Raw genomic sequence first — 121,896 nt, 5'->3', positions numbered from 1 at the left:
GAATTTACGAGTACTTTTTTTTTGTTTATCTTCTCTATAGTACTATATATACTGTATGCATATATAGCATAAATATACCAACACAGATTTTTGAAGCATGTATGCTGCCTCAAAAGCCATCCAACTATATTCATGTAAAAATTACATTAAACATCACTTTACTATATATATATATATATAGTGTCAATCCTCGGTGGCATGCATCCATGGTTTCATTTCACATCAAAACTTCATAATTGGGGGAGGGGGGGGGGGGGAGTTTAAAGAACAGCTTGTAACGATCATCAGTGTCTCGCCTTCATCCGTGTGTGCAGTAAACAGCACTGGGTCTTCTTCATACTCCATGATGTAGTGTGTGTGTGTTGGGAGTGCATCTGTCAGTGTGTGTGTGTGTGTGTGTGTGTGTGTGTGTGTGTGTGTGTGTGTGTGTGTGTGTGTGTGTGTGTGCGTGTGTGTGTGTTTTATGTGCGTCCATCCTCTTCTATTTATCCCCATGGTTCCACATTCAGTAACATCACAGCTGATGGTCCGTCCTTAAAAGTGGTCGATGAGCACAGAGACACAGTTGGCTCCCACCAGGTAGTTGGGGTCTCCGGGGAGAGACTTGTTCTGCCAGCTTTTTGGGTCACCTGCAGACAGACAGATGGGGGGGGGGGGGGGGGGATGAGTTATAACAGCTGCTTTTGAAAAATGAGCTGTAACGCATTTCACAAGCACTATTATCTGAACAAATGTATTGTACAGCACTGAGCTTGATCGTATCTATCGTCTCCGAGCCATGTGAAGTAATCTCACATGGCTTTGTGGCCTATAAAAGCAAGTCGAAGTGATTTCACATTTTTATTGAATGTCCATGGCCTCTTGACGGCCTCAAATGAAGCCTCCGTTACTGTGAGGTCTGAGTTTAATTACAATTATAAACATACAGGTCTGTGCCAAGAGGAAAGTTCCACTAATCAATCAGAGTAAGCAGAGCCAGCTCGGCACCGCTCCATCGATACCGTGTACGCTAAAAGTGACCATATAAACACTGACTCTGACTCTAGCACTAAACTCTGGGTCCCAATGAAGAGGTACATGTGAGCAGAGGACTTTCTTCAACCTGAAACTCATCAAGACTCTTTTTTATCAGGTCAAAGATCAGTGTTTAGCCACTGCTTTCTTGGCAGTGTGTTAGGTTCAATAGCAGGCTCATACTGTTGGACTCTCATAACTCATTTCTTTTTTCCTTCTAGGTTTGTTGTAACAGGGTTGACAGTTTGATCCCTTGTGAAAATAAAATTGCTATATAAATGCAGTCAGAGGTTTAGTGCAGCGTTACTGATTCATTGGGACTGAGAGGGAGCCTGACCCTGTTTGCTGACATCTCTTTCGTGATGTGAAACTAACTCGACTTTGTTTCCTTCTTAGATCAACTCTAAAACTACACTTTAGAAATAACCTTGTCTGCAAACATCTTTTGCTCCCGCCTCTGGTGTAACTTTTGTTTTGAGCTGTACTGGATGCTGGCTCAATGAAAAACAAAACTACTCACTGCCAGCCTGCCTTTAGAGTCTCACAGCCTCTACGAGAGAGGTAAAGTAGCCGAGACACTAATCAAGAGTCTTTTCTTTTATCTTGAAGGAGGCGGTGTGCCAAAGCGCTGATCTTGAGAACTTGAAATAACCAGCTGCTTCTGCCTTATCATTTCTTTGATGTCTGCCTGTGAAGCAGCACCTAACACGAGTGCGTGGGACTGTCCTTTGGTTCCTCAGGTGAGGAGAGCTCACATGTAAAAGTTGTCAGAGCGGTAATCGAAAGTCAAAGGAGACTTTCATTCCGCATTGTTGAAAATGTCAGCAATAAATCTGAAAGAGTAGTTGGGAATCTTTTTCGGATAACTTTTGCTCACATAACATTAAAACAAAAGGTCACAACTCAGTATATTAAAAACAGTCCGGACTATAATAACTATGAAGACATTAAAGGAACCCTGTGAAGTTCTCATGTTTAGCGTTGCTTCCCAAACCGCATTGTGTGTATACTTGAGGTTCAACTTACCGTCATTTTAGCTATTGATTAATCTTCTTGAAGTTAATCATTTGGACGTTAAAATATTTACCAGTTTCTAATGTGCCATGTTCACATTTCCTATTGTCCAAATCCACCCACTTGTATTCAGTGTATATGTTAACAGTGTAAAGCAGCAAATCAGAGACTGTTTCAGAATTGAGGAAAAGATTCATCATTTGCCAAAATACTTCCGACTACCCATCAATTAATCAACTAATAGTTTTTGCGCTAGTGTATTCTCAAGGCTTAGTGCGAGGTCCACATAATTACATTTTCTGAAGCTTGCAGCCGTATCTTGTGACCTTTATTAGCAGATAAGAGTTTGCTCCATCTGAAGGTTAAGACCACAAAAAGCGTCTGAAAGCTCCTAAACATGTCCAGTAAATTGAGCTTTAAGGTCACCGATAAAGATTAAAGCTACATTTTCAAAGCCATTCGGTTTCAATAAAACCTGCGTCGTTCATAGCAATGCTTCCTGTGCGTCGGGTAGTAGACTTTGTCGCCTGCTGAAGCACAACTTTCTGGGATGATAATACTACCGGAGGATAAGTGAAACAGACGGCAGCAATTTGTATCACATTACCTGCCAGTTTGTTTTTGTGCATCCTGGGAATGTGGAAATAGAGCATGGAGTACAAACCTACCCACCAGCCCAGGGGATCAATACGTATTTCTGACAGAAACAGGCACCACACTTATCAAAACATTATCTCCAGACATGGTCAAACCCAAAAGACTGCATAGAATATGAGCTATTTGGACATCATTTGATGGTAGGGTGTTCAACCTTAACAGTTATTTTACAGTATCTCATTTCAGCCGTTACATAAAGTGATCATCTACGGAATAACACAGTATCCATAGAAGGGAGGAAGGAGCAGAGAGTTGTTTATAGAGAGAAGCAGAGTGAGAAGGAAAGCAGAGAAGGGCAGGAGGAGGCCAGAGAGCGGCCTTGCTTCACAATAAGAGGATTACGACGCAGGCCGATAATCCTCCCACAATTCAGCGGGACAACAGAGTGAGCTCACATCTCATTCAGCCCTGCAAGTCTCATCCTTAAAATGAGGCTAATTAACAGCTAATCTCGACCACTGCCAACATCACCACTGGTTTGGAAGAAGAGAGGGACTTTGTTAAGAAAGGGGAGAGGGGGAATTAGATATTTTATTTAGTTTTAATACTTTCACAGCAGGAGCTCAAATGAACCAGGGTTATTTCCCTAATGTCTGTTTTCTCAGTCACATGACACACTACATGATGATATATTTGAAAGGGTTTATCTTGGCTGCGACTCATTATAATGATCTGTGCAGTTTGTCCATACATTGCTGATCATTTCAAGTCTAAATATAGATATCGACTTCACAGACAGTATTCTGTTCTGTGGTTTTGGACATTTCTTGGCAGTTCTTTATTAGATGGTTGAAATATTTGATACTGTACTTTATCAAATTTCAAAAACAGATATTAGATTAACATTTTTGAGTAGATGATAAAGTGTAAACAGCAAAATAACCATTTACTGATGGAGGGTTTACAGCTAAATATGTGAATTTGTCTGAATCCTCTCCTGCAGCCCACTTCCCTGTTTTCCAATGCAAGACTGAAGCCAGTCTTAAAGATGCATTTACAAAAACATAAATGTTTGTGTCACCTGAAAGCAACCTTGAATAATGAGAACACTAAGGAAAGATGGAAGCTACATTTAGAGAGCTATATTTTGACGTGGTGACGTTTCACAGTTTTGAAGGATAAAATACAGGCATTATTGGTCATGACAGTGTTTCAGTTTCCGGAGGATCTATAAAAGCTGTTCTTCAGGTCGGGATTTGGGTGGCTATGTGAGAATAATCACTCAGAGCAGCATGCATTACACTTCTACCTGATGAAAAAATGATTATACAGCCAAGTGTTTGATGCATGAATGTTAAGTGAATTTAGAGAAACTTGTTAAAATGATTAAAGAAGTGAGAAACAAGAGTGAAATACTGCAATTAAAGCATGTAAAAGCAATGAGGAGACCTAGATCTGGACACCAAATGAAGAAAACCAGTGATACAGTGATTGTGAGTTAACTAGTGTGAATGATGAAAATGAATCAACTAAAGCAGTCAATTATGAAAAAAAGATTTTGCCTCTAGATTGGTTCTCAGATGTTTGGAGTGACCAAAATGTAGATTTCTTTAATGAAGAGAACCAAAAGTAGGGGTAAAATCTACAAATAATAATTAAACAGTGACCCACAACCCAAAAATTGTCACACAGCCAGCCCAAACGACCCCAGAAGAACAGAGAGAGCACAGCATACCCGACGAGGAGTCGGAGGATTTTAGAGCAAAAGACCAACCATCAGGGGTCATAGACGCACAGTGAGGTAAACGCAGCTCCACAGGCTTCAAGAACTTGAGGCCATGAGGTCCACACATCACCAGAGGGCTGAGCAGAGTCTCTCCTGGGAACACAAACACACATTCAAGACCATTAAAGTTAACACACATAAGCAGGTCTCAAATGCACTTGGATTAGGACTACTGTTCATGTTTTTGTTTTCTTCTTTGTACCGTTTCTGTTCTGATTTTATGTAAAGCGTCTTTGAGCATTAGCATAAGCGCTATCAAAATCCCATGTATTATTATTATTATTATAAATGCAATTTCTACCCCCACCAACAGTGCTGGTACGCTTCGTATCACTGGGAATATCTACGAGCTGTTAGTTAGCACAAGCTGATCAACATTAAAGGTCCCCTATTATACTGTTTTTCATCAATATATTAAAGGTCTCAGATATATACAAACATGTCTCTGAAGTGTTTGGCTCCAAATACCAAACAGATCATGCATTGTAGCATCCCATAATCCCCTCTGTTTCAGCCCTGTTTCAAATGTGCTGATTCTCTGTCTTTTACTTCAGATGAAAATAAGGAGCCACTCCCCACGCCCCTCTGAGAGATATTTGGTTAAAAAACACACAATGGTGCTCTAGGAGGAGATTCAGGTGATAAGGTGGAGGGGGTTACCTTGGTTTGTGATTGGCTAATGGTTACACAAGCCAACAAATCGTAATGACATCATAAAGTGGCCAAAATCTGATCAGCTCATTTTCAGACAGGTTTTTATATAAATGGATCAGGACAGAAAGAGAGCGAATCTTTTTTCCTGAAACTTTCAGAATCTCTTTACACAGAGGGGACACATGTTTATGTATAAAAGACATGAAAAAGTGGATTTTGCACAATAGGTGACCTTTAAAATACTGGTTTCAAAAAGCAAAGATAATTCAGTGGCCCAAGAAAACTCCTTCTTTATCCTTTCATCATTGATTACCTTTCTCCTTGTCGAGTGGCGGCAGGATGCTGTTGTCCCTGCAGACCTTGAAGTAGATCTCCTGCTCCACGCCTTCAGGGATGGCGCCCTGCGGGATAATAATGCTGACCCCTGTCTCGATGGAGCTCAGGACGCCTCCGTTAGAGTTGAAGATACCTCGTGCTGTTGCCACCACAGTGTGGCCCTCGTCTTCATCCTCATCATCGTCAAGGGCACTGGGGCTAAAGGGCGGATATACCTTGAATTTCACACTCTCATATCCAACAAAAACTCATTTGATCTGCAGTGGGACGGAGTCTCTTACCTCACAGGGATGGCCTTGGGCACAGCGTTGATGTTGTTGTGCTGGTTTTTGGAGCGGTGGTCCATAGTGCGTGTGAAAGTGTCCAGGCCGCTGTCATGGTCTATGTTCTGGGGCTGGGGGGGGGTCTGAGGCTTTACAGGGCTAGAGTTCTGGCCCTGTGGTAAATACAAGAGGGTTATGTGTTAGACTGGAGGTAAAAAGAGCAGCTAGATGAAGAGCTTGGGTTATTTATGTAACCAACAACAATCAAATTAGTAATAGTTTCTTATTATGAACCCAGCATGCTCGGTATAAAACGTGTAAGATATGTGCGTAACTCCCAACGATGCAGTATTGACACAGGAGGAAAGAGAAGGCAAACTACTTCCCGTTTCAGATTGCTAACAATTCCAATAATTTATAAATAAATCCTTTTGGCTACGATCCCTTGTGTATCAGTTATTAGAGGACAATCTGTTCTAAGTACAATGGAATTACAAATTGTGACAACATTTAAGTTTAAAAAAAGTGAATTCCACATAGATAAATGCCTGTAAAGAATTGTAAAAATAACTGAATATGCAGATAAGTCAGTATTAGATCTGAGGGCTACAGATCTTATATCCCCCCCCTTGTTTCATCACTTATTTGACCATCTTTAGAATGATGCACTGAAATGTTCCTCTGCCTACCTTGGGAGCGGTCTCCGGCTTGTCGTTGGGCAGGAGGTTGTGGTTGAACTTAGGACTGTCGAACATGCGCGCAAAAGGCTTGGCAGACGTGGTGTAGGGCTTGGGAGTGTAGCGGTTGTAGCTGGTTGCTGGTGGAGCGGTTTTTGGAGGATGTTCACTTGTGCCGTTAACCGGAGACTTCTCAGGGAAGCTCTTGTGAGGCAGGAAGTTGGCCTGCACAGTGTTGGCTGTGGGAGAGACACGAGGGTCAGACAAAGAGCTCTGCAGCGTCTCTCAGTACACAGATAGATCTTCATGTGATTACAATATTGTATAATACGCTAATCCCTCTCTCCTTTGACAGAAGGCAGTATATTTTTACCTTCAGGTGCGGGTTTGGGCAGTGTGGCGGGTGGCAGAGTAGGCGTCACCTGGGGAATTGGTTCGTATTTCTTCTCCACTGGACTTGGTTTCTCCACTGACTCCGTCCTATATCACATGACCAAAACCATCAGTACAAGATATAAAGTAAAAAGGAACAAAGACATTCATCATAAAAGCATAAAGGATGTGATAATTGAAGGAAAAGGCATGATAATTTAATCTAAGAAGATAAAAGCCAACGATGTTTCATTAGAATATTATATGTTTGGGAATGTGGATGTGGCTGAGCATCACCTGGAGTAGTTGTTATTTGTTTGTGCTTGTGGCTGGGCTTTGCTAGGACCGGTCTGGAGCCTGTCAAAATACGACAGCTGTTTCCTGTAGTAGTCCTCGTCCTCGTCTGGGTTGTAATGGTTGGAGCGCACGATGTCATCAGCGACCATGGATGGAGGCTGCTGAGGCCCTGGGGCTCTGGGATAAGAGAATTAAAACGGTTCAACACAGGCTGAGATGGTGAGAGCAGAGCAGGAGGAGAAGATATTACAATGACTAAAGGACATTGGTCAATGGTGTGAAATGAAAGTGACTTATTACAGTTGCATTTAGGCAAGCTTACCTAAAGGTCTTCTCTTGATCCAGGTTGCTCAGAGAATTCGCTTTTGGGATGACTCCATCTGCTTTCAAAGGTATATCGGCTGCCTGCAATAGCAAAAGCAATGAACCTTATCAGTAGGATAGAATAGAATGTCCACTTAAAAAAGATAAAGAACAAATGCACAATTTAAGCCCACTAGTAACAACTGCAACATTTTATAATTTAACTGCAAAACAGTTTACCTTGTTCCCAGAAGACTCTACTGCCACTCTATCCACCGACACAGAGCGCTTGTTCTCAAACATCTTGACCCTCGTCAGGACCGACTGTGCCCGGGCGGCGGGTTCATCTTGCAGATCTCTGGCGGGGAAAGGATTCGGAGGATCGGCAGGCGAGGGTGAGGGGGCCTCTGCTTTGGGAGGGGGTGTGGGGCTGCTTGCAGAGTTCACAGGAACGGGGTCATACTGCTGAGGTTTGTAGCTCTGCTGTTGTGCTGTTGGTCCCGGGTTATAAGCCGGCCGCTGGGCAGTGGGGTCCGGGGAGTGGGCAGCCGAGGGGTACGCGTTCAGGTGAGAATCCTGGTCGTAGTGCATGTCGGACCCCGAAACAGGGGGTGGGGGGTCATCATAACGGACAGGAGCTGGACCGGTCGGTTTGCCGTAGCGAGGCCGCCCGTCAAATCCCTGCTGAGGCGGGGGCTCGTCGTAGCGGAGAGGGGGGGTGTACTGGGGGTCAGGGCTGTCCCCGTATGGCAGGCGGGGGTCGTAGCCCTGGGAGTTGGCAGTAGGGAGCGGCTGGTTGTACGGGTTCCACTGTTGCTGGTCGTAGTGAGGCACACTGTTCTCGTAGGGCAGGTTAGAGTCATAGTTGTTTCGGTGCTTTGGTTCTGGGAAGCCCCCTCCGCTGCTGACTCCACTGCTGCTGACATCATACCGGCTGGGGGGGTGGTCGTAATCTCTGTATGGCTGCTGGTCGGGGTGATATCCCTGCTGAGGGTTGTAAGTCACAGGCTTCATGCTGTGACCGATTCTTCCTGTGTTGTCTGGGATGTATGGATCCTTCTGGTACATCTACCAAACAAATGAAACACAATGAATAAAGTTAACAACAGCACAGCATCCTAATACATCAAATGTGTAGTATGAAATAAGCCGACATACAAAATCGGTTAAAGAAAAGGAGAATATTAAAATAATTTTGTTGAAATTAAGTGCAGAAAAAGAAACAAGAAGGGAAAGACCTGAAATAGAGAAACTGAGAGGGAGGGGTTACTGGTCAGGTAATACACAAGATTAAATAGAAATCGCAGCACAGCCAAACACCCAATGCAGCGTAAAAACATCACAATGTACCACTGCAGCTCCAAATGAAACACTACAGTTAAATAAACAAGGAAAAACAAAGTTGTCCAGAACCACATCAAAACAATGGGATGCATTTTACTTGTCTGAACTGACAGAATTTGAAAAGATTAGCAGGAACGTTATGTCATAGAACGTCTATCGATAATTTGACTTATAATTTGGGGTACTGCATAGACAAGTGAAAATGTCACCCACTGTCTTGGCGCTATTATAAAGGCAAATCAGACATCCACAATAATATATAACATTACAAGAAAATACCCATTGTAAAAAAAACATTAAAAAGTCCTGATAATTGAGAAGTAACCATTGATTATCCATCCAGAGTATTTTTTTTTAAATTATGTCTGTTTCTTGGCTACATTTGAAACGCAGGAACAAAATAATACATATAAAAATGGTTGGAAAATGAATGGCTACTTTTACAAGAAAACCATCTGCACTTATAAAAAAAACACAAAGTTGGGTTGTTAACAGAGAATAAAGACAAACGTATTGCAGCCATGCAGAGAGGATAAGCAACAGTGAGAGCGTCAGGATTCTGCTCCCCCACATGTAGGCATGTCAGCGCAGCCTCACCTCCAAGCCCACTGTTGTTTACCAGCATTTACTCCGGCACATGCACACACAAACACACTCTTGCACGCACAATTACACCCACACACACACACACACATCTCTGTCTCTTCTGGGCAGCACTTTGGTCAGCGGACATGCAGGGCGGAAGGAGAGAGAGAGAAGCGTGGCAGCAGAGGAAGAAGAGGAGGACAGGCAGCAGCAGCAGCAGCAGCAGCAGGAGGTCAGCGGGTCAGACCGGGCTGAGCCGAGCCGGGCCACGGAGCGTCCGGGGGGGGAACATGGATACCTTTGTTTCTGAACCGGCCAGTCCAGACTGTAGAGGCTCTGGTGAGACGCTCTGAGGGGCTAGCTCAGGGGTGGGCATCCTAAGTGAGCCCGCCTCTGGGTCAGGGCTTGGCGGGCTGACAGGAGCTGCAGGAGCCTCGTCAGGGCTCACCCCCCCTACAGTTTTTACAGTAACGTCGACAGCAGGGGGCAAAGTCTCAGCCAGGGGCTCAGGCTGCGGGGGGACGCTAGGGACGGCAGCGGCCTCTGCTTTCTGTGAAGTGGTTCAGAAATGTTTAATAACATGTGCTGACACTACGGTACAATACTAACAAATGCTACTAGCGTCACAGCATTCTATCCACCTCCACATTAAACAATAGCTGTAGGTCAACCAATGTCATGCGAGAGTTAGGAATTAGCAGCAGGACAAGTTTTCATTGTTAGAGTATACTAATTCGATTTTAATTCTAAGGTTACAATACAGTGGCTTCTTTTGTTTACCCCTTTTATGTTCATTAACACATCATTAGACGACAAACGTTTAGATTTGGGTGTCACAGCGGCCGATTGGGTGTAGATTAATACATTTCACAGGTACACTGGATTAACACTGGTAATTCCAACATGCACATAATACTTTGTCTTGTTGTTTCGTCACAGTCCCGATCACAGGTAAAACAAGGGTAGGAAGTGCACATAGGTGAGTACTGGTACAGACACTTAGACAAACGTACGTTTCTTTTCCCAGAGGCATAAGCAACAATCACACCGATAAGACATCTTGTGGTAATACAGAATACAATAGTAACAGTAAAACTTATCTCCTTTTCAAAAATAAAAAAACACACGCTAACAAAGATCAATTTACAAACACATATAGGCAAATAGATAAAATAAATAATATCATAAATATAGATGTATATATATTATATATAATATTTATATATTGCGATAAATACCTGACCACAGAAGTTTTAATATTGTTTGGTAACAGTAGATACAGAATAACTGTAAAATTGAAAAAGTGCCTTCAATAGCGCCTCCAGAAAACCCTTCTAACGCAAACCACGTCCTCCAGACAACAGGGAAGACGTGCGGCTCTCAGAAACGCTACCTGCTGCGGAACCGGAGCCTTGAATCCTGCCGGGTCGATGCGGTTCAGGGGGGTCGGCTGCACGGTGTGGAAGCTTGCGTAGCCGGGGGGCTCCTGGATCACCGGGGGGTCGTCGCGGACAGGTTCGGAGGAGCGGGTGATGGCCGGCTCGGCGGGCGGACCCACGTCGTCGTTCAGCGTCTCGTCCAGCTCCTGGTCGGTGTAGGCCCCGCCCTCTGTGTCCGTGTCCTCGTAGTCAGAGGTGTGGCGGCTGTCGGTGCTGTACATGGAGTACTCGCTGCCTGGTGCAGACAGGTAAGACAGGCGGTCGTCATGGATATCCAGGTCATCCTCAGCTGCCCCGTCAGCCTGGAAACAAAAGGAGAGAGAGAAAGGGGGTCACATCAAGAATGAGTCTGTTGACAGTTTAAATCTCTATGTTTTTCTGTGTACAAACAGATTTGATTTTGTTACATTTCAACAACGTCTTTGCTCATATATGTATGCATATGCATATACGTCTGTCTTTGTGAAGCAGCTTGGTGCAAATCCTGTTTTGTGTTTTATGTAAATTAAATACAATTGTCTACATTTCCAGTCTACATGGTTTGTGTGTGTTGGTCTCACCTTGCCCTCTGAAACCCACACCAGCTGGTTCTGCTGCTGCTGGATGATCTCCTTCAGAGCTCCAAACCAACCATCATTCATGTTGTTCAGGTTAATGGTAGCTGAATACAGACAGAGGAGAAACACACATCTCTCAACATATTTTCAATTGACAATGAAGTACAACAACAGCTTCATAATTAAAAGTTCATTTGAGACATGAACTATACACAATTATCTTCATCAAAGTGATCACTAAACAAATTGTGCTTTCATGGTCAATAAAATGTCCCAGTTTCTCCAGGTCCAAATCAATTAGTAAATGTATTTTTGATAAATGTAAAAAATATCCCAGCTTTCTCTCTTCACTAGTTCTATATAAAGTACAGACAGTATAACATTATTATGAGACTTGGATCTGAAAATAACTTTCAAGGATATGGGTGTCGAGGTTACATTGCAGCTTGTTGTATTATAGTTATGGGAAAGTTGATTATGTGAAGTTAATGTTAAAAAAATATTGAAGAAAACTCTCTAGGGATTCTCTAATATCTGTTTCACCCACAGATGCTTCTAAAGCATGGTCACACCACCTCTCCTGACAGAGAGACATTTTGAGGACGGGCCCTGGGGGTGCGCTTGTGTGACGGTCAGTGCTGAACCAGCGTTTGTTAGGAATCTGACAGAATAGGGCCAGGCAGCGGAGCCACAGCCTCTAACGCTGCGACACTCAATTGTCAACTGCCTTTTGAAAAGTGTCAATGCTGGCTGTGAAATCTCCACCACACCCCTCCCTTTTGTTTGGAGCCCCAATCCCCCCCCCCCAATCCCCTCTTTCCCGCTGGACTCACTGGTGAAGAGGTGGTGGTTGTTCTTTCTTAATTTGTGGGATCGCTCAAAGAGCTTCCTGGCGCTCTTCCGAGACTCGGGGCAGAGGCGGGTCCTCATGTGCTTGACGCCCTGCTTGGTGTCGGGGTTGAGGAACACCACAATGGGATACCACTGAGCGTAGTTCAGACGGTCCACTGCGTTAGGGGTGATGTCCAGCACCGCATGCTTGTCCTAAAAACACAGAAAACAAAAAGAACAAAAACATTAATTAGTTTGTTTCCATTTTGTGAGCACTTCCTTTATTGAAATGTAGGGACAGGACGATCAGAGATACTATTATTTTATCTTGATTTTTTTGTATTTGTGGTGTTTTTTGCTCTATATCATGTGAAATGTATCAGGATGTTAAAGCAATACAATGCTGTGACCAATTCTCCAGTTCTTGTGAGGGTGGGGGGATTCTGTTTGTTTTCTTATATGTAACAAAAGAGAGAGAGTAGTGCAATTTCCTGTAATAAGAAAACCAAAACCAGGAAATGTGAAAAATAGTTGTATTGTCTGTTAAATCTGCACTCCTTAATAAAGAAAAATGTTTTTACATATTGTGTGCATCAGATCTTGAGCCATTGTAAGAAGTCAGCTCATCAGTCTGGATTAGTATTTAAAGTGAACCTGCAACCCTATAGTTCACAGGGATGCAGTACGGACACCAGAGGGCAGCAGTGAGCTGTGCACATCATCGTGGCTCGCAGCCATCTTTTCATTACCATAACAAATCTGTAAAAAGATGTTCATGTCTCTACATATCACCAGCATATCTAGTTTCTCACCCGGTCAATGATCTGTTTGATAGTGTGCAGGCGAATGATGCCGGAGTTCTTCTGGTCGGTCCCTGCATCCCTGGGTTCACTCTCTATGGAAGACAAATGGACAGAGTTACTGCATCATGTCAACACAAGAGAGAACAACAATAAAACCAAGCTGTGCCCCCAATTAGACATCCTCGTAGCGTGCAGTTGTCGACTCCCATAAATAGAGCCGTTACAAACTGAATACAAATCTCCGTATGGGAGAGGACAAGTGGACGTGTGTGAAAGAAGCTAGATAGTAAAGAAAAATGAGAAGAGCAGCCAATTCATGCAAAAGTCATTCTGTATTTTGGTTAGGTTTGGGAAATTAAATTCAGTGTTAAATGAATGTGCGCGTGCAACTGCATGTAACGGTACATTATTGTTCCGTAAATGTGTTATGTGAGAAACACTGACGTGAAATATGCACATACAAGAGCATGAGGGTCATTTCAGGATTAATGAGAATACACTGTCATTGTAAGCCTCAGGGATTTAGGCAAGGATGTGTACAGGGGTTTATGATTCACAAAAAGATAAGCAATGGTTTCCTGCCTAGACACACAGGTTCAGAAGAAGGAGATATGTCAACAGGGTGTAGAATAATAATAATAACTCAAACACATCACAGGCTAGAATACATTTCTCATTCTAATACAATCTATGATCTTACACAGCTATTTACATTTTAGAGAGGGCAGATATATATATCCATGCAACAAGTCAAGAATCAAGCGTGTACAGCAATGTTAAAATAATGTGTTGGGATTCCATTTCTGAGAATACACAACATTTGAAAGACCAATCTTTGAAAAGTCCTTCCATTTACACTCAGGGGCTTTTATGCAATCACTGCATTATAACATATTAGATAGACACGCACAGAAACACACCACTGTCAGCTTTGTATAATGTGCTTTTGTAGATTAACATTAAAGTGGTGGTTTGATTGCAGTCTGGAGTGTAAGCCATTTCAAATTGCCTATTAAAAAAAAAATATCACATTTCATTCTGATACACCTTTGTTCCAGCATGTGCATGAACTTCATATCCAATGTATTTACTGTATGGATAATGTGTCTGAATGCATAGTGTAGTCAGACTTATTTCAGGATATAACTCCTAAACAGGTTATATTTTGATCCCACTGCTGAGATACTTGATTATTTTATAGATACTAAATGCTGTGTATTATTATGTGTAATTATTATTGCATGTAGTGTTTCATTGGCAAATAATAAGTATGAAAAGCATGACAATATGTCAAAACATTTTGAACTACAGATAATCATAACATTCTTAGTCAATTTTACATTATTTGATGATTTTGTTATGATTCTGTTAAAAAGCAAAAACTCACATCTCAGGTTTTATTGCAAATTAAACGCAGAGCTTTACATGCTGCCTTGTTGTTGTTGTCTCCCTACATGATGCCATTAAGAGGGGAATAACACTGACTTTAACTTTAAAATGACTACTGTGTCTATTAAAAGATACGGCAGTCCCTTCCATTATCAACATGCAATATCACAATAACCAGCAGCTCCTTAGAGACTTACATTTGCATTCTTAAAAGCATACATTTGAAACATGTTTACTTTTAAGAATGCAAATGCAAGTCTCTAAGGAGCAAAACATTATCAGAAGTAGAACATGTCTAAGTGTGTAAGGATGTGCAAAAGGTGATCCATGCTACTGCTGCTGAACATCTTTAATAGATGTATTTTTATTTAGTTTTTAAAATATTAATTGTAGATTTCTTTCCACCAAGAATAATATATGAACTGTATGATATTGCATATATTCAGTGTCAGGTCAGCAATTGACCTTATAGTCATGCTAATATATAAAAAGTAATTGTTATAACCAATTGCAGTGACTAAATGTGACTTCCTAAATCAAGTGCTATTCCCCCATGCGCATTGTTTAAACCTCTATAGGCCTATCTAGATAGCCACCAAACACCAGATTATCTCTCATTCACTAAATCAATGAAACAAATAAAAGTTGATGCACTATGTGACATACTTTCCCCTCCTTGTTGTTGTTGTGATTCTGAAAAGAAAGTACAGTTACACAAACATCACTGGAGTGGCGGGAATACACATCAATGAATGGAATCACTGTGTGTGGGTGTGTGCTGAATATGTGTGTGTACTTGCACTGCCTTGTGTGGCGGTGCACTTAAAGTCATTGAAATTCAATACTGAGTGTTAAAAATAAATACCATACATTAAGGAGGGTTGCAATTTCATGAAGTAAGAGGCAGTGGATGAGGACTGAGGGGAGAAAGTGTGTGCGGCTCTGGGTGGTGTGTAGAGGAGTGTGTAAAATAAACAGAGATAAAGGAAGAGAGACGTTTTAAATAACAGGACACAGGAGACACAACCTGACTAACCTGACCTACTAAAATAAATAAGGAATATGTAGTAGTAGTATTTGTAGCATATTCTGGAGTAAAGCAGATTGCCATCTTAAAAAAATAAAGAATTCCTTGACTTTGTACTAAATATTTTAACAGCCAACAGCAGTCTATATACACTACTAAAGACTACATGGGGGAAACAACACCAACAATGTAACTTTTATAACAAGTGCTGGCCCCTCTCGTCTTATCCGACTCAGAATTCTTGAGATATGAGTCTCTATCTTTTGCTTTTTCTTTTATGGTGAATGACTTATTTTCAAGTCAATTAGTCAACTTTCAACAGTATGTTGTTGTTCCTGTATTTGTTCACCTACAATCACTCAGTTTATAATAACTCCTTCTTATTCTGATCTCCAAAATCTCCCAGACGTCATAAGGTTGTTCCGAGGTGTGTAGACCTCAGTTTGCTATTAAAAATGTGGGGGTGCATATTTATCAGATACTGACCACTACTGTGAACATTTGCTGAATGCTGACAAGTTAAACAGCATTCAGCTTTAGACATGTGTGATGTGTACATTAAGAGTGAGGTCTCCTATCTTTGTAAGACACAAGTGGGACCCTTTTCAACACATGAACATCGGAAGAGACGGTGATGTGTACTTTATCACTTACTTGCTAGTTCAAAGATGTCTGGCTCCTCCCTGGCCAGTTTCTCTCTGGCCACGTCTGCGATTGGCCCAAAGAGAACCACAGGCCTCAGGAACCCAGCTGCACAAAAGCAAATCAGCATCATGGAACACTCACAGGCACAATACTTCATCATCATACATCTGTATCACATCACAATCAGTGTTGTTCAAATTAGTAACTTTGTGATGCTTCGAGGTATAAAAACATCGGTTTGTTAAAGGGCTGTAAAGGTTCTTGTGTTTTTGTAAATTCTCCCTAAATGAAAGTTTGAAAAGATTTGGGAGTTGATTGCGCCTAAAGTCTTCCTCGATGTACTCTTACCTTCCCTCAGCACCACCCTCTCGTAGGCAGGGAACTTGCTCTGGACGGGCTGGGCGGACAGGTCCTCCCTGCTCTTCCGCAAATTCCTCTTGGAGCTTCGCAGTCCTCTGAATCTCCAGAAGTCGGCCCTGTCCCCTCCTGGCGTTTTGGGGAGGGTGTACTGCACACTGGACAGCTGCTCCGCTCTGGACAGAGAGATGATGAATACGGTGTATCAGTATGAGTAGGGTCAGCTGTGAAATTCAGTTAAACTGCCATAAAGGCCACTTTGAGACTATTTTTCAGGCTGACTACTGTTTAGACAGAAAGAAACAAGATACTGTCAATGAAATACCAACATTATTAATGGTTGTCAAACTGATTATTGAGTAGTTGCCATCATTGACCAAGGAAATGCTGACTACATTCTTAAAAGCCATTATATATTTAGGCTAATTGATATTGTGTCTTGAGGGCTAGTACAATCTAATCTATAGCTCAATAGTCACGTCACAAAGAGCTAAAATATCACACAACTTAATGATTTGTCTGTGAATAGCAGAATGACAGGGTCAGCATTATGATATCAGCAAACTCAGAACTTTGCATTGGTTATTTTCCCAAGATGTTAACACAGATAAGTGTTATTTACACAGTTCAGTGTTCCTCCAATTGGTACATGTTTGATAGAACTCAAGGCAAGACTCTGCAGTGAAATCTCTGGCCTGACACATTGGCTAGCGTGGAGAATAACTCATGTTTATTGGATTTTATTATTTTTGAGCAACGATATGTTGCATCATTTAAAAGAATATTTGTGAGTTCTTGCTGTTACTTTAAGGAGCTTTGTTTTCAAAGAATATCCAGGGAGGCAAATCTATCTTGGCTGAGAAGCTGGAAATATTTCACAAGACTTATTGTACGAGATATAAAAGCATGCAACACTTGGAAAGCTATGTCTTTCCTGTCGGCAGGACTTTGAGGAATCTGTGTGTAAACACTGTGAGCGGCTGCTGAAGGCTGTGGAGACACTGCTGTTGGCGGGATTATGATCTATACTTCATATCCTCACACACACAGAAAGCCTTCAAAAACCTCACACACTAGTCCTTATAACAGCATTAACCTGACATACAGGATCTGTTCAATACGACCAGTTTTAAAACACTTCCACAAATCATCATAAATGTGTAAAATATAATTTGTATGTGCTCCTGAATCCTTCCTTGCTACTCACTGATGAGTGTATCTATTCCTGTGTCTCCACCCTTGCCCATTCATAAAGTGCCAGGACACGCTCTACAGGATTTCAAAGGTGTGACCTAAAGCGTATTGTACCTGTTCTTGTTGGGGATGATTCCCCTCTCCACTTCCTGATGGTTCTTGCCAATACGGATAGCGAGCCAGGAGCCTAGTTTGCCGTTGTAGAGCGTATCTACTACACGGAACACCTCGCCCTTGTTGAAGCTCAGCCCGTACGGTGACTCCTTTTCATATTCAAAATGTGTCCGAATGTAGAAGGAGTCACCCACGTCCGATTCCACTATCCTGCGGTACACTGAAGAGAGAGCAGAAAATGACATAGATGATTAAATCCACCTTATAAATGTTCTGCCTTCGATGTCTGATGATGTTTTTTCACAACTAACAATGTCATTAATGACTGTGGTCACTCACCATCCTTCTTCTTCTGGGCCAATATAGTCACTTCTTCTCCTTTTGGGAGATCCAGCAGAAACAGCACAGCCTCCTCCCGGATTATGTTAGCAAAGTCCACATTGTTCACCTTCAGATGCATAACAGAAGACGTACACGTTCATTTCCATTATAACTAATGGGCCATCATACAAAGAAGCAAATTAAACTGTTATTATTGTGTTATTGCATGCCAACTTTACCCTACCAAGTTTGAAAGAAAACTGTAAAATGCTTCACAGTGGTTGAAGGCTACTAAATGATATCATTCTCCCCCACTGTTTTTCCACATTCAAAAGCTTCCTTTTTTTAATTAGTTGCCAAAGAAAAAAACGTTAGCAGTGAATACTTTTTGGATTTCTCACAGAATAGGAACACAGGAAAAGAAAAACTTGTTGTTCCAACAGAAGCAGGCCGATGTATTCCCCCTACAAGGGAGCAGCCTCCTCCTCCTCCTCCTCCTCACCTCCTGCTGCTGTCCCAAACACAATAACTGCTGTTTATTGACTCTGCTTGAGGGGCAGCAGGGGAACCAGAAACACATGGACTGAATCGCTGAACCTCAGAAAGACACCTTTATCCTTCCCAGAAACAGACGGGCTTGACGTCTTTATCTCCACTAGCACACCGTGACCAAAGGGAAACCATCTAAAGATTGAAAACAATGTCCTGGAAGTCTCCAATGTCTGTTTGTACAGTGCAGAGAACACACACACACACACACACACACACACACACACACACACATACACACAGGCACAGAATGAAATCTATGCTGTGGAATTAAAGGAATACAAGATTCACTCATTAAGAGAAGGAGGAGATACAGTAACAAACAGCTTAGTCTGTCAGAATAAAGCAGCCCTTAAATGTTTATGACATGTGTAGCTACGTATACAGCCTCATCTGAGCAGTACACTACACTACAGAGCTACACAGAATTATACAAAGCAGGTGAAATGCTGCGTTGTTGTACAAACATGTCAGAATGGATCCAGCTCTGACATCAAGAGGTTTCCATCATCGCATCAACAATGTTACTCTAGTGTTCAGTGAGACAGAAAGTCAACTGTTCTGAGGTCAGAGTGCAAGAACGACCTCTATTGTGTCTTCACATTGAAAACAAGGGGGGTTTTGACACGAGGCACAGCCTGGAATGACTCATGGACTGACGAATACATTGTGCTGTATTCCCAAGATCTCTTCACACAGAAATACAACTATTGTGGCCATTGGGTCACATAGCTTCACCACTGATTAGCTAAGTTAGTGTGGGCTGCTACTGCTCATCTATTCCCACAATAACACCAGATGTTCTTCTTACTCATACATGAGAAATGGAAAAAAAGAATCAAAGGTAATAGTTTCAACAACGAAAAAACGCCCGGGACCTGGTGTTGATCTTTAGCCACAGTTAAGCTTTATATCTGCTTGTGACTTTTAGAATGAACACATACACTACATGCGCACAAAATATAGAAGTTATTGAGGGAATTCTGGTTAAACGAGGAAATTAGAGAACACATTTACACACCCATGGTTACTGTGTAATATGTGTGTAGCAGCAGATGTCTTCCTTATTACCCGAACACTGTCAATTGATTTAACTAAAGCTGACATATTTGATAAATGACAGTGTAGGTGGAGGAGTTTTTAGTTTCTATTAGAGCGCTTTGACAGATGCAATTAAAGGATAGCTTTTACAGAATTTTAGACATTTTTCACTTCAGCTGTGAAAATAAACTTTAATTAAATGAATCCAGATTTATTTTTACTACACTGGGTTCAGTTATTTTTAACTAACTCTAAGCGACAACTGATGCACTTTCCTTAAAACCCAATTAACTGCTGCCTGTGTGATATTCTTCCACTATGAAATACACAAAAACTAATGAAGCTTATATATCACACACACACACACACACACACAACACCACACACACACACACACCACACACACACAACACACACACACACACACACACACACACACACACACACACACACACACACACCACACACACACACACAACCACACACACACACACACACACACCACACACACACACACACACCACACACACACACCACACCACACACACACCACACACACACACACACCCACACACACACACACACACACACCACACACACACACACACACACACACACAAGCCGTTTTGTTTTGATAGATGGAGTTTGGCGTACCCTGAGGATCTGGTCTCCCTCCTCCAGCCCCTCCTTGGCTGCAGGACTGTCCTCCAGAACACCTGCAACAAAGATTCCCACGTCGTTTCCTCCTGCTAACCGCAGACCAACACTCTCTCCCTTCTTGAACTTCACCAGTTTCATACTCGGCCTGCAGGACAACACATAGATTTAAAAAGGTTAGCACACCCTGGATTAAATCAACAATAGACCAGCTTTTAAGTAAAAATCTAAAGTGAGAGCATCTGGGACATTGACCTGAGGATGCTCTCATCATGAGCGGCGCTGGGCACGGGGGCGTCAGAGGGGCTGACAGGCAGGTCCACGTCAGGCTGCCCAGGCTGTGCATAAACTGGCTTTGGTTCTGAAACATAAATATAAACATAGTTATTATTTAGTCCTGCACTCTTTGCAGAACAGCATTGGTTTTAACACACTTGTAAAGTAAAAATTGCAAAAGTGCTGGGTTATAGTAAAAGCAATTGCAAAAGTGAAAGAATAAAGCTCAATCTGTAAACAATTTGTGGCGTAAACCTGTGTTGCACAATGACAATAAATACAAGTAGAACCCAATGAGGTGTACAAATATAGAAAGGTGGTGAAAGCTGAGACAACCAAGAGAAACAACACTAATCCCTCAAACTGAGGGCTGGGGGGGCAGGGGTTTCTGTACCCGGCAGCGGAGGTAACAGTTTGTCATCTCTGGAGCTGGCCTGGTCGCTGGCCTGAGACAAGACGCCATCATCGGAGCTTTTGACGAGTGTGGACATGGACCCTGGTTTGGAGATGCGATCCTCATCTCGACTTCGATGGCTGAAAAAGGCAAAAATAACAATTAGAAATTCAGTTCTATAGGATTGTCAATGCTGTGAAAAAGAAAATGGTTTCCATTAAGGAGTTCCTCAAATGCCTGCAACATCTTTGCTGATTTCGGTGTGTGTAAGAATGTTGTTGTGTTCATATAGTTTGTTCCTGTGCTGACATCACCAGGGAAATACAGACACAACGCTAAAAGGAAATAACATGACGTGAAGGAGCATGTGGACCAGATTTTGAAGGTGAAGACAATGAGCTATTAAAAGAAGGATGTGCCGCTCTGTGAAAACGACGAGGCAGTTTAATTTTGTAATCTATGCTGTATGTCAATGGCAAAGCACATTCACAACCAGAAACTGAGATGGAGCAGACAGGGTTTTAATATCTAAGTGAACATCTTTTGGAAGATTGATGTAACCTCCCTTTTTATCAACCATTCCAATAAAAGCACACAGGCAGAGAAAGAAAAATCAAACCCAGTCTTCCAACATAAACTCTTGAGTAAGGATACTTTTTATGTCCAAGTTCCTGTTTAACCTGGATAAAATAAACAAGGGGAAACTGGGTGCATGTGTGTGTGCGTGTGAGAGAGTGAGAGAGAGTCTTGCAGGCTAAGTCTATCGGAGAAGAAAGGGCTCTGCTGCTTAAAACAATGGTTGAATTCCATTCTGGTCACATGACTGCCTGCTGGCACAGTACTTGAGCTGCATTTAGGAGCTTTTGTGGAAGAATGTTAAGGTGCAGGCTGTGCCACCGCCTCAGACTGAGCAACTTCTCCCATTCTCCTACTTTTCACAGTGTGAAAATATACAGTGTAGGAAAGTTCACAGTACATTGAAGTCACCTATAATGAATCAGTAAAAGTCAAAAACAGTACATGTATATCTTTTTACACACAAAGGTTTTAAATCTGCAGCTGCTGAACTTTATCACTCTATTTTCTCAACACAGCATGGACTTTTCTAGGTCCACAACTTCTCTCACTAACAATCAGTTTTACACATCAAAATTGTCAGCAGACTCGGCATCAGAGTTCTCTATGGAAGTTTTTGTGAAGAGAAAAGGGCAAATGAGAGATATGACAGAATTGTAATCGCAGAGATAGAGAGAAACACAGAGTGTGTTTTTGTAAAGGATGAATGAGAAAGAGAGTGTGAGAGGGGGAAAGGAGAGGGACAACAGAGCAAGGGACAGAAAGAGGGACAGAAAGAGGGAGAGGAGTGAGGGAGTGTGTTGTGGCCTCAATCTGTTGTTCTTTGCTGCAGAATGACGCTAAATAAGGGTTCACAGTGACATACGCCATTTGACAGAAGCCTTTGTTCAATCCCCTCCTTTACACATTCTTAAAGTGTGGGTACAGGCAAGAGCAAGCAAGGGAGAGAGGGACAAAACAAGTGAAGGAGGCATGGACATCAACACACTATGTCAAGTAGAGTCCAGCCACACCAGAATCTCAACACTGCATAACGGTCAACAAGCTCCAAAATATTTAAAAGAACAAAATCGGCTAGATAAACTGAAACTCTTTGCAAAACAGACAAAATGTGCAATAGCAATATCCTAGTGTTGAAAACTAACATTACAACAACATTACATATCAATAATAAGACAAAAACGTATTATAAAGCAGAAATTACTCACATATACTTGTCTGTCAGTTGAACCATGGCGCTAAATAAGTGAGTTAAATTCCCTGAAAGACAGATCCTATGTGCAATGTACACTCATGCTCACTGAGAGACACTGTGAGAGAAGGGCGCTTTTGATAATATATTGTATTCAAAAACATTCTACAGCGTCGGGAGAATAATGCCTCTAAGCCCTACAGCCAATCAGGTTAAGCGAACCATCTGGCTTGGGGCAAAGCACTGTGGGAAGTATGTCAAATTCTCCTCCTAAACTGGTAGATAATGAAAACATCCCCGACATTACAGCGATGTGAGTGTCAGACTGGTATTCCCTCAGTAACCTATTCAACCACAAACACATGAGAAGCAGGTGTAACTCCTCCTCCTGAAAAACTCACGTGCTCACCAGATAAACCAGTCAAACAAAATGTGCCGTAGTATACACAAATAAAATGACGTAATATTTGCTTTGACTGCTGCAAACAGGAGATGCGGTGCACAAATATAAAAGAGGGGTCAGAGAAAGAGCAAGAGCAAGAGAAGTATCACATAAATACTCAGAACACACACTGGCCTAGTATCAGAGCGATGTATTCACTTACATTGGAAGGAATCTGTTCAACAGTGAACCTGCCCTGAACCTGCATTAAAACAAGCAAGGTTACACACTCTGACACAATGTGATATCTAAGGAAAAGGCACTGGAGGTTAATCTAGCTGTATGTTATGACTGACAAGCAACTAGTAAGCTAGAAAAGTAAACTAGCAGCAGAGTAGTTCAAAACATCACGCAGCTACGACAGCTATATGGGTCCTAGTACTATATGTAAATAGGTCTCCAAGCCTGTGTCCCTCCCCATGTCCCATGTTTGCCAAGGTTAGTTGCCCTATTAGCATACAATGCTTAAGCTGAGAGAAACTATAGTGACTGGCAGGACTTCCTCTAACACTCCTATGACATCTATGTGCTCGTCTGCTACAAATAGCTATGACACTACTAAACCACGAGAGAACAAACTTACTGGAAGCTCCAACTGGCAGTAAGAAAAGAGGAGACAAAGAGACATTATGGACATTACAATGATCTAAATCAACAGCACATCATGTGTACAGTATATGCAGGATGTAGCTATGGAAGGGCCTTGCATCGATTGTACTTGCATTATAAAATGAAGATTCATTGTAACAATGTTAAGGTCCTTTGCATTAGTAATTACAACAGGAGTACATTTAGTTTAATATTAAATAAAACTAGCGTTGCACGATTTAAGACAACCACAACAGTTTGAAGGTTGTTTTCTGTACAGAAAATAGTCAAAAGTACCTAGATAACTTACAAAAAATAAGACCTCAGTCCACCAGGAGGCGGATAGTTATCCCTCCTCTATTGGAACTCAGTGATCTGGAGGGAGTGTGATGGTTTATGCATGCAATGTCTTTATCTATTGATTTATGCATTAGTGGTGAAAGGTACTCACTCAGCACCCACTATAATTATGTGTGAGGTTGGAGTTGTGGGGTTATGGATGTATGACTGTGGCATGTGTGACAGCTGTGTCCTGTCACCTGATTTGCAGTCGTGTGAGTGTGAGTGTGAGTGTGAGTGTGAGTGTGAGTGTGAGTGTGTGTGTGTGTGTGTGCGTGTGTGTGCGTGTGTGTATGTGTGCTACCCTTACCTGCCATTGCTGATCTGCCGAGGTGAGTGACGGGGAAGGTCTGATGGCTCGGCCCTGTCAGGCGAGCGTGATCGACCTCGCCCGTGCGATCGATTGGAATGCTCTGATGTCAGCGAATGTATTTCTGAAATGTCTGTGAAATTAACATGAAATTTGTATTTGCATTTAATCAATGACACAAATCCAGATAGAGTTATAATGACAGGAAAACACATTATTATTTAACTCAGGGTATATGCAGGAATCCTGAAGTCAAATTTAATACCTTTTAAGACCTTTTTCAAGACCCTTTCCATACATTTTAAGACCTTATCGCCACTTCGAGTTCTAACCGGTTACATTGGCAACACACTTTACCTCACATTTACTATATACAGTATTGATTGTAAGATAGCACAACTAAACAGTTTATGATAACTCCTTATCATAATTCAGATAAAACAAAGCACAAGAGAATGAATTGTGTGACCAACCCAATGCAAGGTTTATTAGAAAAAGAAACCATTAGAAAGTATTTGATTTAGGCATTGTTCCCAAGAGATAAAACAGACAGACTACTGAAGCCTCCTCTCCACATGAACTTCAACCTCTCTGTCAAGGTCAGGTTTAATGCAGTATGCTGCTTTTTTGCTTCTGTAGACTTTGTGCTCTTTCATTCCAGTAAAACTCCTCAGAAACCAGTATTTGACCAATAAATAAAACAATTGACAAAACTTTGAAATATGAAATATATTAAACTTTGGTGAGCTTCAGCGGGGTAATGCCATATAGGAGCTCCCTCACAGCTGTCCGGGGCTAAGCCCCGGCACATAGGACGATGTTCTGACGTCATCACCCTCGAACAATTGTCATATGTTTACAAAAAACGATATATATGTTAAGACTTTTCTCGTTCTTAATATAGACTATATTTATGGTCGATATGTGTTGACTTTACTTTAAAATAGCAGATCTCTGTGACCGGATATAGTTCGGCTTAGTGAACGTGTGTCTCTTCCTTGGAGGGGCAGCATCGCCCGGACTCCGCGGCTCCTCCGCGGCTCCTCCGCGGCTCCTCCGCGGCTCCTCCGTGCAGAGAGTATGCAATGCAGCGGTGTGTGTCAGTGATGTGCATTCAGGGGAGGCACGGATTGGTCATCGGGAGAGTCGGGACTTAAACGCCGCGGCTTTCTGGCTATTACTTAGCATGTGGGACCGGACAGCTTTGATCCCCATCGACAATGGCGATTCTAGAGTCTGTGGGGGCCCCTCGAACCAGCTTTCATCACCATCAGTGGCGCCCCAACACACTCTCTCTTCCCCCCCCCCCCCCCCAGACGGAGCAAGGCAACGAAACTTAAAATAAGAAGCAGCATTTTACGGTGCGCTATGCATGGGGCCGCCTTGAGGGGGTTTCCCGACATGTCGTTGCAGTAAATTAAAGGGTGTTTCATGTTGTCGTTGCTGTGGACCTTCTTAATACCTTGGAAAATGCCGTTTAATACTTTTTAATAGCCTTAATTTTCGCTAAATTGTTTGATCAACTTTTAATACTTTTTAAGACCCCGCGGACACCCTGTTAACTTATTTTAAAGTGCATACAGACATTGCATTGCTACAGATGTGTCTTTTGTAAAAAAAATACAATAAGATGCATCCAACCGCTGCTACAAGTCTCACCATCTCTGTCCGAGTTATTGGCTGATGGGATGCTGTCATCAAGGTCGGGAATGTTGAGCAGCGTGGCTCTATCATCTCTCTGCACCACCATCTTCAACTTGCCCTTTGACCTCTCGATCAGCTTCTTGGCATCTATTAGTGAAAGGTTCTCTGTAACTGTTCCATTGATCTACAGGAAGAAGAGGAGAGGGTTGACATGAGAACTCAGTCATCTTCACTGCACAATGTTTCTGTAGAGCCCCCAATGTGAGCGATGTGTGAGCGATGTGTGTACAAGGCAAAGAGGAATTGTTAATTGTTCTCTGTCATAATGACAACAATGATGTCTAGGTAGATTACAATGAATTTAGTGCCGTCAGAGACACACATTGTCCACAGAAATGTTATCAAATATATTGTGTAAAGCAAAACTTCATTATCTTTATTCAGGTATTTTCTTTCTCTTGTCTTTGTCACACACACAAATGGCTCTGCCTTTTTTCAGAACAATTGCTAAAGTACATTTCATTTTGAATGCATCTCTGTGCCGTTGAGGAGGATTTTTTTTGCTCCTCACAAATTGATTGGATAGAAATTCAAAGGAATGAAAGAATGTTTGGTATTCCTGCTGGAGAGCCTGCATACTAATGAACTGTGACCTCGCTCTGCGACCCACTTTCAGCCGCTCGCAGAATACCGCAGCAGACTAGTGAAAGTTTTTAGTAAAACCTGATACTTTCTTCTCTCTACCAGCCCACTCCCTTTATTAAGGACAACATTTGAGGTATTTCTTTACACATTCATGTTTTATGTAATCTTCTAATAATATTTGTATTAATACATTTCTCCATTACTGTGTTTTCAAAACCAATGGCCCATTCATGCAAACACTCCTCTCAATATCTCACCTTAAGTACAACGTCTCCCTCCTGGATGTTTCCGTCTCTGGCAGCGAGGCTCTCAGGAGAGATGTCCTTCACAAAGATGTGGCTAGCCAACCGCAGTCCGTATTCTACTTTCAGAGTAAATGTGCATAAAGTCATATTAACAGGGCGTATAAAAGTACTGATCACAAGGTTCTCTGCTAATAAAATTAACATTTACAAGCAAGAATAAAGATAGACATTTACTGTGAGAAGATAGATATATAGATAGATAGATAGATAGATAGATAGATAGATAGATAGATAGATAGATAGATAGATAGATAGATAGATAGATAGATAGATAGATAGATAGATAGATAGATAGATAGATACTTTGTTGATCACAATATTTTGTTACAGAAGAAGCATCAGTGTGTTCAGACATAAAATAAAAAATACCTAAAAAGTGGAACAGAGAATAAACCAGATTTTTGGTCGAGCCAAAGTGCTGTACATGTAATAAAAACACATTACTACAATCACATTAAAAGACAATAATTTACAACAGAAATATAAAAAACAAAAACACAGGGAATAGTCAGGTGTCATGCTCCGCTCTGACTAGAAGGCCAGGGAGAAGAAGTGTGTTTTTAGTGAGGATTTAAAAACCCCTAGTGTCTGGGCCGACCTCACATGGAGGGGCAGAGTGTTCCAGAGCCTGGGGCCAGCTGCTGCGAAGGCTCGGTGACCTCGGGTTTTGAGCCTGGTCTTGGGCACTATCAGCAACAGCTGGTCAGCAGACCTTAAAGCTCTGGCTGGGGTGTAGCGATGGAGGAGTTCTGCTGTATAGGCCGGAGCCAGCCCATTTAGGGCTTTGAAAACAAATAAAAGGATTTAAAAATACATTTGGAACCAAATTGGAAGCCAGTGTAGTGAGGCCAGAATTGGGGTGATGTGGTCACGCTTTTTGTGGCCAGTCAGAAGACGTGCAGCTGCGTTTTGGACTAGCTGCAGGCGTTTAATTGAGGCCTGGTCCATACCCACATACAGAGCATTGCAATAGTCCAGTCTTGAGGTTACAAAGGCATTAATAACCCTTTCTAGATCTTTAAAAGATAAATACGACTTGGTTTTGGCCAATAATTTTATTTTGCTTGTCGAATTTAAAAGTGCTACTGAAGGTCACTCCAAGGTTCATGACAGAGGGGAGGATGTTTTCATTGAGAGAGCCCAGAATATCAACCGGAGAGGCTGGAGGTTGGGGTCCAAAAAAGATGACCTCGGTCTTGCTCTCGTTGAGGTTAAGGAAATGTTGGCTCAGCCAGGATTTTACCTCTGTTAAGCAGTCCATCAACTGCTGTAGTGAGTGTTTGACATTTGCTTTGAGAGGCAGATAGATCTGTACATCGTCGGCGTAGCAGTGGAAGGGAATATTGTGTTTAGTGAGAATTGAACCTAGGGGCAGTATGTACAGTAAAAAGAGGATGGGGCCCAGGATAGAGCCTTGGGGAACCCCACAGGTAAGAGGGGCTTTAGCAGAGGAGAAGGCACCTAGCTGCACTGAGAAGCTACGGTCTGTCAGGTAGGACCTGAACCATGCAAGGGCAGAGCCTGTGATGCCAGCGGACTGTTCAAGCCGTGACAACAGGATGCTATGGTCCACAGTGTCAAAGGCAGCTGTCAGGTCTAACAGCACCAGGACAGCTGGGCTACCAACCTGAGTCGGCGGCTAGGAGCAGATCATTAAAAACTCTTAAAAGGGCTGTTTCAGTGCTGTGCATGGGTTTGAAGCCAGACTGAAACTTTTCATGGATGCCATGCGTGGTTAAGAACGACTGCAGCTGGACATAGATTACTCGCTCCAGGGCTTTAGATAAAAAAGGTAGCTGGGAGATGGGCCTAAAATTTGCGAGAATGGAGGGGTCGAGATTTTTCTTTTTAAGTAGTGGCTGGACCATGGCATGTTTGAAGGCAGCTGGGACACATCCTGAGCTAAGAGAGGTGTTTATTAGTAATAAAATACTTGCTCCAACTGATTCGAAAACATCTCTGAGAAGGCGAGAGGGAATGCTGTCTGAGGTGCAGTTTGTCGGCCACAGGTGCATGACTACATCCGAGAGAGAAGAGAGGGATACAGGCTCAAAGTGGTCGAGGACAGCAGGGCACAGAAAAGGAGCAGGATCTGGGGTAGCACTAGTGTGGGCTAGCCTAAGAGCAGATACTTTTTCAATAAAAAATGTAAGAAACTTATCACAGAGAGTCGGTGATGGCACAATAGAAGAAACATCACAGGGATTAATAATAGAGTTCAGGACATTAAAAAGAACCTGAGGTTTATGGCTGTTTTTGTAGATTAACAGAGAAATGTGCTCTGTTTTGGCTGCTTTGACTGCCGTCTGGTAGTCGGAAAGGCAAGCACGAGGGATTTCTAGGGAGACATGGAGTTTATCCTTTTTCCATTTTCTCTCTGCACGCCTGCAGGTGCGTCTGAGAGCACGAGTACAGTCATTGAGCCACGGCTCTGAGAGAACTTTGGTGCGTCTAAGCGTAAAAGGAGCAACAGAATCCAGTATTAGGGTACATGTCGAGTCAAACATGGAGATAAGCTCATCAGCACTAAAAGCACAGTTCACCTCTAATTTACAGATCAGGGAAGCATTAAAAACATCAGAAAACTGTGAGGCAGTCAAGGGGTTAATCGAACGCAGACGACGCGCAGGGGCACGTGATTCGACTCCTGCGGAAGGGATCGAAGTTGTAAACAGAACCGGTAAATGGTCTGAGATACGCGTTGCTGCACAGATTTCATCCACAGACAGACAGTCCAAACGATAATACTAAATCTAAAGTGTGTCCATTATCGTGTGTTGGGCCAGCCACGGACTGAACGAGACCAAAAGAATCAAGGAGATTTAAAAAGTCCCTAACCAGAGGTTTGGACTCGCAACACACATGGACATTGAAGTCTCCGGAGATCAAAACACGATCATGCTTACACTACAGGAGCATAGACATACTTGTATATACATAGGATAGTATAATGTACAATGCACAGATATACAGAGAATTGTCGATTACCATTATAGCTGAGGGAACTCTTCATGTGTTGGACATTGTGTTGCTCACCTTCATTCTTACGGGACTTGACCAGTGTGACCTTGGCAGGCTTGGTTGGTGCAGAGGAGGTTTGTGATCGGCGATCGGAGCGCGGTGAGGCGCTCCTATCCCGCGAGGCGCTCCTCTCCCGCGAGGCACTGTGATCCCGCCTGCCGCTGCTGCTCCGCTCACGATCCGGACGCTTGCCGGTGCCCGTGCCTCCGCTCGCTCCTCCGTAGGCACTTTGGCTGCCATGTCCACTGTGGTGCTCATAGCCATCTTCCTCATCGCTGTCCTCCTCTTCATGCTCTGACATCGTCTCCCTGTCCCCTGGCCGAGAAACAGGTAACTGCACTTTCCTCTTCCGCCGAATAGTCTTTGAATAGATAGGAATTGTTTTTGTGTTAAAGAGGCAATTGTTATTGTCTCCATCACATCTGAAGTTAACGCGATCAGAGGATAATTGAAGTTGCACATTCAGATTTACACAGTGTCACACAAAATCTATCACTACAATCAAACTTACTATCTTTGCATTTTTCCCGCTCTTTCGGAGCTGCTGTACTGCATAGGCATGCTCCACGTTGTCCATAGAGACAGCATTGACCATCACCACTCGATCATTCTCTCTGAAACAATAAAAACAACTTAGTTAACAAACAATGTCTAAATAGCTGTAGAGATCGATGTTAATCCAACCCCATAACAGGGTGGTAGTCATTTATATAGAATAAAACTGAAATATTTAATAGGAGCTTACCAATGTCAAACTAACAGTCCAGCTACAACCCAAAAAATATAGTTTATAATTGTCAAACTTACTGTAGCAGTCCCTCAGCAGGACCTCCTTTCAGCACATCAGATATCACAATGGAGGTCTCTCCACTCTGGAAATGAGGGTTGTCTCGCCCACCTGAGATGGCAATACCAAACCCAAACCCTGGGGCCTACACACACACACAGAAAAGCATACACACTCACTGATACAGCATTATTGGCAGATGCTTTGGCCCTATTCCAGTCGTTGCTATAAGCAAAAACAGGCTAGTGGGCTCTCTGTAGGATCATTACCAGTGAAACCGCTGTTTGAGTAAAATAATGAAATGGGGTTTAAAACACTGGCACATGTACTGAAGAAAACAACAGAGCTCTGCATATGCATACGTTTTCCAAGACGTTTCCATGGAGGTTTTGAGGGCTGTGCGCAAACACCAGCACCAAGGGAGCGAGGCAAGTGATGTTAATGGCTGATCTTACAACCACAACAGCACAAGAGAACCGCAGGCCTCACCGGGCTGCTCCTTCAAGCCCAATAAAGCCGTACTAATTAGATTACAGCAAGCAGGCCAGTCTAGACAAGTGCTCTATACAATCCCACTGTACTACAGCTAACTACAGTTTAATGTCTCCAATCACATTCAGGATACAAGATCAAGAGTATATTTATAATATCACTTACCTCTGGTTGGATATGTATTTTAATAGTTTAATCTGATGATGCAGATTGTGCATGAGGGGTAATCAGACACCAGGGAAATCTATCATAATAACATGTGACTTTAACAGGACAAAAGCACATGGACTTAAGCCATTATCCTCATCTTTTCCTGGAGTTGTGTTAAGGAGAAGACTTTGTTGCCAACAGGAAGGAAGTGAAATGAAGTAGTAAGGATGTGGGTGCTGATTTCTGTCTTCCTAAGCCTTGTTTCCTGCCATCTGGGTTCCTTGACTATTGTTTCAGTACCACACATCCTGCTGCTACAGCTGTCCGTCTCAGTACAGAGAGGAGAGAGATGTATGGGCAGAGAGACACAGGGAGGAAAAAGTGAAGAATACTAAAAGACATACTGTAGGTTGGGATGCCTGGACAGACAGAGACTGAAGAAGACAAAGGGGAAAAAAGAGAGTTGTAAACACTTACCCTGTGAAGGGTCACTGTGTGCTGTTCCCATATGACCGTTTCCTCCATCGCTGCACTCTGCAACACAACAGACAAGAGGGAAAGGGTCAATATCTTGAGGCTGACTTATAAATTCATGTTTCCAGTATATTAAAATCCAGTTTATTACAATAATCCTGCAAGAAATAATGTCTTTGAGAAGCGTGTAATGTGTTCTTGAAGAGATTAAGCATGAAACTCCATGGTATTTCTTAGGCAGTAGTAAGTTGTGGTGTTGTTTGGACTGCATTATATTGAATGGGCTAATGTTACATCCATGAGAGTAGGGCTGTGCGATTATGGCAAAAATCATAATCACGATTATTTGGGTCAATAATTGATATCACGATTATTAAATACGATTATTCATTGACTTTGAAAACATCCATTTATTGAACTTTAAAACAAATACAAATAATAATTTGAACAGTATCTTTTTAACTGTTGATTACCCTGAACGTATAATTCAACTGAAAAACCAATACAAAAATAAATTAAATAAATGATACATTTAAATAAATAATATCAAAATAATAAATACCAATAAACAAGATCAACAAATATTTTGGCGCGCACTTCAACAAGCTACTAAACATATATAAATATGATAAATACAAATAAATGAGACCAAAATTAATTAGATCAAATATGTTGCAGTGCACAGTCACAACCAAGCAAAGCTAAATAATTGTTTTTTTCGATTATGTTGTTTTCGTAATTGTGGCAGGCCAAAATCGTAATTGCGATTAAAATACGATTAATTGCACAGCCCTACATGAGAGGCACAGAATATTAGAAATACCTGCTTCTTTAATGCAATATAATGAAGACACTTACAGTGTAGCATACAGTACAGCCTAAACAAATATCAGACTAAACTCAACCCATTTTTGAAATATATTATTTGGCTTTTTAGACATAACTCTATGTAAGGTAGAGCAGTTGTCTTACTGTTGCTGGGGACGTGTTTCAAATGTTTTAACAAAAAGGTATGAACACGATATAACTAATTTGAATTGAAGCCAAAAATTATCGCCCCTATATTACTTTTTATGATGTATGTATTTAATAGTGAATTATATTGTGAATCTTTCTATTCCTATATAGTAGAACAACCTCCTGAATGACAAAATGTCATTGACTCGTGAAATTCTGCAAACAATTGTTGAAATGTCTCCACATCCTGTTCAGTTTCAGTTGTTTGGCTACCAGCAAACTAGACTATATGCTTTGTTGCACGACTAAATCCCAGAGTCCTAAAGGTCTACATGTTCAAAGATTATGACAGCAGCATGAGTAAACAGCCGGCAGAGACTGACTGAGGTTCAAAAGACTGACTGAACCTTTGGATATTACTTCTGGATGGGTCGTCCCAGAGAGCTGAAGCAAAGCAGGTATTTAGCTGCTCCTCTGACCTGCCACACTGGATTAATCCGATGCCAGGCAGGCATCTTTTGCTTTCACTCATTCTCTTGTTCAGTTACATCATACAGGTTTTTCTTTATGCTTAATTCCACTTGTAGTATAAGCTTTTTTTATCTTAATTACTCCAGAATCACACACTGTACTTCTATTAGATCAAACAGACACTCCTCAATGTTTTCAGGTATATTTGTTCTTGTTTAACTCCAAGAGTGCCATGTCCCCAGCTTTTAATTTAAAGCTTTCCTCTGCTTCCCTCCAGCTGGAGAAGCTACACTTCTGTGTGTCTGTGTGTCTGTGTGTCTGTGTGTCTGTGTGTCTGTGTGTCTGTGTGTCTGTCTGTCTGTGTGTCTGTCTGTCTGTCTGTGTGTCTGCTTGCCTGCAGGCAGTGGTGGTACAGCTGTCTGTGGCAGAGTGCTGAGCACAGTCCAATGTGGCAGTGGAAGGAAACACATAAACTCCCGCACACGTGGCAGGGTGCTCATTTACAACAACCTTTATTATCAGCTTTTTGAAATAACACACCATGCCCTCTGTCCACCCTAAACACTACCATTGTGATAATTCCACTCCCTCACCCCTTAATCATCAGCTAATCCCCAAACCATCTAACCTATCATCTTCAACATCACCATGATCATTACTGTCATCCCCTTTCCTAAACACAGCAGGTTCACACTCCCATGCAGCATGTGCTGAGCCCACTGATCGGAGTGTGTCTGGTGGTTTTAGACATGGCCAGGCACAATGCTGTAGATTTGTTGGGGAAAAGACACGCCTGAACACACAGAAGACCCATTTCCTAATACTTACATTTGTGCAAATATCAAATAAAAAACAAACTATGTAATTTGACATTTAAACAAGAAGTAACTGTTAAAATAGGTGGTTATTAAAAAGAACTATAGGTCAAAAATGTAATAACATGTGCCTTTTTTTAAATAATTTATTATTTGACACATTTTCTAAGCAATACCGCTTACGGCCCGTCCACACAGCAGCGTTAAAAAAAATCTTGGAGGTGGGCGTATCTGAAGCTTGGGGATTTTTTGCGAGCAAGGCACCAACAACCAATCACATGAATCTCCCGCCCCCGACATACGAAGCAAAAAAGTTTGAAGTAAACTGGATATAAACTCCCCAAACAGGCGAAAACATACCACTGTCTCTGCCACCTCCCTCCATGCCTGGCTCCTCCGGTTTATATCCCGGTAGGTAAATAGGGACTGGTCATAAAGCACCGGGTGATTCCCTACCGCTAATTTCTCCTCCATTTTTTGGAATATGAGGAAATGACCTGCGGTATGTCTCTCCCAGCATACACGCGGTTTGATTGGCTAGCGCTTGAACTGTCAGATTTGCATACACGGGATTTGATTGGCTGACGCTTCCACCTCAGCTTCAAAAGTTGAACATTGCTCAACTTTGAATCCTGAAAATCCTGAAAATCTCCGCTCGCCTGCCCACAATGCAGTTCGGCGAAAAGTGAGGCAAAGTGACGTCACCCCATTCAAAGTGAATGGGCAGAAGCGTTTCAAGATTTTTTAACGCTGCTGTGTGGACGCTCCGTTAGAGGTTCTGGCTTCTCAAATGTGAGAGCCATTTATTAATCTTAATAAATAAAAAAATAATGAAAGGAAATCTTTGCTTGTTGGACGACGGATAGAACAAAACAAGCTGAGATCTTGGTCTCTTGGAACTCGTAGTGGGTATATCTTTTTTTAAACTATTGATTGCTTCATCAACAAAAAACAAAAGAAAAGGGAAAAAGAAAACATTATTTTTAATACTCATTTAAGTTAAGAGTTATTTGTGCCATCATTACCGTTGGGAGTGTGGTGACCTACAGGGAATGCTCATGTAAATGCAGCAATGCATGGTTGTCCAGCAAAGAAGTTAAACCAGGCTCAAATTTGAAATATTAACTAATCTTAACTCTCCAGACGGCATTAGTTCCTCCAGCTCGGCATCCTAGATCATATTTTATTTTCTCAGTAACAGTACCTAAACAAAACACAGGGACCAACACAGGCCCTCGCCCCATTTTAACTCGGGTTGGGTTTTCAGTCTGGCCCTGTAGGCCTATGCTGCACTTACTGTACTTACCTATATATATATGTGTGCTATATTGTAAAGGAGGTCTCTACCTGAATGAATCTCCAAGTTAAAATAAAGGTTGAATGAGGTCTTCAATTTGGTGTTTGAACTTCAGTCTTCCCCCTTCACCCCGTTCAGTTCAGTTGGCCTGCACCTTTAGAAAACACAGTTAACCCTTTGACCCTAATTTCCATGGCAGCTCTGTGTGGATGTTATTTATGTTCATAATTGGCGCAAAAGGGCTTGGGTGTTCCCCCTCTCTCTCCCTCCCTTGTCTGCCCCTAAGACTCCCACAGTAATGCCACCATTGTGTGAAAGGACCTGACCCATTTAACCACGGCTCCCCCCGGCATTCCCAAACACATCCATTCCTCTAGTGTTTGTGATATATTCATCCGTCCGTTCATCCATCCATCTATCCAACAGTTCAGGCAAACGGAGGGGGGGGGCTACACCATGAGAAACAACAGAGTGCGAGGGTCATGTGACCATGCGGTCAGGCAGGCAGGTGGCCTTGTCCTTGAACCGCGGCTGCACTGATAGGCAGTGAGAGGGAGGAGGGGGAGGAAGGCTGTGGGCTGCTTATACAACATGTACAGTACAGATGGACTGGGTACATAAAACTGCAGAGGATGACATGTTGAATGTCATTTCCCTTTTTTATTCACGGCTCCCTTTTCTCATTCCATCTGTTACACATGCACACATAAATGTACACCCCTACACACTGACCATTCCACAAAGACCACAAAGGAGGGTTTCCAGTATGTGAGAGTGTGAGCCATCAAGGCGTGGACATGCTCGTACCACTAACAGGACATATGAGTCATTAGATAGACAAGAGACTGCAAATTAAATTCCTATTCAACTATTTGAGCTAGGAGATTTTTCCAAAAGGGTTCACCCACATGATTTGAAGCTTCACTCTTTGCCGTAGTAATAAACCTCCAAAGATGGAATGCTTCAGAGTTTGTTTTTTTATAAATTATTTCATATGTAATAATAATGTATCAATCCCAAATAGCGCCTTAAATAAGATATAGTAATCCTACAGTATACATAATCAATATTAATCATTATTAATATTGCGCCGTTTGTTGTGTGTGGGGGTGTGTGTGTGTGTGTGTGTGTGTGTGTGTGTGTGTGTGTGTGTGTGTGTGTGTGTGTGTGTGTGTGTGTGTGTGTTAGGGCTGAACGATTAATCAATTTTAAATCGAAAGCGCGATTTGAAACTATGCGATTATCAAATCGCAAAGCCTGCGATTTCTTTTAAAACTTTTTTTTTTGTAGTTTAAAAAAAAAAAGATTCTTGTGTGTCAGTCATCCACACCAATCAGAAGTGCTGTGCTCCACATGTACCAGCCATTGTTAACCAATCAGAAGTGGCCCATGATAGAAGGTGATAGACAGATTGATCCAATCACCTGCCAAGTATTTTTGAAAGTGCCTGCCCTTTCCAAATGGCTTCCAATGGAGCTTTCCTAAATGGTTTGGTGAAACAAAGCATCTGAGTCAGGTTAGTAATGCTCCATCACATGTTTTACATCTATTACAGGGTGAATCTTAAACTGAAGCTTGACTTTAAAGCAACCCAACGGAAGTTTCATGTAAGTTTAGTTCTTTCACTCGTAGCTCGGGCTGCGGGGTGCTAGAGACGGGAGCACGTTGATACAACCTTCCTAGCCGGAGATATGGCCGCATTTTACAATAAACTTCCGTTGGGTCGCTTAAAAACAAATATCGCAAATCGTATCGCAATCGCAATATCTGTCCGAAAAATCGCAATTAGATTATTTCCCCAAATCGTGCAGCCCTAGTGTGTGTGTGTGTGTGTGTGTGTGTGTGTGTGTGTGTGCGTGTGCGTGTGCGTGTGTGTGTGTGTGTGTACAGATAATAATGGCCACAGTGTTTTTGAAAGTAGAATGTAAACTGGTGACAGCCAAGATGGTTAGGAGAGAGAACATATCGCTCTCTTCTCTTAGTCTGCTTAGAACATTTATTCCACTGGGACTACAGCTCAGTGTCTCAGATGAGATGATTACAGTAATTACTCACTGCAATGTGAAGTGATGATTAACAGGCTCGCTGATTGAGAGGAGGTATACGCAGGGTAGAGAGCTTGCTTAGTTTGAGTGAGATGTGAGAAGAAAACAAACAATATAAGTTACACAAATGAACTTCAACAGCTATTTCAAATGTGGTGTGGATGAGGGAGGCAACTGTGGTCTCAACTTTCATTAAACAAAAATGTTCTGTGTGCAAAAGCTGTGGCTCAGTGTCTAATTGTAATTTGGTTTTCTAGTTACGGGAACATTTTAGATGATGCAGGATCACAGAACATGGCAGGCCAAAACAAACATCAACAGAAGTGTGTCTCATTTTTCGGAGGTAAAGAAATAATAAAAAAACTGTCAAGAACAAAGAATGCGGTTTATCACTGAAGTCACAGATTTGTGTGAAACAATGGTGTGCTTGATGTTGCACAAAGTGACGGCAGCCTAGTGTATTTATACATCCATATTAGTCAGGGTTGAGTTCTGGCCAGAAAGGCCCAGGGCTGGGAAACAAAGAGCAGCCACCAAACACACATGTGTACTTGTCCGCGCACTCACACACTCACTCACACACTCACACACGCACACACACAAGCCGGGATCCAACACTACAGGGCCTCTTTGTTCGAGCTAGAGCCAGGCATGGCCCTGCCTGGCTCACCATAACAGAGTCCAGCACAGAAGATAACAGCACACTCAGGCTCTTCAAAGGAGGATCTGCAATCCAGTTCTTTTGACAAAAAGATGAACAGACGGGAAACATTAATGATGGAATGGGACAATAATAACCTGCTGCAGAAAGCTATGATAAGTAGGATTAGGCCAAGCATGCACATCTTCACACACGCCTCTCAGTCTCTATAGTCATCAAACATGTTCTCATTTACAGACTCTGCAAAGAACTGAGTAGCTACACACTTCAAACATCTAAAGAGTGTGTGCACTAGATGTCCCTCCGTTCTGCAAACAAATGAAATGTCAGCTGATTAATGTCAGTAAACATTCAGCCACAAACAACCAAAAACACGAGACCTGGGTCAAAGTTGGATTCAGGAGAATGAACTTAATCAACTTATCAAGGAAAATGACAAAACAGCAGAAGACTATCAGGTCATCTTAAAAGTCATGTCAAGAGCTGAGAGGAGGTTTGGAAGAAGTATAATACAAGCTCTTTATTAGTGCTCTGCAAATGAAACAGTTGTCCAGCAGGCCATTACTCTCCACCTCCCTTCATCTCACTTCCCTTCATCTGAACCACAGGAATGCTTCACACAGTGGGCGTATAAAATACAACATCTAAGATGTAGTTTTTTTACAAAAAAGGGAAGAAAGAAAGATGAAAGGATATGTAAGGACTGACTTGTCCGTCATTGAGGACAATTCCTTATTCTCCTTAGATCTTGGTGAGGTACAGATAGAAATACTGAGAAATGGGGCTAGCACCAGAGTGTCTAGATGACGATAAGGACGAGGTAAGGACGAGGTAAGGTCCTGACTAAGCTTTAGGTCATTGTGCCTGCTCTTCCCTGATAGCCTGAGGCAGGATGTAAGCAGGAGCAGCCACATCACCCACAGGAAAACACTCACTTCCTGTTTGCAGGAAATAGCTTCAGCTTCCAGAGAAATCCCTGAGCACACTATTGTAAATGCTTACTAGTATACTCACCTCATCTTACAACTTCCAAAATAGTTTAACTATTCAAAAGCGCCAAGATTCTAGACACACACAACTTGAATTACATATACTTTTCCCTGAAAGGTAGAATTTCAGCACTTAAGTGAACAAATACATACACTCAACATGTCATTAGGGTGTTCTGCAGAGAGGCTAAAGACTGCAGCCAAACCTGGGTAGATGCATGCATTATAGTTGAAGAGAAAAGTTGGGACTAACATTAAAGGATCAACATTTAGACAAGCAGCACTCCCCGTCACTGGGGCAATTGTATCCATGGTAACTGTAACTCCCTGCATACCGGACCCAAAGGAAAGAGTGAGGCAGCAGTACACTCAAACAAGACATAATTAGAGACACACGCACATGCTCTTTCTGGAGGGCATGCACTCAACAGCAAACATATGCAAATGCATAAAGCCTCTGATGTAAGCTTTTTACATTCTGTCTTTCAGATTAGCGTGTACTCTCTCTGCCATCCTCTGAAGTGCACATGGAATCACAAACCCAACAAAAAGTCTGCCGTCACCCTCAGCTCTAAAACAGATGAATTCAACAGTAGCTGAACTTCTCAGTTTTAGGGCAGGTAGAGACGTTGATAGGAGGAGAGGCGGCTGCAAGTGTGTGCGGACACATGGCCGTGCAGATTAGGGCAAGTAGCCAATGGGCAGATGACGATGATGATGATGCAGAGCTTCATTCAGCAGTGATGTACTGTTGTGCTGACATGCTCAAATGTGCTTCAGTTAATTAGTCTCAAACAGCAAAACCCCTCCACCTAGGACGCTGCCGCAACAGCATCACACAACACACACACACACACAACACACACACACACAACACACACACACACACACACAATACACACACACACACACACACACACACACACACACACACACACACAACACACACACTACACACACACACACACACACACACACACCACACACACACACACACACACACACACACACACACACACACACACACACACACACACACACACCACACACCACACACACACACACACACACACACACACACACACACACACACACACACACACACACACACACACACACACACACACACACACACACACACACACACACACACACACACACACACACACACACCTCTGAAATCTATCTGACACAGAGACACTGCTGGAATAGTGAGGGTAGGAATAAAATACAAAACCTATAATCCAGGCTTTTAGATTAAAACGTTAATCTGAGCCATGCTTCCCTCTGAAGTCGACTGCTGCTGTCTCATGAAGCAGACAGAGGGAAAGAGTGACATAGAGAAAAGGAGGGATGAGTGAATGGATGGATGGATGACGGGTTGCAGAGTTGAGAACAGTGTTGTCAGAAATCACATTTCTTACAGCGTGGGTATTTTATATCGTCTGTTTTAATGCCTTCCAAATGATCTGAAGATAAATCACTAAATGGTTTTATCAAAAACCTTTGATTGCAGTCAAATCTGCCACTTCTATGTTCTTGTATAAATCAACACCGGTTACCTCTGTGCTGTTTCAAACTGGTGCAAGAATTCCAAACCCAGTCCCACACCACTTATCTATAGGTATATATATATAACTCTGAAGAGTCTTGAGACCAGCTGATAGCTTGTCAGCAAAATGCAAATACTTCGTCCCATTTGAACAAGTTTTTTGCGGATGCCATTGACACTTTTGTAAGGAGGTGTTTGCCTATGTGTAAAAAAAAGACTCCCTCAATCAATTCGTTTACATTTTGAGGAATTAAAGTGAGATATATGCGTACAGATTTTAAATTAGAACATTTAAATTCAGGAAGAAAATGTCCATCTGGCTCTTTTTGGTTGCTCATTAATTATCTCTGTGTGTAATGCTCAGTGTTTATAAAACCCCAGAGATGTGGAACATATAGCTCTGCTCTGTTGAGTTACAGTTTTAACAGTGTTGACCCAGGAGTCTGCATATTTAATTTGAGACAACTGCATATTAGGGAGCACCCTCAACATGAACAGAAATCATGTTTTCGCAACGTCTTTGAGTTTTTAGAAAAGCGCTATATAAGTGTCATGTATTATTATTATTATTATTATTATGTGAAAATCATAGAGGTAACGAACTTCCACTTTTTAAAATGAGCTTGGTTGTAGCCTCTGGGTCAGGTGCAGGCTCTGATTATTTTCACTGGCCACATGTGCAGCGGGCTGTTCTCTGCTGTGCACTGAAGCAAACAAGCAGCTAGCAAGGCTAGGCTAGCATCTCATGTGCAGCTCAGCCAGCAGCAAAGTCATCCGAGCTCAACCACACTAATTGTTCCCTGCCTAGAGAGGCGGCCAGTGTTGAGGTCACAGGATGGTAACTTCTGGTGGGATTCTGACTTCCAACTTTTTTTCACATTCCTTTCCGTTGGTTAAGTTCAACATTTTGAAAGGCCACTGTCATCAGCTTTCTTTATCTTAACCTACTTTTACCTCCTCAATAATAGCAGTGATTATAAGTAGTGCATACATGGTGGTGGGTGTACTACGGAATGCTAAAAGGTAGGGTAATACGCTGTTGTTTTTATATTTGTATCTGGGGGACTATATTTATATATTCACATACAAAACATTCAGCACTCACACACCACACTTTGTTTTTGTGTCTGTGGAAACAGAAACTGTGCGCCAAGGCATTGAGAAAGATAACCAGATCCAGCACTGGAACCTTAGGATTCAGCCAATCACCACACATATAACAATCAGTATTCCCACCCTACCCCTCCCATGACACACACACACTCTACAGGAATGTGCAGATAAGGAGACAAGGCCCAGCGCTCTCACACTCACACAGCTCTCTCCCTTACAGTACCCCACCCAAGCCCCCCTCAATCTCCCTCTGTGGTTTAGTACGACTCCTTTGCCCTTCTTCTGTCTCACTGACAATGAAAGCAAGAGCAGAAAACACAACAATTGAAACTTTGATGATATAAAGTAACTGGGTCATTTTAATATTGGAGAACCAAAATAAATATCTCATTGACAAGTATCAGTGAGGAAAGGTAAAAAGAGTGATGGTCTGGCAGTGATTTAGTGATTACTGATCAATCACAGTATTTATCCCAGTGTAAATGTGTCGATAAATGGGAGCCCTGTGTTGCTATGTATTGTGATCAAAAGAAAATGTATTGTCACAAGATATTTTTAGTACGTTTGAGGTTAGGTCTGAATTCATTACTGATCTAAATGTACTCTTATTGAACACTATACAATTAAACCAGTGTTTCCCCTAGGTTTACTGCTTTGGGGGGGTGCTGCCTGAGCGTTTTTTTTTTAAATCCTCTGGAGCAGAGAGAGGAGCTGTGGATTATTGTTATTGATTAATGCATCAGTGTTTCTTAGGGTCAAAAACACTAAACTCACAACTTAAAATGAAAGTGTTTAGTTTATTTAATAAAAGAGCACATGTTCAATGTGAAAAGTGACAGTAGATATAGATTTTTTTTTTTTTTTTTAAAAACACCTTCAATTTCAGGGGGGGCGCGGGGTGCAGCGCCCCTCCAAGACAATGGTAGGGGAAACACTGTAAACTGATTAGCTACAACATCTTTTGGCATCTAACCAGAAGTGTAACCAATCATTAACACACAGTTACACTTATACATCTGTTGAAGGCATATGGTCCCAACATAGTTACATTTAATCAGCTGAATTGCCTTCATTCAAAGAACCAACACAGCAAAGACACAGGTAAAGGTTCAATAGTGCCTAAACACTAAGACATGTTCTAATGACAACAAGCAAGCTTTACAGAATCTCAAAGACTATTTGAGTCACAGTGTGTAATTTGAAAAAACATATATATTTATAATCTATTCTTGCACAAAATACATTAAATATAACAATGTCTATATACACCATTACAATTTATGTCTGTTTTCAAAAATGTTCAATACCTTTCTTTTTACAATCAAATTGACAAACCTTCAAGGATTTCAAAGACTTGTGGGAAACATGATGAATTATTTAAAATAAAGACAGAACGGTGCATGTGCAGCCCTCTACACCTTGATCCTGTAACACAGTAGTCGGCTTCAATTCATTGATGAGTGTCGTACTCGTATAGCAGCGTCTAAATTGCAGTTCAGTTGGTATGACACATAAAACTACCTGTAAATGCCAACTTCTCATTGCAACATACTACACTACTCCAAGTGAGCATAACAAGTAGTTCTAGATCAGAAGATAAGCCACACAGGGTTCAAAGGGTTATAGGAGTGTCCGTGTTGTGTTTTATTGGGAAACCAAAACATTGATATTCTTGGGGTTTGTACATGATGCTTCACACACACACACACACACACACACACACACACACACACACACACACACACACACACACACACACACACACACCACACACACACCCACACACCACACACACACACCACACACACACACACACACACACACACACACACACACACACACACACACACACACACACACACACACACACACACACACACACACACACCACACACACACAGCACACACACACACACACCACACACACACACACACACACACACACACACACACACACACACACACACACACACACACACACACACACACACACACACACACACACACACACACACACACACACACACACACACACACACCACACACACACACACACACACACACACACACACACACACACACACACACACACACACACACACACACACACACACACATTAAACAAAGGGGTGATTCAGCCAGGGGTCTCACTCATGTTTGCCTATCTCCACAGTCCACACAGGAGGGCCACAGTAAGTTACTACCAGCAACCACCCGTAATAAAAGCTTCTGTCTAACCACAATGTAACTGCAAACACTACATGATCATGATGGGAGCAACATTTGAATATTCAAACATTAACTTGGAGCAGGCAGCTGAAATATTTGACACAGAAATAAAAACATTACGACTTTCACATTTCACGTTGCAAAACATCTCTCAAACTATGCAACTCTGAACCGCAACTCATGGTGTGCACGATCACATGGTGCCATAAAACAAGGGGCCAAGCCCACTCAACAGCATTCCCAAGCCTTCTGAGGACTCTGCTACAATAGGCATGTTGTGGGGCAGAATCTATAGTGAATTAATGAGTTACTGTTGGAGCGGCCATTTTCCCAGCACTTAACTGGCAACATAATTACCGTTCCCTCAAGAGATGAGAGATTGGGAGGGGGTGCATGCATTCTTTAACAAGATGCACAAGCTCAGAGAGATAATACATAAATGACTTCTAATGACATCTAAAAAAAGACCGATAGTAGAGGGGAAGCTCGTACACCCCAATGCACCTAATGAACTAATTACAGTGAGCAAAGAACACATCTGTAATGAAGCCTTATCCTCTGGTTATTCAGCAGTGAGTGAACGTCATTACAGATAGAGGAATGAGGGGAACACATCCAGATCCTTTACAGTATCTGCAGTGCAGATACAAAGTCAAGGTTATGCTCGAATAAAACAATTTCAACAGGACTGACTTCTGAATAGACCTGCATCGAAGCATTCCTTTGATATCTGTGAAATGAAAGGTTTTCGAGCTACAACAGCAACACTTCACAGGTGGAAGCATCTGCATATTGGCGCTAAAATTGACACATACCATTGTGGCTCCTCTTGCATCACTCACACACATAGCTGTCATACTATGAACTGAAACGTCTGCCTGTTTATCTTTTGTTTTTACTTGCATCATCAAGGAGTGACGGGAAAGATCTTTATGAGTGACATTTGCATCGATGACAAAACTTTAAATGTTTAACTGTCATTACCACCTCATAGTTAACCTGTATACGCACAATGAAAACTAATTCAGTTTGCAGACATGAGCTGATGATGTGGAGAGAGAGAGAAAACACACCCTCAGGTCTGACTCAGCTAACCAGGGGTTGCTGCTCTGGTTTTCATGGGAACCAGGAGTGAGAGAGCCAGGTCACACGCATGTGATGGATATCCATATTTAACTAAAAGCAAAACCCAGTCTTGTTGAGCCATTAGCTACGTTATGTTAAGTCTGGTTTTAGTTTGGTCGGCTCAAAAATATTCCTTTCAGACTGTGGGGGGGGGCTGAGATGTTTCAGCATTTTTCTGTTTACCGTGTCAAATCTTTTGAAAGTCACTCAGTCACGCATTCCTGCATGTTAAACAGGTTTTTAATACAGTATTTCATTATTTAGTTTTTGGATCATGTTACAGAAAACTATTTTAACGCAAAAATAACTTATTTAAAGCAGTTTTAGAAAGAAGGAGAAACACAGTATCTGCACACTGGAATATAGTTTGGAACATAATTTAATTGCACTTTTGAACTACATCAGCTCAAGCAACCCAAGGCAGCAGGTTTAAGATGTGTAAAGATGATGGGTTTTTGGTACACTGTAAAGAATACACACAGTTCCTTTTACATGCGGCAATATTAACATTTAGCAGGAAATAATACTTCTATGGTCAGACAAGATAACAGTGTATAAACTCTATTGTAAAAGGCTTCTGAGATACGCTTACGCTCTGACAGAAGTCTGATATCTGGGAAACAGACACTGGTAGTGATGCTTATGCCCTATATCGTCTAAAGCAGCGGACAATGTCCCCCACAGGCTGATGACTCTGTTTCCCAGACACAAACAGGGCTGCCTCCCAACACTGTGAAAGATAAGCAAATCAACACACAGCAGTGTGTGTGTGTGTGTGTGTGTGTGTGTGTGTGTGTGTGTGTGTGTGTGTGTGTGTGTGTGTGTGTGTGTGTGTGTGTGTGTGCGTAAAGGCATGTAGGGCAACAAGCCTTGGGATAAATGTGTTCCTGCATCCTTCTCTCTTCCCTAACCAGCTGAGCCACGGCTTCCACATGTACACTCTCTTGTCACTCCCCTCTCTCTCTCTCTCTCTCTCTCTCTCTGTGACTGTGTCACACACACAACACCCTGTATCAAATCCCCTATGCCTGCAGTAGGAATGATAAATCCCTGCAGAGACCTGCCCTTCCCTGCCAGAAAGGATGCAAGGATGGCGTGAAATGCCCTAGCATGGATAGGAAAGCTGCCTGATGAGGAAAAAGAGATATATTATATTATATTACAGTTCCCTCCATCAATCTCCATCAGCATCAGCAGGGTAGTGAAAGGTGGTTGATCAGTTTATTCCACTGGCCACTATGTTTCAGCAAACAAAGGGCTAACAGCAGGATGATCTTCCTGAGGGAGATCTGTGAAATATGTTTAGACTTTGTCATTCAAAAGCAGAACTACTCCAGTCTGTACACTATGGACCAGTGCTCAGGTCTCTGGGGTGTTTTTGGTTCTGCTTGCAACTCCCTGCTGGTCTAGCCCCACTTTATGTGGAAAACTCACCTCAGATAGTTGAAGTCTGGAAACATCCAAAGGCCAGTCGGATCAAAATATGACCTACAAATGAACTAAATTACATATTTTCAAACTTCTAAAATCCTCATCCATGATTGAAAATGAAACTTTACAATATGGCCAACTTTTTTTAACCAGAAGCAGATTTTGGTGGAAAGTTTAGGAGAAATAGGAACAACAATACAGGATCGCACCCATGTTATTCCAGAAAACGTCGAAGACATCCAAGCGAGTAACGCAAGGGTTCATGTTGATTACTCGAACACGCAGATAGATAACTGTCAATCAATATCAGCCTGCTGTGAATAACGCCCCCCTTTAAGACGTGTTATGCATAGCATTACCAAACCACAATAAACACAACTATTTGTTGATTGTTTTGCAAGGCTACTGCAGATCTTTTCCACAAAACTCAGTGACCAACACCCCTCAAGAAAATGTGCTCCACCCTATTTTCCTGTTGCAATTAAATGATATGGAAAGAGATATTAATGTTGTTTAGAATTGGCTTCATAACATGTAAAAGCATAAGAGCTATTCTGCTGAAAATGAAGATTAAAGGAGGGAGAGTCAGTCTTTTAAGATCTGCCATGTGATTCAGATTATAGCCGGTGTATCTCTCCCTCCCACTCCTTCCTTCTCCATTTCACCCTTCCTATAACCCCTCCCTCAAAAGGCATTTTCTGCTTTCCTTGGTTTTCTCTTTCTGCTATCCACCTGCCTCCTGCTGTGTGTTTCTTCCCTGGACTTTCCTCCAGGGAAGAAAGGATAAGCAGGTCTGATGTCCTTGATATCTGTCACACTGCACAGTCTTCTAGCATTGAAAGAACAACAGCTGCTTTCTCTCAATATTTGTTTCCAGACAGGCCACTGTCTACTGTCGACTCTTTAACAAATCTGTGCACAGTGGGGCTGGCCATCTGGACACAATCATAGGAATGTAAGCATACTCCTGGGACATATCACATTGTGATGTTCCAATGTATAAAAGGCATTTTTAAACTGATCGTTTTCAGTTATTGAGCTATATTTAGCTCGATCCGATCCTTTGCTTTCAAATAAACTTTGTTTTACCCACAAAGCTTTCATGCACAGCAACACAATGTGTGCAGTCATCCACTCTCCAATATCAGGTTGGGACCATCAGCAAATATCATTACAATGATTCTAATTTACTCGAATTGGCTGCAAAAAACTTCACCGGGACATCCCTGCATACTCTGCAGTACTTTTTATTGCAATTGTTGCAGTTTGTTATGTAAATTCAAGTCTCTCAAGGTCTCTGGACATATGCCTAGACATTTGTTTTAACCAATGAATAATCTACTTGTATTAATATCCAGATAGGTCACAGCCCAAAAGCTGAAGCCAGGCTGAAGGAACAGACCTCTGGCTGCTGTCTTCATTATGATCCACTGGCAGCCCTCTCCTTTATACAGAGAGACAGCCCTCACTGCACCTGCACTGCTTAAGGGCAGGAAGGACTTTGAATCAAATGCCTCAAATCATAGACTGGCCCGTTAGTGTCAGAAGGAATGAGTTTAGGTGTGTTTTGTGTCTCAAGGTTTTACACCAAGGCTGCAACTGGACATTAAAAAATTAGCTTGATCGTGAGTTTGAGTATTCTCTGTGACATTTCAACCAAGATTACAATCAGTATCAATAAGCGTTCTTATTGCATGTATGAACGTCTAACAAGAATAATGTTACAAGTTGCATTGTCTCTGTTAAAAAGGAAGGCATCTGAAGCAGCTTGGGGAGTGTCTCAACAGAAAATGGGATAAATGCTTTATAATCTGATGGCATAACTCCTTGTCACACACGGCAGACATTAGCCGTTCTATCTTGTGTTTATTACAAGCCACATCAGCCCTGATTCTCCAGAAATGGCGGGGAGCCTACGACACAGAACAAAAACACCAGCAGGACTTTTTCCTCTCCCTAGCACTCAATCCTCTAATTACATTTCCCTCCTCAGTGATGTAAATAGGGATGTGTAATCATCAAAGCAAAACAGAGGCTGTTCTTGGCCCGCTGTGCAACTCTAATTAATACTACCTCCTTCAACCAAATGCATGTTACACTTATTTGGTCTGTCTTCTCAGAAAGTCTGAAGGCTTGAGGGACTGCTGAGGCTCTGAATTATGTTTCTTTTTGCATTGCATTCACAAAAGTAAACAGGAATGGCTGAAGGCCAAACGCAAAGAAGAATGAGGCCAACATGCACTCTGGTGAGGAAGAGATGATGCCAAATCTTCAGTGGATTCATTTGTTTTTTAGCTAGTTCAATATCAGATAAATGACTGGCTCATTTAAAAACCTCAAAGAGCTCAATCAAGTTCAGATTTAAATGATACCTATGATTGGTTAACATAGTGTACCAATATCACTACTTAACAATTCCATTCAATTTGAAATATGCTTAAACGTTATGTTACTACGCACTGTTCAGACAGTCACTCTCTTCCCTGGGTCTTTTTTCCAAGCTTTGAAAACAGCATCCTTTCCTCTCTCCTTGGTGCCAGGGCAAGAACTCTTGCACTAAACAGAAAGACATTTCCTTTTCCGTCGTCATAGAAATGCATCCTGCTATAAACAGCAATTAACATGAACTGTTATTTTGTAGTGTAGGTCAGTCATGGCATACAAAGGAAAGGCAGCATCAAGTGAACTCTTACAAAGTGCTTATTATTTGTGCTAACCCTAATTGTTTTTACCGAAGTTGCCACTATTCAGTGAATGCTAAATATTTACTAACACAGCATGCTAACCTAATGACACACTTTTGCACAATATTAGCATTTTGACCTCTGACACTTGAAGTCACCACACCTACAGATGTTCGTCCATTCCTGAAACAGCGTGGAAACATTGTATTGAAGTTAATTATTAACCGAACTTTGTGACTAATACTGATGTCATGTCAGGTCAGTCTATCACAACTTATGAGGTGGGAGTTAATATGATAGACAATGAGTGATTAAGTGCATGGAAGGGTAATGCAGTTGAAAGGCAAGTCATACTTGTTTGTGCTTTTCATCTCTTCGAGACGTCAAATCATCAACTGAACAATAGGACCTGAAATAAGCAGGCAAGATGTCCATTTATCACGACTAAGAACAAATTAAATAGCAGAATAAAGAGAAAGTGATACAAAAGTGTAGAGGAACTACTAATGAGCACAGGAAATACCTTTGGCTCATTGCCAAGTGCAAACATAGTACAGTTGTAAGTTTAAGTCAAGGTGTGACCAAGCGCTCGGATACAGTACACTGACTACAGCATAACGTCACCTGCTGACATGACAGAGCTGGTTTCGTCTAACTGGGTAAACCAAGCAAACCTGAATATCAACACTTCTGTTTGACAAACACAGCACATTCCGCACTCTCTAATAGAAAATAACTATTGAAAATGCTGTGTAAACATGTTTAGGTCTTATTGAGGATTAATCCATTTTTAATTAGAAGATTTTTAATTAAAAAAAATATATATTAAAAAAAACATTGCAATCACATGTAGAGGAAAATGTGGAGGTATATTGGCTACTTATGATGTAATAATACAGTATTTTTTCAAGTCTGTTCTACTGACAGTAAACACCTGACCAGGCAGTTTTCAACTTCTTTTGAAACAATTCTTCATTGATGAATTATAATTTAAAATATTTTAGTTTGATTTGGAAAATATGCAAAGCTTGACAGGTATTCATCCAGCTGTGTTTGACTGATGAGCAACAACACATAACTGATACAGAGATGCAAGTGAAAATAACATATAGTTAACTGGTGGCTTTAAAATGGCCCTCAAACTGAGACTATAAACACAAGTGAAGGGGTTCCCAAAAGTGGTGAAAAGTTTCTAATTAGGCCATTACTGGTATATAACACTATTTAGTGAAAGGTAATTCCCCCACATACATAACAAAACGATAGATCACTTTGAGGTAATTGGTAACTCTTTTTTCCCCAGGCTGTTATCATCATCTTACAATACAAGCCTTCCATGAAACACAACTTGTAAAAGACAACTTAAAACAACCAAATTCTCAAAAACGCCTTTACATTGATCATGTAAAAATAGGATCTTTTAGCAGAAGATCTGCCTCCGAGGCTCAGTCAGTTTCAGATGGCGATTTCCTGCCATTTTTTTTAAATAAACAATGGCTGGGACTCTAGATATCAACAGGTAGCAGAGCTGAGACCTACTATGAACACAGCTGGGTTATCAGTGACGGTTTATCAACAGTAACACCCAGTTCAAATCAGATTATTTATTTTGAACCTAGTGCAGTACAAACCGCAATGCTGGATGAGGGCTAAATGATGTTACTAGGTGTATATTTCAGAATAAAGCCTTAGCCAAACCCAATCAACAACACTCTCTCACATATCCAACAGCGCCATTAGGAATACTTTATTACTACTTACAACAGTCTCCAGAGTTATTTAGCCCAACACACAGCACAGTTTACCACCGTTTCTATTTTAGCCACTGTTAGCTCTTCCGTTTATCACACACATTAGCTTCATAAACCAGCAGCGTAATGTTGAAACGAAACACTTCACACTCATCCGACCAAATTACCCACCTTATTTGAAGCTTTGGAGGTCATTTAAAACTCCTATTCCGCTTCAAAAGTGGAAGGTTAAAGTTTTTCGTCTCTTTGTTTTGATAATCACTCGGGGCGAGAGCGGTATTTCCCTTTCCAGTTGAATTTTCGCCCAGCTGCCGCCACGCCGGGCTACGTTGTTATTTTATTTTATCCAGGACGACGGGAAACATGTCACGAAAAGCCGTGTGGAAAGTACAAAGTTCATTCACTTATCTTCGGAAACGCTAACGTTAGTCCAGTCAGATATCGATTCATGGAAGAAACTCGAGCTATAAAAAAGGGAAATAAGACCACCTTGCTTTGACGTTTTGTCGCTAACCTCTGGATGAAAAGTTGGGAAGAGTAGGCATCCCTCTCACGGTGTGCAGCAATGGCAGGCTGTGTAAACCTCTCCCAGCTCTGCTGTGAGAGCAACGGCCGTGTCGTGTCTGGGCGGAGCGGACCATTGCATGCAAAGAGGGGTGCAAGTCTCTAAAAAGAACGGGGGCATTGACCATTCACTACGAACAACTTTCCCTTATAACGATTATAATATTAAGAGAGGAATACCTTTGTACTATTCTTTAATTATATTGTGTACTTCTTGATTGTGTATATGTTTTCACTGCGCCAATTAAAGTGGCCACCCCTGTTATCTCGTGGAATAAACAGTCCGGGATACAAGGAGAAGCGACGCCGCTGTCCCTGCTGATGCTGAATGCTCACTTTCACTGTGTGATGATGGTATTTCACATAAGGACCACAGTAGTCTTATATATCTCATGTTAGTGGGAAAAATCAAAGCCGTTATTTGAAAAAATGCTGCAAATTTGGTGTAAAAAATATTTCAGCAGAATGTTTGAAAAGTTAGTATGGCTATTTCCCTTTTAGGTTTCTGTGTGGGTCGTTTCGTAAAAAACTAAATGTGTCAATTAAGTAAACAGAGAGTCCTTTTTTGAAAACATTTCTCAGCACAAATAAATTAGAAGGGTTTGTGGTTGATAAGTCACCTCACAGGAAACCACAAAAGCCATTCAGTGAAGTTCCTATGACTTCCTAAACCAGACCCCACCCACAGGATGCAACAATCTCAGCTTGTATTGTTTCACAATTTACTTCTGTTTCCAGCAAACAGTATGTGCTATATAAAAAGTAGACCGCAGGAGGAACACAAAAATGATGAAGCAGTGTGACATTGTAAAGGTTTTCAGGCTGAACGGTTACAGTACATGTGATAGTAAGTATACACACACTCAGAGACACACCCTATCTTTTCCAAACAAACTGAGCAATCACATTCCCTAAATCTAGCTGCTCTAATGATTACTTCCTGTGTCTTTCTCGCTCAACTGTGGAGGAGGGCTTTGTGGCAGTGTAGGTGGTCAAATTAATTCCCACCAGACATAATCTTACAAGGCTAAAATACCACCAGTCAGAAGCAGCACACATGTCTTGAAGGTTGCAAGCAGAGGATGGCCTCCAGAAAGGCCAGGTCACATCGAAAACAGGATCAAGACAGACTAGCTACTCTTAAAACCTGCACCAATACTTCAGACAGGGAAACACATACTAATAGTGTTTTAAAAAAAAACATCCACTTAGAGAAAGCATTTCACCACAAGTAATCACCAAATCTTAGAAACAAAACATCAACATGCATTTAAAAACAGATTTTTTTAACATGCCCCAAGGATGGTACATACGAGTATCGATGCGAGTCGCTCGCTCCTTCTGAAGCCTCTAAAACGTCTTTCAGGATCGACCAGCGTTGATAGCAGTATGTTCAACATAATCATGGTGTGTCAACTAACAATAACAAATATCCAAACGTACGCTTATCGCTTAAAAAAAAGGCGATAAACAGAAGCTTTTCCTCTGCTACGTGCTGCTCACTCGCATCCACACCTGTGACGGTACCTCAGATGTTGTGGCAGAGAGGAGAAAGACGTTAGTGACACTCCAATGTGATCAAAGCTTTGTCCTCTTCGCTTGCATCCCGCTCTCTCTCTCTCTCTAACACACACACTTACACACACAAACACATATAGAGACACAGCTCTTTCGGGCAATGGGCAGCTTCAAAGCTCAGGTGCGTTCGCCTCATGGAAGAGCAGGCACATGGAAAACAAAGGCGAACATGCAGGCCTACATTTGGTTCGAGTGCATCACAAGGTTCACTCAACCCAGCTTTTCCTGCAGCGTAAAAGCCTAATGTAGAGTGAAACAGTACAATGTGAACATTTAGAAAACATAAAGCCGTCGGTTGATACTCATGGAGGCTGAATGATATGTATGATGATGAATGAAAGAGGTTTTATCAACCTTTTTTTCTGCATTGATGAATGGTCTTAAGCAGATGTTGTTTCCTTATTTTCATCTGTCCTGAGTTAGGGGTGTGTGATCCCTCCTGCCCCCTGTTGACTTAGGGCCGCCCTGCGGGTCCAGCAGAGCCTCTTTGTTTCTACATGCTAATAAAAACCTTCTGGAGACGTGAAGCTCTCAATAAATCCTAGCCAGATTATCGAGACCGGCGTTCATCTGGAGGTATTATATGTTTGTAGCAAAAATAACCAGTTTAAAAGTTAAAGGCTGCCATTATTGTATTTTCGTTAATGTCAAATAAATCTTTGGAGAATGATGGGAGTTCGATGGGAAAGAAGAAGAAACTACTAGGCCTGATTCATTTCTGGTTTTGTTCTTTTCTTGCAATTTTTACAATAACCACAATATTGCATTTTTTATAGCTAAAATATTCCATTTATCTAAATTTCATTTTGAGAAACTTTCACTCACAGTAAAGTAATCCATTCAGTAAAAGCTGTGAAGGGAAGGATTGCGGTTTAACCTGCTAATACTCAAATACAAATGTCACATCTCTGCTTTAGAGGCCAACTGTTTGTGACCAGATTAGTATCATATGGCAGGATTAGCTGTCAAGCATCTCTCAAATTCACCCCTACCTTCCAGGTCAATATTGTTAAGGCTTTGTGTGGCTTTAAACAGTAAACACAAATCTGGTTTCAGGATGTAATAAACCCCAGACATGGCTCAAGGTTCAAGGTTCAATGTATTAGTCCATAAAATCAGGGAAATAGATTCCTTCTGTAATATGCTGATTATAAAGGAAACAAATACCTATTGAATAAAACCATAGGTTAAAATGAACATGGACCTATATTCCACAATAAATGTTAAATAGAAGCTAAAAACATTACAACAATAACTGTACACACACACCGCTGCAGAAAGGATTTCCACAAGACGTATATAGTGTACACATTATATCCTTGTAATAATCACTCAGGTTTCCATCCTACGAGAGAGCCTCTAAATCTGATCTTCCAATAAACCTGTCGACTGTTTCTAATTATGCAGTCATTCTCTTCAATATTCAATCACACAAATCATCAATCAAACTCTCCTACATCGTATAGTAAGCACAGCATTTTCTAACAGCACTGTGCAGCTAAGCTGTCCTGACATACAGATGTGGGGAGCACTCCCAGAATGGCACTTTGCAAAAGGTTTCAAGAAAATATATAGATTTTTAAACAGGTCCAAGTAGATTCTTATTATTGGAGTTGATTCTCCTGCTTTGACAGTTGTGTTTACATTATTTCAGTCAAACCCACAGAAGAAAAGTAGCTTGGAAATGCTTTTAATATAAGAGAAAGTGAGTTACACGCAGTTCCTGGATAAAGAATAAAGCGTGCTGAGAACTAAATGTACAATGGTCTTTAGTAACTAACAGTGGAGCAGGCCACTTTTAAACTTCAGAGAACGTTTACTCCAAGAGGCAGCCATGTGATCAAACAACCAAACAAATCTCTCATTTTCCTTTTTTTCTGCCTCTTCCTTGCGTATTCTCTCCCAGCAGACAAGGATTGCTGAGCCTTTTATAGCCAGAGAATAGAGACTGCAGTGAACCTAGTTGACTCCACTCTGCTTCTCAGCGGTATCTCAAGTAGCTGAACAAGGAATGGCCCCAAAGCAGCTCTACTTCAAATTCCAACACTTTCCTACGTCTGTGATTATTTCTCATTAAAGAAACAACGGTCATGATTTCGCTCCATTTAAACCAATTGTGTGTGTTGTGTGAGGCTCGCCACATATTAACAGTCAACATGCTGTTAATGGTGAGGAAAAGCTAGCCATTACATCATGCTTTCCATCCACGTGACGACCCCATTGTTTGCCTCAGAATGAGACTGTAAATTAAAAATATTGCAAATCCCAAGGCACAATCCACAAGGCACTTAGCTCAATCGAGTGTGTGTGCACGTGAGTGTTTTGCCAGTAAATGCTTCATGAAAAACAATTCTAGCTTTTCCTTTCATTGTTGTAATAGAAAAGCAAACAAAACAAATGAAACTTCAAGCAACATTTTGTTACCGCCTTGTATTTAAAAAGATAAATGTCTTACATTACAATGCGCTCGGCCAGTACAGACTGTTCTCTCCAAACGTCACAGTTGTTCTTTTCTAATGATAATGGTCAGACTGATAACCAAAAAAACAAATTAAAACAATTCTTATAATTTCAATATTTTTGCAAAAGTAAATAGCATGAAATATAGAAATCAGGGGTTTTGGGGCTGAAGGAAAAGAGGGAGGAACACTGTTGATCTTGCAGGGATGTGTTGAATACCTTGCGCCAAGGCTGCACCAGTATGTGATTTCTTATCATCCAATTTCACCACAGTGCTATTGAGTGACAGCTGGGTGGGCAAATATGCCATGGGATTTTTAAAATTGCTGAGTTGCCTTACTGCACATGCCAGCAGTTCAGCAATGTGGGAAAACAGGGAGAATAAAGAAATCAATTATCAATATGTTTCTATCATGTGGTTTTAGCGCTGGTTTTGACACGGATATAATGATGGTAAATGTGTAATCTTACTGGGTTTTCTCTGTGTACTTTAAAACTGAAACTTTATAATCAGAAAATGTGACCTTAATTCAAATCACTGAACATAAACAATGCTGCTGAAGTGTGATGACAGTTCTTTAGGGTTTTCCTACAAAGAGATGAACAATATTCAGTGGTTATTTGAAAACATGCGAGCTCCAGTGGTCACGAAAGTGAGTTAGGAGATAACATAATCAAATGTTCATAATCTCCTCTCAATTGCCATTAAAGGAGAAGTACTGGTTATTCTATCATTTCTTTTTTACACTGTGAGGAATTTGACTACTTTTTTGTGGTGCTAAAGAAACAGCTGGGAACATTTGAAAAAATTAAAGACTACAGGACCTGATGCCAGAAGACCAAACTGCATGCAAAACAAAAAGTATGGTTTAAAAAAACAAAAACAAAAACAAATGCTATTCAGTTATTCTCTCAGTGCATGGCCTATCAAAGTACTGCAACACCTCAAGCAAAACAAATTCTGCCTAAAGGTCTCACCTAGTACAATTTAGAAAAAACTGACACCGGTAGCAGAGACACATTATCAGACACACATTAACCAGCGATGTAGAAATACACAGAAATGATACTGCACTGTTACTTCTCACAGGTTTATGTATCACCTTAGACAGAGCAAGAGAGGGTGTAATAAAGCAGCAGTTAAAGTGCCTGGCAGCACTTGCTCTATTATAGCCTATAGCACACATTAGGCTATAATAATAGAGCAGAAACATAATCTATACATGTACACTGATGAAACCATAACGCTTATCTTCTATATCACCATGAAGCACAAACTCGCTGTGTAATCCACAGTTGTGGACAAGAATATAAATAAAGTGCAGTCATAGAAAAGGACAGACAGATGTTTTTGTTGTTGTTTCAGCTCAACTCCAGCATATAGGATTAGAAAAAGAACAATAGGGGAGTTTACATTAAAGGTCCCATGTCATGGCCATTTCTACTGATCATAATTCCATTGTTGAGGTATACTAAAATAGATTTATATTGTGCAATTTTCCAAAATCACATTGGTTTCTCATACAGCATCTCTGTATAGTATGTGTATTCACTCTCTGTCCTAAACGGCTTGTTGGAGCTCCTGCCCCCCGCTCCCTATGAGCCCAGTGGCCGTCTGCGAGACAACGAGACACAGCAAAACCCAGCCCGAAACCAGCCCGAACACACACCCGCAGCCTGGCTGGGAGTTTGTGTGTGTGCTCACACACCGACTCACAGCTTCGCCGCGTCCCGCCGTCTCAGGAAGGAGAAATCGGCGGAGCTGCAGCTGAGAAAAGATTGAGTGTGTGTGTGTGTGAGGAAGTCCAATCCACGGACTTAACGTAACGGCTCCACGGATTGGTCCATTTGGGTATGGTCACGTCACTGTACCCAGGACGAAAAAGAGAAATCTCCAACGAGGCGTTATGGGGCAGCATAGACAGGTATTTTCTGTGTTAGAGTTTTACTCACTACAGGGTGTACTTTGAGGGTTTGTGACTTTGCAGACCGTTTGCATGCAGAAAAACCTTCATAACACACAAGGGGACGGGTAATAACCGGAAAAGCATGACATGGAACCTTTAAAATCCGACAAAAAGGATCAAATCGAGCACACCTTGGCAAGGTCCATTCATTTTAGGGGATAGGAAACTAAATACAAATTAACTCAAATAAAAGCCTCCATATTTATAATGATATGGTTGAAAACTATTTACAATCAACTGTTGGCTGGGATGTTAAGCCAACAGTTGGACATTTGGTGACTGCTCTTTTCTACCAGGCCTCTACTGGAGCCATGTCCATTTCTAGTGGGTTTTAGAAACAAATCATTCTTTTGCCTAAAATTAGGAAACATATTATGTTTAAAAGAAATGTGAGCCAGAAGACCTACAGCATACACTGTTCAGTCTATGTGATTATGAACACTCTGGAAGCTTAAACGTATGTGTTATTTTAAAGCTAGTTTGTTGCAAAAACAGGAGAAAATTGCATACAGTATACAGTACTAATACTTTCTAACTGATCTGTATGCTTAAAAGTGAGATTAGACCAGAGAAGGGACTACTGACACACTTGTTCTCTAATATGCATCCATTTAGTATGTGTGCAAGTGCTAATATGTCTGAGTCGGGGCCAACAAGTGTGAATGCCCTGGCATGGTGTGAATCTCCAGCTTAATAAATAGGCAATACACACAAGGGCTCCTAAGCTGCCCCACTTAAATTGAGAGACAGAGTTATGTGTCGCTACATCCAACAGCTGCAGCTCCAGTTAGTGTCGACAGCAAGCAGCAGGCTCTAAAATGCCATTTGACACATAATGTAAGTGGCATGTAATTGATTTTCAAGGAAGAGTAAAGATTTACAAGTCTAATACAGACAGCAACTGCAGATTGCAGGCCGCCATGCTCCGTGAACACAATTAACTTGTGTCCAAGTGAAGATTTATGTTGCAGCTGTCCGGCAGCGCAGCAACGTATCTCAACATAAAACTCAAACGGACTCCAGTTTCAAGCAGGTTTCAAATAAACTGACCTTATCAGATTAGCTCTTAAAAGGTTATTGGCTAAACAACAAGTGAACAGTTCTTGTTCTTTCTATTTAGTTAATTAAAGAGTCACTTCACACACTTCAGAGGAAGGATTTACTGCCACGACCAATTGAACGTTACAAGCCTGTTTCACCTCTGACCACAACCAGAGTCACTTGCAGCGTTTGCACCTGCAACCACACCCAACAGTGGTGTCATGGTGTACATTTCTACATTAATGTGGCAAGGAGAGACGGTAAACCACTGGAGGTCAGCAAAAACAAGCTCTTTAAATAGTAAGAACCTATATTTTGGACACAATATATCTATTTTACCTCAATCATCCATCTCTCACTTGATAATGAGGACATCCAAGTGTCTCAAACTGTTCCCTTTACATATCAAAGCTACAGTTCATTCAAAAAGCAACAAAGAGTTTTGAGGGCATTCTGTCCTGATAGTGTCACTTGTAATCACAAGAGAAGATACAGGACACACGATAGCAAAATATGCAGACTCAATCATTTTCATAAAATTATAAATGTTTTACTTTGTGTGTAGTGAACTGAGGAATTCTAGTTGAGATAACTACAATCAAGATGAAGAGTTGACTTTTTACAGATCCAACATTTGATGCGAGGTTTGAAACATAACTCTTCATCTCAGACCTCAATGAAACACCTTCATAGTATTAAACAGATTTTGAACATTTTAAAGACTGTCATGTTTAGGGGCAGGGCTAAAAACCAAAATGTATAAATGTAAAATAAGTATAGCAACAAAAAAGAGAGGTGAGCAGAATACTTGCTCTTCAGCACAGTGATGTGAAAAGTATGCAGAAAGGTGAAGCAGAGAGTAAAAAAACAGCAAGAAACATCCCAAAATATCAGAGTAGAAGCAAAGTGAAGAGAGCAGAGCAGAAAAGTTGAGGTGTAAGGCATTACAGGAGGAGGAAAGGAGAAGAGGGAGAAGAGTCATTTTAAACGTAGGAGTTGATAAGAAGATAGAAAGGGAAGTCACTTCAAATAAAAGGAGAGAAAGTTGAATATAAAAAGGAAAAAAGATGAGAGGTCAGCAAAGACGGAAGAGAAAACAAGAGCGAATCTCTGCCACCCCAACCCCCCCCCCCCCCCCCCCCCCCCCCCCCCGCCCCCCCCCGTGACTCTTCCCATGGCACTGCCTGATACTGCTACATTCCTACAGTATGAGCTGCTCTCACTGGCCAGAGGAGTAACAACTGCAACAGCTTTCAGACAAACAGGCACAGGCAGGTGGCACAGTTCAGGCTGAGGAGTTAGATAAAAGCAGTTGTATTTCTACATGAATGTTTAAATAACTCAAAAAGGAAAAGCAGTGATTAGTTTCTGACTGTTATTGGCTTAATAGGGTCAGTAAAACCATTCCTCTTTATATTCAATGGAGTTTAGAATATGATACACTAGAGAAAATAGGAGCTTTTTTGTGTGTGTATTCAGTCACCTTATCAAACCACATCATTGTGAGTTTCAGTAGATGGACAAAGCATATGCCACTTGACTTTAATTCAAAATACAAGATATTTACATGTGGTTTAGTAGAGATCCGACGTATATTATCTACTGTAGATAAGGTGATCTTTCTCGATCTCACGATTCGCTCATTTGGATTCAATACCATTCCAGCTTCAAATCCAACAATTTTTATAATCTAACAAGTTAAATCAACTGATTGCAATACTGTCAACACAAACAGACCAAGGTAACTTTTTGCTAAACAATTTTAGTCAAAACTTTTAAGTATCAGTGACTTTGATGCCTGTAACGTAAGTAACATTGGTAGACTGTAAGCAAGATGCCTTTTACTTTTTAAGAAACTTGCCAATTTCCTAAACAAAATGTAAGCAAGAATAACACTTAAACTGGTATAGTTGGTCATTTGTTAAAAAATCAAGTTAATATTTATTAAATTGATTTTTTAGAAGTTAAATTTATCAAAAATCTTAAAATGTAAAAACTGGATTTTTTTCCCTCAAGCTTCACTGCCTGAATGAACACTTCTGAAATGAATCAGGCCCCTTCACTGAAACTTAACCCCCCCCTGTCCTGAGTGTATGACATCACACGCTCCTCCCATGCAAAACACAGCCCTACAAGAGGAGCTGACGTTGTGTTTTTTTGGAAGAACAGATGAAGGAGAAGCAGTGGAGGATGGGAACCAGAGCCAGCCAGAGAGGAGGATGGAGACACGGCAGCCATGGGGGCCGCTTCAAGCCTGGTGGTGATGAGATGCGATGGGACCCGACCCCGCAGAAGCCCCAGCCTGTGTGTTAGCTGACTAATCCTCTAGCTGTCCAGTGCCAGGATCCAGACTCATCAGCTTTGGTGTTCTCTTGTCAGACTCATTTTTATAACGTCCCAGTGGTCAATTCTAACCACTAATGCCCAACACAACGGCCCCTAATGCCAAGTGATTACGGAGTGCTGTTTTAGCACATTTGTCGCCTGAAAAGAAAGAAAGAGCCACAAGGCCATGCAGGCTGACTCCCTGCTCAAAGGACCAGCCTGATGAACTCAGCAGAAAGGCAGCGGCCCTGAAAGCCAGTCTAAGCCACCTCTGTCAGTGTGGGCACTGTGGGGCGGGGGCCGGGCTGGGCGCTGGGCAGGGATTTACAGTGCCCTATTCTGCACCATATAGACAGTTCTGAGTGAGCTCATACGTGAGGAGACACTGAATGTGCACATCCAGAGCTTTTCTGCATGCCAGGCAGAGAGTTGCTTTGGTTGGTTTTAAAGGTGGTAGGGAAAAGGGGTGAATGAGGAAAAGCCATGGGGGCAGGAAAGTCGAAAGATGATTTGGTTGAGTGTCATAAACAATGTATTCGCTTGCTGTTAACGGTTACCCAGGGTGTTGAAAAGGAAGGGTATGTTGAGCAATATATGTACACAAATATAGGGGCTGCTACTTATGTTAATTGTTGTTATTGATTCATTTGGCAAAACATTTCTCGATGAATTGTTTGGTCTATAAAATCTCCAGGCTATTTTCTCCTTGAATGTTGTTTTGTCTGATCAACACATTATACTGTAGGACCCAAAGAAATGCAGTTGACTGCCAAAAAAGGCAGCAGATAATTACAAACAGAGATTGTTTTATATTTCTTTAATATGAGCTAAACTCAATATATGAAGAAGGAATTGATAAAGAAAGTAGGTGTAAAAAGAAGCTGCTCCACAGACCATTTGTGAAATTACAATATAATGGTGGCAAAATAAATGAAGGTCAACAGGATGTCTTTGGTTACATGAGACAAAAACCAGGATCATTTGACATCCTAGGTTCAGATTCATAATATATGTGCATAATCAGGTTAAAAAGAAAAGAACATTTTAATTGTAAAGTGTGTATGTTGTGTTTGCCTTTGCTGCACCACCAACAGGGACAGAGCTTTGTGTGGAGATGTTATCTCTCTCTGTTTGCCTACAGCTCTTGTATCACCTGGGGCCCCTCAGCTGAACCAGTGCCACTGGCCTGACCATGTGACATGTACAGCAAACAGCATATGGAGGTACCACAGCAGGGACGACACCACCAGGGAAACACAGTAAAAAACACTTTAAAGCTGCGCTACCTCACTACTAATGTTTACACATTTACACACACAGAGCAAGGAGGTGAGGTCCTGCTGTCGGTTTATTGGTGTCATACACTACTGAGCCAGGCAAACAGGAGAAAAGAGGACCATGCCAGGGTTATTCAGAATGATAACGGGTATTGCAGCAAAGTAAACAACAAGTACACACAGTAGCTAGCACGTTCTCGTAGGAATGTAGAGATACATTCATGCTAAATATTGTTTTTAAATGTCCAATCACTTTTAATATGTCCATTTTCATGTTTTAACTAAAGGTAATGAATGAGACACTTCACAGAGTATTTCTGTGCAGTCGCCTTTGATATCCTTATGTTTTTTACATGGCAGAATCTTCACCTATATGAAAACAAGTACATAAAATAAGTTAGTTTTTAAACTTAGACGTTTTTAAACAGTATACATATTTAAAGGCAATATGAACATACAGCTTAAACCATTCAATTGTGATATTTACTATGAAATATTATCACCTAAATAAAACATGGCTGTCTTTCCTCGGTATGCAGCATACATAACTTTTATATCTGTAATTACAGAGTGTATCAGAGGGAACATGATGCAGAGCACAGCTGTAAGGCAGTGATGAGCTCTGTTGTCATGCTGTTAGTCAGTGTGCAATGTGCCAGAGCAGCAGTCCTGCGGGAAGGTCAGACTGCATGACACACTCTGCAGGACCACAGCATTTTATAGCAGAATGTATGAATCACAGCAGTTAACCCTGGACTCAGAGAGAGACATAATATAGCTGTTGTAGTAGTAGTATGTAACTTTAATCATTAATCTACACCTACATTTTAATGTTTTGTCATAAATTCAGTCACATTTAGCTCAATGTATGGTAATCCACTTAAAATGAAATGCAGATAGTATTCAGGTGACTTAAATATAGTTTATATGTTACATGGTAAGCCTTGTTTCAAATCTAAATCAGGAATAGAAAGGGAATGGAAATAATCCCCTTTGTATTTATACATAGGCTACACAACATTATGCATGGACAAGATTAAATGGATTTCACACTGAAATCCCTTCATTGGAAGTTCACACGGAATCACTGGAGGCATTATAAGCTCTATGGGACTGAATGCCTGTGAGAAAAGATGACCATGATTCATTATATTATATTATTATATTAAGTTTTTCTTGCATACAATTAAATAAAAAGTCCAAAATGAACCATGAGGTCGATTTATTTGATTTCAATAGACATTTTTACCGTGTTTACTTCTCTATTCCGCGAAAATAATTGTCATCACTTTTATTGGATTCATAAAGTTAATCAGCTCTTTACTTTCTCCATATTTAATTAACTGTCATCACCAACTCTTGCAACAAAGATACAACGATTGTAATATTATCCAAATCAGTTGTCAAACGAAATACTACCTTAACAACAACACAGTGAATTAAGTGTGAACTGTAGGGATACAGAGAACTGGAAGTGGCTCTTTTGTAAAACTTGTGCAGAGAAGAGAATGATCAACAAGAAAGAAATATACTTTGGTGTTGCAATCAACATCTACTTTCACAAACCCTCTCCTTTCATCTTTTAACAGAAGGCCAAACATTAAGACCAGCATGAATTAAACATACTAACATCAAACACCAATAAATGAAGCCGACAACGTAAAACCACTCTGCTTCGCGATAACCTAAAACCTGAACAAGGCATTCGTTGAGCTCTGTTCGCATCATATATTACCAAACTGTGTCTCTTGTTAACTCACCACACATGCGTGCATATGTCTGCACACGGCCTGTCTCCAGCTACAGCTGACCCAGAGGGATGCTTTAGCCCGTGTATGTGTCCCTCCGCCTGCACGAGCGGTATGCAAGTGAGTGACTGTGGGGTGTTCCTCAGCAGCTCACACTGAGAGCAGAGCCAACCTGCTGTGACATCTGTGAGGGCCGTGAGAGAATCTACATGACACCGCCACTGATAGGAGTGAAGATATTGATTTAAAAAGCGTCAGATCTAAAATTAGATCCCAATGTATTCTGATTGGGCGCAGGGCACGCACCTCTGTGGCGATATACTCCTATGGGCAGGGCTGAGAGTGGTGATCAAAGCTTTGATAGAAACCCCCGACAGCTCCAGTCCTGAGTAGAGTCAACCTAACAAGGCAGGGGCCCTCTGGCCTGACCCCCTGTCCCCTTCCTCCCTCCATGCTTTCTCACTGTGATAACAGAGACATTCCTGAGCTCCTTCCCTGCCTTGCTGCAGGCCTCTCCCTTAATTCCAGTGGAGTGTGTGGAATGTTGGACTGCAGAGCCGAGGAGGCGAATAGACGAGAGGAAATGAACAACCTTAATAACCTTATAGGTCTGTTGTTGGTCCTGGAGCTCGAAGCACCTGGATACCCAATGCAGGATGGACCATGCACATATGCATGCACACAGGCGCACACACACACACTCATACACACAGACAAGCAGGGAGAACATCTGCCATACAATGTGCAAATCTGGAGCAAGCCTATCCATATGTAGAGTTGTAGTTGGATTAACTATGTAAGTGAATCAGAAGGCTGGATTACAGGAAATGTTGGGATCTTTTAAACATGCAGATAAGACACCATCAGATACATGTACTGCTTTGGATCTCAGCAACAAAATGTCCAAGAATTGACAAGACAGAGAAAATAGTGTTTAGGAATTGATGGCTAAAAAAATAATCATACATTTATTACACCATGAACTTTTGAATATAACATTTATACTTAAATATTTTGTATGTTTGAATTAAAATTTGTATAAATGATAGAAATGACCATGCCCATGTGAATCAAATTACCATACCCATCATATTACAATATAATTGTTCTTTTAAAATTGATGAGCCCCATTAGGAACGTATTTTTCTTAGACATATGATCTTCTTTATCATGTACCGTTACCACAACTGTAGATGTATAGCCTGAATTTGAAGCTCTAAACATCTGTGATCTATAGCCTTAGTGGATCAAAGGGAAATCAGCAGAATTTCCAGAAAGTCAAAGTCTGGTCAATTCCCCTCCACAATGAGGTGTGTGTGAGAAACAGAGACAGAGAGAGACGGAGAACTCCAAAGGAGAGGGGGAAATAAAGCTGCTACAGCCAGGTGAGCAGAGCACATGAGCGAATAAAGTGAAAAGATAAACCAGGTCAAGATCAAAGGGAAAAAGAAAGAGATTTGGCAAACGCTTAATCTATAAAAAAAGGAAAGAGAGGGAACATTCTGTTCTGGGCTTTACAGTCAGAGTGATGGGCTGGAAAAAAAGATGAAGGGCAAAACATATCAGAAAGAGTGATATACGGCACTGCAGTGCTATTTGGAGCATAAATCTCCACCTCTCCTCGGTGCTTCTGGAAATCAATTCTCTCCATTGGTTGCTGTTTTATTTATGGGTCGACATTAGGGATGAACCATCAGCAGCTATGATGACTGAGAGTTGCTACAGAGAGAGGGGGGGGGGGGGGGGTGTCACCAATACATCCAGCTGCATCCCTGGAGAATCACATGAGCAACGACATTTAAGGTTGCACACTTGGATTTAAACTAAACCAGGCGGCCTGTTAATCATCGACCTCGTACAATTCTTAGATCAGAATCTCTTCACGGTCTGAAAGTATTCATTGTGATTTGTAATTCAGGAAGAGCAGCTTCTGACGCTTGTAAATAAAGATTCAAGAAACTCTTAGTCAGCTTACACACAACATGTTTGTTTCTCCACAAATAATCATGCAAAATCACCACTTTAAATATTATATCTAACAAAGATTGACTTTTATTGTAAATATTGCATAGAAGCATTACAACAGTTCTGGTCCACAAAATAAATCTCAGAGCAACAAGACAGAGCAGCTAATCTACAAAGCGGGGTCAACCTAACTCTTAACATGTGTGTGTGTGTGTGTGTGTGTGTGTGTGTGTGTGTGTGTGTGTGTGTGTGTGTGTGTGTGTGTGTGTGTGTGTGTGTGTGTGTGTGTGTGTGTGTGTGTGTCCTATTGCAGGAATGTGTGTCTGCCTGCCAGTCTCATGACACGAATGCAGCTCCTCACACCGAGAGAGACGATCAAAAACGACAATGTCACTGAGCTGTCACGCTGGCTGTGACTGCACAGACTGACTGTAGTGCTGCAGCTTCCCCTTCGACCTTTTCCAGCACCCACTCCGCATGTCTCCCTCTCCCTCCCATGAGTCTCCCACCACAACATCTCTACCTGTAATTGCTGCCCACCTGCCTGGCTCCCCCCGTATGCCTGTCTGTCTGCCAGCCTGCTTCAGGACTAAGGAGGCCAGCCAGCTTTATTAAAAGAAAACAAGCAGGAGTATAACCGGGGAAGCAGGGATATGAGGACAGTTAATCTGCTGGCAACGTCACTGAGGCTCTGGGGGAGCTTCCACTGAAAACCAGCCAGAAACATATATTGTCTGAGGATGATTCACTGGACAGGACTCCTCTATGGTGGTCAACAAATAAAACACCTTTGTTCTTTGCAGCCCCACAGAACTGCCAGCTTAATACGGATGGCAGCAGGCAGACTACACTCAGTTTGTCTAAAGAGGCAACAGAAAGACTTAAGGAATACAACTGAAAGGAAAGGAGTGGAGCATTGTTGTTTGTCCGAGTCTTAGAGCTTTCTGGCCGGCTCCATGAAAAGGCGATGACCCATGCATGACAAAATCCCTATCACCTGACTGATCAGTCATCCCCCGCTGCTCTCCTCTCTGCCCCCTCTCTATTTCTTAATGAAATATCTCCAGCTAAGACTCGACACCACCTCATAAATAAGAACAGACGTGCCGGGGAGTTCATATCTCCCTTTTTTGTTCCATCAACAAGAACAAAACATCAGAACATCTTGTGCTTGTAATCTTCTTCGGCTGCACCTCGGGATAACATGTCTTTATACTTTAATTTCAAGGGGTCATGCTGGAAAAAAGCAGCTGTTAATGTTGATGCTGTAGTGATCACTGATTCATACACTGGGGTTACTACAATGCTAAAAACGGACTTGTTATCTCCCTTACATTAGCCACTAGATAATACATCATGTTAAGATAGTTTTACAGGCAAATAATGCTACATTTCATATGAATCTGTGCCCGCTTCTCTGTTGATGCCCTCAGCTGCCACTCTGCATGGCTCTGAGATCCCCAGTGGACCTTTCTGGAATTTCGATTCCAGCTCATTACATTGTCTGGCACCTGCTTGGCCCATGAAGTCACAGAGGGAGCTTCAATACAAGCATCTGTAGACGAACTGTCACAAGTTTTACTGTAGTCAAAATATAGAGAATTAGCCCACATATGAAATTATTTTTCTTTTTTTACCACATAGGCTACACATATCAATTTGCAAATCAAAAAGGAAGAGACCACCTGCTATGATTTTTAAAAGCTCAGTTTACTCCACCACACTCTCTTTCCCTCTGAGCATTCCTACACAAGCTGATTGGGGTTTCCATGTTAGACAAATGATAAGTGTGCAAAGACGTGTGCTTAACATGTAAACATACTGTATATCTACTAGAAGAGCTAAGGCATCCTGCCTCATTCAGACAGTTAAAATGGAGACCAGAGCTAAAGAGGTCAGTGGTCCTCTCAAAGGCGGCGTTAAGACGGTTAGTGGTGAAACTCTGCCCTCTGCAGGACAAAAGCTCTCATCGAACAGCAGGTTGAATACAGAAGAGCTTCAGGTCTCTTTACAACCTCGCAGTGCTGCAAGAGCGCTATCAGTGGCCACACCAGTGTACTGCACAGTAGTGTTAGAGAAAGAGTAAACACTGGAGTTCTTCTGTTGCGTCCATAGACTGTATATATAAAGGTTACGTCCTGTAGCAGTAAACAAAAACAAGGAAGGGGCTGACAGGTAGATACTGATAGGGCTCCTTTTTCTTTGTTGAAAAATGATTGGATAATAACTCAATTAAGATACTTAAAGGAACACAATGAACTCTGTTTCATGTGTCCAAATACATAGCTGTATATACTATATAATTAGTTAATGTTAATTAAATCAAAACATTATCCAAACTCTGCAGTCCAAAAGTATGGTTAGTCCTTGGATAACAAATACATATCAACGTAATGTTTTTAATTTACAAGAAAGAAAACATAAATGTATGTTTTCATAGATTTAAAAGGTTGATGAGCATTATTCAAACAGTTTCATGCATGCTTAAACACACACAGCATAGATCTGCAGCTTTAACCCCAAAGGCCACAGAGGTCATTCTGTGTCTCTGTGCTGTGGATGTCAATGAGCTAAGAATGCTGACTCATATTCCTCACAGACACACAGACACGCACATACGCGCACACACACACACACACACACACACACACACACACACACGCACACGCACACACACACACACACACATATTTAAATACTGTGTGATGCTATTTTTAGCTTTAAAGCAAGTCTATTATTATTATTATCTGTTTTGTAAAATCATTGCGTGACTAAAAAGGCAGTTAAAAATAAAATGTATTATTATAATTTAAGAGAATGTAGGTCAACTCTCTGTTCTGTTTTTATTTTGGATAAAAATATTAAAAGTGCATGTCAGTGTCGTAGACAGCCTTGCTGGAGATCACTCATGAAGTTACTGTTTCAAACTATCTCGACATTATACAAACAGCTACTTATATAAGTCATTTTAATATCTGAACCAAAATAACTTGTAAACAGGTCCCAGTAGCACAGGCCACCTCTGCCTTTCTTAATGGAGGGGTGCGGAGGGGCCATCAAAACTGTGAGCTGAGTACATCCCTCAGCAGGTAGCATCCTGAAATAGCAACCTTGATCCTAATGGTGCACAGCGCTGCCCCTGGCTCCTCACCAATCCATCCTGAGAGCCCCCTGTCCCTGAGCAAGCAGTCCTCCTGAGGCACACACACACAGCGACAGACAGACACAACACACACACACACACACACACACACACACACACAGCGACAGACAGACACAACACACACACACACACACACACACACACACACACACAGCGACAGACAGACACAACACACACACAACACACACACACACACACACACACACACACACACACACACACACACACACACACACACACACACACACACACACACACACACACACACACACACACACACACACACACACACACACACACACACACACACACACACACACAATCAGAGACCCCTGTCCCTGAGCAAGCAGTCCTCCTGAGGCACACACACACAGCGACAGACAGACACAACACACACATACACACACACACACACACACACACACACACACACACACACACACACACACACACACACACACACACACACACACACACACACACACACACACACACACGAATGCACACACACACGAATGCACACACTCACAATCAGAGACAAGAGCGGAGGAAAGGAGGAGAACAACAAAGTGTAAAAAAGTCAAACAAATCTGCATTATTGCCCCGAGCTCTGCTGTCTGCCCGTTTGTGTCCCCCCCCAGTTTCAAATTCGTTTATTATAATTTTTTGGGGGGGTACCCGAGCAGCACCCTGCCAAGGCAGTAAACCTGGGGGAAACACTGACACGTCGACTCTGATTCATCCATTTCCTGTAGTTTTACTTTAAATTACTTCAATAATTTCCTTGACTCCTCTCTGCAGCCGACGCCACACAGCCAGGTTGCAGGTTGGCATCATTGCCTCCCCGGGGGCGTCTCACTTTACAAAGTTTCACATTTCTGGTGGTCCATTTAGTTGAGAGGGAAAATAAAAGTCAAACCTGAAATGAGAGCCCCTGGAGGTGCATGCATAAAGGGAAAGGTTAGAGCGAGAGATATTTCTGTACACCTGCAGCACTGAGGAGACTGAGGTTGTTAAAGAGAGCAACACACACCGCCAATAAAACAAAGCACAGGGACAGAGGTGAAGCTTTAGTCTGTAACTGATGTGAGGAAGACATCAGATGAGTTGGGGGTTATATTCTGTCTGTATGGTCACAGTTTAGGATTCAGATCTGCCCCAGACGGGACTTTAGGTCATAAATAAAGTACTTAAACAAAGACAATAATGAATTTATTGAATTTGATGTCATTAAGATCACATTGTTTTTTGTTTTCAAACTCAATGTGTGTTGTATTTTTCCTTTTTGTCGATGTGAGTGATTTATTTAAATAATAATCTCAATAATTTGTCACTTCTATCCCTAATTTTGGAGGAGCCAAAATAAGTCAAAGCTATCAGTGGGAGAAGTGATTTCATTTATATATCATTACGACAGGAAACATATGTACATATCAAACAGCAGCTTCAATTGTCAACATAAATACTTAATACGTGTATTTATTATAGCACCTGTATAGCACTTGTTAATCTCTTATACCAAAGATTAACACTTCATGAACTGCTGAATACAAAAAGCTAAATATTAGAGACACTCATTTCTCAAATGCACTTGAGTTAAGGGGAAGGAGATAAAGTCCTTTTCATCAACAAGAGAAGCAGAGTGAAGAAGGATAAGACGATGTGAAAAACAACTTGACCATCTCGTATTCAGACCTTGGGTTGCATTTCTTTTATCTTTCTGTGTATACTTTTTAGCAATTAATGAAAACATTTTTTTATTTTCTCTGGTGTTTGTTGTTTGACTACTTCTTTGATCGCCAATTGCAGCCCGTGGCTAAAGTACAAAGATGCTGCTTTTTGCATAATGTGAATTTAATGTTGCTTTTTTAAATGAACTGCATGCCTACAGCGTGTACTGCTTTCTTTTACACTTCTCTTTCTCCACTGATATAAGTCATTGAATGGGCTTATAGTGTACCGTGAGTCATTTAATATAATAACAATAACGTCATTAATAATGTTGAATATATACAAAACATACATCAATATGTGAACAATGATATAGTGGCTTAAAACAGATTCTATGACCAAAAAAAGCACGAATGGCAAAATCTTGCAACGCTTCTACATTTTATTTTTTACAAATTCGCTGAAATAAATAAAAAACCCTTTGACATAGCCAACCTCTACAACCTGTTTTTTTTCTCTGTGCCCCCTCGACATAAAATCTGCCCACCATTCACATTACTTTAACCTTTGTGTGTTATCACCCTAACCTCCCACACCCAGGACACAGTAATTGTGTTGCCATGGAAACAGAGGAGAAGACCTAAATTGTGAGCTGCTGAGAATCCATCCCATCTCGTTAGACGATGCTGCTGCCGCTGCTTCCGACACGTGGTGAAGATCATCGCTAATAAATGAACCCAATCTACATTATGTAAATGATCCAATCTACTGTAAGGGTTTACGTCACAATGCAGGTATCACAGCCGGTAAAATAAATAAATTACAATTGAAAACACTCCACACTACAAGGTGTTGTAATTGCCTTTAAGTGTGTTAAATTATTCAAAGCAAAAACATTTCAGCACTGAGACCTGCGCTAGAAATGGAGCTGGGACCAAAACAGGGATGGAGCTAAAATTACATCAAAGCACAAAAAACCACTGAGGAAACACTGTCAGCACCGAGGTTAAAAGTGACTAATAAATGTCTAAAAATAGATTTGCATGAGGATACAACTGCACTAAATGCTTTTCTGGCACAAGTATAGTGAGCGCTTCAGAAGAATAGCATTGTATATGAAGAGAAATCACTGTAGATATGAGCCACTGCGCTGTCAGCTGGTCTGATTGGATCAATGAACTTAATTCCGCCGCTTTGTTAAGCAAACATCACAAGACGGGTAAAGTGCTTAATGTTATTTATTCAATATTGACAACTACCTACGTGGTGGTGAGAATAACATTTGTATTAATACACTGTAAACAAACAAGAAGAAAAAAGAGCATGAAGGTGAAAACAATAGGTCACCAGCTTTAGCACATTAAATCAATACTATAGAACAGGGTGGGGCTGAGCGCGTGGCCGTGTGAGCAAAACAACGCTGCTCCTCTCCTTCTATCCATCTTCACATCATTCTGCTGTCTTTTCATTTTCCACCCTTGGGTCTTCTCTCATGCTATCCCGCGCCCTCCAGTAATTCCTCCATGCCTCTTCTCTGTCGCCGTTTAAGAAGTGCTGACCTGCAGACTGCGTAATGCGACCAATCAATATCACGCAGAGGACATAAGACCACCGGACATACTAATATGAAGACACACTTCCTGCAATGTATGCAGCCAGGCATCTCCTCTGCTAAGATTGACCACACACACACACACACACAAGCACATACGCACTCCTCACCGAGAGTGATTGATTTATATAATTTAATCTCATGTGAACGGTTCCATATGACCCTGTGTAAAATAAGGCTTTCTCACTTGCAGGCTGTTGCTGTGGGTGTCATAGATCATTGCTTCATCTATCTACAGAGCCAACATTGATCCTGCCTGCCCTTCCTGCCTGACATTACGATGGGCCGCGGGATGAGCTAACGTGAGGGGCAGGGCGCGTGTCATTATGCAGAGGACTGCGTGTCTTTAAACAGCTAATGAATCACTGGGATCAAAATCAAAGCCATAGGGAACCCGAGAGCTACTGCCTATGGATTTGCTGCTGATTAATGTTGAATGCAATTAATGAGTGGCTTCATAGGATGTTACAGATAGCAGGCATGCACCTGTACAAGCGATCAATTACTATAAATGCTGGAAAAGCAACAAAAACTGATAAGTGAGAAGTACACAGAGAGTAAACGTGAGTGAAAACCAACACCTTTACTATATTTAGCTACTTCTAACATTATTTTTTATGTAATAATTGTTTATGTTTTTACCAATGCACATTAATCAACATTTGTGTTTCCACCATTCACTAATGAGCTATTTTTTATCCTCAGTCCCTGAGCAGGTTATGACAAATAGCTTCATCAAGCACTTCAGTATAATATATTACAATCCAATATAACACAACAGAATACATAAATACACAACAAAAGCAGCAGATACTGGATGTATAAACATAGTATGCAGCTAATTATCATCGTTATTATATTAGATGATTTAGTCAGTGGAGGATTAAAAACTACGATATTTAAATTAGTGAGGCTAGTTTGAACAACTTATCTGATGATATCAATGTAGTTTATCTGTAACAATGCATTATATTTAAAAAGAAAATGGATTATACACTAAGTTTGGGAGCAAAGCATATAGTAGTTATAGCTGTCGAAATAAATGTAGCGGCTTGAAAAGTAAAATATGTGTTGGACACATACAGTAATAGTAGTATAAAATCAAAATATCCAAGTGATAAATAAGTACTTTCAAACTGTTCTTAGGAACAGCTGTTGGGTTAACATAAAAAGTTACCAATCTTTTTAAATGTTGCATAATCTTATAATTTATTATGCTGAGACAATCCAAATGTCTCCTTCTTTATAACATCATTTATAGCATATGTGCAGATTTGTAACACCAAATACCATAACACACCAGTGTTGAACAAAAAATAAAAATCCTAGAGTGAGAAAAAGAGAGAAGTGTCAGTGAGAATGAAGTGATGTGAAAACATGAATATTCAATTCATATTTAAAGCATACATACTGTATGACATAGCACATGCCTCTCTAATGTGTCTGTAGTGCAGAACACATTAATACTCTGCAGCCAAGACACCTGCCTGCTTTAAAAGGTGAGCCTTACAGGAAACAGAAACAAGAATATTCATACCGACTATGTCTGACTATATCAAACGACCTAATGTGACTTCAAAGGAATTAAAATGGGTAACTATCTTCTTCATCCAGTATCTATAATTTCTCAGGGTTTGTATATGAAAGCCTTATTATCCTCCAAATAAGCTGGTGGCCACATGAATTACAAACGTACACATTCAGCAACTTTTGCCTGATGTCTGTATTTAATTTCCCATACTGACGAAGAGTATGATGATCCCAGAAGCTAAGCGCTACTATAATTTGTTCAGAAAATACCACTGTTACTGTCACATCATTCCCCATGCAAGACACACACATGCACAGTAGAGGCCCATAGCAGGCACATGTAACCACAGACGCTTTTCAGTGGCCTGTTTCAACTCAGGTAAGATAAATGACTTGTATGTGAAATGCAATTTTGCCCTGTTGTGCCTTGAAAACAAGGGCTGAGATGAATGAGTTATAAGGTGTCTGCGGAGCCTCCTGTCTATCCGGGGGAAATATATTCATCTAATGGGAACATCCTGCACCCTTTTGTCAAACCATTCTCTCATCTCTCATAGCGCCATCCGTGTCATAACCTCCACTCCTCCCTCACATTCATCAATCCTGCTCTGTAATCTCTCCTTTCGGCTCTCTCTGTCAGTCGCTGTCTGAGTGTTTTCCTTATTTAGCCTGTACCCAGCAGCTTCAGCAGAGTACATGATGACGTGTATAACAGTACACTCAAAAAGTCTGGAAAAAAGGGCACGACAGATGCCATTCAAATGAATAAAATAATTGGCTGACAGATTTATAAATATTTGGTATTTCACTATAAGATTCCCTGAACAGAAATCATTTCACTATACATGCAATAAACATATAGGGTGCTGCATGCTGTAAAACAGTTCTGCTAAATGCTTACTGTACATGGTGTATTCGAGTAGCCTGTTATGAACCCACCTGTGTACAAACTTATGCTAAAATATGGGAAATGTGCCAAAATAGCATCCAACATGCGTGATCTGCTTATATGACCGGACTAAACTGGGGCGAGAACTCTGTCCAGCTGAGCAGCTGTTTCCAGCAGTGGGGTTAACGTCAGTTGCAGTGAACCACACACCACTCCATCATGGAGATCAGGTATGCAGATTATTTGAGATAAAACCAGTCAGACTGAAGTCCTTTGAAGGGAGATTTGGGTAACTTGATTTACTGTTAAAGGCAGTTTTAATTATTAGATGTGTAGCAAATCAAAAAGCGTTAGTCCGATCTAATTAATATCCTCTAATGAAGCTGCAAGAGGGGCAGGTTTTCTTCTGTATGTAACACTGTGATTACTCTGCAATTCTAAATAAAATGATTGTGGTGTTTACTTGATATGTTTTCGTAACCCTTAATAACTCCTAATTGTGTGCCGTATAGATCATGAAAGTTGTTAAAAAGGTTTTCGAATGGAAAGTGTATTATTGGTTAAATGCTTTACATTTGCAAAAATGGACACAGGATTCACTTTACTGTGTTTAACCAAACCTAATCATACAGGTTGCAGATCAGACCATGCTCATCTGATAGATTTTCGGAAAAATAAACCAGGTCTTTAAAAGGTACTGACCCTTCTTCAACTTTTTTTGACAGCCTAATTGGAATATTAAAGCCACAGTGCAGCAGGATTTATCGGGAATCAAACCAGAGTGGCGCCTCATGGATTTCTCCAAAACAGTGTGTACTTTCAAGGACTAAAGAATATCAGCTCACACAATACAGCGACACACGTACACATACATCGACACACACATCTACCCATTGACATGAGTGTAAGGAATCAATCCCCCACAGTGAAGTAAACATTGGCAGCTACTTTGCATTGGAAGACAGAGAGGAGCCATCGCTTTGTATTGAATAAATAATTGCTGAAATCCCAGGTGAGTTTAACCACAGATTTCAGATTCTCTTCTCCACGGACTTCACAGGGTTGTTTTTTTCCTCACACAAAAATAGCTGCAAGTGAAAGAAAGAAAATACTGCATTATGAAGTAGATCATTTCTCCCATCTATTATTCATGCTTCAGACTTAAACTCATGCACATCTTATGATGGTCCACAGAATTGTAAGAGGAAGGCTAATGTATTTGGGTAACATGCTTCATGCATCCCATAATGTTGCATAGAGTGAGAGCTCAGTGGGATGAAATGGATACCGAGGCTTTTTTTAGTGCATCCTTGATATTCATAATGGAGGAAAGGAGACGCGTAGGCGAGCTTGGTTATATGCAAACTTTGACCTCAGCTGAATATTATAAAGCGTATAACATGACGTGTATGCACTGAGATTACTGTGAGAGGAGGTTTACTCCAAAGGTTCTCTTTAGGCTGCTAAACAACTGCAATTGTATTTTTAACTTACATAATCAACGGGGTCTTCACAAGTTGTAGGACCAAGTGTTAGTTATTGCTGGTTCATTTCACTAGTGATCATTGTATCGGTTATAAAATGAACTTTATCATATTAAGTTAATGTTAGTCAGAAAAGCAAAGGTATTACTAATAATGTTAATGAAGGCCTTGTTTAATTTCCCCAACAGATTGATGTTTGAATACATTGTGAACAGGCTTGTTTCCTTCCTCTACCTACCGAAGAATGTAGACCGCAGTTACAGGTCTGAATTGAATTTACAGAAATGAAACCTAACAGAAATCACAACATTGTATTAGATATTTTCCATAAATGTTTCAGCCCCTTTTCCAGCATTTCCAGGGTTAATAAACAGTAGTTGGACAACACATCTCCCACTCAACTCAAAGTGCACCACCACTGCTATGAGGTCTTGTTTTTGTGAATGACAAAACAGTAAAGTCACTTCTAACCTTCATGCCTCTACAGCTCCAGTACAACCACTTGATCTTAATTACTTCAACCATGTCTGAAAAGTAAAAAACAACAGCTTGGATTCAGGCCAGAAACTCACTGCCAATAATTGCCGACCAGAGCACTCAAGGATATTTCTAAAAATCAATGAAATACTTTCGCCTCCGTTTCAAAATTAGAAAGTAGCAGGAAACTCCATCCCAGCAGTCATTAAAGTGACAAGACTCGATCAACCTGTGTGTGTGTGTGTGTGTGTGTGTGTGTGTGTGTGTGTGTGTGTGTGTGTGTGTGTGTGTGTGTGTGTGTGTGTGTGTGTGTGTGTGTGTGTGTGTGTGTGTGTGTGTGTGTGTGTGTGTGTGTGTGTGTGTGTGTGTGTGTGTGTTCTGAATGGAAATCTCTCTGCTGTGTCATACCACCCTGCAACTTCATTCAACCCTCCATCCGTCACCAATTTTGGGTTACCTTGTGTGAACTATATTAATAACGAGTCGCACTCCTGGAGAAGAATAATGACTCCTCACAAAGGCACACCAGGCTGCTCTCAATTAGGGCCAGCCATAACACCCCATGATGAGTACTCACTCACTCACTCACTCACTCACTCACACACTCACACACTCACACACTCACACACTCACACACACACACACACACACACACACACACACACACACACACACACTCAACAGGGAGAAGAAGGACAGGGGCAGACGAGGAAAGATCACAATGTGGACATTTATTAAAGGAGACATCTACAGAGGGTGGAGACAAAGAAAGTAAAAGTGAGGACATAGAAAGAGAGAGATAGAGAGACATTGGATAGTGATGTTCAGGAGAGAGATGTATCTGTATCTGTGTGTCCACTGTGGTCCCATGCCACACAAAAAACAGCCTTACCAAGCATGCATTAGTAGCAGGTTGGCATGCTTTTACATCATAAACCGTTGGTTGCTTTCCCAAAAGCCACATCATTTACTCTCACACACACACACACACACACACACACACACACACACACACACACACACACACACACACACACACACACACACACACACACACACACACACACACACACACACACACACACACACACACACACACACACACACACACACACACACACAGGTACTCACAGAAGCACACACGCACAAGTACGCATGAGTTGAGCGGAGGAAAGAGAGGGCCAAACGCAGTTCTCAGCTCACTGGACAATCCCAGAGTTAGGAAGGGTTTTAAGGTCCAAGCAGCTTACCCAATCATTTATCAGATTAATACTTTTCATGAGAATAAACCAGTCATAGAGAGAGACATATGGAATGTGTTAAACTGTGCTCATCTGAAAATCAAAGAAATATTGCATAACCAAAGGTCACGCCTGTGTGTTTGTGTGTGCGTATTAGCGCTGCTGCTTGTGTAAATGTTACATCTGAATTAACCCATAAGCAGAAAATATGTTTTTGGACTTCTTGTTATTTTATATGTTCAACACAAACAAAAAATAATAATTACTTTCGACTTGAATTGTTTATGAGAATCAAACAATTGTTTAATTTAATTTGGAGGATTAATCAAACAATTAAGAAAAAATCAGCATACTAATTCATAATCGTTGTTGGCAGCCTGTTCACCCTGTCCATCTATGAGTGTACATGTTGGTGTGATCATGTGATCAGTGGGCCTTACATTGGAGTCGAGCAGATCCATGCTGTCCAGGCTCTTGCTGCGGTGAATGCGGCCTTTGATGCGACGCAGGGAAGGTTTGCCCTGGCTCATGGGCAACGAGAGGGTGGAGATGGCCATAGCACCCCCGCTAGCACCTGTACGCCCATCTGAACACCCGGGAGCACCTGAGGGGGATGTGTCTTCATCTTGCGGAGTCACCCTGAGAAGAAAAAAAAAACCCGACATTAGAAATCACGCAGAAGTTTTGGTCAACAAAGTAATTGAAGACATTTTTTTTTAAACAAGCATATTTGCCCCTGTTCAAAGTCACACACATGGAGTATTGTGAACACCCCAACAATTTTTCTTTGCAGAAATATAGCTGTGTTTACTAGGTTTCTCTTAATCTTTACCCAATCCCTTACTGAAATCATGTTAGGACAGGAAGTGGACGGTAATCAGGGCATTTAAAGCTGCATCAGTGTTGGTTCCAGCTGCAGCAGGAAGCTGTCTGCAGCTGCTTTTAGCTGGTGAGCACGGTAAGTATTTAGCTGCTAAAGGGCCAGATATTTCCCCTAGTATCTGTGTGCATGTAAATGTACTGTGTCACCTAAATGCCCCTTGAAGCATTAAACTGTAACCTTACATTGATACTGTGACATTTCAGTTGAGGCTTTAATTGATAGTTGATTGGGAAGTCTGCGTGTGTCTTAAACTCTTGAATGTTTCTGATGATGAATAGCTTGTGGGCTCAACAACTTGACGTAACCACATCCATTAAATACCACATGATTCAATGACCAAGCCTTCTCAGAAGAACAATCCACTCTGCCAGCAGGCACTGCAGCATATCTGAGGGAAAACATCAAGATGCCTGGAGGACCTTAGTGACATAACTTCCCTCTTGCTGCCTTTACTTTTTAAAGGACATCCTCTCCTGTTGGCTGTAGTTGCATTCCAGCATGTGTGAATAATTGGGCTGAATGTCAGCGGGTAGCTTGCAGATGGAGAGTAAGGAGCATCTACTTGTCTTCTATTATTAAGCCACAGTGAAGCTGATCTGCTTCTTGCATGCATGGTTGCAAAAGGGGGAAAACATACTCGATTCATCTTTTGGATCATGTTACAAGCAAATGTTCCAAAAGTGTGGTGCTGCCATCTTAAATGTGGCTATATTTATACAAATCGATTATCTTTGGGTTTTTGAGTTTTGGGAAACGGTGTTGGACATTTTTTACAATTGATGGACATTTGAGAAAACCATTAATCACTCAATAGAGTTGCGGCCCTATAGCCAGAAGTGCACTCAAAGCTGCATGAAGCTGCTTAAAGAGAAGATGGACAACTTTTTGTGAAGATAAAACTGACAGGCAGCGTGTCTCTCTAGTCATGGAGAGGACTGGTTAAAGGCACAAGATAAAACAGGTTCAGTCAATCACAAGAAGCAACAGCAACGCTACAAAGATAGCACATCCAGTCACTGTTTACGTCTGGCAGCAGCTGTTTGAAGTCCATTAAGTCACACTGATGTTGGCACTTAAGACCAAATAAACAGTCAAATTAGGAAACAAGTTCTAATTAATGAGCATCCATTAATTAGAACTTGCTTCCTAATTTGTCCACTGACACAACGATTTTCTATAAATCTTATTAATCCTTTAAAATGCAATGCTTACATTTCCAAAACATACTGTATACATCATTTGATAATCGTATTGCCTTTCATTCATGACATACTTTGTGGTATAGGGCCTTAATGTTTATACTTTCGTATGGTTCCATAGAATAATGCTGACTGCTCCCAGGTAAGTGGTAATTAGTGCCACTGAATCCCTGTCCTCTACTGTGACCTGTGCACAATGTCCACTCCCATGTGTGTATTTACTAACAGCCAGGACACAAACACTGAATCCCTGTAGCTGTAATCCCAGTGTTGCTTTACAAGGGGATTCCATTTACACATCCAGCAGCAGCTTATGCAGCTCTGTGGGCTTTAATACTGTTTCTAAGAATGAGGAGTGCTTAGGTAGAGAGTATCTGTGGGGCTCAAGGAGGGGACAAGGCAATCTGTAGCTTGGCTTTCATACAGTCAGGGCCTTCTTTAAACTATTGTGAAAGTTAAAAACAAAACAAGGCTACTTAACAAATATAAGTTTCCAAAATCAGGCGTCAACTTTTAAATCATTGGCGATCACTCCATTGAAATACCTATTTCAAAATCACTTTTAAAGCAAAGTTGAATTTGAAAACATGTTCGTGCCCATAGTCTTATTTTGATGTGTCATTTCAAGGAAAACAAACAAAGACATGATAACACATTCTTTTTTTCATTTACTTCTATTTGTCTTTCTCTTTTGTAGATTGCACTAGATGCAACACAGGCTTGCAGTGTTATCGGAGCCATGCATGAAAATAGAAAGACGGAACCACCGTTGTTGGGTTGTAAAGTCCAAGGGCAGTATAAACATTGCGGCACAAATATTAAAACTTGACAGAACACCAGAAGGAGCTGAAGCATGACTGCTCACTTGCTGCTGGCCTCTGAATGATTTATCATCAGTGATGCTTCAGGATTTGAGTTAGAGCCATGCAGGCCAGTGGATTAGACACAGCCTGTCTGTCTGTGCAGACTGAAGTTAGATTCACTTCTCACTGCCTCTGGAGGAAGACTAACTCACAAACAGGCTGTAATGCCCTCACAATGTGTACCCAAAGTGACCCCTTCAGTGCAAACAACAGTGTAGGCATTGTACAGTGCAGAAATAAAGAATTAAATAGAAAAATTAGGCAGTGACTTCATTAAGTTTATGAATATTTTACGAGGTTTTGCCTAAAATAGAGAATCTGCCTCCTGCCCTGGATTTTAGAGGTCATTAGTAGAGAAGATTACCTCATCCCAGCAGTGTGTGTACTGTATGTTCAGACCTAGTTGTAGAAAACATTCATTACAGTACTTAATTCACTGCTGATAATGTATTAGAGTAAAAGTATGTTCCTCTGTTAGAATATTGCACTAAAAATATCCTTAATTACAGACATACATTTTATGCAATTATGATTTTTTAAGTTATATTTCACAGCACTGCAGCCTTCAACGCACTACAAACACATAATTACAAGTTCAACTTAAGCCTTGCAAACAGCAGTGGACAAAACAGTCTCTGAAGGTTTTAATCATGTTACAGACATTTTATCGGCAGTTTGACAATTTGTGTAGCTTTGAATTTCCATTTTGAATTTGAATACTGAAATGCTTGAAAAAAGCTTCAACAGATTAAAAAATATCCACGTCAGCTAATAAATAGATAACAATAGTGCAAACTCCATCTTCTGATGAAGATCGTGGCATAGGATTAAAAGCTTCAGAGGAGCCACTAAACGGACCGTCAACATGAAATCCCTTTCTCATCCCTCAGGACAGACATTAGACATTTAGTGGAGGTCATGACCACTTCCATCATTGTAAAACTATACAGCAAATAATATGCTCTATATGTTCAATATTCTGCCATTATGGGAGGACAATTTGCATAAAAATGAATAAATAATAAGACTCACGTGTGTTGAGGATAGAGGTTTTAAAAATATCATATAGAATACTGTATATTAAACAAATATTATGGTGTATTTTACAATATGAGCTAACACAAATGCAAATCTATCCTATACAGCAGATTAATATTACTGCAAACTTTCGAATGAAGGTGGTTTCCATTTAAAAAGACCTTGATGTATGATTATTTGGTCCAAATACTGTTTTCTGGCTACTGTTCATATTTCCTATACTATACTCTTCACTACACTCACTAGCTTTTATCAGTCACCAACTTACAGAAGGGCCGGTTATATGTAACATATGTTCACATATTTAAATGTCAACCATTGTAAATTAAACAAAGAGTATTTAAAAAAAATATTATACAAGTGGCGTATGTCTTTTAAGCTTGTAGACACCCGTTTAATTAGCCTGCTCCATGGGTGTGGAAGGTGATGGGGGGCCTATAGGGGGCCCCTCCTGTTCCCTCAGAGCTGGGATGTTGTGACAGATCTCCAGATGGAGAGCCCTCTGCAGAACAATTGGTTCTGCTCAGTGTGAGGACTACAGGGACGAAAGCAGGTGTGTCTCATCATCATCCTGACACTTTTACCTAGGCAGCAATGCATCCACAGTCTCACTCTCTCTCACACACACTCTCACACACACACCACACACACACACCTCCTCCACCCAGGTGGCTTTTTAGTGTCTCTATGGGAGGATTGCTACATTATGTTTTTACTTCTTCTATATCAGGTTTTATTACAGCTGACTGTCCTCTAAACAAACAGAGCTGTGATGGGGGGGGGGGGGGGGGGGGGGGGCTTTAGATCCTGGTGATTTTCCTTTGGTCATATCTTCCAGTTCATCAAGTGACAGCGGTGCATCCAAAATAGCTCCACTGACTTCTCATTGTGCTATTTATATACAAGACCTTTTTTTAAAAAAGAGCTTTCGCCCTGTCAGTATGTTAATCAGTTTTCTTTCCATTTCAATTCACTCAGTAGATAAAGGGTCACTATTTCAAAGGTAGAACAGAATAAAAGTCAGAGAAAAAAGCCAACGGTGAAAGAAAAAGGGTCCAGAAAACAAAAAGACAAAAAGCATAATGCAACAGGACAAAGGACAGAGGGACACTGTCAGCGTATGGCTCAGAGGTCGTCCTGCCTGCTTCGTAATGCCTGACTGTTCAGCTGGAAGTGATGGCAGCCAATGAACATGCATCATTCTGCTCACGGGCTCCCCCCCTACTTCAGGGGACAAGTGGTGACAAGAGGTGCATGACACATCCTGCTTTATCAAGATAACCTCAGTGACCCTCCCATAATGAAACAGATGACGAATATGTTGGTCGGCTAATAACATCCTTGAAAAAGTCTGATGAAGGAACAAGAAAACAAGGAAACAAATTAAAGCTTGTTATTTACTGGTTGGGGTCTGTAAGCTGTTTGAAAGCCACCTGGGCAGACGAGGATGCGACTGGAAGTCTGCGCCGAGATCAAGACTGTGATCGGGCCAGACAGGCTGACAGATGGGAAGACCAGATTAGGCATATAGACATGTATCAAACAAGGCGGGACAACGCTCATGTCCGAGCGCTGTCTGACCCCCGTGGAGAGGAGGGTAACAGGCAGGTCAAGTGTGAATAACAGACACAAACTCAACCTTAGGGCACAATAAGACTCCATGTATGGGCAGAGGTCTGCTGTGAAGATATGTTGTGCTAAATGTGGAGAGTAGCCTGAAATGCTGCACTACCTACGGTATAAGATAAGATAAGATAAGAGGTACTTTATTGATCCCAAATTGGGAAATGTTTGCGTTGCAGCAGCATAAAAAACTAAACAGGGCATTGCACATAAATTAAACATCTCAAAATAGATTTAAAACAGCATTAAAAAGTAGATAATATAAAGTAGACTGTAAAGATAACAAATCTATAAACTCCGATAAAAAAAGGGAAAATAGTATACCTCGTACAACGTCCTACCCACCTTTAGTTTTATACATTTTGTTTGGGAATTTGAAGGATTATGGTCCAATATCACCAGGGGCAAGATATCTAAACAATTGCAGGAAGAGGTGTCAGTAGTAATGGACTTATTTAGACATTAGTGTGCCTCCATTTGTTGAAATGGTTGTAGAAAACTCTCTCTTGCTGGTAGAAACTAGTACTTGAGGATATGGTTGGAACTTTTTAAATACAAGAAATTACTGCATGGTTTTCTTCCTGCTCAAAATATCCATGTTGGCATATTTTTGTTTTATTAGGGTTTGAGATTGCTACATAGCAATACATTCGGTACCTAAATGAAATACTACATGGAAGATGGAACACTAATATCACGTCATTTTGAATATTAACTCATGGTCAGGATTAAAACCTGATTTGAATTTACTAGGCTTAGACTTTTAGGTATAACTGATCCCTGTGCAGTTAGCAACACTGTGTATTTATACATTATTTTAAAGATAAGTTGTTTACAATCTAATAGGAATAGAGCACATATAAATGAAAAGGGGATAATCACTAAGGCTGCTTTAGTGGCCAAACACTTACAATATCAGACATTTCTAGAGTGTCAAACCATCTCTATTACACTACAGAATATTACATCATATTAAGAAACATGCCTTAATTACGCGACATTAGAAAATATGAATGTTCTCGGACATAAATCGGCCGAGCAAAGGCAAAGTAGGATGCAAATAAACTGAGATCTCTTTCAGATAAAAGTAGATTCCCTCTGCTGTGTCCTTCTCTATTTGTGGGGCAGCAGTGATGGATTCAGTCTTGTCAGCCCTCTGTGAGCCGTCATGACAGTCGGGAGTCACCAGAGGCCGGGAACGTGTGACTCACAGACTCTAAAAGTCATCGCTGCTTGGTGTCTGACTCTGACTGGAGACAATTTGTACCATCACTGCCGCCAACTGGCTCGTTAGGCAGCCATAATTACCAGACCCTTCGTTAGCCTCACTCTTACATGAATCCAGACCTGCACTGTGACTCCAGGAAGATGCAGCTGCAGCATCAAAGTCACTTCCCCCGATCCGTAACAGGAATACAGAGAGTTTGGCTACGCACCTTATCCACCAAATATACCTCAATATCAATATATATATCAGAAAACATTAATGTAGTTTGGTTAACGTGCCTGTTAAACTAAACTTAGCAACATTTTCATTTTTATCATGACATTTCGGTTAAAGAAAGAAGTTTCTATGACACCACTTTGCTGTAGTAACGTGTCTGATACATTAAGAGTAGTCTACATTTTGGTAAATGAAAAACAACCATTAAATGGTACAATTTTGCACCCAAAAACATTGTCAGTGTGTTTGGGAAGCTTTTCTGTTGTTGGTGTTGTCTGTTGTCCGTCTGCCTAATCATGATGACTACCATGTTGATGTTTAATCGTGTCAGTTTAAACGTTCTAACTTTTTTTGTGTCGTTATGTATGAGTCTGCTAACCCAGAAACAACAAACACACAGACTCACACTGGAACAGACACCCAAAGGTCTACAATCACACACACCAAGAAACACGTCAACACACACCCACAGTATGGTCAGGGAGCGGGTGGGGGTAAGGGGGTGAGCCACGAGTCAATAAACCCTGTGTAATCTGTTCCCTTTAGTGGCATAAACCATCTGAGAGGAGATTACAACCGTTCTGCCAAAGTTAGAACATGCGAGTTCCTAATGGACAGAAACACTGAATACAAAAACAGACACGTGTGTGCACCTCAGCATATACTCTAAAAAGAACTTTGGAGAGGAACAGCAGTGGGTTCAAAGGCTGTCATGAAGTCAGGACTTGTGTTTTTAGGATCAGACTTCATGACTGATGCAAAAAGGCTTTTTTTTACTTCAGGGTAAACGAGACAGAGAGATACTCAGAAAAAAGACTGTATTTCTGCATATTTTTGAGAAATGTACTGATTATCATGACAGGCCCTGGACTTAGGCTCCTGCTGAGGTAACTAATGCGCGGCATTGTCACTTTGTGTGAGGTCACGCATCATGGCCTCCATGGCTGGAACTGGAGGAGAGGAGGGGGGTGGGACAGGAGTTGTTGAATGTGTAAGTTCTTCTGAAGAGCTGCGAGGGTGGACGTGTGGACAGGCAAATCATAGGGCAGAAGGGCAGCTGCTGTGTGTGTGTGTGTGTGTGTGTGTGTGTGTGTGTGTGTGTGTGTGTGTGTGTGTGTGTGTGTGTGTGTGTGTGTGTGTGTGTGTGTGTGTGTGTGTGTGTGTGTGTGTGTGTGTTTGTTGGGCGGGAGAAGAGACGCTGACTTTATGCATCATTAAGCAGGTGGACTGAGAACACCAGGCAGAGATGTCGTGGTGGAGTGTCACACGGAGCAGAGGAGACATCTGGCACACAATACAGCACATACACCCACTCGTTAGGAAGAGCAGGGACCGGTTTAAGCACAGGTCATCAGGCTAATTATTATAAATGGATCATCTCAAACGTATTACACTGCTGTGGCTATTAAAGACCACTGTGTTTTTTTTTAAATATAATAAGAATATTTTATGCAGTGAGTCATATTTTGTTATTCAGTGCCTTCAGTTGAAGTCTTGTAGAGCTGCGACTATTCGACAGAATCGACACAATGATGCTCACTATCTTTTGATAACCAATTAATAATTTCAATTGTTAATGCAAAAATAGCAGTTAGCGGATCTCAAATATTAGTATGTCCTGTTTCTGTTTGTTTAGCCTTTGGGATTTTGACTTGAAATGTTAAGAAATGTTGGTTTTTCAGAAACTGTGAGGGACATTTTTCAAAGGTTTCTGAAATGTTATAGGCCCATTTATTGATCAATTTAGAAAATATTCTGCGAAAATCCACCTTAGAAAATGGATCAATATGGCATATGTTATAAACCACTTAAAAATCTCTGAGTGAGCACCCTTTATACACAACGATCCACCAATATATATTTTTTAAATATTATTTAGATGTCATTATAATTGCCCCAGGAAAATTATACAGTAGCACCACCAATGGTAAATGCAGTCAGATGTACTAGTACTCTTCTATAAAAGCACCTATATGCTACATGTAATGACTAATTACATCTCGAACGCAGATCAACTAATTAGCACTGGACATACATCATCGCCTATAAATAGAATGCAAAGTACACAAATGGAGCATTTCAGCTGCATTTCTCATTATATTTACGGCATTGTGAATGTATTGCTCTTTTAACATGATGGATGGAAGGATGGGAGTAGATTTTTAATCAAGGAGGTCGGGTGTTTGCCACATCATTAAACCATTTGGCGTGCAATCTCCTTCTCATCTAAAATGAGCGATGTCGCCCTTCTGTCGCTTTGTTTGGTTGAAGGAACGACAAAGCGGCCTCCCTTTGTGTTTTCATTGCTCTAAAACACAATAAGCGTACCTGTTACATCTTCTGGCGTTCTTCGCTGTGACTCGAATCAAAGCCAAAGCTCTCGCTGTGTCATTGATTTGAACAGTATTTATTCATGCGTCATCTATTTATTCATGCGTCATCTCCTCTATCACAACTCTCGACTCAACCCTTACAAATGAATTAGCTGAAAGTACCAGTAAGTGAGATTAAACTGCACTTGAACCCAGTTTAATTCAACACCTCTTGAGATCATGAACTCAAACCCTGTTTACACCTGGCATCAACACGCTGTTGTGATCTGATCACAGGTGGACCGCTCTTAGTACGTCAGATCACACCTGGCATTAGGATGCGTCCTCACATCAGTGCCAGTGATCACTAGTGATCAGAAACACGTCATTTTGGTTTGCAAGACCAAACTGTCTTTTTTAACTGTCGAGGCAATAGTGCACTTCCCGTCCCTGGTCTGCCGGAGATCAAAGTGGAAGAAAAATGTGGCTTTTTTTCTTTTCTTATTGTAATCAGTGATACAGTATGAATGACTATGGCTTTTATTTTGAAAGGTATAGGAAGGAGGATGTGAGGCTATGATGGGCTGTTGCTGCTGTTTGCAGTTTGAATTAAGAGCTGTTCCCTGCCCGAGACGCATGTTTATGCCAGGTGTAATCAGGGTCTCAGTGTACTAAAGTACTTTATTACCTTATTTCAAAAACAATCCCTCAAATAACATTTTATAATCTTATCATATCATCAATAAAGGTAGTAATTCAGAAAATGTACTTGTTTTTGTTTTTTGTTTTGGAATTTCACCTGTATTTTGATGTTTTGAATATGTTTTTCTGCGTAAACCTGATGCAAGGCTGTGCATAAAAAAATAGCATGTTTACTGTATGTTTAACATGGTGGTAAAAAAACCTGCTTTTCATGGATGGTATTTATGTATTTTATTCCTACTCCCATTACATCAACTGTTACCATGCATCTGGATATACACTCGTCTAGCAAATAATTCATGTAAACTTGGGTTATAGAGTGCTACAGTGACGCGTCCTAAAACCCGGAAGTAAGTTAGCATTTTACCACTTCCGGTTCCTTCGACAAAAACCAATGCAATTTCTCCATAGGATTTTGGAAAATAGCTTGAAATAAGGTCTGTGGTTGACATAAATTGAAGAGACGGATCACGTTTTGTTCAGTCAGATAATATCCACATGTCTACCCTACTTTTATAATTTTCGAATCATAAATCTAATCGATAGATTTATGATCGATAGATTTATGATTTTGAAAATTATAAAAGAACCGGAAGGAGTTTTCTTCCGGGTTTTAGGACGCGTCACTGTGGCACTCTATTAGTTCAATCGTATATCATTTTAAAACAATGCACATTGTAGAGCATTACCTCACTCTTGGTATCCACAGTAAGAGTTACTTGTGTGCATGCATGCCTACTGATTCTAGGCTCTGGCTTCACCCTGAATAAAGACAGACATGGCATGCGAGTGGATGCATTGGGTGACTCCATGAAACACACACTGCAGGCACACGCTGGCTCAGCTTCCCTTCGTTAAAGTGGCTGTCGGAGGAGATACAGTAATCCTGTTTTAATGGCCGTGCCCCTTCCCCCACCATGATGTGATGGCCCCAGACAAACCGCCGCGCCTCTTAAGGGAGAAGTGTCAAAACCAAGGCACCACTGGGTCCTTTGCAACACATTTGACAGCAGTCACGAGCTAAGAGGAGAAAACCACTCCTTTCCTCCCGTGCAATGACTTCTGAATCAGTCAGGTGTGTTTCTACAGGCACGCGTGCCTATATATAGATGAACTCCACAGGAACCGGCTGCACATTCATAAAATAAACCAGTGTTTGTCTTCTCACTGTAAAGTAATGCCAATCTGGAAGGATTATACCTTGTGCTTGATGTTATCCATGTGGATTACAGAACAAGAACTAAATGTGCCTATATCGTGCGACTAACATGAGCCTGTAATAATTAGACAATCTACTATGGATGTTTTGGGATTTTTTTTAAATGTTTATCAATAAGGATACTAATATTAATGCCTCAAGAGAAGACATTTTTTTCTATAATTCAACCCATTGTTCATCATAATACAGGACAGCAGTGACTGTGGTGATGTTGAAAGCAAAATTATGTTAGAGACATTGATATCAACCTCTTGTTCCCCGATTTCCACCAACGGCATTACAAAATGTACAAAACAATTGATTAATTTATCTGACTGTTATGTCTCAATCAAAGGATTAGTGGTTCAGTCTTTAAATGTTAGAAAATATTGAAAATTATCTTTAAACATCTTGTTTTCGCAAACCAACATTACAAAACCTCAGATAAATGTCGTTTTCTACAACAAGGGCAGCAAATCCTAACAGTGAAAACGCTAGAACCGGAGATTTATTTGGCTTGAATTGCAAAGCAAGCATTTGACAATTACATTTATATTGAAACATATTGTGATTGCTATTTTTAAGTATTTGAAAGAATGTTATGCCTTATAGGTGACAAGATATAAGGAGAAAGACACAAGGAGTGTCATGCAACAAAAGCTCTGGTTCATGGTAGGCACCTTAAACCCAACCAGGATGCTCAGAAAGAGTAATTTTATCAATTTACAGACCAAATTATTTGTTGATTAGCTTAAAGGAAATAATTGATTAATTAACAATGAAAAAAGTCCTTGGTACAATAGAGAAAGAGATGTAAACAGATGTTTACTAGAGCTAAAAAGTGAAATAAGGTTGGCAGTCTATACAGTGGATATCATGTTAGTTTGGTGGATGTAGCTGAGTGAAAAATGAATAGATTGGAAAAGACTATTATATGAAATAAACCCTAAAACTTGAAACAAACAGGCACATGAGCAGCAAATGCTGGTAAACCACGCACAACTCGTACACATGCTGATCTAAATACAGGCGGCATGAACTACTGAATAAATTATGAGAGTGCAGAAACCAGCTGACATATTTTTTACTACATCAGCCTACAAAAATAGATCTGAGACCAAATACCATGTGGGAAATTTCACATCACAAGATTTACATTGTCAAATGAACAATCGCTTAAAGGCTCGCGGATGAAAACACGGGCAGGTGCTACTGAAGTCTTTTCAAAGCGGACAGCATTGTTTCATAGTGTTGTTGTCAATACACCTGCTCTAGATTGCCCCGCTTTATGTGAAACTCAGCCTCACCAGCGGATCAAAACAAACAAGAGTCCACTAAGCGAAACACAGATGAATAACACACAGATGCACAGAGAGCTACAGCCTCTCCTCCCTGTGTGTGTGTGTGTGTGTGTGTGTGTGTGTGTGTGTGTGTGTGTGTGTGTGTGTGTGTATCACCGGCGTAACAGTTGTTGAAGGCAAAGAGACATAGAGGCAGCAGACTTCCGCCAACAGCTGCTCAGCTTCAACTCCACACGAGACTACTGTAAATCCTGCACAACCCTTTGAACATGTTGCACATTTCTGCTCCACACTATGTCTTTTTAAATCTGCAAAGCTCTCCACTCTAAATACAGTATTTTTCATATTATATTTAACTGTACTCATATTTATATTTTGTGAAAATATTGTCTTTAGTTCTGTTACAATAGTCTTTAAAAAAGTTGTTTATAATAGACCTTTTTTTTCGGTGTCATTGAATGCACCATGTGAACCAAATCAAAATCCTGGTAGGTGTAAACCTACTTGGTAATAAAATCATTCTGTTTCTGAAACACAGGGCAGGGAGAAGGGGGATTGGTTCATGACAACAAAGCTAAAGAGGTTAATTTTAAAGCTATTTCTCTTCACATTAAAACACTACCTTAGCCACGCTTTTCACGCACGCACCAACACACGCTCCCATCCACACGCGCTCCTCCTCCTCTGTACTCACCACAGCATTCTCTTCACCGGGAGGCAGTCTTTGTTGGAGGCTGTCACTCCCATGGCCATCTGCATCACCGTGATATATTTCTGGTACTTCATGTTGTCCTCCTTTACTACTACTACTACTACTACCACTACAACCACTACTGCTACTGCTGCTACTTCCACTTCTATTTCTACTTCTAGGAATCCGCGCGCCACACAAGCGACACAGGTGAGCGTGCATTCAAGTGTCTGTTATTGTCCCCTGGCACCCTCGGCATCTTCAGTATCAAAAACGCCATTTCCACGTCTGGAGGACTGTTGACAGGGGAAATGTTCCCCGAGGAGCTCAACGAAAGGTACCACGCCGCCGCGACCCATGTCTCTAATCTCATTAGAGCTCAGAATAGATTGGCTAATCCATTCAATTTTAGTCAGGACCGGGTCATTGTTGTGGTTCGCCCTGTGGCGGCCACTTGTTCTGTCAGTGTTTCCTCCACTCTCCGCGGAGTAAAGGAGTCAAGAGGAAGAGACCAACAGTGAGAGATAGGATGCAGCGGCGGTGGCACCCAAACGTCTGTGAGGGAGGAAAGACTGTTCAACGAGAGAGAGGGGGAGAGAGAGAGAGAGCAGGGGAGCGAGAGAGGAGGAGGAGGAAGAGGAGGAGGAGGAAAGAGACACCAGCGATGTCATGGCTTAAGAGGGGAAACCTATTCTGCTGAGTAATTCTTAATATTGTAAAATGTGAAGCAGGTGCATCGTTGTGGATGTTATTTTTCTCATTAGATTCAAGATTCAAAGATGGTATTGTCATATGCACAGTGAGAATTTGTAAACGGTACCAGCTACCTCTTTAGTTTTATATGGTTACTTTACTTTTTTTACCATTTTCTTCTTTTTTCTTACATATTGTGTTTCTTATTATTAATAATGCATATATTTTTTTATATATAAGTCTACTGTCTTTAGTGTATCTTCACTATATTTCTGCTGCTGTAATAATGTAAATGTACTCATTGCAGGACTAATAAAGGAATTCTGATTCTGATAATGAGCTACAGTGTATGGTAATGCAAATCTTAAGTCCCAGGCTCCTTCAGCAATTCAACATAAATATATAAATAAGACGTAAACAATAAAAAAGAGTGAAAGAAACAGAACAGAAATAACATATCGCAAGAGAATGTTGCAAGTGACAAATGTGCCGATAAAGTAAACTATACGTACATGAAAAATAGAAAAAGATTTGCTAATTTCAGAATGTAAAATTAAATACTGTACAGGAATAAAATACTGCTTATTGTAGTATTACATGTTAAAAGACAACAGATCAATGCTTAAAAGTTATGAAAAAACGCAAACGGACCGCAATCGTTATCAAAAAAGTATTCCGTCCACACGCAACAGGCACCAGAAACGTGTCCGTTCACACGAGACCGCTCGAAAGCGCTGGAGACGCTGTAGCCTACATATGCCAGGCCTGTAAGTGGCGCTGTACTCCTGCCACAAAAGCAGCGAAGAAGACTTCCCGCGCATGGTTGCCATGGTTGCCATGGTTGCCATGGTTGCCATGGCTCTTTTTCTCCCTCCCCGAGGCAAGCGTTTGGTCCTGCTGTAAATCTCTCCGGTAGTCCACCAGCAGATGAAAAACACCCACCTCTCCGCCTCTTCCAAGGGACGAGGGGACCGTGCGGCAGAGTTTCAGTTAGATTTTTTTTCGCCGGTCAACATGTCCGTTAAAGTTTAAATCTTCCGGACAAAATTAGAAAAGTGCCGGTCAAAGGTCTTCTTTGTTATCTATTGAGCTTCAAAACAAATTGATAACGACTCTATATAATAATAAAAAACAGAGCCTCTCTTTTCCTCCCCCTCTTCTGACAGCCCAGCAGCTGATCTCTGAGCAGGAGAGGCGGGGCTATTGCGTCATCGTTATCAGGACATGATCGTATAGGCGTAAACACGGAGCCGTTTGCCCCCCCAGAGCGTTTCGTTTGCAGATCTACCCACCTTGGGACCCGTTATCGTTATCGTTTCGTTTTCTGCGTTTCCATGTCGGCCTCGTGTGGCCGAACCGTCTATCTGATAGTGAACTGCAGATACGACCGTTATCGTCCTCGTGTGGCCGGGGCTTTAAAGAGGGACTGAAACAACAACAATTCAATACCAATTAATTAAGGTTATAGACAGACTTAACGACTAGACTATGACTATAAGTGGAAACCCTGAGGTGGGACGAACAGCAACAAAACATTTTAAAGAAGCAGGACAAGTCTTCATTCATCCTAAAATGTGTATTCTTTCTTCTTCTTTCCCCAGAACCGTTCACAAAAACCAGGGGAAGTTATGTATATTTTATGTATCTACAAGGTAAGAATAAATAACATATTTGTATGATGCATTAAAGCTATAGGTTGATACATTGGCCGTTATATAGTTTGTCCACCAAAGAGCACACAAAAAACACACACTCTTTACGAATTTTGGTCATTGCTGTTATTTTAAAACATAATTATAATTTGTAATGACCTCTGAAATATTCATATTGGTATCAGCCTCAACTGTCTAACACTGGTTGCCTATGTATGTTAAACATCTAGGCTAAAAAATTTCCATTGAGATATAATGATCTATATTAGTATTTTATCTTGCATAGTAACAGAGTTGTTTCCATCTCTTTCAACTACTGACCTTGATGCTTAAATCTCTTTAAGTAGCGACACAGACCTGACTGCAGGTCTGACTGAGCGAGGAGACGAGTCAACATGATCTCATTGGCGGCTCAGTGAAATTGAGCCAAGCAAAGCTCATTAGGACACTTCCAAAAAACTAAAGTATAGTAAGGCAAGGCAAGTTTATTTATATAGCACCTTTCAACACAAGGCAATAGTAAAAACACTCCTTTTCATTGCATGTAGTGGATTGTGCTTGTTTATGCACATTTTAAATACCAAAACTGTCAGCTAACTTTTAATCAAGAATAATATGATCTAAACATGAACAATATTAAATGGATTTTAAGTTGATTGACATGATAAACTTGTGTTACTGTCTGTTTTTATTCTTCTGTTTTCAGGTCTCTGTGTGTTATTATTGTTCATGTATGCAAGCTCTTACAGAGACCAATGTGAGGATTGTATTACTTTTACTTGCCTTTCTTTAAGGGGCTGATAGTTTACAGAGTCTCGGCAGATGCTAATCAATTCAGTGATTGATTTAGTGTCAGATTTAAATTCCCAGTAAACATTAGTCTTTAGTGAGACCTCAAGGACGAAGGGGACATGCAAGAGCTTGATGTGCACAAGATCTAAGTCAAAGTGACCCCTGTGTACTGGCATGTTTATGTCTGCATGGCCGCTGAGGAAAAAAAGCGTTTTATTTAGGACTGTAACAGCGATTAGAAGATGATGTAACCATAAAGACTCTTCACAGGCTCCCTCTGTATAAACCCCCTTGGGCTGAACCATTAACATTTAAACAAGTTGGCAGTGGAGCTGGAGAGTATTTGACAATGAAACTGCACTGTGAGGTGAGATAGCACATCATTGTCACTGTATTTACATATTTGTTCGGCCTAATAAACAGAATGAAGGAAGGGAGGACTGCAGTGTATAAACCATTGTCCTCTTGAGATGGCCCATGCACCGGAAAAAAGTAAATCAAAATATAAAGTCTATGAGGAATTAAAAACACCAAAATAAAATTGACAAGAAGAAAAAGTGAGACAGCAAGTGAAAAGGCAGGTAACTCTTTTTGGATGGAAAAGGTGTTGAGCAGCTGTTGGGGAAGGTCAGTATGAAACTGCTGTTATCAGCACTGCTTGATATTGGCAGCAATGAAATTTACCAAAAATAAATTCAACACAGCCCAACTTGCAGTTCCTCCAACTCCTGTGATGTTTACTTACTGTTCTTGGAGTTGGAAAGAGGATTAAGTAAACACACACACACACACACACACACACACACTCACACACACACACACACGCACACACACACACACACACACACATGCACAAGCGCACACACACACACACACACACACAGGCACACCAGTGGCCTGAAGGAGACGGAGGATGGTGAGGTCACCACAGCAGCTTTATGGTCTGAAGCCAGAAGGACAGTAGAGAATGACGCAGCTCTCAGCAGGCTGTCACTGTTCTCTTTGATCTCTGGGAATAAATCAAGTTTCACAATACCTGGTGACACTGGTGTGTAAATACTCAACATACATTCTCTGTGTCTCGACAATAACATGCCATCACTGTTAAAGGGCTCAGTATTTAGCACTACTTCGGCGCTAACCTAGCTTCATGGCTATAGGCGAATATATTTTTTATGCCAGGGATGCTCTTATCCATCATACATAGTTATCGGTCGATGTTAGGCCTTGTTGACAGCCATCAACTTATTGGCAAAAAAGAAAACAGTGGCTGATGTTTTTCTGTTGTGTGAGTTTTTGGCCGACTAAATGTTCTGTTATTTGCTGTTATTGGAGCCGTGCGTATGTATGGTTTTTTGACCAACAAAAGTGAAATAAAAATAAATTACACTGCCACTGTTTGGACCAAGGAAAAGGGGGAATAAAAAAAACGATGGGCCAAATTATTTTACACACCAGTATGTGCATACTGTAGGTCATGAATTTCATAACCGTTGAACTCCTACTTGAACCTTTACACATCTGCTATATAAAACTACACTAGGAGTCTACTTCATCATCTTTGCAGTCTCAGATATTATTGGCTAACATGCCCAAAAACCCAGCTGTCAGAGCTGTGATATTATGGAGAGATGGAGAAGAATACTGGATTGCTTTAAGAGTGAGATTTCCCTCAGGAGCAGCAACCATCCAAATGTGTTGATCCCCCCCTCACCATAAATTACACTATCCCCTGGCCCCTGGCCACGATTAATCACATGACCACAGCAGCCAGATTAAATCTGTAGCCTTGGACTGCTCCCTGTCTCACTCTCTCTCTGTGCCTCCCTGTCATGTACGAGGCATACAAATAATCAACAAGCACATAGAATGGGTAAACATCCGTTTAGCATACAGTTACACAGATCACTATGAGTGTGTCATTAGTCACTGTTTGTATGGTCATCCACCTGATATCTGTTATACAGTTATCATAACAAGCACTGAGCTATTGCTCTCCATCTCAGTGAAACGTGGACGATGTGCATCCTGTAACTCAACACTTCACTGCAGAGCTTTCATTTCTCAATGCCAGACCTGCATCGCCACGGTAACACTGGCTCTGGGATGGAAAAGGAGGTCATGACACACGATATGCCTTCGTATTAACAGGAAAAATGATAAACTGAACACCTATGCAGAATATTTGTTCATGTTAAGCTTAAACTTTCTTTATATTCAACAAACCTAATTGTTTGAAACAATTTAAAGCATTTATTCCAAACTATTTAATGGTGTGAATCATGAAGGATTAACTATTTTTTTAATCATTGTTTTTGTATAACATCATCTGAATAACTGAAGACATCACCTTAGGAAATTATAAGGTACTATTTACATGATATTTTATAAAAGATAGCAATAGATAATAATCAAAAGATAACTAAAATAAAAGCCTTAATGAGAAGTTAGTTGTTCACATTATGATCTTTAATATGAGTAATGATGAATGAAAACAATATATTGATTCACAATTGAACTTAAACTTAAATCAACTACAAACATTTGAAAGATGTGCCTCTTAGTAACATTAAATGTAACTAAATAAATATGGTGGTGTATATAACTTGCCTATTACATGACTCACATTTGACCTAATAAGCATGCCTATAATCAGGCATGTCTATATTTAGGTACTAACCTGAAAGGCACAAATAATTAAATGTACATGGAAAGTGTTTCTAAACTGGGACACTGAATTAAAGCAGTGGTAGGATGTCACTATGGAAAACATCTTCTTTTCATTTGGATTGTAAATGGTGAGCTACAATTAGATCTTAGATGACAATGGGTTCATTTCTAAACTCATTTGGGATGCATTACTGTCTAATTATGGTATAATACTGTAGTGATGTACATGCATTTGTATAGCAGTGATGGTAATTTAAATAGTATTTGTTTATTTAACAGACACCATATATAGATAAACACACTAGCATGAAGAAAAGCAAATAATGTAATATGTAGAGGGTCGACCTAAAGCCTACTTATAGGCCAAGGTGAAATGTAAAGACAAATTGTAGAAGCAACAGGACAATGGGAACATGACATACAGTTCTGCACTGTGATGTACAGTGACATCGCTAACAGCAGTATCTACATGATGAAGACCCAGCTATGACGTGTCTGAGACTTGGCGGAGAGCAGTGATGTGATAAGATGCACACATGGACCACTAGACATGGGAGCTGCAGAGGATGCATAAAGCATATGAATCCAACCAAGGGTAATGCAATATGTAAATGAGAGAGCAGTTGTTGAAGTGACTGTGCCTGCTGTTGTTTCTACAAAATTGCATGTGAACTGCAGGAAACACGACTCAGTGAAAACAAATGCGCACGCTATACTGTGAAAGCCTGGGCTCTGTTACCGGTCAAAGCTGCAGGAGGAGAGGGTAAAAACCTGGATGAAATCAGTTTTCAGTGGCAGCCATTTTGGCCCCAAAGACCCCTCATCTGTTGCTAAGTAACAGGTTGTGCCAAAATGTCCAAAAAGTACTTAGTATCATATATGTTGTTGTGTAGACTAGAGCATGGAGGTGTTGGAGGTTGAGCGGAAGACAAACAGAGGGAGAGACTGGGAGTGAATGCCAAGAGCCTGGGATACTAAATGATTGCTGTTGCTGCTTTGACAGTGATGTATGGTGTAGCTTCATAGGTGTGGGGGGTGTAGGGAAAAGAAACAAGGATGGTTCCACATGAAGAGTGATACACAGTACATGTAAATAGATATTCTGCCCGCCAGCAGTAGAGAAAACTGATTTCCATAGTAACTTTGTGTCTGTTGATACACAGTGATTGGTATTACTTTAGAGTAAGCTGAAGCTTTTTCCTTCTGTTCCTCCAGTCAGCAGGGTTTGACACCTGCAGCCTCCGCCCGGCCTGCCCTCCCACTGTCACCTGTATTAACAGTCTGCCAGGTGGAGACTTTCTCTCCTAAGTGTCCCACCGTAGCCTCGATTTTGCTGAGGTGAGTTCAGAGGCACACAGAGCCTGTGGGAGGGCGCGGCTCTCCCTCCTGTTGGGAAGCACTATTCACAGGTAACACACAACAGAAATATACAGACACTGTTTACCACACTACAAAACTAAGTACCTGAGTGTGGGGTGCTCTGCTCTGTTGTCAACTGTCACGATGATACGAGATGCCTTTTAGTCTACCTGGTGGTATGCAAGCTCCACCTGGGTGGTAAGCTCCAGCTGAGAGGTATGAGCCTTGCTGAAATCCAAACCAAATGTTCCCAGTCTTTTGCTAAATTAAGGTAAAGCACAGGGTGTAGCTTCAAATCTAATGGAGCCTAATATGAATCCCCGTATTTTCTTTAACTCTGGATAAGAAAGCAAATAGGTTAACCCTGTTGTGCATTTAAGCCTATATCACTTTCAAGCAAGGGCATTCATTCTAAAAATCATGAATTCTTGTTTCATAGCACGAGCAGCAGTTTAAATTCTACAAAGTTTTAGCATTGCACAGATGAAACAGCATGAAAAGCATTGAAAGTGTATGTTTCTTTGATACTACTTATTTTAGAGACAGAGAACTTGATGCCTATTAAGTTAAGCCACTGCCATTTAACAACTTCTGTTGGGCTTTTGAAGATAATATATATTAAAAGTCAACACAACTCCTTTTATAAAAGTCAACATGGTGGTCTGGGGAGGCACTGAGGATCCAGATTTTGTGATATAAGTAATAGACCAGTTATGGGATAAGCTCCCTGGTCTTTAGCCAAAACCCCCTTGGTTCAACCTTCAAAGAACACTCTCGGGGTGTTACACATCTGTGGAATGACTCGACAAAATCAATGGATGGATATCTATGGATCTTTGATACTTAGTGAAGGGTGACAGAGCAAACTTGCTTTTTTAAAGTGAGGCCCTGCTTGGCATTCCCACAGTTGACACATCTGGGAACTTCAGGTATAGTTGTAAATGTAAATTATGAAAGGGATATATCAAAGACACAATTTTCTTTATGAATAATAAACTTAAATCATCAACATGTGACATGGCATTTTTCTCTACCAATCATGCATGCAGTGGACTGTGTTTGTACACAGTACAGCGCTGTAGGTGCTGCCATGCGGCCTTACATGTGTGGGCTGTGTAGGCTGTCGCTGTGCATCTTATCACAGCAATCTCAGCGAAGAGTGAAAATAGAATATTACACCATCTGCCTACATTTATGTAAGCAAGGCTTATAGAGTGGCAATTTGATGTTTTAAATGTATCCTGCTTGTTGTACTTCTCAGTATCTTATTCTTTGGATTTGAAATATGTCAACATGATTAAGATAACTGCTCAACTACACTTATTTTGAAGATCTAAAGAGAAAAATATCTAAATGATCTGATTTGTGCAGTAATCATTTATTTAGGTGAGAACAGCAACGTTATATGCTTAAAGAAGGTCGCTAACCGAAAGGTCGCCAACCGAAAGGTCACGTTATGTGAATGAGAAATGATCAAGATTAAGATGGTACATGAGATAAAAGGTGACATCCTACTTGTAGTCTGCTTGTCATAGACAGAGCACTCCTGTCAGTAAAAGTACAAATACAGTTGTGTACTATAAACAAAGATTTGATAGAGAGTAGTAATTCAAAGTGATGCAGCCTACAGTTCAACACTGTCATTGGTACTTACTGTAAGTATAGCTGAAAGGTACACAGGAAGTTTACCGTCATAACATTAAAGTCTGTGTTGTTTATTTATGCTGTTTTGTATTTGTGCACACTCTAATTACTGTCTATTAAAATTGCTGGGTCATAGTCACAACCAACTGCATTATTCATACTACAAAGTAATTATTAAGTGGATGTCTTAGACACAGTTACACTGAAGCAGAATAAATGTTGAGGTATTGGCTATGAAATGGATAAAAAGCATAAATAATAATGTGGCATTTTGCCCTCTGTGGGCACTGTTGAAATCATTAGCTGTGATTAGCTGTATCAACTACAAATGGGTTATTTCTTCTGAAATGCGTACAACCTATACCCTCCTGTATAGACTTTTGTTCAAACAGTTCCTTAAAACTGATGTGCAAAGCATAATAAGTGGAAAAATATAAATATAAAAACACTGAAGTTTACATTATTTATCTTCCTCCTTCGGGGTGCAAAAACCTTTTACTTTCTCAAGTAATAAAAAGTATGTGGTTCAGCAGCCAATTAACACTGACAATGGGCAAACCGCAGAGAGGCCAGTCAGCTCACATGTCACAGAGGAAACTCGAGGAAGGAGAGATCAGGCAGTCCTGTGAAAGTCCACGAGACAGGACTGTGTTAGCACTAGCGCCTCCGCCTCTACTGTATGTGCGTGCATCAAGGAGTCCTTTGCTTTTCAACGCTATGGCTGAGCTGTGTGATGCCTTTCTTACATAACGTCACACAAACTTCTACCCTAACTCCTCTCCTCAACACACAGAGCTGATGTGCTTCTTAGAGCAACACACTCCTCGGGAAGCTGCCTTCTCCAACCACGATTTGGAACAATGCAACACGGAAAGTGGATGCTGGTTTGTTTTTCTGTATCTATGATACAGATAGTCCTATTGATCAAGTTAGTACCAAGAGGCACTCAAATATAAACGCTTGCCTTTTATCTTTGTTAACCCCGGTGAAAATGTATAAATATATGTTTTGCTGTGGCCAGGAGACACACTGATCCATACACACTACACACACCTACAGTAGAAACAGTCTGCACTGTTCAAATAGATTTCAAATGCTAGCTTTGTTAAAGTGGTATTGTATTTTGGACTGTGTGATAACTACGCAACATATTGGGGTGTATACTTACATTACCAGTGGAGTACATTAAATAAAAAACCTTTAAAGGGGTTAAAACATTATATTGTTTAACTGCATTCTGATGCTAAAAAAAGAAAGAAAGATAGTGTACATTTGAAGGGCTGTGGGATGAGTAAATACGAGTGTGTATCCTCGTGAGAGTGAGACACAGAGAGTAAGAGAGAGAGAGAGAGAGAGAGAGAGGGGGGGGGGGGGGGGGAGATTCTGCTGCACTGAGCAGATATTCAGGGCCAAGGTCAAGGTCAAGGTCACAGCACGCTCACTTCCTGCCAGAGGCAGAGGTAACCTGAACCATCAACAGCAACACAAGAGAGCCCACACAATCTCCTGCCTGGGTGTGAAATAAAAATGGTGCCATGGTGTGAGATTTGTGAAAACATGTGCAGGTTTCATGAACGCAACAGAAATGGTATAGTCACCATGTCCACAGATTGGATTTTATTCTAGGTGATGCTCTTCTATTTTCAGTTTTAGAAGGCGGTCCTGTAGATTTTCTATCTTCCCACATAGTGAAGTTATTGGTAGTGGACACAGTCCAAAGTTGTTAAAACCTATCAATGCACCAATTAAATAAGAAGTGAAATGATCATGATTACACCACATGTATATATATATATATATATATATATATATATATATATATATATATATATATATATATATATATATATATCACATTTTTAAACACCACAACATAAGCTCCTTGTATTTGTGCAAAGTGGTAGCAGCATTCAGAGCGATGCATCATACGCAGTAAAATATTCACGCACTCTGCATGCACTGCCACCACTAAACAGTTCCTTCTAATGCCTTTATCTTAAAGGTAAACCCGTGGGAGAAGGCATAAGCAGTTTACTGTGATAGACTGGATCTAATAAACATTATGGTGGAGTAAAATTACCCAATTAGGTCACACAAGGGAGAGAAAGTGTGTGAAGGAAGAGATGAAACATATTCAGCAGCTTTGGAATCAGCTCAGAAATAACTCCTCCAGTGACTCATTCAAACTGTAACATGTCGGCCTTGAAAGGTGGATTTGAATTTCAGGATTACAGTTTGCTGAAGGCTAGGGAGGCAGAAAATATATCAGAGTACAGTTGTGAAACAGAACTCGGATTGTATACCTCAAATAACTATAACTCTCAACCATTAAAAGATAAAAACATGCAACAGAAACTTGAGTCAGCTCAAACATATAGCTACACTCAGATCAGGTAGGTTCAGCCGTGATTTTATTCAAGAGTCTTCTTCCAGCTCATACTTCAGGGTTCTTATGTGCTCCAGGGATTTCTGGAGGATATAATCACTTCACCGTAGGATCTACTCTCTGATGTCCAGACCACATCATATTTTCCTCTTAATGTGGAGAAGCATCTGCCCACAAACAGGTTCCTCTGAAGGAACTCTATCAGACCCAGTGAGACAGAGGATCCACATATCCCCCAATCCTTTTTGACAAGCAATAACAGAGAGGAGATGTAACACACGTAACTTTAAATAAAAATGTAAAGAATAAAAAAAAATGTTAGCAAATTGCTCACTTGGCAAAAACAGGAGACCGAAACCTCTGCATCAAATCCTGAAGAAAATGATCCAGACCTGTGACATGATAGTCCATAACCTAGTCATCAACCAGTGAAGTTCAGTATCTGCTGGATTAACCTATATAGTTATTTAATTTCTACTACTTTTGATTTTGTCAATCTCAGTCAGTGTTGCTCAGTCATGTAATTGTGTAATCTTGTTTTTACTCCATGTGTCCAGCTCTTACATTACTTATTACTTCTCTTGTCTGTTTCAACAATTTTGATAGTATGTTGAAAACACAGTTGAGTGAAATATATAGTCCAATACACAAATAAATAAAAGTCAAAGATATTCTTGTCAAATGGGATGGCTGGTAGAAAATTGAAAAAGATTAAGCTTCAGATAGTTCTCAATACTGTGCACTGACAACAAAACACTACTATTCATTTGTTTAATGAACCCTGAGGCTAACCTTGAACATCAACTGCTGACATTAGACAATCAACGTTTGTTTGGTTTTCAGACAGTTTGGTGTTATAAAGTCCAACATATCAGAGCTTTGAGAAAAGTCCTACCTAGCTGTAATTACGACCAGATGTGGATATGAACAGTAACTGTAACCCTAACCCCTTTGATAGGGCATGAACACAGCATACTCCCGAAAGAGGAGGAAGGAAGACGGTGAATATCGGAGACATCTGCCAGCAAAGGTGTCAACCATCTCTCTGATGGACTTCCTGACAACCTCAGCACACACCCCCGGGCTGTCTGAACTCTTCTTTCTCACTCATGTATAAGCTCCTTAGATCCCTGCAAGGCTCTTCTCAGGGTAGCTGCTGGATAAGTCTAGTCAAATGTTCAAAGGCCTCAGACTTGGAGGTGCCATTTCTCTTCCTGACAGCATCCAAGTCAGCCGCAAAGAACCCCACCACATACTGGAGATTACCATGAAGCTAGAACATCATCCGCAAATAGCAACGAGAAGCCAACGTAATGTCACTTATCTCCTGACGTCAATCGAGTCTCCTTGTCAAAACCCCCCTGCCTATCTTGGATTTATTCGCCTTTCATGCTGAGAAAGCAAACATGACTGTCATTCTGTGTGATAGGGAAGGACTTGAGTAAGTGAAAAACAGCTTTGTAAATTCTCTCTAAATCCATAAAACATATGTAGACTGGATTAGAAAATGACTACACATCACTGATCCCCTCTATACCACAACTAGCAATGAAGACAAACTGGATTTGAAAAATTCATCATTCTGAATTAGTATTGAAACAACGAGTTGATCAATTGATATAATCATCTACAGAAAAGTAATTACCAGCCATTATGATAATTCATTTACCATTAAAGATATTTTATTACAAAAATGTAACATGTTCCTGTTTCTTTCCATATGAGTCAGCTCTTTTCTTTCATCTGGTTAGCCTAGGTTAGCATGCATTGCTGACTGTTAGCTTCATATTCACTGTAAAGACAGAGTGGTAAACATCTTCTCATCTAGTTTCTCCAAGAAAGGGAAAAAAAAGCCTATTATGATACATATTTATTTTGACTGGTAAAATAATTCTGACATTAAGCAATATTGTAAAATTGGGAAAGATGCCAACAGAGAATTGTCTTTACTGGAGGGTCTCAGCTACTTCTTTGAGGTCATCAGTCTCTGAGTGACAGGTGACTGCTGAACAAAGACCCCGAGAATAGTAGCAGGCATTTCAGTCAGGGGTTTGACTGAGGAGTGACTCACGTTGTATGTCCCGGCCCTGCGGGGGCCCGCACAGCAACAGTCAGGAACACTTTAACCAAATGGCGCACATCTGTGTAAAACTCCGGTCAGCTTGGCCCCCGCTCTCCTTGCCTCTTAGCGGAGATCTGCAACAGTAACACAAACTGGCAGATTAGTCTCAACAGTTTAGAATTTGCCACAATAATGATAGCCGCAGCCTTACTGCTTTTAGGTCTTGGCAAGCAAAAGCAAATTCATAAAATAAGCAACCTCGTACAAACCAAAGCTTATTTTTGTATCTATTTTCTTCTTCTTTATGTGAGCTTTGGACCTTTTTTACAACAGTATGAATGTGTGTAGCTATCATTGTAAATACTCTTGTCATCTCCTATCTAATGTTTGTCCTAGTTTCACACTAACAGTCTAAGGACTTCATTAAATGTGTTGGCAGACAGCCATTACTTAAGAGATACAGTTAAGATTTGTCTCTTTTTTCCTGTGACGGCAGGTTACAGAAAACAGAGATATACATTTGAGAGATACTGCCAAAACACAAGTTGTGTGTGAGTGTTATGAGAAGAGGACGAGGCCTGTGTTTAGACAGGGCCATCCTGTACTGGTATGACAAGAAGGAAAAGGACTCCAGATTACAGCATCTCAGAGAATCAGAGAGAAGCCAGATGTCCAATAATATTCGTTAAGTTGTTCACGACTCTTCACTGTTTACATTGTTTCATGATTAATGGAAAAAACCGACACTGCAGTCACACTTGTGTTTCAGTGATGTTGTACGTAAACTCTGTTAACATAAGTAGAACACTTTTCAAACATTTAAGTAGATATTAATCAGTAGCACAGTAATAGTTACACATCTCCAGCTAATATCCCAACACATACAAATATGGCTTATATAAGTCCAAAAACCAAACTGACTGATTATAACATTTGGATGTACAAATAATGCTGATTTCAAACACAGAAGTACTATCTAAAGAACTTACATTTCGCCTATCCTACTTCACTATATTTCAGAGGTTTTTATTGTACGTTTCACTGGGTATGACTAATATGACGTTCATTCCATCTTACTTTGCAGAAGAAAATTGAGATGTATATTATATGACTAAAATAGTAATAAATCAAATAAGCTAGCAATAGACAAAATAGTTTAAATTACAACAAATATGACTAGCAACAACATAAGAGATAATACACGATTGATAATGAAGTAGTAAATCAGTAATACCAAAAACACAAAAGATATTTACAATATGAAAATGACATGGGTCCCTCAGGCTGCATTAGTACTTTTACCAGTGTTACTCAAACTCACTTTTTTCTTTTGTTGTTCTAGTATTTACTGTGTTATAATGTTACCAGGTAGTATTGCACTTCATTATGGGGGATCACAAAGGACAAATTATAAAAAGAAAGGTCAAAATCAAAAGGGAAACAATTCAATATATATATATATATATATGCAACTGTTTTTTTTTACTTGTCACAGAAGCAGTGAAACAAAATATTTTCTCTCTATTAAACAACAAGTGTTTTGCTAATGTTTGATGAGGAAGGATGCATTTACCATGTTTTCCTTAAGAAACACTGAATGTAAACTTTGTTTGTTGACAAGAAAACTCCACAGGTCCTCTTTAGGTTTAGGATATAAATGCTTCTTCCACTGCTGTCCACCAGCGAGAAACATCAGAAACTGGTTGAAATGTAGGTTCATAAACGCAACACATAAAGTTAAATATAAAGTTTGTGAAGATGATGGGAGGAAGTCAGGTCATTAATTTAGATGGTTTGTGCGCAGCAGGGTGTTAACCCCGGGGGATCAGCACATTTCTTAGTGTTGCCATGCCTACAATCTCCAAAAGATGAGTCATCATGGACTCAAGTAACTAAGAGGGCAAATAACATTCACACATGGTCTGGCATAACAGCACGACAGTCCTTGGTGAGAAAACAAACTTAACTACAGTCAGTCAAAACTTTGATTCAGTTGGCAGCTTCTGTCTCGCAGGTGTCCTCTGTTCAAGTTCATCTTTCGTTCTGCGTGTGGCCACTAACCCACACCTCTGTGCAGCTCTGTGTATGTCCAAACAGCATGAGCGTGATGCATGTATGAGTCTACACTATATGAGAGTGAGTGTGTTCCCCTAAAGGTAAGCCTGTGGAGCCTGCGACGTCTCCTCTCACCCTGATGTCAGGCACTGCTCAGCTGTTTCCCTACATGACTTCTTAATGGTCTGATGTACCCTCCTGTCACAGACCCTGATGACCCAACCATGGGTCAAAGGTCAGCACAGAGCTCACAGCTAGCACGAGAGCGGACACTCTGGAAAACTCTGTGCTTCATTTTCACTGAGATAAGTGTGAGTGAGCTGTGAGCAATATCGGCCTGTGATATTTTGGGAATTTTTTTTAATTTCACATTCAATTCGGTAATAGCCCTTTGTGTGTTTTAGGTGTGGTGGATAAGGATTGGATGAATGAATCGTTTTTTACAAAATGTCATGTTGACATTTTAAGTGGTACTTTCAATAAGACGAATAAAATGCATCGGTGCGTGGAGGATAGTTTACAATTTGCTTGATCTTTGTGTAATGCTACAGTGACTTTACACTGATATTATTTAAATGTATTATTTGGACTTCAGGTCATGTGTTGAGTTCTGTACTTTAAGTTGCAAGGTGGTTTCTTGATTACAAATTTGTTTTATTGAATGCAACATCACTAATTTCTACCTGTAAGGTGCATGTTTTAATTGTGAGCATGCTAGCTAAGCTATGCTATCGAAGTTTAGCTTGTTAGCATGCTACCATTAAATAATCAGCATTAAAGACACAGTACAGTTAGGGCTGCTGGGAATTTCATTGAATTTGCTGTCTGACAGATATTGAGATATTTCACCATACAGCCACTAGCATGGCCACGAATCAATACTTCCAACATATTTCACCTAATGACCCTAAAGGGATACTTACCACAGTATAAATGATATGGCGAATCACTAACGACAGACATAGAAAGATATATTTTCATATCGCCCGCGGTCCAAACCTCCTAATGTCAGATGCTGTACTCATTTGTGCAACTGCTGACATTAATCACCTTAGGCCTTTTTTTCCCAGTTCCTGAGTGCAGCTTTTTACTTAATGTAGCCGTGTGAAAATGAAGACACTCCATATTTTCATTTAAGCACTCCAGGCTCTAGGCTAGCAATCCATGTTACCGGTTAGAGGCACAAGTGAGTGAAAGAGACACAACATCAAAGATGAGGCTGAGAATAAAAAGCCCATCCTGCGGTGGCCTTAATCCTTCAACACCTGCGATTTGAAGCACAGTGCTTTGATGTTGTTGGTTCAGCTAGGGAGAAAGAGACTTGATAGGGGGGGCAGAGAGTGAGATGTGAGATAATAGACCCATGCTCGTTTAATGCTGAACTAAAAGGGAAAGGGAGTTAAGGTGAGCAATAGCATATCAACTTGTACATAACTCTTCAATGATTCAACTCCAGTAAGGTTTACTGCTCAATCTTACTGACAGAGTACTGTAGGAGAATGCAGACTGGCTTTCTAGTGGTGTCTGGAAGCAGAACATATATTGAATAAAAAGCCAGCAGCAATTCATTTAAGACACTAGCCGTTAGTGAGCTTGTCACAGAGTGCTGGACTTTTTTATACACATTTCTCCTTGATCCAGACTTACTGTAACAGACTATAAACACAAATATCTCCACAGTCCTTACATAACCTAGTTGGAAATCAATTAAGAAACACTGTTTTGTGCAACTGTTTCTGTGTAATGTTTAATCATACTGCTCATTATGTATGCTTTCTGGTCAACGTGTTTCATTAAAGACTATATGCATGGAGATGAGTAGGCTTGAATTCCCCTGTGAATATAGCCCTCGCTTCACCAAAACAGTCCAATTAGAGCATATGTAGCACAGCTCCCTCACTACATCACTCCATCTGAAACATAGCCACAGTGTGGGATGCAGAAAATACCAAAGATGTCCAAGTCAAACCAAAACCATGCCAAACTGAGTCTACAGGAAGACCCAGCAGCATCTCTGTCAGAGCTCCAGTGGAGTCTCATTTGTGAGAAATATCTTAATGGTAACAAAGCTACATAATGGGAATGTCGTTTTTTACAGCAACATATCAGAAATTAAATGATTAGGCGGTTAACAGTAAATCAATAAATAAAAGAAATAGTCGACTAATCAGTTAATTCAATTTGTAGGCAAACATTTCAAAAGTTAATAGGATCCATACTTTATTATTTATTTACTCTGTCCTCTGGGATACTACATTGAATTCCTGTGGGTTATCGATTGTTGTTAGGACAAAACTAGAAATAAAAATATGTGAAAAATACTCATAATTACATTATCCAAGGGCCCACAGTGGAATTATTATAACATTTAACAATGGTCAATCAGTTAATCCATCACATGATCAAATAAACTGTTAGTTGCAGCCCTAAAACATACAACCACCAACAGCAATAATACCAGAACAATGGCAATACAATAATGTAGGCTAGCACACAATGGAGCGGTCTGATGAGGGACAGAGGGGAGGCCGAGGCAGCGCTGCCACCGCAGGCCTTTCACTCTGTCCAGCACAAGGGAAGCTCAGAGAACCAAAGCAGCACAACAGAAAACAAAAGGCAGGAAGAGGACTCATCCTGTCATTTTTACATAATTCAGATTATCTGAATTATTCCTGGACATCAGAGACACACAAACACCCAACAGGCTAGAGTCAGGAAAAGAGCGAGAGACATGTACAATGTAACAGTTGAGCATGAATGCCCTATCTTAATAAATCCCCATGAACATTTAATTAGGACTGAAGTGGAAGCTAGTTATATATATATTTTTTTTTCAAAATCTGATGATTTTATTTTTTATTGACTAATTGTATATAGTGAACAAAATGTCAGAAAAACCGTCTAGGGTGACATCCAAAACCCAAATCTATTTCATTCATACTCATATTATTAAATAAGGACGCCATTCGTCAAATAATTTCTGATTCAGTGCACCACTTAATTACTGCCATACATAAACTAATATTTATTTCCTTTTCAAGCAAAAATACTTCATAATATACCTTTATTTACTTTTATCTTTTGGGGCGACTGTGGCTCAGGGGGGGAAAGTGGTCATCTACCAATTGCAGGGTCAGTGGCCAACATGTCAAAGTGTCCTTGAGCAAGATACTAAACCCCAAATTGCTCCCGTATAACCAACAGTGTTGCGTACATTGCTTAGGAATTGAGCTAAATGAAATATTAATAATACTGTAGAAGAGATTCTAATATTTTAGTAATTGGAAGGATTTCAACGCACAGTAAAATCAATACTACAGCAATATAAGCCATGTTTTTTGTTAAAGGAAAATAGAAGCATGCCCAATAGCAAATTCATGTTCTGTCTTATTATTATATAAACAAAACAACGATTGATGCTTAATTTTGTCTCCCGTCTTTCTGTTAATGTTAAATCCCCAATGCATGCACACCACAGAGCAGCCCCTCTCTCCGGTGCTTTGTTCAGAGCGGAGCATGTTGGGGGGTTGGGTGTAAGACACAGGGTGTGGCTTCACTGTTGTCATGGCAACAGAGTGCACCCCCCTCAACCAGCAGTCAGAATATGGTGTGGAGGAACTCAGTCTACATCCAATGACAGTGTATGTGCAGGCAGGCTGACCAAAATATTACAAACATGTATGCAATCATCTCCTCTGCCTTTGTGCTTGCACGTCACACTTATCCAAGCAAATCCTAAGACCTGTAATATAGCCCTGACATCCTGTACCATTTCCTTTAGTGCCAGAGAGATAGGCTCTGTGGTTTCTCAGAGTTCAAACAAGCAGAGCCCATCAGTTATAGCAGCAATCCTGCTCTACAGCAACATCTTCCTTAATAGGCTGCTGCTGTTATAAAACACAAGGTTACATGACATTATTGGGATTCGTAAAGACGAGTCAACGGGTTCTTCATGTGTGTGTGTCTCCGTGGAAGCAATGAGCGCCTGACCTGCAGACAACCTCAACTAGGATGTTATGAAACATATAGAACATAAAGCAGGAGGCTGATGTCTATATACTGCCAAAAACGACTGTCCAATATGTGAGCGAATACAAGCCAATATACAGACCTTTGTGATGTTAAGTATGTCATGGAATATTGTAATAATCGTAGAAAGTAGTCAAATTCACTAAATGTGAATACATTAAAAGCTGGGTCAAATCCCCACCCTTGTGCGATGCTATTAACTGCCCCATTATTCAGTCACCAGTTCAATACTACAGTCAACATCGCTTCACTTTCCAAAGGTATTTGCATTTATAAGATATGGCAAAACACTTTCTTTAGACTCCAAGTTATTCAATGGCATCTGCACTAATGAAATTGAAAAAAAAAAACTAATGTCGAAAGAGCTAGATCAATACAGGATTCACTTTAAATAAATGGAGTGTTATAAGAAATAAAATGGAACATGACTTGGTGGTCAGCTGTATAAATTGCAAAACATTACCATCTGGTGGTGAAATGTAGCACTGCAATACACTGTTACTGGGTGAAAAGGGAAAATCCTTAATAATTCAATGTAACACAACAGATGCCTTCACACCTGACAATACATGGTTTAATTAGAGTTAAAAAATGAGATTTATTTTCTGTGGCCTTTACAGTCACCAGATCTCAACCCAATAGAATGAAAGATGTCTCCATACAATTGATACAAAAAAACACACATATATTAGAAAACGGGTGGTCTCACAAAAGAGATTCAATTAATATTTCAGAAATGGCGGACCGAACAGGATGTGAAGCGATGGCCTTTGTAAGATCATCAATGTATCATCAGGAGAAGCACTCAATATAATGTGCAGCCAGAAGGAGGAATAATAGGTTATAGTTGCTAAAAAGGCATTACCTTCTCATCTTTGGCTTTTTGTGGCTTTAAAATCATCAGATGAATAAGGAATACGGACACACATTTAACAGCCTCTAAAGTTATAATTATTTAGATGTATGTCAGCTATATTATGTTTCATCATAGTCTCATGTAAAAGAGGACATGGCTTATATGTCTCCTTGCAGCTGTGAAACTTCTTTGTATGCTTCTTCAGAAGAGAACACATCTTACATCAGATAACAAATACCTTGGCTTGTGGACACAATTGATTCAGAAAGGATACTCACAATCCTCTGCTTCCTGCTGTCCGGTAGATCCTCTCTCTTCATCCACAGGGGCCATAACTGTGGTAAAGAAATACATTGAACACACATTCAACCGGTTTTACTCAAAAGTTATATTACGTGGTTATATATTTTTTTTAAAAAGACAGTCAAGCAGGATACATATTTACTCTGACTTGAAACATCGTCCAAGGATAAATAAAAAACGAAATCATCACCTCAACCAGAGGGGGGAATAAGTACTCAGATCTGTTAAAGTAGAAATACCAGTGTGCAGGAAAACGGTTACAAGTAAAAGTCCTGCAATCAAAATGTTACTCAAGTAAAATAACTAACATATAGTGAAAGTATTAGCAGCATCAACATATACTTAAATTACCAAAAGTATCTACTCATTATGCCCATGCATTAAAGTGTCAGCAAAACTTTTTTTTTGTATGCTGCAGGGTAGCTTGAGAATACAAATAATAAAAGTTGTAATCAAGTGTTTCGTTGTATTTCATATCATTAATCCAAATATGCAAAGTAACTAACGGTATTAAATAAATGCAGTGGAGTAAAAGTACACGATTTACTCCTGAATTGTAGTGGAGTAGCAAAACATGGAAATTGTAAAGTCCCTCAAAATAGTAATTAAGTACAGTACTTAAGTACATATACATAGTTACTTTATACCACTGACATCACCTCAAACGTTAACTAGCTAACTAACTATCAGCTAACTAAATAGCTAACGTTTACTAGCCAGCTGCACAGACCGCTGAAAGTAGCAAAGCAAACTCGGGATTTTTTTATTCTGGTGGGTCCAGCGCTGTAAAGACAGACAGACAGACAGACAGACAGACAGGACAGGCTGGGTGGGTCATGGCTGGGACTTCTTGAAACCAAACAATGGCTACAAACATAGCCCTGCCTGCATCTAAAATAAATGTAATGCTCAGATATTAACGCTAAAATAGGACTGAACTCACAACTTTCGTCTCACCGAATCTCAACATTTCCCACAGTTTTCGACAGCATTCGAATGCAGCAGCTGAGCCGTTTGAGCGCCAAACGATGTGGTAAATACAATCCAGAAAGAAACCCTTTAAAGATAGATATCAGGAAGCGTGGAGTGGAACAACCCAATCTCAAAGAAATGGTAGACAGGGAGACTATTATATTATTCAATGAAGAGTGTTAATAAAGATAATTAATTTGAATTATATTTTGTTATGTTTAAAGGAGTAGAATCGGGTAGAATAGATAATTCTGGTTCACGCTCCAATACAGTAGGTGGCAGTAATGCCGCTTTAACGCTGGTCACCACCCGCCTTCAAAGCGTAAAAATAAGAAGAAGAAGAAGAAAAGCGCCAAACGAAGGGCAGCATTAATAGTTTTTGAGAAATAAAGATAAAGAAATCAAGCTAGCTGGAGAATCAATATAAATATCCTGAAGGCTATCGATTTTTCTAAAGAGAGAGGAGGACTGTGGCTATGTTTAAAAACAAGTCTGCCTGGTTTTCAAGCAGTGTGCCACAGGCATGTCACAACTTTTGGAGTAAGTAACCCATTATCAGGTCAAGCTAGCCTGCTAGTTAAGTGTATCACATGTTTTATTATGCTAACTATTAGCTGGTTTGGTAGCTTAGATCACAAAATAAGTTATTGACTTGAGCTAACAGGGTGGATTTGACTTACATATTATCAACATTTAACAAAGACATGATATAGTATGTATGGTATAGTAAGGCTACCTTTTACTGAATAATAGATATACTGCAAAAATCTAGTTTACTGATTAGTAATGTTAAACGTGTTCATGTTTATTCTATTGACATTCAAATAACACATTTTCTTTTTGTAAAATATATATTGGTTTGAGCTGTCTTGTGTGATTTGCCTACTTATGCTTCCCCTACTCCAGATAACACCACCTTTTGCAGAAAGGGGAAATTACTACAAGAGAATATACATACACACACACTAATGAACACAATAAAAACAACAACAACAACATGTGTCTTTCAGGGCTGGAGGGTGGGAGCATTGCTGGTTGCAGAACAGCAGATTACCTTTTCAGTGAGGATGCTACATGTGCAGATACTATGAGGTGAGCATGATGAAAAACTGTCTGCACATTAATTATCCAACAAATAAGTTGTGAGTTATTTTTATACGACCCCTATCGGATATAATTTTAGCCTTTTCTTTCAGGATATTTGAGAGCAAAGACTATCTTTGGAACAAGGTGGCGGTTTTTCACAGCTTGTTTCTCTCTGCCTGTGAGAGGCGCCAGAGTGTGAAGTCTGTGTGCATCGGTCATTATGTGCTCCCTCCAGCCTCAGTACAGGACGGTGAGGACGATTGCCCTACAATATATGTTTATTTCAATGTTGTCAATCATACCAAAACAGTGGTTCCCAAGTTTGGGATCAAGACCCGCAATAAGGTCCCAAGAGGAATCTGAGTGATTATTAAAAAAACTAAGGAAACTATATGGGAACTCAGACTGCATACGCAATGGTGTATGCTTAACCCTTACACAACCTTTTATTGGTTATTGCTTCAGCCAATCATTGGGAACCACTTTTGTAACACTCATACATTGTTCCTCTTATCATTTTAGAGGTGAGACAGGTGGTCGGTAGATTGATTTGGGAGTTTGAAGATGAGCAGTCAGTGGCACAGGTAGGTACACCAGTCTAAATAATTTACAAAGAGACCGATCATGCAAATCATTTTAGTTCGGCTTCCTTCTGTTTCACAGGGTTTTAGTAGCCAGACAGAAGATGAGTGCAGTGAAGTCAGCAAAAGCAAGTATGTTCAGTTTCCACTATTTCAAATTGGATTTCCATGCATTTTAAACTTTCAGTTAATTCATTAATTCACTATTTCTATTTGGCAGCTCTGGACCATCTGATACGGAGTCAGAAAGTGAAGCTCCTCAAAGTGTTCATTATCCAGTAACTGACATGCGCTCAGGTGAAACATTGATTATCATTAAGTGAATGTCCTTTTTGTAAAATATTTGCACTTGTTTCTCAAAAGTTTACAATAGAAGATTTGCCTGTAATGAAGATCTGGTGAAATAAATATGTACATAGTGAGACAATCTTCAATATCTGTTAAAAAAAAAAGTGTCCTCTGTGTTGTTGAATGTTTTAATATCACTTAATTTTCTGTTGATTTATTCACAACAGGTTACATCAGTATGGACAACCTCCAGAAATATTCAGGCGATCTGTGTGATTTCCATCCTGGATCTCTCCGATGCTCCCACTGTAAAGGCCACTGCTGCCCCCTGCACACATAAGCAGAAATGCACGAGAAAAGGATGAATACACTGGCCTAAAAATAAATCAGTGTCACATGTATTATTCTCATCTCATTGTGAATTTTTTCAACACTATTCTATTTGTCTGCCTATTGTTTAATTTGTCAACCATACTCACTATTTTTATATAAATGGTACAAATGGAAGCATTTGCAAAGCCCTGTTCAGTGTCTGGTATGACAACAGATATAATATAGACTTGCCCTCAAAGGGAGTAGCATGAAGCTGCAGCGTCGGAGACTGCACTCTCAGGACCGCACTCCCAGGACCCTAGTTTTTCGTGACACTGCCACCTAGCGAGCAGGAGACCTGAATATGAATGACAACGCAGAGAGTGTGACTAATGTGAAGTGCTTTTAAAGTTTTATTTGTTTAACATTAATAACAATTCCGGTGTCTTGAAATGAAGTGTGATTAGCTAACATTAACTATGATAGTCTTAAGGCAATACAAACAAACATCTGTTTGCTTATGATAGCTTCTAACAGTATTAAAGGCACTAAAAACAATTATTCGTTAGCTATAGCTTTCGGTAAAAGCATTATTAGCAAAAGCATTAGTTTCGTTAGCATATTTGATTATTTGTTTAATGAAACTAGCGTGATTTTGGCAAGCCCAACTAGGTGTCCTACATTAATTGTTGATTTAATCACTAATTACAGTAAGAGTGTGAGTAATGTGAATCATGTAGTTTGTTTAAAGTTAACAACTATTCTGGTGTATTCAATTGGACAGCAATACAAGCAACACGTGCTAAATGTCATCTGTTAGCCTATGATGACTCGCTGCAAAACCAACTGTTAGCCTTTTTGTTTATTTGTTTAATGAAACCGTATGTTATGGTTATGTTATTTAGCAGAGGCTTTTATCCAAAGTGACTCACAAAAAACATAAAATAACCATAATTAACATTAGAATATCAATACAAATAGTTACATAGTCAGTTACATTACTTATTACATTTTTAACAGGGTAATTAGTCATCTGTAACCTACTACATTTAAAAAAGAAAAAGTAAACTTCCCAACTCTGATCATTAATTATAGTCAGCTAATTAATTAAACTTCAAAGGATGACAAAAGCATGTCAATATGATCTGTCTGTCCGCTACATTAAATCAGCAGTAGCCTAAGTTCTGTCTTCAGTGTAAATGCTTCTTTAATAGTCATTGTATTACTATTTGAATTCATTGTAAATAATCTTAACTGTGCTGACTGCCTGTTTACTGTTTATCAGACAGTCATCATTCTGACATGTTTTGCAATATTGCATGAGGTGTTTTAGTCAGTTATTATTATTCTCATGGAGCGTTTTGAAATACAAGGGTATGAAAGCCCTTAACAATATGTGTGTTTTAATTTCAGTAACACTTTATTTTAAGGGTCACTTGTAGATTATCTACAATATGTCAACAAACTCAGTAGCATGTCAATAGAACATCTGTTAGTTATATTAGGTTAACCATCTACAGATCAGTAGACCATCAGTAACAAGAGCTGTAAGACTCTGGATGGCAATATCTGTTGAGATTATTAATGCATATCAATTGTGCACCAATGCCTTAGCCTTTCCCTATGCAATACTTTAGATTACATCTTGTTCTTATTGTTTCAAAGGCATGGCCAAAGGTTTGCCTTCTGGACTCTGGAGGCCAGAAGCTTGCTCGAGGGAACCCTTCAGCCAGTGTTCAGAGTGCCACGACAGAGTGCCAGAATGGATATCTCCCAGGAGAAGGTGGTCAACAGCAGACCAACAGCAGATTGAAGAATCCACAGTGTGGAAATTGTGCCCAATAAATGTATTCTGCACTGAAATGCCTCTCGGTCAAATTGCATGTTTATCTTTTGCAGCCTGATGCATAAACACACTAACGGTGCGTCTACACAGCAGCGTTAAAAAAATCTTGAAACGCTTCTGCCCATTCACTTTGAATGGGGTGACGTCACTTTCCCTCACTTTTCGCCGAAATGCATTGTGGGCAGGCGAGCGGAGATTTTCAGGATTCAAAGTTGAACAATGTTCAACTTTTGAGGCTGAGGTGGAAGCGTCAGCCAATCAAATCCCGTGTACGCAAATCTGACAGTTCAAGCTCTAGCCAATCAAACGGCGTGTATGCTGGGAGAGACATACCGCAGGTCATTTCCTCATATTCCAAAAAATGGAGGAGAAATTAGCGGTAGCGAATCAATCACCCGGTGCTTTATGACCAGACCTACCGGGATATAAACCGGAGAAGCCAGGCATGGAGGGAGGTGGCAGAGACAGTGGTATGTTTTCGCCTGTTTTGGGGAGTTTATATCCAGTTTACTTCGGGCTTTTTTGCTTCGTATGTCGCGGGCGGGAGATTCATGTGATTGGTTGTTCGCAAAAAATTCCCAAGCTTCAGATACGCCCACCTCCAAGATTTTTTTAACGCTGCTGTGTAGACGTACCGTTACAGTTGTTTTTCAGTAATCTAGCACCTCTTCAAAGACACATTTGATTTGATTTATTTTGAACGTGTAATACAGTAAAAAAATATATATAATAAATGTATGTCTACATACAATATACATTTACAATTATAAATAGATGATATCATTATTACTACAATATATATATATTTACGTTGTATGTCAAATTTGATAAGACAAATATAAAAGACTATCTTTTTACATCTGACATACAAAATACATTTGATATTAACAACAAATTGTTGTAAAAAATAAATAAAATAAACAATAATAATAATAATAAAAACATATTTTCATGCATGTAAATGTCTACTTTTGCGATTTTCATGCATTTTTAGATGGATAATAACAAGCATTACAATGTCTACTTTTGCAGTCATCCAATCCGCTAGGTGGCGATGTTGCAAAACAACTAGGGTCCTGGGAGTGCACTTCTACAATGCAAAATGTAATAAAAAGAGGAATACTAAAGTTGCCATTATCGATACCATAATGTAATCGTCAAAGACATGCCATAGCAGTTTAAGCAATCTTTAGTTGGACGTGTGTGGGACTGAGTGTTGTACGGTAGTGAAAGGGTTTTTGTACTAACTAAGTCACAGTAAACCGATAGTAAACGCTCAACAGTCACTTGTAACACTCTTAACATAATTTAGAAAACGTTTTAAAGTAACAACGAGCAGCAGTAAAAGGAATATTAATGTAATGAGTGTTGTTTCATTGTTTTGGGACGTAGCGGTCACTCCTTCAAAGTGGACTCTTCCGCGGGTCTTGACCAATCACATGCTTTGTTTTGGTCCCAGCCCCTCTATCAGGAAGGTGTAGCCTGCTGCAGGTTTCTTTTGCACTTTGACACTTCGCCCAATACCCAAAAGGGGAATCTCTCTTTGGACTCTGTTATTGTGTAGCTTCTTCTTCACCCTGTAAGGTCTGCTCAGTGCTGCGTCTGTCATGGCGGGGGGAAATCTGTCGGTCGTGCTGCACGCCAAGGGAGACCTCCGGCTGGTAGGAGACCACATCCAACCTGTACCATATGCTGCAGACGATTAGTATGAATTAAGATGAGTGCAACCTCTCTTTTTTTGTTTGTTTTTTGCCGATTTCTCACAGGAAAATCGCCCTATCCCGGAGCCAGGGCCTAATGGTATGATACATCATACAATTAAATATAATATATAGTATGTGTGCATGTTACTTAGGGTTTTATGACTGAAATGATTTAAATAATAGTCAATGCACAAATATCTTTCTCAATTTAAAATCTGCTGCATGTCAAAATGCATAACAAATGCCAACTTTTTACATTTGTTGCAAAGGAATATAGTTCAAACTGTGGAGAAACTAGGCATTGCTTTTAAAGTTTTCAAATGTTTTGTTGTTTCCTCTGAACTACTTTGTGACTTGCAAGTGAATAATTCATAGCTGTCAAAAAACTCACAACATGTTTATTTTTACTTTTGTCATTAGTTTGCTAAAAATTCAACTGAATAGTCATTTTATTTTAGTTAATTCATTAATTGTATCTGCTGAACAAATTCAGAGGTAAGGTAACAAAACATGCACACCCTCTTATGAGTAAGTGTCGTGATCTGCACCCAGAGGTTTTGCTGCAGATGCACTCTGTAGGAATCTGTGGATCAGATGTCCACTACTGGCAGAACGGCCGAATCGGGGACTTTGTCCTCACCAAACCGATGGTGTTGGGACACGAGGCAGCAGGGCGTGTGATGAAGGTCGGATCAGAAGTCAAGCATCTTAAAGTAGGTAAGTGGGCAAGCAATGTAAGAATCCGCCATTCTGTTAAAAAGTGAACACTCTTATTTGAAACTACATTTGTAATTCAAAAGGGTTAAGTTACTTTGTCAAATCTGGTTAGTACCTACAGTACTTTAACAGCAATAAACATACACAGTCATGGCACTGTAACTTCATACAGTGTACATCAGGAAGTCTTACTTAATCCTTAAATGTGTATGGTATTGAAATACATTTCTCACTTGGCCACAGTGTAATAGAGTTACCTGGACAAATTGCATTGTGTATTTTGTAGGTGACAGAGTAGCCATTGAGCCAGGCGTGCCCCGCGAGATGGATGAGTCATTTAAAAACGGAAGATATAACTTGTCTCCTACCATCTTCTTCTGCGCCACACCTCCTGATGATGGCAATCTGTGCCAATACTACAAGCACAGTGCCAACTTTTGCTACAAGTAAGAGCTTGTTTTAAGGATTGCATGGCTTTACCCAAGAGATTGCCCAACAACTGCCTGATATTGACTACCAACTGACTCTATTGCCTAACCTTTGCATAACTCTTTTTTTTTTTTCTGTTTATCTTGAAATACCCAGGTTGCCTGATAACGTGACATTTGAGGAGGGAGCTCTAATCGAACCTCTGTCTGTGGGGATCCATGCCTGTCGCAGAGCCGGTGTAACCCTGGGCACCACCGTGCTCATCTGTGGTGCAGGTAACAATGAGCCAAGAACTTAAACTCAGACAATAAAACATGTCACCACTATTAGTAGGAAAATTCCATCAGCAAGATGCTGCAGCTAAATTTGAGGAAGTGCCACACATACAAAGAGATAATTGTACTGTGTTTGTGTTGCAAGCAAGGCATCTAAACACACATCAGTGGGTGCAGTCACAAATACATAACTGACTCGACAGAAAACTACTGAACCCTTACACAACTTGTAGAGGCCTAATATTTAACAAATCCGTTATGTTGCAAAAACAAGTTAATTCTCATTTAAGCCACTCATGTTAAGCATTACATGAAGCTGACAGTCCTTTAAGGCTAATGTTACACAGTACTTGTGACAGCTGCAAACTCATTATAACATCGACTCTTTTTACTTTACAAAATGTCATGCTTGAAATCAATATTTAAAACAGTCTCTAAAATAGGCATCTTTCTCTCTTCTCACAGGGCCTATTGGGTTGGTCTGCCTGCTAGTGGCTAAGGCGATGGGGGCCTCGCAGGTCGTCATCACAGGTAACACAAACCATTTATATATACAGTTAACATCTACTGTATCTTAACTGAAGTGACACAACATCATCTCCTGTTCGGTCTTCTCTTTTTGCCTGTAATGCTCCTCTGCTGCTCAGATCTGGCCCCCGAGCGTCTGACCATGGCCAAAGAGTTGGGAGCAGACTACCAGCTGACGGTGAAGAGAGGAGACGCTCCCCGGCAGCTCGCCGAGAGCGTCGAGGAGAAGCTGGGCGCTCAGCCGCACGTTACTATTGAATGCTCTGGAGTGGAGAGCAGCATTCAAACCGCCATCTATGTATGTGACTGCTCAGTTGTATTAGGAATAATGAAGAAAGTCTGGGGAAACTATAGACATGCAACGTTTACTTCTCCGCTATAACTTATTTATTTATCTGACAACTTTGGCTACTAGTTGGCCATGGTATAGCTTTAACAACCCAACAGTTTATTAAATGGTTGCAATTATCTCCACCTCATCATACTACAACATAGAAATGCTACCTACATCCTAATACATCAGTAATAGTATTCTAGTAGATAATATATAACACTCACAGTTACTTCTTACTTCTAGTTTGATGCTTCTAATACATTTTGATCCCAATGCATACTCAAGACCTCTATGAAGCATAATGCTAATGAGCTTCAGTATAGTCATTTTATATTTACTTTTCCCTGTCAGGCCACGCGACCAGGTGGAGTGGTGACGCTGGTGGGTCTCGGCGCTGAGATGGCCAATATTCCTCTGATCCATGCTGCCATAAGAGAAGTGGACATCAGAGGAGTTTTCCGCTACTGCAACACGTAAGAAAATAACCACTCATTTGCCCTTCGATAAGCAGACATTTAAGCAACACTTCAGGCAGTTTCACCTGAGAGCATTAATGAGATCATTCATGCCTTGGTTGAAGCTCAAAGTAATAATTAGGTATCACAGACTGGTTTGAACTCTTGAATAAAATGCTTGTCTCACTGTGTTGCAGCTGGCCGATGGCAGTAGCCATGTTGGCGTCAGGTAAAGTGAATGTGAAGCCCCTGGTGACCCACCGCTTCAACCTGGAGCAGGCGGTGCAGGCCTTCGAGACCACGCGTCAGGGTCTCGGGATAAAGGTCATGTTAAAGTGTGACCAGAACGACCAGAAGCCCTGACCCACTGCAGGGAAACAGACCTGAGCCGAGAGCCACTCAGCGTGACAAGCAGAGACAAACACAGGCTGGACGTTGACCCTAGAATAGATAACAGAGAGTTCAAAGAGACAAACTGCATCAAGTGGTACGAGACATTATTGAATGAAACATTTGTAATGGTTGTTTATCATTTGTTCCATTATACATTTTTTATAATTGTTCATATGGCTACTGTAGTGAAAGAAAATCAATAAATCATACAATTTAAATAAAATGTTAGATGGCTTTTTGTGTTTTTTCCAATCCTGCACTACCTAATTTCAGACATCAGGGGGAACTAGAGGCTCAGAGTGAAAACGC

At 40.6% G+C, this 121,896-nt stretch overlaps 3 protein-coding genes across 13 annotated transcripts; 2 read left to right on the top strand and 1 right to left on the bottom strand.

The window, feature by feature from the left end:
* Window positions 1-421: 421 nt before the first annotated feature.
* tjp1a (tight junction protein 1a) lies at window positions 422-91,410 on the bottom strand. Of its 10 annotated transcripts, none has more exons than XM_034117106.1 (31): window positions 91,171-91,410; window positions 78,354-78,552; window positions 31,805-31,861; window positions 30,706-30,830; window positions 30,410-30,512; window positions 29,914-30,259; window positions 26,830-26,936; window positions 25,943-26,111; window positions 24,284-24,416; window positions 20,837-20,976; window positions 20,422-20,527; window positions 20,164-20,314; window positions 17,938-18,046; window positions 17,599-17,818; window positions 16,282-16,466; window positions 15,943-16,038; window positions 14,928-14,954; window positions 12,882-12,964; window positions 12,072-12,282; window positions 11,242-11,342; window positions 10,636-10,983; window positions 9,541-9,792; window positions 7,554-8,381; window positions 7,333-7,415; window positions 7,011-7,187; window positions 6,715-6,821; window positions 6,354-6,580; window positions 5,683-5,837; window positions 5,379-5,599; window positions 4,361-4,504; window positions 422-629 (listed from the first exon to the last, which is right to left on the bottom strand). In XM_034117106.1, the coding sequence occupies exons 1-31, from the start codon at window positions 91,260-91,262 to the stop codon at window positions 535-537; spliced, it is 5,397 nt and encodes a 1,798-aa protein (XP_033972997.1). In that variant the 5' UTR covers window positions 91,263-91,410; the 3' UTR covers window positions 422-534. The 10 variants fall into 10 exon arrangements, with proteins under 10 accessions (XP_033972997.1, XP_033973002.1, XP_033972998.1 ...); XM_034117111.1 differs by having other exon boundaries at window positions 4,421-4,504; XM_034117107.1 differs by having other exon boundaries at window positions 26,830-26,933.
* A 21,579-nt stretch (window positions 91,411-112,989) lies between these two features.
* terb2 (telomere repeat binding bouquet formation protein 2) lies at window positions 112,990-115,001 on the top strand. 2 transcript variants are annotated; one of them, XM_034117105.1, is made up of 7 exons: window positions 112,990-113,180; window positions 113,651-113,732; window positions 113,837-113,976; window positions 114,249-114,310; window positions 114,367-114,439; window positions 114,528-114,604; window positions 114,823-115,001. In XM_034117105.1, the coding sequence occupies exons 1-6, from the start codon at window positions 113,117-113,119 to the stop codon at window positions 114,587-114,589; spliced, it is 483 nt and encodes a 160-aa protein (XP_033972996.1). In that variant the 5' UTR covers window positions 112,990-113,116; the 3' UTR covers window positions 114,590-114,604; window positions 114,823-115,001. The 2 variants fall into 2 exon arrangements, with proteins under 2 accessions (XP_033972996.1, XP_033972995.1); XM_034117104.1 differs by having other exon boundaries at window positions 114,390-114,439; window positions 114,823-114,997.
* Window positions 115,002-118,221: 3,220 nt separating this feature from the next.
* sord (sorbitol dehydrogenase) lies at window positions 118,222-121,815 on the top strand. The gene is made up of 9 exons (XM_034117103.1): window positions 118,222-118,414; window positions 118,520-118,553; window positions 119,009-119,173; window positions 119,460-119,619; window positions 119,759-119,877; window positions 120,343-120,408; window positions 120,525-120,703; window positions 121,091-121,212; window positions 121,392-121,815. Exons 1-9 carry the CDS (start codon window positions 118,361-118,363, stop codon window positions 121,555-121,557), a joined length of 1,065 nt encoding a protein of 354 aa, XP_033972994.1. The 5' UTR covers window positions 118,222-118,360; the 3' UTR covers window positions 121,558-121,815.
* Window positions 121,816-121,896: the final 81 nt, after the last annotated feature.

The sequence above is a fragment of the Trematomus bernacchii genome, unplaced genomic scaffold, assembly GCF_902827165.1.
Source record: "Trematomus bernacchii unplaced genomic scaffold, fTreBer1.1, whole genome shotgun sequence".
NCBI lineage: Eukaryota > Metazoa > Chordata > Actinopteri > Perciformes > Nototheniidae > Trematomus > Trematomus bernacchii.
The sequence above is the reverse complement of the archived record's forward strand: the minus strand, read 5'-3'. Positions and strand labels throughout refer to the sequence as shown.

What these genes read in the sequence shown, in the direction of transcription:
- tjp1a (XM_034117106.1), bottom strand. Translation starts at nt 91,262, where the DNA reads ATGAAGTACCAGAAATATATCACGGTGATGCAGATGGCCATGGGAGTG. An exon ending in GAGGGTGGTGCTGAGGGAAG is followed by an intron (nt 16,039 to 16,281) that starts GTAAGAGTACAT and finishes GCTTTTGTGCAG; the next exon opens with CTGGGTTCCTGAGGCCTGTG. An exon ending in TAGAGTCTTCTGGGAACAAG is followed by an intron (nt 7,416 to 7,553) that starts GTAAACTGTTTT and finishes TTGCTATTGCAG; the next exon opens with GCAGCCGATATACCTTTGAA.
- terb2 (XM_034117104.1), top strand. Translation starts at nt 113,117, where the DNA reads ATGTTTAAAAACAAGTCTGCCTGGTTTTCAAGCAGTGTGCCACAGGCA. An exon ending in ATGAGCAGTCAGTGGCACAG is followed by an intron (nt 114,311 to 114,389) that starts GTAGGTACACCA and finishes TCTGTTTCACAG; the next exon opens with GGTTTTAGTAGCCAGACAGA. An exon ending in AGTAACTGACATGCGCTCAG is followed by an intron (nt 114,605 to 114,822) that starts GTGAAACATTGA and finishes TATTCACAACAG; the next exon opens with GTTACATCAGTATGGACAAC.
- sord (XM_034117103.1), top strand. Translation starts at nt 118,361, where the DNA reads ATGGCGGGGGGAAATCTGTCGGTCGTGCTGCACGCCAAGGGAGACCTC. An exon ending in CGTGCTCATCTGTGGTGCAG is followed by an intron (nt 119,878 to 120,342) that starts GTAACAATGAGC and finishes CTCTTCTCACAG; the next exon opens with GGCCTATTGGGTTGGTCTGC. An exon ending in GCATTCAAACCGCCATCTAT is followed by an intron (nt 120,704 to 121,090) that starts GTATGTGACTGC and finishes TTTCCCTGTCAG; the next exon opens with GCCACGCGACCAGGTGGAGT.